The 144179-nt window shown below is 37.5% G+C and overlaps 1 protein-coding gene across 5 annotated transcripts; it reads right to left on the minus strand.

Moving 5' to 3' along the window:
* Positions 1 to 3701: 3701 nt before the first annotated feature.
* LOC112995240 (APC regulator of WNT signaling pathway) lies at positions 3702 to 98314 on the minus strand. Of its 5 annotated transcripts, none has more exons than XM_064501247.1 (16): positions 97900 to 98314; positions 64379 to 64531; positions 46860 to 46944; positions 45754 to 45955; positions 39206 to 39314; positions 36551 to 36664; positions 32506 to 32589; positions 27316 to 27420; positions 22982 to 23080; positions 19546 to 19924; positions 18167 to 18262; positions 17157 to 17296; positions 15566 to 15643; positions 12893 to 13009; positions 11665 to 11879; positions 3702 to 11149 (listed from the first exon to the last, which is right to left on the minus strand). In XM_064501247.1, exons 2-16 carry the CDS (start codon positions 64511 to 64513, stop codon positions 4588 to 4590), a joined length of 8520 nt encoding a protein of 2839 aa, XP_064357317.1. In that variant the 5' UTR covers positions 64514 to 64531; positions 97900 to 98314; the 3' UTR covers positions 3702 to 4587. The 5 variants fall into 5 exon arrangements, with proteins under 5 accessions (XP_064357317.1, XP_064357315.1, XP_064357316.1 ...); XM_064501245.1 differs by having other exon boundaries at positions 22958 to 23080; XM_064501246.1 differs by lacking the exon at positions 97900 to 98314 and adding an exon at positions 76577 to 76679 and having other exon boundaries at positions 22958 to 23080.
* Between the last annotated feature and the right edge of the window lie 45865 nt (positions 98315 to 144179).

Genomic DNA, 144179 nt, shown 5'->3' on the forward strand with positions numbered 1-144179 from the left:
TGTAATTCTTCTGCAAAAACTTGTCAGAGTTTCCAGGATAAAGGGCTTGTCTGGAACATAATGTATTTAAATGCAACGTGCTAGAGGGATATTACGCAGAAGTTCAGAGTAAACAACAGTTAAAGAATCCAAAACTTTGCTTTTGCAAAAGTTTTGCAAAAATTTGCTTTTTCTGTCTCAAAACCTAGGGTGAAGAACAGTGCATGTCAGGTTGAAATTGCATGTAATGGTTTGATCTAACGTAACACCACGCAGAGAAGGAAGCTATCCCAACCTCTCCTCTCACTAGCCCTGGCTGTTTTCAACCTACTCTTCCGTTTTGCTGGCTTTGGCACTCATCTGACCCTGCATTGACCAATTCAAATGGGAGCACTAATCCTACTTCTCTCCTCCACCAGTTTTGCCAGGGAAGAGTTGAACTAGCCAAATGAAGGGTCAAGATTAGAGCCAGAGGACTGCATAGCCAGGAGTGTGGGAAGGGAGAAATAAACTTCTTTCAACAGTGCAAACTTCAGTTCAGAAATAACATGCGACTACCCTTAAAAAGAATGAAGAAACCTGTTAACAAAACTTCATTGTCTTCTTGGTAATGTCATTTCCCTTAACTCTAATGGGGGTGTGGTGGGGAGGGGGAGGAAACAGCTAGGAAAATTTCCAAAGTGAACATCAAAGAATTTGGCTGTCAGATTAACAGACAAAAGTTTTGCATTTTTGTGGCCTGCTTGCATACTTTCAAAATAAAATCTCATTAATTTGTGGACAAATGTTGTTCTCCCTATGTAGTTTATGCAATTTATTGGGAGATGTAGGAAAGTACATCCCAGGAAAAGATGGCTGAGAGTCTCTGACATCTTTCCTTTTCTCCCCTTTGCCCAAGACACAGCAACCAACTTCCCCAAAGCCATCACAGATACTTGTCCACATTGGAGAATACAGTGTAAACTATATTTGCACTTTGAAGCCAAGTCTTGCTTGAAACAATATTCCAATCATGTCAGGAAATCCTGGCAAGGCTTTCCATTCTTAAGCTGGCATCTCTAACAAACAGTTTTGAGAATTATCTTTAAGCTTTCAGGGGAAAATACTTCGATGGAAAACTTCAAATGAAAAATAAAAATAATCAGTTCCCTTTAAATTTTTAAATATTTAGTCTAAAGAACTTTCACAGAAAGTGAGCAATAACCTTAACTGTAGCACACACAATTTTCAGCAAAAACCTAAAACCAATGTCTGTTTAAGAAAATGAATTAGAATTTGCAAAGTGGTCATGTTTCCACTTTTCACATCGAGAGGACAAAGCTGTCAGTCAGTCTAAAATCAGCATTATGAGTATATTCAGAGTAAACTGATTTTCAGGTACTAGTTTGGTATGTACCGGAAACGGTAAGCTAATTCAAGGACAACTAAAGGTCTGCATGCAAATCACAGAAGTTCTACCAAAATCTGGAAAAGGAAAGGTAATGCATTTTAGAAGAACAGTGAAATGAGTCTTGGTTCCCATATCTCCTTACTTTTCTTCTTTTTGACTTGATATAAATAATGTCCTGTTCCCTACTGTAGTGACTTCATAGAAATAAAACCAAGGAATAAGCAGAAGTCTTCAGCAGTACAAACCAAATCTGGCTGTCATTAACCTAGACATTGTTACAAAACAGAAAAATGAAAAATGGCTTTAAAACATATGTGCAGGTGCTGGATTTTATTTCCAGCATCCATTTTTATAGTTAAGCTTAAACGTATCTTTGTATCCTAATCGCTAACATAAATCAAACATCATGGATATCCTTAAATATGCTATAAAGGGTCTTAATGTAGAATCAGAGAAATGTAGGTCTGGAAGGGATTTCTAAAGGTCACCTAAGCCCATCTCTCTGCACAGAGGCAGTATGAAATACACTAAAGCCCATCCCTAAGAGATATTTGCTAAACCTCTTCTTAAAACTTCTGTAATGGAAAGTTAACAACTCCCATGGGAAGCATATTTCAGTGTTTCACTACCCTTACAGTTGGGAAGTTTATCTTATCTATATCATTTTTGCTACAAATATAGGCTAGTTATAAGGATATTAAGAGAAACTTCCCAATTATAATGATCATGAAATACCTCCAAGACTATCTAGAGAGGCCATTGCAATTTTCAGAGACATTCTATTGCGTGATACACATACAATTATTTATTATTTCATCCCTTTTTTTTAAATAGCTCAGTTACAAAACTGTAATCAGAATTTCTTTATCTGGATTCAGTTTAACTTTAAACACCTAGAAGGATGTAGATGTAAAGCTGATGCCAACTCACCGTCCTGGATTACACAGTATACCTACATACTAACAGGTAAAAGCCCAACACAAAAAAAGTGTCACATAATTTGTATGAAAGATAGTCTTGCATTTTAAATGCAGGGATGGAGTTCTGTATTCTACTCCAATAGGAAGTCCTGACTTTGAACAAATCACAATCTTTCTCCATCTCTAGTTCTTCATCTTTAAAAGGACAGTAATATTCATATTAAAGGTTTTTGTGATGACTACTAAATGCAAATATATGAAATGAGGAGTGCTGCTTGTTAACAGATTCACCAGATGATAAAGAACTATAGCATGTCTATAAGCAAACTTGATGGAAGACAAAGTATAAATGAGGAAATAAGGTACCACTTCTTCCAAAATTATATTTTGGTATTGGCTTTTAATTTAATCTTAGTTGACTTCTGTTGATAGTATCTCATTTTTGCTCAGAAAAAGTGCATTTCATATGCAGAATTTAAGATAAAAATAGATTAATTTGAATGTCAAATGAAGTACAATAGCCACAGATGTGATACACTCTACAACTGTGTTAAAGCTACCATAAAATTAAATTGCTGTATTTCAGGGAATCCTGAAATCAGCGCATTTTGAATCATGAATACTAATTATTTAGAATGCTAACTTTAGAATAGTCGAGTCGAGATACACAACAAACTGAAATGCTATATCATGGTTTGTTCAATCATATACACAATGGTTAATATTATATTCTTTTATAAGTGTTTCTACTTTAAACCAAATCTCATCTAAATTCAGACCACATATATATTTTAAGCACAGATTTCTCCTTTCAGCATTGTTTAAGCACAAACCATATTCACATCAAAAAGGCTTGAGGCAGCAAACGTCCTGGTTTGTGTATAAAATTGCTCTTTCCTATAGTAACAAATTTCTTATGGGATTTTTGCAATATTTTTCCCTTGATTATTTTTAAAAAATAAATTAAAAAATGCATGAAGATTTCAAATAGAATTAAAATTTCATCTTACAGTCACTATTTCACATTCTACATTATTTCTCCCAATTAAAAAAAAATCTTTTGTTTTATAAATATTACTTTTATACATACAATATCATTTCAGGCTTGCAGTCATGAAAACAATTATACTGCTTGGCTTCTGGAAATACCCTGCCTTTAGCCTTGTTATGCACCTGAGATGTGTGAAACCGTCTCAATTACAAATATAGTACAGAAGACCTACGGCCTGATCCTGCAACTGTTATAAGCATCCTACAACAGCCATTGTCAGTGATAAAGAAGGGTGAATAGCGGAGGTGCAAGATTCTGCTGGACCAGGCCTTAAGTGTAAGTGCATTATACAACACATTATAAGGTGACATCTCAAAATAAAATACCGTCTTTTTATGTAATGCAGAAGTAACACACACAATTTACATATAGTAATAATTTATTCTGAAATGTTCATTTTAGTCTCTGTTGAGACATCACCCATGTCTCATTAATAAAAGAGCAGCCATCTCACCTCAAATACCAGAATATACAACAAGTTACAGCATAGCAAAAAAATTCTACCTACTTTAAGATAAAATCTAGTTCAGGTAAAATAATTTTGTTCAAGGTTTTACAGTTACACAGTTTTCCTTTTGTTGCAGAGCACAAAAAGTGTAAATTGTTACACCGTAGCTATCTATGCACATTATGTGACCACAGAAATGTTAATCATTACTTCAGAAAATAAACCATCAGTTCCATTCATGCAGAAAAGCAGGCTGGGAAAGCTTGTTCAGCAGAAACCATATTACTGTGAATTTCACAGCCACATGATTAATTATTGGGTTAGATGGACTCACAAATACTAAAACTGAGTATACTTTTTTTGCATAAATAATACCAATTCTTCCCTGATGTAGTTTAGTCAGTCTGTAATCTAGAAGTGATTGATAACGCAAAATGACTGTATCATCTCTATCTGTAATGTTCATGATTTCAAGACAAGCAGTATTTAAAGGATTATGGGATGGGATGCTAATTAAATACACGTTAAACATACTGTACAAATATAATTGCATTAGCAATTTTACTCCAAACCGTCAATCAGGTATCCCTCCAAAATATTACCAGTGAAGACAAAGTATACTATCAAATATGGCTTCCAGAACAAGGACCCTCTAACAAGAATCAAACCTATTTACAAAAAATAAAAACAACAAATAAAACCAATCCCCAGTCTTTTAAAGTTTCATTTGAAACAAAATTTTTCTCAATAGCTGCTGTAAATAATACATCAGTTTTACTTTTTATTTTTGTTGATGTATTTAAACAGAAGTCACCAGGTAAGAGCCCGAATGGCGTTTAGGGCTCTGAGTTCCACTGGAGTCTGTATTTTCTGTCTTTGAGTCACGTTTCTTTGCGCTGTTATTTACCGGCGTTGGTATTTGCGATGGCCGAGCAGAACTGTTGTCAGCACTACTTTTCCTGGGGCTTGGATTGTAGTTGAAAGGAGTCACTCTTGCTGCAACAGCGCCACTGGGGGAGCTATGTTTGCTGGAGCTGCTGGAACTGAATGGTGTACGCTCGCTAACAGTACTTTCATTATTTTCTGGTGCAGGAGCAGCATTATTCTGCACAGGTTTTGCTTCAGTTCCCTTCTTGTCTGGACTGTCTATTTGAATAAATGAGTTCAGACGATTTTCTAAACCAATGGTACGAACAGGAACGTTGCCATTCCCTGCATTTTGTTTTTCTTGACTCTCTTTAGAATCTTTACCATTCACACCCCCTTTCTCTGAAACACTGTCAATAACAGGGGGAGTATTTCCAGTTGGGGACCTTCCAGATCGAGGATTATTAATTGGGCAGTCTTCTATCCTCACCCACACATCCTCTGTCTTAGAGACAGCTGGTGCCATCTGATAAATTAGAGTTTTGGAATCAGAGCCGTTCGTTGCACCTGAGGAAGAATGCTGAGGATCATTCATTATTTGAGGAATTTCATTTTCTTTTATTTTTCTCCAAGTACCTTTTGCTGGTGCTTGACTTTCTTTACTTTGCTTAGGTCCAGAAACAGAACTTCCGTGTTGCTTTTCATCTTCACTTTTTGCCTTTTCACTGGATTCAGAAGAAGCTGACAGAATTGAGGAAGAACTTCCAGTTCTTCGCCAAGTGCTGACACGAGGAAGCGATGAGGAATGCTTACTATGCTCACGCTTCCATGTTCCTGATCTATTGATTGGCAATCTAGATGGACTCTCAGAATGAGAACGAGCTATATCATGACGTTTCACTGGTCTCCCATCATATTCCACAGAAGGGCTCAGATTAGGGGGCAGTTTTCGCCAACCACTAGTCTGGGCAGTTGAATGAGTGGATAAAGACATATCAGGAAGAGATGGACTTAAAACTGGCGTCTGTATTTGGGATCTAGTGGGAGAATCTGGTCTGGAAGGAGACAGAGATTCAAATGAAGCAGACTCTTCTAATTTCCGTCTTAGAGTTGGACTCGGAGCTTCTTTAATAAAGGTTGACTGACGAACCAGAACAGGTCTCTCAGATCTGTCAGATTCACTTCCGCTAGATTTTGTGGATGACATTCTGGACAGTTCAGTCTTTTTGTTGGATCCACCACTACTGAGAATCTGGTTTAATCCCTTTGAAGCAGACTCACTTCTGGGAATGCCACTGTTACTCTTAGGTAAGGCAGTTTGCTTTGTAAGGTTTTGCTGGCTCATCTGCCTGCCCGGTGATGTATATGACATTCTTCCCGAACTTGAAGATTTAGTTGAAGCTGTACTAGGAGATGAAGTCCTTGGCAACTGAGACAGTTTGTTGGGAGGACTTATACCATTTCTTCCCGGGGAAATTGAGTTTCGACCTGGAGATTGCAGAGGCCTGCTTAATGGCTGCTGTTGAGGTCTGGAAGGAGTGGAGTCTCTAGATCCTGATCTGGAAGGTCCTTTGCTTGATCCACCCTGTTGAGAGGGTTGCCTAGTTACAGGAGCTGGCTCAGGTTTCACTGATGACTTGACTCCTCTTGGAGAACTAGTGCAACTTTGGCCTTCACTGGGACTCTTGGAGTTTGTGTTTTTCAGTGGGAGACCTTTCTTGGAAACGGGACTAGTACTTGAGGAACTATTTCGAACTCCTGGAATATGAATCATTGTCCTACCACGTGAAATTGAAGGCATACTTGTTTGCTGTGGTTGCTTTAGCTGGCTTGAAACTTCTGAATTGGAGCGAGCTTTTCCTGTAATTATACTTTTATATACTTTTTTTCCTCCTTTGATTCCCTTATTTTCAGATTCTACTTTTTTAGACTCCAGTGTGCTCTTCTCCCCTGGCTTAAGAATTCTTGGACCTTTATTACTAGTAAAAGGCTTTTCTTCTTGGTCTGGGGTAAGATGAAATGGTGACCCTAGAGAAATACCAGATTTTAATGAAAGGATAGAATCAGAGTCTGATGAAGCTTGTCTAGACAGTGATGCAGCAGCTGCAGCTTGATGCAAGCTACTAACTATAGAATTTGCACCTTCTTGTATAGCTTTCCAATCAAAGTTCTCTGAATCAGGTGAGAAACCATGTTCTGAATCCGGCCTCTGTATATCTCTCAAATCCAGGGTTAAATCTTCTGCCAGTATACCACCTATATTTCTGGAATTATTTTTTTCACTTTCACTCTTTACTCTTGAAGGCTTTTTCTTTTTAGGCATAGCAGAACTAATGCATTCCTGCAAAAGATCATCTTCTGAGTCAATACTAAGAGAACTCAGGGAGCTGTTTCTAGAGAAACATACGGGTGTATCTTCAACGTGAAACGACTTAGGTGCGTAGCCGGAAGTCTGAGGTCTACTTGATTCTATCTGTGGATCAGGAGCCTCAGTTCGTTTTGCAGGTTCGCTTTCTTTGTTATTATTGTTTTCTTGATCAATATCACTGAGGGAACTAAGAGATGAATTGCGAGAAAAACAAACAGGTGTGTTTTCGATAGCAAAATTCTGCATCTTCTCATCTGTAGCTGCTCCTCTGTCTGGAATATCTTTAGTTGACTGAGAGAAAGTTTTAGGCTGGCTTCTGCCTGGTGGGTGTTTTTGACAGACTTGTGTCCTATTACTTGGTTGCTGATTTGAAGACTGCTCGGTATTAGTGCAGTCTTTGGTTTCTGTTTCCTTTGCTTCTTTTCCTTTTCTTAATTCTGCTTTTTCCCTTGAAAGGTCAACATCATCATCATCAAAATCTAAAGAACTTAGGGAATCATTCCGCGAAAAACAGTACGGAGTTCCCTCAATAGGTGTGTAATGATGAGGAGAATCAAATGCAAAGCTTCCTCTTACACGCTCTTCATTATTTGGAAGTTTGTCATTGAAATCTCTTGAATTATTTTTAAGATGTTTCTTTGCATCTCTGTTTTCTGAATAGCTTCTTTCATTACTAATGTTGCTTTTAGGCTCTGTGTTTTTTCTTATACGTGCTCTGTATTCATTATTTTGGGGAGCAGGCTTTACTGGTGATGTTGGCTTCTTTTTCTCACCTTCCGATTGGTTTTTGTTATTTAGAGGTGAAGATGCTTGTTGAATTTGATCCATTATCTTCTTCACTCTGAAAGGTTTGTGACTTTTTCCTTTTGGCATAGCTGAGTTAATACACTCAGCCAGAATATCGCCCTCTTCTGTTTTGTCATCATCCAGTCCCAGGGCAGTCACAGTTGAGCTTTTCGCTCTCTGAGAGTCATCTGTACTTCTGCCTTCTGTAGGAATGGTATCTCTCTTTTCAAATTCCCCTGAGTCTGTCCCAGTACCAACATTCTCTACATTGGCCAACTCATTTGGTGGTGATTCTATTGTGAGATCGCTCAGAGATGTAGCTGTTGAAAAATTTATTGGTGTACCCTCAACACAATATACCCGTGGCATGTCATCTCCAGGTGTAAAACTCACATGCTTTTGGGACTGCAGTCTGCTTTGTGAAGGCAAAAGTTTGTAAACTGGCAGCTGGCTTGGCTTCCTGGCTACAGGAGGAGGTATTTTTGAAGCAGATGCTTGAGAAGGCTTTTTGGCTTTACGTGAAGATTTTGTTGGCATTGCAGAAATAATACATTCTTCCAGTATTTCAATATCATCATCATCAGAATCATCCAGAATATCTTTTTCTGCTTCAGTAGGCTTCTCTGCTTTCTTCTCTTGGTTATCTATTGCATCATCTGGCTGTTCAGGCTCTGCTTCATTTCCATGTTCATTTTCATGTACAGGAGGCATTATTCTTAACTCTACATCTTTCTGTATAAACGGTTCATCAAGACTCAGAGCACTTAGACTAGAAGAGCAGGAAAATCCATCCGGGGTACTTTCCGTGGCAAAATGTAATAATGTATCAGCATCTGGCAACACCTGAACTCTTTGAACAGCTGCATTCACGGCTGCCTGTCTAGGACCAGGTTCTCTCTTTTCTGCATTAGGTACTTTACCTTTAGCTGCTTCTCTCTTTACTTGAGCTCCTTGAGCAGGGGGTGGAGTTTTACTTCTGCTTGGAGGCATTGTTTGTCCAGGGCTATCTGGAAGATCACTGGGACTTATAATACCACTTACCATTCCACTGCAAGGCTCGCTTTGAACCGAACTAGCAATTGAACGGCTTTCAAAACTATCCAGGGAACTTACAGAAGTACATCTGCTGAACATGAGTGGAGTCTCCTGCACATAATGTTCTGGTGGACTCTTAGGAGTCTGTGCACCACTCTTTGAGGGAGATTTGGCACCTGAAGAAAATTCAACAGCTTTATGTCTAGAGGAATCAGAAGGAGATAAACTAGAAGTCTGAAGTCTGCTGGATTTTGTTCTAATGTGTTGTGATGTTGATGCGACTTCACTTACTGCACCTTCTGTAGACAAAGTCCCACTGTTCTCTTTCAGTTCTGCTATCTGTAGCGTGTTATTAGCATCCGTCACACGGGCGGATTGATCACGCCCCATTTCATCTTCAGCTGATGACAAAGATGACAAAGAGCTACATCTTGAAAAACATATTGGTGTATCTTCCACGCAGTAAGTTTGTATAGTTTCCTGATTAATAGAGGGAGTCTTACAGGAGGCAGTCTTTTGAGCATGACTGCCTCTGCTCTGTGCAGAACTTGGGTGAAGCTGATTCTGTCTCTTTGAACTAGCTGAAGGGGCTGATGTGTTCCCACTGCTTGAGGAAATATGGTCAGTTTTAGTGCTTTGCACTGATGAACTCTTTGAAAAAGTAAAAGATGGCTTCTGAGAAGACGGAGGAACTTCTGTTGAATATTTTAGACTATAATCAATAGGCTGATCTACATGATGTTCCTCTTCATTGTACTTTATGCTATAATTGGTTGGTCTGTCCTCTTCCTCTTCATGTTGTTCCTCCTCAGAATAACGTTCACTGTAGTTTGTTGGCTTATCATCATCATAATCATCAACCTGGCACAAGGACTGGCTCACTTTCTGATTCATTCCAAGAGTTGAGCCTACTCTGTTCTGATCTGAACCACTGGATCCTCTTGATCTAAATGAAGAAACACACTCTTGCTGTCCAAAAGGTGACTGATATTTCATGTGTTTATCATCTCCACTTTCAGTATACACAGGGTAAGTTGCATTTTGGCTCCTTGACTGCCTTTGTTCATTTTGTTTTATTTCATCATCTATTATGTGCTTAGGCCTTGCCCATCTTTCATTCTGAGAGGGACTCTGCCTTCCAGAATTCAACTGTTCATCCGAATATTTAAGACTGTAATTAATAGGAGTGTCCAGCTCTCCATCATTGTCATCCATGTGATTTGCGCTATGTATCTTATGTGCCAAATCAGCTGGGTATTGACCGTAACTACAAAATTTACTTTCATCATCTTCTGAGTACGATTCAATGGAAGGTTTCATTTGGCCTCTTTTACCATAGCCATCACTGCTGCTGACGCTATTTAAGCTATCATTTGAAGCTCTTTTGTATTCCATTTTTGTGTAAGGCACAGGACATGTCCTGCTGGAATTTTCAGATTTAGGAAAGTACGTATTTGAATGAGTATGGGCAGTGGCTGTTCTTCTTGGGGCATTTCTGTCTTCTGTCAAACAGTGCATTTCAGAAGTGGAACCAGAACTTCTGTCTTCTTGTGGAATATGCATACTTGTTACTTCTTCCATAACTTTGGCAATCTGAGCTGCAGCAGTAGAAATTTGCACTCCTATTCTCTTAGAGGAGTTCCCAGTATTCTCTGTAGCTGGATGATAGCTATTTAAACCTACTGCACGATCCCTGTCAAGACTTCTGTCTTTCTCAGATCGAGAACTTTCTGTATTTCCTCTACCGGAGGAAGAGGAGCCAGGCAATACTGTAGTATTTAAATATGGTGAAAGTACAGTCACATTACCAGTATTAAAACTCTCTGATCTGCAAATCCCATCATCATGCCGATTGGAGTCCAAGACATACTCGCTGTATATATTTTGCTTATGTCTCTGCTTATTACGGTGAGAAGCTTTTGGGCTTAAATTATCAATGTTGTCAAAAGTCTCTGATAAATGCTGAGCATCTAATTCTGCTTCCAGTGCCTTTTGTTTTCTAACATGAAGAGATGGTAAGCTTGATCCTGGAGACATGATATTGGCATCCTTATATTTTGCTGGCCTATTTGCCATCAGGTTTCTTAGAGCTGCAGCACTGCCCATTGCTATCATTTTGTGTTTTGAGTGAATGAGATTTTTGAGCATGCTTACTGCTCCCATGTCCCACAGTGCTTCCTGATCCTTTGCATTTCGTGCAGAAAGGTTCCACAGGGTCCCACATGCATTACTGACTATTGTCAAACTGTGTGACTTCAGGTGCTGTAACAAGGTTTGTAAGCAGCTGTTCTCTCTTAAGATTTGCCTGGTGTTGAGCAATTGAAAACAAGAATTAGAACGTGGCACTTCAAAAGGACAAAACAAACCAAAAACCTATTACGCTATAAACAAGTTTAGTCCTTAGTAAAAATAAAAGATGCTTTCTCCCAGGCAAATATACCTTATTTTTCCTCAATTTTAATCTGAATGCTAATCAAATTCTGCTACGGATATGAATAATTTGCTCCCACACAACGCTCTCCATATGAAACAATTTTCCATTCCAGGTAGTTTCCTATGGCTGATATGACTAATGAATATCTCTTTCCAAGAAAAGCTTTTAGTACAATTCATCATTTAACAAGCAGCAAATACATTAATCCTTTTACATAGTCCTGTTACCTAAATGGAATACTTGCCTTATCAAATCTATTTAAAAAGTTAATCCTTAATTACTATACTCAATACATGCATTCATATTAGAATGCAGTCATACAAACTGTCTAGTAAATATACTTTTGGTATCACTACGATTTTCAGAAAACAAGAAAGTATATTCACCTGTGGTCCTCATTAGTAGCAATTAAGCTAGAAACATTTCTTAGTATCCCTCCTCCACTTTCAATAATGGCTAAAGTGTTTGTTTGGCTCCGGTATGTCAGTGTGCCAACTAGAAATGCAAGAGCACCATCAACAGCACATATATCAGCTTTGTTCTCAGTGCAGTGTGCTGACAAATTCCATAAGGCACTCAAAACACTTTTTAAGGTGGATTCCTAGGGAAATAATAAAATGACAGAATTAGAGAATTTTCTACTATTGATCATAAGCCCTCAGCAATATGTAAGTCAGCTTCAATAAGATTTTAACAAACTTGTTTTTCTAGATCCCATGGATGCTAAGATAGCTTTGAAAATGTGAACCAAGAAAAAACGAAAGCAGCAATTCCTGCTGAGCCTGTACACGGCCTGAAAATACAGCCTGGAGAAACAAACTGCTTCACTGATTCTATCCCAGACTTGCAAACAACAAAATTCATTGACCATGGAATTTGGCTTCTTTCCAGTTAACTACAGAATTTAATTTCTGTTTGGCATGAAATCTCTACACACTGTATACTGATGCCCAATATTTTGCTTTCTGTTTTCCTGCATATGCCACTCTATTTCTCTAGTTTTCCTCACAAATATGAATTAAGTAGGTTTCAGTTTCTGCTTTCTGTGCTGCTAAACTAGAGGCAGGCGGCACTGCACACAGAACTACTTTTGTCTGCTTATCTCTCCTTCCCTCATCTATGTATTTGTTATTGCTTGCCAGAAAGTTTGAGCCACAATACTTGTCAGTTGCCATAGCAGTAAAAAGGGTCTGTAGATTAGCAAGCAAGGGACTCTGGGACAGAATATAATCCTATCTGGTTACCAAGTATACATCTATGGAATGGCGGAAGTGGAAGTTTGTTTATTCACAAAATCAGAAGATGGTTTTAATAAATGGCAAATTATAAAAAATGCTATTGGAATGTTGCATTAGAACAGCACAGCTCATGAAACTGAACAGTGAAAGCTATCAACCCTCATAAATAAAATTCCAGAAATGTTAGTGGTTCTCAGATGTCATTGCTACATTGTGATCAGCTGCTGCCCAGTTAACTCAAAGCAATTCTCCTCTTCAAAGGAAACTACCCGAAACACCTCAAATATCTGACCAACTGCAAGGATAATATCTGTATTTTGTCTAAAATTAATACAATCTCTTCAAAACTTATCACATAATCATTTATATATGATACCTTCTTAACTTCTAAAGCACATTCCATCAATGCTTTCACACTTCCAACTTCACGTAGAGTCTTTTTACTGTTTACATCTGCTCGCCAGGACAAGTTCCTCAACACACTTGCAATGACCTGCAAAACAAGAAATAAAAATAATACATCTCAATAAAGCTATTTCTTTAGTAGGTTATCAGCACATCCTTCTGGATTTCTGGAACACTATGGAATCCATTAACAATGATAATGTTCAGCTACTGAACTAGCCTTTTGCTGAAATTTGTTTTTCATTCTATTCCTAGACAGACTGTCCCAACATTTCAGTATGAGGTTTGATCAAAGGTATTGGCTTTTGTGTGTGCGTATGTAAAACAAAGATTTGAAAGCAGGTCCCCTGCTTTCCACACTGGCTGAAAAATTGGACCAAAAATTCAGATTTGTGCTCTATTCTGATGTCTGCCGTAGACTTTTTATGTAATCTCAGAAGAGAGATTTATATTATCTTTTTCTCAGCTTTTCCAACAGTAAAACAGGACAATGATATTTACCTGTCTCTCAGAGGTATGGTATGATTACTTTTATTAATGCTTTTAAAGCTCTTTGAAGTCATTTAAAAATACACTGTGATAATCAGAATAGTTATCCATAGAAGATAGGCAGCCATTCAGCCTAAGTTCTTGTTCTCCGCAGCAACTAGATTGAGGTGCTTCAAAGTAAAATGCAACTGGCACTATAGTGGACAGTCCTTAACATCTAATTCCATCTGTTTATGGGAAGATGTAAGCATGTATATCTCTCATAAAACATATTTGATAGTATACTTTTATCTATGGCTCTTCCTGTCATAGAAGTGCATAAGCTTTTTAAAATTACTGAACTATTGGTCTTGAAATTTAATGCTTAATTTATATTTGTTGGTTTTCGTTTCATTGATAATTTCCTTGGTATTACGATTAAAAGAAGTAATAGGCACAATTTACTTGTGTTATATCATTCCTTATGTTGTTTTATGTCTCATGTCCTCATTGGTTTATGGTCAAAACGGTGTCTCTTGCAATACTTGTAACAGTCTTTCAATACTTACAATATTCTTTCAACATAAATATCTTTCAGTACTTAAAATCAGTAAATTCACCCATCAAATCTTTTCTGCATTTTTTTTTGACCATTAGGTGATCAGAATTCAAAAAAAAAAAAAATTCATCTATTCCAAATTATTCTTTGCTTTTTAAACCCTTGCTGCACTGAGTGGATGTTTTTGTTGACTTGTCACCACAGCAGTTTCAGGCTCTTGTTTTAAATCAACTGCAAGCATTCATAAAAGTAGTAATGCATATGAATAGTTGAAATTATTCCTTCCAACATGCAGTACTTTCCATTTAAATACTGAATCTCACATGCTGCTTATTTTAAGACATTTCACACATCTCTGAACTTACTCAGTCTCCTTTAATCTTGGTGAACCCGAATAATTATACAACGCTGTGCCCCTGCAGTTTACTTTCTTTTCAAGAGTACTACATATCCATAATATCTGTCCTAATACCAAATCAGAGACTTGTTTTGTAATTTTAACCAGTTTCTCAATTGTAATTCATTAGCTCCTCCTCTAGTGGGGAAAAGTCTTAAGAGATAAAGTCAATTATATTTAAAAATTGTCCTTTTACCTATTTTCTGGTGATTCACTCAAACTGGAAGTGTTTTCTCTTCCAAAAGTTGTTCTGATTTGTTTACATTATATATTTTTCAAAGTGAACTATAATTTCATATTTAATAATTTTAAACAATTTTTATACCACTGAAGAACAGGTCTGTGCTCTGAACTCTAAGGGTCACCCTAAACACTTTACAAGGTTTTTTTAAAAAAAGATTGTTTATTTACTGGATATTTTTCTTTACATGGCACGAGCCATTGGAAGAGACACTTTTCGTGTCACATCAAACACTGCTGACACAACGCTTCTCTGGGAGGTGCTGGTGTGGAGAGCTGGTATGTATGTACTAAGAGAACAACTCCATCAAGTGTAATGGAAATTGTCCTCTAAAGTAGAGCACTCTCTACTACTATTCCTCTTATTTGCTGCTAGGGTAGAAGGAACCTCAGATGCCACAATACTGCATTAACCATCAGTGCAATCCCAGTCCGTTAGCACTATCAGGAATAAACTAAATGGGAGAATCTCAGATTGCTCAAATTCGTCTTGAAAACTGGACTTCCACTAACAGATCAGTCATAAAAAATAGTTTTATAGCCCATATGTAACATATACTTTGGTGAAAAAACAGAGTTTGACCCACAGTTAAGCATTTTTACAGCAGCAAAATTGTACTTTGTGATTTACAGAACAGAGACAGATAGAAACTTTGCATTAAAGATAATATAACTTAATGCTGACAAGACAACACAAGAACAACACTTAAGAAAAAACACAATCAGACCAGGAAGGATGGTGCATATTTAAAAGAGCCTCATTAAGAAAAAAGAGAAGAGTCACAGCACACTAGAGACTCCACGAAAGAGGATATGAATTCAAACATAAAAATAACCCGCTGACAGGCAAAATGAGTAGAAGGAAAGTAAATATTAGGAGAGCAGATACAATAATTCAATATAACACAGTGAAATGGAAGAGATGCAAGATGATGGAAATGCCTAAGCTAAGGGAATATTTCATCTCAAAAGGAAGTTACCTGTTGCAAGTCTTCGCTTTCAGATTTTAATTGGGCTACAAGAGCTCTCATGCAGCCCTTCATAGAACATAACGTAGCCTGTTAGGAATCAGGAGGAAAAAAAAAAAAAAGAAAAAGAGAGAGAGAGAATTAAATGGCAGATTAGGCAGCTTGATTGTGCATAATGCTTTTATATTTTAAGCTAATCATCTCTGAAGTTCAACAAAGCTTAGTAAAATAAGCTGCCAACAACAGATATTTAGTCTACATCTATGAAAAAGTTAAGCATAACTATCAGTTTATATTCTGGAAAATACGTGAGTGCTAAATTTTGTATTTTTGACAACAGGTCTAGGATCAAACCTGAAACACTACTAGTTTACAAGCCATCTTCACTGTGTCCTGGATAACACACTGGACACTCACCTGTAAGTTGGTCATGCGTTGTTACTGGCTACCTAGTGAGTTTTCTTTCAAATAAACTTTGTGAATCTTACATCAGACAGCAGTATGAACATTTAAAACTTACACAAATACATCAACATTTCTGACACTTGAAGAACAAATTGTCTTTTAAAGTAATTGAAAAACTGCAAGGCTTACATTAGAAATTGTTTGTGACAAAGCACAACTAAATTAAATTAAATTAATTCTTCAAAAACGAAAAGTAAAACTGATACTCATCAGTTATACAACACATTTATATCGCTGAGTAGCTTTGGTCGTGCTACAAACCGAATAGCTTCAGCCTTGCAGCAATTAATAATCAGATGATTTTAAGAGCCAATGTTTTGTGAAGACTTCATTTGTAGCAGGGATTTATGCTTTACTGTGTTTAAACTTGGGGCAAAAAGTGAGTAATATGAAACCTGGTTTTATTTCCATTCACTCTTGAAATGTCTTCTGTTAGAGTAGAATGATAAAAGTCTTGCCTGAATGAACTTATTTTAAGATCTGTATCTTGCAAAAACTCTGAGACAAGAAATTACTAACAATTTTTTTATCATTTGAAAGCAAGGTCCTTATTAAAAATTAGGGAATCTATTTTCTCCTCCAGTTATTTGAAGGAGTGCCCATTATAAGCCAGACATACTCCAAACATTTAAGAAAGAAGATCCAGACTGAAGACAATTGCAAAAATTCATCAGATAGTAATAATATCATTCAGTAACAACTCTGCAAAATTTGACTCAACTAACAGTTTTAGTTCGTAATTCTCAGAAAAGCCACTCGTTATCCATAATCATTGGTCCATAATCATCATCCATAATCATTGGTCCATAATCATCAGGTGCCATACATTATGGAAAGACCTAGTGTATTGTTTATATAGAAATAAAGCCAACAGATAAAATCCTGAGTTTCAGTGACAAATTAAAAGTAATTTCATTTAATATGAAAGTTGATATTATACTTGTGTGATATAACATTCAATTTGTGGCATTCTCTGTTAGGAACAGGATGGAATGGCACAATTCTTTGGGAATTTCTGTTGTGAACCCAAACACAAGTAATATCCTATCCTGGAGATTTTGATCACACACAATTCAGGACAACAATTCAAACACAGCTATGAACTGCAATTATTGTATGCTTGAAATTCTACTCTTACCTTGTTGGCCACATCTCCAAAAGTCAAGTTTGTCAGAGCCATTCCAGCATACCTTCTTAATGTAACACTATAGTGGTCATTTGTAAGTCCATACATTTCACAATCCACTTGCAACAGCTCTGCAATGGCCTGCAAACCTCCTTAAAAAAACCCCAAACAAACAACAATTCAAGCCTAAAATACAAATACAGTACACACACCCAGGAGCAAATTACACTCATAGGTACAGAAACAATCTCAAACATGTGAAACCCAAAAGGCTCAGAAAGATAAATAATAATTTCTTAAACATACTGTTAAATACTGACTCTGGATCTTGAGTCCTGTGCTTAATACAAACTGAAAGGCTTGGTAGCATGATGTTGAGATGATGGGGGACAGGTGGGAACAGGAGCATTTTTGAAAGGTAAAAAGTACACCCATCTTTTAATTTCACCCAGTGAAAAATCACATTTGGCAGATGAACTCACACCAATTACATAAAAGGCTATTCAGAAAATCTGGTAATTATTAATTTAATAATTATTACTGGATTTTATTTTCACAGAAAAAAATACATAGAATATTTTCACTGATAATAAAAAGTGGCACAGAATGGACAGAGAAATGACTGTTCCTGTGTAACAGAGTTCCTGTTACACAGGAACCTATCAATATGCTTAACTCGTGACACAACCCCTCCCGCCCCGCCAAGAAGTAGTCTGTATTTTAAGTCCAATACATATAAAATCACAAATGCTTCCATGATAATAATAGTCTTCCAAAATTCACAGCTCATACCAGGAAAAAAGAGTAACTTGCATAATAACCTGTCCAGTGGGAAATGGTCTAGCTTTAAGTTCATTTAAATTGCATCAACCGCTAACAGGGCAACTACTGACAGAAATCAACTGATGATTGTTTAAATGAGTGGTAAAAAAGCTTCATGTTCAGTGAAGGTTACAAGAAAGGAATGTCAGCATTCCCAGCAAGCTTTTCAAAGGAAACTAGAGAAAAACATTTGGTCTTACCAAGCTCATTCATTGCATGCCTATGTTCTTCATCAAATGAAAGTTTCATCAAAACACATACTGCAGGACAGATCTGATGATCAACTGGAGCTGGCACTGATGCAGAAATAGGTAACAGTTAATATTTCCTAGGTGTATTATTTTGTCTAGATTATAAGCTTTCCGAAAAGAATCTAATCTTAAGATAAATGAATTGCTATTTTTTTCATGGTTTGGATTACTGGGAAGATATAAGAACAGACAACTAATTAGGAACACTAATAATAAACGTGTATACACAAAGGCCCAAGATTACATCTATGTACTAGAAATAAGTACACTTGATGCTGAAAAGACTTTTCATGAAAAAGAATTTACAGAGAATTCTGAATGCATCTGTTGGTAAGAAATACGACTTTGAATACAAAAAAATTTATCTAATTAATTTGGAAAAATAATAAACTTAGTGACAAATCAATAAATTCAAAATTTCGGGAGGCATTAAATAATACAACACCTGAGGTGAAGCTGTTTCCTTGGGTCTCTTCTTCATGTCCTTATGAATGGTTAATTAAATCCTTTGTTTCATAACTGAGAACTATTAAAGTTCATAATTTCATAACTAGACTGTCTAAAGCACAAATTGTACTCGTACAACCTATTCAGAACCCCACTTCTGCTAAATGATTCTTGCACTAAACTCCAACATCCATGACAGAGCCCACTGATTTCAGTAGTATTACTGGCATAGAGGTCTACAGCATATATTTAAAAAATGGCAACTCTAAACCTCCCTTTATTCAGAAAAAGTGGTTAGGTAATCCAGAAGGGTGGGTTTTTTGTTGTTTTGTTGTTGTTGTTTTTTTAAACAGCTGTTCTCTGAGAAAATGCCAATTCACTTAAATTGTCACTTCTCTGGTAGTTTAATACCAACATATTTCTTATGTACAACATTTTAGATAATAGTTTACATTATTATGGACAGACTAGGATGAGATTGTTTAAGTTGTTCCCTCTCCTAAGGGAAATGTATATATCCTGAATGAAGAGCAATTTGGAATTATTTATTTATTTAGACACATTTTAATGGGTAATGAAATGTAAAATAGCAATGAGTGTAAAATTTAATATTAACTTCTGGATTATAAATATAAAACCCTAAAATCGTGTCTGGAAACCATACCAAAGCCTATGATTTAAAGACCAAATTTATAAACGGGATGTCATATCTGTAATAGATACTATTTCCGAATACTACCTCAACTTAAAGTATACACCTATTTATTTAAAAGAAACCTAAATGTATTCAACAAAAAAATCAGATTAAAGGCGATTTTTTTTGTAAACTCACTGTTTTCAAAGTATCTTTTAAACATTGGTATACAGTTCACAGAACTTACTTGGGTTTTTGTCTTGGTCCATGCCTTGTTCATGCGCCTCCTGCCATTCCCAACATGTTTCACAGTAAGCACGGATTTGCTCCAAAAGATGGAGCACGCGGATTTCCCGTCTGCCTCGCTTATCATCAGGCTGGGAGTGAATGATGTTATGCAGTGCGGCACTGGCTCTGGCACGGGCCTCTTTACTACCACGAGAGTTTCCTAACAACACAGAGTCTTTATCGTTGCCATGTAAAAGCTGGATGAGGAGGGGAAGACATCCAGACTGACGCATGGCTATGCAGCTGTCTTGGGAGCTAGACATTGCTAGCAAAGTTCGCGACATGTCATCCTTATCATGAGTACCAAGCATTGACAACAATGAATACACCATTTCCACCTGCAGGTCAAATGATTTTAAAAATACAGTTACATTTAAAAATACATATTAAACTTGATTAAAATGAAGTTCTGAATGGTACGCACGAACAAAAAAGAAAATGTATTTATATAACGGTGCCAGAATTTGTATCACTTAGAAATAATTGAATAAGTACTATCAGCTCTTACCCTTTACAATGTTAATAAATCTCACTTAGTGGTTAAATGGTTGGAGTAACTGGGTGGTAACTATATTAATTTACAAGACTAATCATGAAGACTTCTAGCTTTCCATTGTACAAAGGGCTAAAGAAACATACTGATGAAAGTGCTTTAGTGTGGAAATGCTAGAATATATTTAAAATGAATTTTATCTCAAAAAGTATGCTCTGTATAAATCACACTTTCAGTTAAAGATGTTCTTCAGTGAAAAATTGATATGTGGAATTAATACAGTCATCCCAGACAAAGGATAAGATTGATTACATTAATTTTTAATTTACATGGAACTAAAAATATCTTACATACACACACACAAAAAAATTCCTTTAAAACTATTTCAATTAACCAATCATTCTTTTTTTAGGATACACAACTTGCATATGGGCCAGATTATTTACAGCTAACGCAAAACTGACTAGGTCAGTTAAGGTTTCTTCAAGTTTACATGGATAAAAGAAGTGGAACAAACAAATGCTCATTTAATATATACAATATAAAGTACTAAGCATTTGTCAAACTAAATCAATCCACTAGAAAACCAGCATTACACATTAAACTCAATTCAATTGAGTTTACTCAATCAAAACTCAAATTTCAATTCAAAAATAGCAATTTTTGAGGGTTTCCCTTGGCTGTCATATAATACAGCAGCCAATGCACTTTCAGGGTTGTCTTTACCATTCCATTTTCTTCAGTAACTTTAGATTGAGAAATGTATTTGGTTCTTTTAATGAACTTGTAATAGAAACAATATGACGTACAAGATAACATTAGATACTATCTAGATACCCAAAGCTCCTAAAGCCAACAAAAACAGTAATGTTGCAACACACAGCACAGCATATAGAAACTATCAAGTAGCAGTGGGTGTGTTTCTTTAGAATACACCAACTCAGCAAGAAATGAGAAAGAGCTTCCTAATAACAACTACATTTTTGCACTGGTTACCAGATCAATAAACGATTTGATTTTGTTTCTTCAGAGACAACTCTTATGCCTCTGAAGGTGAGTTACAGAAAAATTGGATGGCAGTGGGTAGAATAAGCAGCAAGTCCATTAAAATGTATTTTTCTAAACATTGTACAATTTCTGAAACAATGCAAATCATAAAATTTGTAAAATTGTATGATGACATGCAAAATCCACTGAAATAGTCTTGGAACCAAATTTATGACAGTCTAGCATCCCAGTTTGGAGATCCTGACATCCTAGCCTGGAAAAATCCAATAGTATATTAAGACAATCCACTTGGATTCTTGAAAGGGAGGGAATTTAATCTCCTTTATGCATGCCTCTTGACAGACATTTTAAGCGGCAGCTTTAATCCACAGTAATTTAGATTTGGAAGGTAAATTTTTCTTAGAGAATAAAGCTGTAGAAGCCATGAAAATCTGGCCTCCAGACTTGTGGCACATAGAGTACAGGAAAAGCCGTATTTTATATAGGTATAAAGATATAGGGGTATGTGTGTGTATTCTTTATATACACTACACACAGAGGCATCTCTTTCTGCATCTGTAAATGTAATTCCTCTACTTAAGATCTCAACTGCTTTCCCTTCTTCCCATTTATTAATTTCCATCTTTTCTTACCCTACAGCACACTAAGTTGAACCTATCTATTTGCTTGTTTCCTTCCCCACACAGTCCCTTTCCCCGCACTCAGGGTTCCCCCCTTGTCTGCACCTTTTGGGAATTCTACATTTTGTAATGGAAAGTTGCAAACAGACACTTCAGCTAATGTTACCTCCATTTGGTGCATGCATACGGTGCAGAGCAGAAATTACAACATTATAACACTGTTTTAAGGCCAAAAGTAACTTAATACTTTGTCAAGCTAATACGCCTTGCTTCCCAGGAGACTGGGCTCAGCACCATGATAATATATCTAGCTGCTGATGCCAGAGGTAGTATAAACTCCAGTGGTTCAGGAACTCAACTGTGTTACAGATTTGCCCTTTTTTCCTCTCTTTTCATGCTGCTCATATATTTTGAGCACACTCCCTACTGTGTATCAAGCTTCATCTCTAACTTTTCGGTAACTTTGGTATATACTGCAAGTATGTAAAAGGTTGCTTCAAAAGCCAAAAAGTGTATCCTATTTCCACTGACAACAGGGAAAGTGTAGCTAAGGAGATTTAGGTTAGACATTTAAATTTAACAGGAGAAAGACTGAAAAATTGACGGAGACTGCTTATCATCAGTTTTTACTAATAGGTTAGATAGCTGTCATATGCTACTTTTGATAGAATTAATGCTTTACTGGGGAGCAGAGATGTATTAAATGACCTCCTCAATGTCCTTTCACTTTTCCTATTTTCTAAGAACATTCCATTAAATTTTTTTGGTTACAGTGACCAATTTGTTTTTTTGTCTATTATTCGATGTCATATATTCTGAATTATTATAGAGAGAATGAACAGACATTTATCACCATGAGGGGCTTACATAACATTTATTATTATTATTATTATTATTATTATTATTATTATTACTTCATAGCAATGGCATCTGTTTTGAGGATTCAGACTTTGGAAAAGCATTCCAAGGACTACTCTTGAAAGGGCTAGTTTTCACAATGGATTATACATCAACATCACAAGTAACGTGTAATTCTTGCAAGCAAATTTTCCTTGTTGCAATAATTCTGTTAACCACCAGCAACCAAAAGACAAAAAGGATTTCTGTGCATATATTTTAAAAATTGAAAAAATATTTAAAATTTTTAATTCCATAAATTTAGTGTGTGTGGACAGAGCATTCAGCTAATATTAGTACTACTGGCAAAAAAAGTGAGGTTATTGTATTAGTAGAAATGTAACATTAGCGACCTGTGGCTTGTAATCTTCGGTTACCTTGGTACCCAGATGACTTGTCAGTCTGCGAGGAACAGAGTAGCTGTTACTAGAGCTCATAACACTGGCTGTCTCATGGTCCATTCGAGCAGCAGAACCCTACAAATTTAAACAACAATTCAGTATAAGACAGAGTCTAACGAGAACAACAACTATTGCTGGATTCAGTTTCAGTACTGGATAACAGAATCATATTTATAATGATGAATGGATAGCATGTATTTTGGTTAAGATAGCTATCTCTTACCATCCCCCAACACAATCTAGATGTTATGGTTAAACTGGTTTTATTATCCATTTTCCCTAAATTCAGTATCAGAAGAGTGATATTTTTCAATGGGAGTCTTTTCTAATTACTTATTTCACCAAGAAAAAGAGGACTTGGCAAAAAACTGATTTAGGTTTTTTTACAGAGAGAAAAAAGCAGCTTCTAGTTTTACTTCTTGACAAGAAGTAACCCTACTTGAATTTGTCCATATCAAAAGCAAACTACAGGTGGGTGAATCTGTTTTATTTTTAATTAAAAGCTATAAAGTAATGCTGACACTATCTGCTGTAATTTCTCTAGAAGCTATTGGAGGTAGCATGCTCCTACCAACCTGCTATAGCACACTCCTACCCACCTACCTACTAAACCCAAGGCCGAGCTATAAGCATCTTTGCTTTTTTAAACCATTTTGTGTACTTACTTTTTTTCCTTATTTTTTTCCTCCATCTTTTAACCTCTCTCTCTCTCTTTTTTTCTTTTTTTTGTGAAGTTCTTTCCTTTTCTCTGCTTCCCATCTGTGAACTTTTCCTTACTATATTCCCTCCCTCACAAGACGACTCCATTCAATTTGAGGCACTTAAAAATACATTTGAAGAGTGAGCACTGTAATGGAATATTGTTGGGTTTGTTTCAGTGCTCTGCTGGGGCAACTTGCTTCTTGTCTTCCAGCTGAGTTGAGTGCCTTACGATCCTGAAGTCTGCCCTGTTGTCCTGAGCCTGCTCTCTGCTTGTGCTGACTTTTTCCTGTACCAGCTCTAACAGGGAGAAGGCAATTTCCAAGAGATCCTGATCCTTTTACATACATCCAGGTAAATATGCTACCTATGGTGATCAAAACAGGTGCTAATATAATAAATGTTTATCTAGAAGCATATGTTTGTCCTCTCAACATAGCATCCCAAATAAAAAATAAACTCCAGAAATTGACAGATTACTTCATATTCTGTTTTTAAAATATCGCTAATTGTGAAGGAGTCACAGAAGCAAACTCCTGCAAAAATCATAAATATTACTGGACCATATCAGTGGCATTTAAAAAGTCATGGGCAAAATAATGTAAACTATTTTAAAGAGACAGGTCTTTTAATTTGCTGATTTGTAATTTGCCTAAAATACAAGTCAATTATGAAACTAAAAGCAATTAGTAGCTTATTGGCTATGGAACCAGGGCAAAATTTTTAAAGGGAGTGCCTACATACCTAATTTAGAAAACCTGAGCACATAAGTTGAAATCAGTGATAGGAACTGTAAATGCTCAGTCACTTTTAGCATCAAAACATTGTTTTACTGAGGTAGTCACCAATCCTTTGTTGATCCAGTAAAAAAGCTAAAAAACTATTCATGAAGTATTAGCTTAATTTACAAAACAACATTGTCAAGCTATTTGGACCACTGAATATGGTTTTTTTCAATAAAAATATATATCAAATTGAAAAACTATATAAAAGATACTATGGAATAACTTCTCTGATTTTTTAGTGGCACCAGAAACAACAATGAATATTTCTTCTCACAGTATGTGCTGTTCATGCATTTCAACATTCTACGTTTGAAGTCGAAAGAGACTATAAATAAAAGGTGGAAATAGCTTCACGTAGAGTTTATCTAGACAGAAAAAAATTCTAGTTATGCTGGAATATGTAAACTGACATCATTATACTCATTTCACTCTCCATGTGAGCCCAGAATATTCCATCTATATTCCAGAATAAGTATTAGCACAGGATGCTGAATAGGTATAACTAGAATGCTTTAAATTCACACATTATTTTATTCTAATATATATTTTCTATATAAACAAACCCTTATTTTCTCTCTTGAGGCTAAAAAAAAATCGAAAAACTTAAAACTTAGAATGAAAACTATATTGGCCTTTCTAAAATATTTCTCTTTAATAACCTGTAGTGCCACAAGTATGGGAAAGAAACACGAGATTTTTACAGTAACTGATATTATCTCGCCCTCAAACAACGTTCAGAGGATTACAGGTTCCATATATGTACATGCCCAAATCCTCCACTGTTAAGTTCAGTATGTTCATTTTATCCAATCAGGTAAAAAAAGATGCAAGCGTGGAGAATTAGCTATTACAGTCCAGCATAATATAGACGGAAATAGCATACTTCTCCAATTTTTTCCCCCCAAACTGTATCAACATTGATCCAGATAACTATTTCCTTCAGCACCATCATTCGGCCTTACTACTTGGAGGATGCCAGGAGGCCCAAATGAAATGTAATTATCTTTCTTACTGGCTCCTAAAGACTGATCTGAAAGAACTAGTATTAGGGATGTGTAGCCATTCATCTGAGAAACTGAAAAGCAACAAGGAGATGTAACATGGACCCTTCTTGTGTAGATCCTTCTCTTTCCAAAGCTTCTGCTATCCTACTCCATTTCTTCTTTTATACTTTCCTGTCTTTCACTGTTAAGATGACACAGAAAAGGACATGACTGAATCCTGAAAACTCATCTTCAATTGGCAAATTTTCAATTAACATTGTTCATATGACTACAAAACCAATTAGATGCAGATTATTCAGTTAAAACTTTCTACACTCCACTTAACACTGATTGCTCAAAAAATTCAAAATATATTGAGCTGGTTTATCAGAAATAAATGCTATGCCCAATCCATTAAGCCTACTCTCTCTGGACTTGCACTAAAAGTGAATAATCCCCAGATGTCTCCTAGCACACAGAGTCAGAGCCCTGGATCTATCAACCTCCAGGAGAAAAGAATACGAATATTTTAAACATTTTTATGATGCAAAGTTCAAAACTGCTTAAATCCTAAACATAAAACTGCAAATGAATGAATGAATCCTCCACTTGCTTAAGTCTGCCAAGACATATGACAATCCCTTTTTCCACATAAAATATCTGTTGTCCAAAATAACTCCTGATTCACACAGTGAAGAAAGAAAATACAGCCACAGTACATCAATTATTTAAATACATTATGCTTTCAACCCCAAAGCAGTGCTGAACTATTTTTTTTCCCAAACAATAAAGCTGTCATAAGAATTAGAGTGAGAGCCTCAAGCAATTGCTCAGATTGCGACAACAGAGGGAACTTAATTCCAAATGGTGATGAAATATATTTCAGAAGCAAAATTATGGGCTGTGCTTTATGTTTAATCAAATGAAATATTCAAGCCAAACCGCAATTTATATCCTTTCCGATAAATTTTCCCATATGAGATACTTTCAGAAGGATTTAAATAATTCTGCTTCCCTAAAGTAGCAGAAGTATTTTACATATGAATTCAACTATCAAATTTATAGTGCGAAGTTTTAAGAACCCAAATTACTGATGTGAATATCTCAGCTACAGTTGGAGATTATGAAAGGAATGAACATTACTGCATGGTAAATAAATAAAAGTATTTTTTAGCCAAAAAAAGAAGTCCCAAACTTGGATAAATATTAATTTTAAGAAATAAGTAAAGAAGAATTTAATGCATCCCTCTAAAGTACACCCCTGCTAATATATTTCATTAATAAAGGAACAGCAACGAAAGATTATTTAAAAGCAATTTTATTATCCTTCAGCACACTTTCAGGAGATTCTCTCATTCCTACTACTGTTTCAAATAGCATCTAAAATAGTATTACAAAAATATTAATGATAACCTTACTATTTGGTTCTTTTCTTTTTTAAATCACTGATATTTTAGTGATAATATCCAAAGTGAAATTTTGAAAAATTTCCCATTATTAAATCATACTCCTAATATTACAGTTCACTTAGAATAAAATATATTTTCTGTAGTTATTCTTGCTATCTCCTTTTTAGTATTAGTCTCATTACTCATTTAAACAAAAGGAAACTGCTCCCTGCATTATGGAATGTTTACACTTCCTTCATACTATTAAAATATTTCTTTCTAATAAATTTCAGAAATTTCTCACTTCCAGAAGGAATGAAGAAAAATGTCAATCTTTTAAAAACAAACAGGTATAAAACCACAATAAGATATAAACCAAAGTGTAAGCATTGTACATTTCAAGCATGTAATTATACTTTAATTACATATATCAATAAACAAAATAATTGATTTACCTGACCAGTACCAGTAGTTGCCATGCTGATTTCTGCTGCTCCTTGACCTTCATTCTGCCTCTCTGTATCATGTGAGCCTGTATCATGCTTGCTTTGAGGTGCCCTCTGTTAATACAAGAGTTTATGAAATTATATACAGAAATGAAGTGCACATTACCATCTAAAGCTCTCTGAACTCTAAATGCATCAATGCTGTATCTTCACAAAGCCATGGAACAGTGCTTTCTTTTTCATAACCCTTAGCCTCAATAATTAACAGCTGAGGCTGAGTGTCTTAGAAAAATTGCAAGATGAAAGTGAAGCACGTCCTCGGAGGATTATAGCCCTGCAAGACAAAGGATTTGCAGGGAGACACAGCAACACCCTTCTCCACCAGCTGTGCTTACATCGCTATCAGAAATGTAACAGAATTGGAGCAAACAACTGTCTTCTCTGCAATGTCACATGATCTACGCATTTACTGGAGACTAAGGCTAGCACTGTTAAATTAAGCTTCACATTCAAACACAAACACTTCCCAGGTGAACAGAAGGATACACACACAGCAAGAATCGTTTTAATGGCAAACAGTGCAGGAGTAACCACTTTACCACAAATAAAATTTAAACAATCTGCTATCGATCAACCTAATCATATTTTCAAAATGAATGCAAATGATGCAGCAACCTGGTACAGGCACATTGCAGGTCCTGAAGGAGATCCAATTTTCTATACAACCCCATGAAACCTAAACTGTCGTCACCACCGCCCAGATCAAAAAGGGAGCACAAAAAAGGAGAGAGTTAATTCCCTGACAACCGAAGCAAAACTCCTCCCCCACATTCTCTGTCCCTCTCTGCCCATTCACATTGGTTTTCTGTTTACTACGTGCTATTTACAAAAGCAGCAGCTTCCCATTCACAAGCCCTTCCCCAAATACACCAGTGCAAAAACCAGTCAACACAACACCCCAATTCATTTATAACTACAAAGCAATTCTTGCCAGATACCATCAGGGCTCATCTCCCCTTAAACGCGTGTGTGCACTCACAACATGTACAAACACACACACGCTTTCCTCCCACATGAGTCATCAGCAGGGCTTGAATGGGAAACCTTCGGGTTCACAGCAAAGATTTTTACACTTTAGCTACTGGAATCATTTGAAGTGAGAAGGGCAAGCTCTTCTCTGTGCAGACCGATCCAAAGGAGCTAACAACAACACGCAGCCAGCAGGTAACTGGTATTTATTGAAGCTGATTGTTTTTTATATACACACACACATATGAATAAAAAGATATAATATATATATATATATATCACTTATTTTTATTGTAAATACATTTGTATTGTAAATAAATTCATATTCATCTCTGACAGACTGTGGATTAGTGGTTATAAAGCCAGGATAACCACAACAGGGATGCCCCCTCTGTGCATCATCTTTTAACACTGCAGGCAGGACCTGTGGATGATAATAGGCACGCTACCAACTGCACCAGCTAAAGAACCACAGCATGTAAACTACAGCCCATGCCGTTATGTCTACATGTGGTACAGCAGCTAGAAATCAGCACGCAGGTCCACTGTGCTAAACAGGACCATGCACTCTGGGACGCGATTTCTGAAGAACTGTGAAGCAAAGTGAATTCTGCTATTGGAGCAGCCGGTTTCTTGTGTGCCTCGTCTGCGGCAGCCTTAAGGAAGCTCTCATTAAATTGTCCATGAAATGGATAAACAACAAAATCTCATTTATGCAACACGTGATGGCTGTAAAGTGCACGAGAAATATTAACACTGATTTCTGAAAAGCCTCCACTTGAGCTTACAGTCTCTGAGCCATGTATACAGTTCATACTTTAGTATAGCTTTTCTTCTAAGAAAGGTCATTCTATTTTTTTTTCTCCTGAATTTGCCCCTTGAAAGCTCCAGGCTAGATGCAGGCAGGAAAACTGTTTCTCATGATTTATCTGCAAGGTCTTGGTAAAACTGAAATACTGCAAAGCTTAATACAATTTCCCTTTCTCTCTGCTTTCTGAAGAAACCTCCTCTGCAGCTGGTAAATTTAAACTACAAGAGTGCTCATTCTCAGGAGGCATTAGCTGGGTTTAGAGGCCTCTGTCATTTCTGAATACTGGTATCATACTACGAAAGTAACTTGAAGTTTTGAAGTTACTGAGTATGCCTGTTCACTTCTGTAGCAAAATGCTGAAAGGCTGCAAGTTCCTATTACAGGAAGATAGAGAGGCTCCCTCCATCTTGTAACTATACTCTAAATGCTTCTCAAATGAACAGTAACTATCACTCGTCAATTATTAATTTCTCTGTATTTACTAGCAGAAAAAAGACAAATCTCTGGGTAATTTGGGAAGTTTGTAATAATAGCAGGCCTTGATCCTTATTGCTAAGATAACCTATTACAGATAATTTTACTGAGTGCTTTGAAAAAATGACTTGCAAAAATAGTCCCTTGTGTAGTTATTAGGAATAATGACTTTTCTAGGCATAAGACACTAATTCTTTCACAATACTCATCTATCCCATTAATTGCTGTGTATTAAAAACTACAGATATATTATTATTTTCTAAATACCAAAAAAATATTTATTTTATCACAACTGCATAGTGGATCCAAAAATTATATATACACTTGTATATGTAAGAATGTAAAACCAAGAACAACGCAAACAACAAAGCCAAGAAACCAGAAGATTGAAACTATTTTATTACAATTTAATTATAAAGGGGAAAAAAAAAAATCTAGCGAGTCAAACCCTTAATGGAACTCCTAACCATCATGGTGCATTATAAAAATAGTTTAGAGCTTGCTGAGCATAGTGTCTGCACAAAATAAAACCTTTACCTTTTATCTACAGTACCATTGTTTAATGGAAACACTTCATATATTTCAAATGACAGATATTATGATAGAAGGACCTGTGCCACTATAACAAATTAAAAACACCATATGAAATACTTGCAAAGAAATTGCTTTTTTTTCTTTTAAAGGCAATACTCAGATTTGTACCTGACAGCTGACATTCTATTTTTGGAGGGTCTAACTCGAAAGCGGATTACAAACCTGAAAATCTCACGAAATATATAACAGAAGTCTCATGAAACTGGAAGGTAACATCTCTTGCAGGCACATTACCTCAATTTTCTAATTTACAGGCATTACTAACTTTGCCAAACATTAAAAATGTGCTAAAAGGTGAGCTAAAATTTTCTCTGCTGCTTTAATTCCCTAAGTTATTTTCTAGGGTACAGTATTATATTTGGTCACATACTACAACATATATTGCATTTAGATTCTACAGTGACTGGCATCACCACAGGGGACAAGGAAATCAGTAGACAAGCTACAGAATTTATTATTGCTGTTATTAATTCTTTATAGATACAGAGAGAACATTCAAGTTGGGTATCACTATATCAGGCACAGTATAAGAACACAGTAAATGTGTCAGATTTATATTTTTCAGTTATACAGACTTTGAAATTTGACTGCTACTACCTTTTTACTTGCCACCAGGTGATTTCTGTACAGAAGAGCAAGTGCCAGCGACAGGCTGACAAAGCCTGCATTAGATAACTAATGAGTGCTGGAGACTAAGAATCCTAATTTCTTTTTCTGGCTGAAGAACAAAGTTGCCTTCAGACTACATATTTCACAATCAAGTATATTAATTCGAAAAAGGTTTATGGTTAATAGAGCAGACTGCTACTTTGAAAACAAGCTCTAAATAGATGTGACCTACTGCATCTGCTCAATTATGGTAACTTGTGAAAGGAAGGAAAGATATGTAATTTTGCTCAAAATAAGAGTTATGAAGCTTAACTTCATAACAAAACTAGAGATAAAAACTTCTAATTGGCTCTTCCTGACATCTGCCAGATTGCACCTTCCATGTGATTGCTATATTCCTCTGTGACAATTTCTATTTGTACAACATAAAAGTCTGATTAGGAGACTGAAAGCCCAGAGCTATTGTCATTTAATTCAGTTGCTTAAACGCTTAATGCAGCTGTGCAAGTCTGCTAGTCAGATTCTAGGAGACTTATATAAACCAAACTGGGAAACTTATTACTATGAAAGCAAAAGTCACTTCCTCCAAAAATCCAGTCCCTCTTTTAGCACAGAGTGCTGGCAGAATTCAATGAAAAGTTAGGAACTAAGCTGAAGGAAGATGGGAAGAGGCCAGAGAGGAAATACTATCAATTTTCATGATATTTGCATTCTCTAAAATGTTTAGTGACTTTTAAAAGCAACAATCTATGGCACAAATCAAACAAAATCGCAGCTGGATTGGCTAAAGTGTCAAAACACTAGACAACTAAAGTTAGACACTATATTTATTGTTATTTATATTATATTATAGACACTACTGTCAGTTTCCCTTGTAATACCAGATTCCCCCCACCCAGTTCTGGAATTATGCAACCATTTGCTTTCTACAGTGGGAAAATCTACATCGTCTTAATAATTTAAAGTTGCCCTGAACTTTCACAGTAGTTACTTTGGGTGAAGACAAACAGTAAAACATTCAGGTTCAACATACAATTTATAGTTAAGTTACAGGTATAAGAAACAGAATTGAGTTTGCAAGCTGATTTCCACCGTGAGTGCAGTTTTTGCTAGTGGTAGTCGCTACCAGGAACTTTGTCATTTACAGGAAATGTTATCTTGTACTTCTTAACATAGAACCCCATACTTAAACACTAAAAATATGCAAGGTTTCTATAATGAAGTCTGACAGAAACTGTATTCGCCTTTTTTTGTTATCTTCTCTCAAAAGATAAGCAAACCATGAAGCTGTTTATCAGAGATTCATATTTAGAAAGAAAAGTACTACTAATTTATGTAATTATTTGCTAAAACCAAGACTCAGTCTTTATGATAAATTGTACTTGCCTTTTTATTGAAATTACTGATACATCAATATTGATGAAAATACAACAGCAGCACAGAGGATAGTCAAAGTATCCCACCCTCAGTCCACTGGTAACAGAATAACATACTGACAAATTTTATTCCAAAGACAGTGACAGCCTACCTACCTACACTGACTAATTCATGAACAGTGTCATCACTTGCTGATGCAAGTAATCTTGTGGACAGCCTTATTCATTTAAGAAGGTGGGGTTTTTGTTGTTGTTGTTTAAAGATACATGCCCTAGTCAAAAGAAGGCAAGTAACTGATCACTAACCTCTGCTTCAGCTGCTTGTGACTGCAGAAGCTGTCGTATCCGAAGGATGTCCTTCTCTATCTGCTGAATCCTTGCCACCCTCACCTGAAATGAATGTATTTTCATGTTTATTTAAAAGCTCTTTATAGTTACTGTATAGAATGACAATATGAAGAGTTCATTGCAAATATAGCTGGCTACAAAACAGAACTACTGCATTCACGTGGTAATTGCACAAATGGCAATAAAACACAGGCATGGTGGTAAACATTTTCAAAACAGAATGGGTAGTTGGGTTTTTAATATAATTGACATTAATTTGGATATAAGATTAGATTGTCACACAGTAAAAGCTCAGGTATAGAAAAACACTTCAGTAAACTTGCACAATTTTTTCGTTTGTGAAATTGATGTTCTGTGCAGATTTTTAACAAATTATTTCACTTTCACCACGACATTAGAATTCTACTTGCCTTACACAGATTTGGGAGAATTTTATATTTGCAGAGTGCTTTGAAGGTATAAAATGCCGACTGACTTCTTTTACGTTCAGTAATTATGACGCTTTGGTAGATCTGCCTATGCACAGCCTCTGAATATTTTCCGTTCTTAAAAACGTCGAAGAATTTAGAGGGTTAGTAAAAAGAAAACTGCATACTACTTTTCTGGCTTGTCTGGGACTTTATAGATATCTCTGAATTAATTTGAGTCTTTTATAACCATACTGCCACTCGCTTCCCACTGCCATCATTCTGTGGTTGGTAAATGGAACGTTGAAAAGAACAAACTTTACAGGATACATGTACTGAGTGGAAGCTGTACTGAGCACAGGACGCATTATGATTCTGTGAAACAACTGATCACAGTAAGTGATGCCTCCCTGTATCAGCTTGATGATAAATTGGCATTATTTGACTTTAAAATTGGGCAGAAAATATATAGCCCAGTAATATAGCAGGATACAAACTGACCCAGTAATATAGCAGGATACAAACTGAACACTGAACTGATTAAATGCAATTTTCTTGTAAAATAGGTAGGTTAAAAATGGATGCATATTAAAACAAAACAAAACAAACAAAAAGAATCCCGATCGTTTTACCTGAATAACAGTTACAGCACTACACTAAAAAAGGAAAGGCTTTGTGTATCTAGTGGCCACTGCAAGAATTAGCATTATAACTAGCCTTATTTAATATCTTTATAATCTGAAAGTGGAAATAAATTAAACTTAAAAAAAGCTGCAAATGCCAAAGCATACACTTGGAATAGAAACACAATGGAACCTAGAGATTTTAGAAATACGGAAGAAAATATAATCACCAAATAGAACTAATTCTTGAAATACACAGAAAAACATCTTAAACATCAACATTTAGTGGAGATGCAAAATTACGAATACTAATCTATAAACTAGATTTGAATTTGTAAAGCAAAATATCAGAAAAAAGGTCAGTAACATTCTAACAGCATACACAGAGGCCTCACAACAGCATGAGGCAGACAAATAATCCACCTCCCTTCTCTCTTGGATCAGGAAATTCTTAAGTATAAGAAAGATAATAAAAATATATTACTGGGAATAACTGTACATAGGTGAGATGATGCATGACTGACAGAACGCATCTCTTCTTTGTCTTTAAGCACGATTTTGTATTTCACCAAACTGAGTTTCCTTCTATGTAACTAGCAATTTATTTCATAAAGGGATCAAGAGACACCAACAAGTATGTGTACGCATTTCTGTACACCTAAAAGTGGGGAAAGTTTTTTTTTGACAGAAGAAAGAAGGGTAAAGATTACATGATTTGTCCAGTATCAATGATGAAGTCCTCAAAAGGGCCAAAAATTTAATCAACATATCCCAAATTTCAGTTCAGAGATATAAAAATCAGACCGTCCCTTCTTTCTGCTTATTCATTATTTGTATTGCAGAGGACCCAAGGAGTTCAGTTGACCAGGAGGATATTTTGTACCAAATACTCTACAAGCAGGAAAAACAAGAGGTTGGCTATTGCATGAATTTCTTGGGCAACAGCAGGTTATCCACTCTCACAGAATAAATACTATAGATGTTATACATCTATAATGCAGAACTGTCTGCAATGTCAGCCTTTATATAGCTGAATTGTTGTCTTCCTCCAAATTACATTTTACATTGTGTTTGGTATCACAAACGGTCATGGAAGAATGAAAATACAGAGCAAAAGGAAAGCTGAAAAACAAGCAAGTTCACCATACTTGCCAGATGAATGGTTCAGTTTCTACATTTGAACAACTACAGTGGAGTAATACAGAATTTGCTTGTATGTATTTACACATTAAGTTCTACACAGTGTTGGCACCTATCCTTGGTATAATGAAACCTGGGGGAATTGCCAGCCAAATTCAAGAGACGAGCACACGAGGATATAGTTATTTCCTCTTCCTATTTTATAATCTTATGCAAATTACAGTGTCTATTACAATTATACATAGGTGTTATACATATGTATTGGGAATAAAACAGTTGTGATAACTACCAACAGGATGGAAGATTATGGTTTTCTGAATTAATGTATGCCTATGGGTTCCTCCTCCCCCACCCCAAAATTAAAAAAGAATGTAGGGAAGCAGCTACTTTAGGGACACTTTCATAGTGATATAACTATAGTCAAATTGCTTCTTAGAGAGATTTAATTTATTTTCCTGCTTGAATGCACTTAAAATTTGGCCAGCAGCCTACCGTATCCATTTAGCTTACTTTGCCTTCTAGCTGAAGCTTGTTAAAGAACTTGCTCAGAAGTTCTAGTGTCGCTCCAGCAGTACTTTTCTTTTACAAGACAGTAAACCAGGCATACACAGACAGTCCCAACTCCGTTCTGCCCTCATTTGGAACGGGCTGCACACAAGTCGCACAGCTGCATTGGTGCAGGGCAGCTGATAAACCTCAGTAACACAGTCATACAGAGTCCTGACCAGAGCCAGTTACTACCAAGGCAGCTTAAAACAGGCAAGAGTGAACCTGAGTCTGAGCGCTTCTATAGAAAGACCCCTACACAGCCTTTATGTACACACCAGATAGGGTGAGCGCTAGAGTATACATATTTTGCTAAAAAAAAAAAAATATATATATATATATAAATATATATATATAAAAAAATAAAAATATATAACATCATGGACATTTTTCAGAATTTTCTCAAAAATACCCACTAAGTTATTCTGCTTTAAAGCTGCTTTAAGTTTTAATTACAAACAGAATTAATTAGAAATATTACATATGTAGCAAAATTTTGTGTTGAGGTAAATTTACTGAAGAAAATAAAGCCTAAAGATACTATTTGTATTCAAATGACTTACTTCTGTAACACCCTAGGAAAAAGCAGATTATTTCACCAAGTTGGTTACTTAACATCGATGGAAATAGCTGGTAATAAATAATTCAAACTGTCACTCTGCGACTGTGGGGGAATAGTTTTTATAACCAGTCAGCAACTGATAATTGTAATTGTGTGGAACTCAATAAATGAATTCTGATTTATACTTCCAAATATGTGTGACATGATTTGCATACAGAACTATATATATATACACTGATCATGAATGCAAAACAACCCTTGGTTAGAGCAAACAGTTTACCGGCATGGATGTGAATGACATTTTGCTACTATATCTTATTTTCAAATATTATTCCTGGCTAAGGAAACTTAATACTAGCTGAATTTTACTGTAAACTTAAAAGCACGAAGTTAAGAAAAAAAAACCAACACTACACAAACAAAATAAAGCAGTTGCAAATACACATTTGTTTGACGCTAAAATTGTAATAAATTACAGTCAAATAACAATAGAATTCTTTACCTCTCCCAGCTACTCACAAGTCTTCTTTTAAAAAGTAGAGAAAGGCGCTTTTTGTTTGAGTACTGCTTTTCTATGTTTTGATTCACTTTTTTTTTTGCATTTAATGGCTAACTAAATGCTCTAAGGTATCACTGTGTTTGCACACAGTTTAAAGATACATGAATAATTTAATGACACTGGAAAACTTTTTCCATTCCTTTTAATAATGAAAGAAATACTATACCTGTGCTCGCTTCTCCATGTCCTGACAAGTACCTAGTTGTTCTTCCATGGCAGCTCTGATTTGCCTTGCCTCATACTCTAACTGCCTTCTGGTCATATCTGTTTGCAAGGAGAACTGAAATTGAAGTGCAGAGAAAGCATTTTAGCAAATGAAGTTGATGCAAATTATGTACTTCTCTGAACAGAAGCAGAACAATTACTTTTCCCCACAAAACTTCATAAACGAACAAAACATGAATAATAGACCTTTAAAATATGACTACATCCTTAAAAATAAGAACACAATACTGTTCAACCCAAAGGCTACCTGCAAGTTTTGCCAAATGACTAAACACAACATATAAACATTGACACTGTATCATTACAAGCACGGAACATTTGGATGCTAATGTATATCAGCACGCCAACAAAAATTGCTATGTTTTCCATCTAAATTAGTATTGGCAAAAACATTCATAGGCGTCAAGCTACTGCACCTAGTGATGGTGTTCATACTACTGCTATCAATCCTATTTTTAACTATCCTGTTTAAAAAAAAAAAAAAAGCATAGCTGTTCAATTCATAACCTACAGGGAAAGGTACTCCAACCAATATACTTTGCAAGGCACCGGCAAGGCTGCTTTATAATATTAACATAGATTTTAAAAAATAGGTCTTTACAATTAATGGAGAAAACTAAAAATTAGCAAGAAAGTTGATTTAAGTGCAACTCCCTCAACCTTTATTTTAAAAGATCACAGAAGCATAGAAAAGTCTAGGCTAGCAGTGACTCCTGGACATCACCTGGCCCCACCTTCTGTTGAAAGCTGGGCTTTTGATCAGGTTATCCAGGGCTTTTCAAGCTAAGTTTTGAAGATTTCTAGCACGGCAGATTCCACCACTTCTCTAGGCAATCTATTCCAATGTTCAAATTGTCCTCACGGTGAAGAATTTTTTTCTTATATTCGGATGGAATTCCCCCTGAAGCAAAGGGTGCCCTCTTGTCCTGTCACCACGTGAAGAGATACCTCTACATCTTCTCTACAGCTACCCTTTCAGTACTGGAAGACTGTCATTAGATCCCTCCTAGGGCTTCTCTTCTCTAGGCTGAACAAGATAATTTTTTAAGCTGAAAGTTTAACTACTACTCATATGTACACAGGTAATTTATTCAAACATGTGGAAAAATAATACCAGATCCAGTAAACATGTTTGCTCGAAAAGATCATTAGTTAACATCATCTTTTGATACACGATTACCTTCCTCTCTAACTGTTCTTACCAGATGAATATGATATGAATTTATCTATTCAATTTCTGATCAAGTCAATGGTTTCAAATATGTAGCTATATGGGACTGGCAAGTATAATAAAATGAATGCCACGGAAGATCAGAAGATGCATCATTTAAAGATCAGTGAGAACTGCCTTTCTGGAAGAAAATGGGAGGTGACAAGCAAACACTGTAGCTGTACTTAGTTTACAAAGACTTATCTCTAGTCTGCTCTCCAGCAAAAAGGTACTAGCAACTAAAGAGAATACAAACCAAAATCAATGTGTGAAAATCAAAACTAGAAGGCATATTCTTTCTTTACTATTGGGAATAGTTATACACAAGTATAGTAAGACTATGAAGATTATAAATCTTTCACAAAGAAGATTTAGAAAGCACCAGACTACTATATTGCACTGCCAGGTTTAAAATAGAGATTTAGCATATATGTTAAGTAAAACATTCTAATAAGAGCTAAGTTAACTGATTACCTGTGAAGCTGGGGAGACTTCATCTTAAAAGCTACAGTACATTTAACAGTGACACAGATACAGCTGACTGCCTTTGAGAACAGACTGCATTTCCTCAAGGTCCATTTCAGTCTTCCCGCCCTTCCCCTGGTTTTCTGATCAACTTGGCTGTGACTTAGTGTTAGACTGGCTGAATTCCAGCTATTTTACCGCAGTCATTGAAGTGTTTCCATATTATATTTCCATTTCCAGGAGGCTGACTAGCTCTGGCAGTACTGCATAAATATAGCTAATCTGGTTCCTGTCCAGATATGCCTCTATAAGGATGGGCAACCAAGCCTTCACAGAACTGTACATACTAAGGAATGCACTGCAAATACATGCAACCTGCTGAGGTCTGACAGCAGGAAAGCCTGTACTATCCAGGATATCAGAGATCTTCATTATCCCAGATAAAGCTGATGACTATAACTAGTTTAGAGATGCCAAGGTAAAAGCTTGGAGGGTCACTAGAATCTGCATAGGCTATAGCACCATTTTACTCACTGTTCTGAATTAAGAGCTCTTGTGTAAATTGTCTTAGGCGAATATTGCTCACGAAACTAAAAGACAAATAATGGAGCTGGTAGAAAAAAGGCCTTTGGGGGACACAGGTAAAGGAGAAACCTACTGACATGTAATTCATTTGTCATAACGACTTTTCAAGCGCTCCTGTCTAGCACTGACATTCATAATGATGTATACAAATTTAAACTTCTAAAGTAATATCTGAAAAGCAGGGAACTGCAAAGAAAAAAAATGCATTACTTTGACTAAGTTAACTTTACATAGTGAACCAAAAAAAAAACCTTCCCCAAATTCAAAAGCTATACATGGCAACTAAACAGAGATCATAGCACCAGATACATAAATAAGCATGCTGAAGTTGCTTACGTTTTCAGTAAGGGGGAGACTATCAATCCGTTTAGTAAGGTTCTGAAGCTGAGCATAATACCAGTCCTTTTCTTTCTCTTCCTTCTCAAGCTCCGCAAGCAACAGAGATCTATTAAAAACAGAAGCAGGAAATGCCTCACTGGTAAGTCTTCATTACCACTGTAAGTACAGCAATAAGCATTGATACCAATACAAAAGGTCATATAAGAAATGAAGTTTGCTGAAGGGGGCACTAAACAAGAAGCTTAAGCAGGGGTTCTGTCCCCTGGCCCTAGCTAAACAAATTGTCCACTACACTGTGCTAAGCAAGTCAGTGTAACTTCTTGTATATCAGGTCCACATCTGTAAAAGAGATAATAGCTATCCTTCATTATAAAACCATTTGGAAATCTGCAGCTGAGCGGCACTTTGTGAAAGCTAAGTACAGGTATTTGTCCTGTGCTAACTTGCACCCTGCTTCTTTATGACAATATGCTTTGTATAATGCAGCAAACTACAACTTCTATTTAAGAAAAGGCTTGGATATTGTGGTAAATACATCTCAGAATGCCACTACTAAATTGAGTTATCTTTGCTGTCTCTGTGGTGCCTTCTCACTAACTCATCATCCATGCCAAAACAATGCATAAAGCAAACAAGTTATTTGCAAGATTATTAAAAATATTTTTAAAAAGTAGCTTGCACCAAATGTTACAGTTAGGATACATTTAGAGCTGCTTAACACATTTTAAATACATAACACAGGCATATTGCAGACCTGGGTAGTATGCGCTCAAGGTATCGGAACATCAGTATATGGAGCTGAATACGTTTATATGCAAACTTTCAGAACATATCTATTAAAACAGTTTTACATACTTTATCAATCCTTTATAAACTACATTCATACAGTTGTAAAATTTATCAATATATTTACTGTTATTACACTTCTCTTTTTAAAATACATTTAAAAATACTATGGCCAAAATCATGCTAGTACAGGTATACAGACAAGCCACTTTTACAAAAAAGTTATTTAGTTTCTTGTAATTGCTTTCTGCAAGCACTCATCTTCCTTCTGACACTTTATTATTGCTCACTAACATTAGAGGAAATGCTAAAATCATATTAGATTACAGATGATATAAAGATAGGGTACTCCATTTAAAAAAAATTGAGTATAGTATTCATAAACAAAATTGGACTGATAATGCTTAAGCCTGAACTCAAACACTCAGCCATAACACAGAAAGCTGCATACAAGTTTGCCCAGTATTATTTCCCATTCCTTAACTTCTGCATCCTTTTCTCTCTAAACTGAGGTTGTGATCTTTCTGACAAGAGACATATGAATCTTTCTAACAAACATACGCACATTGTGGATAATAACCATAAATATTTTGTTAAGTAACAAAGACAGAGCATGCAACAAAATCAAAAATCCTCTCTGACTTTGTTAATGTATGTCAATCATGATTTGGTTAGAAGATAATCAAGCTTCCCAATGAGCGAACTTCACGTAAAATAAAAATTTTAAGAAAATATATTTTAAAGTATCTGCTTGATTAGGTTTCTCTTTAAAAATGTTTCAAATAAATAAGCTTTGATGACTTAAGGTTAATATTCCATACTCAAAGCAAGTGACGTGAACAGCGCTCAAAGTGGAAAATGAAACATTTACAGGATCTAGTTTATGTTAGTAAATGCTAAACTAACAGCCCTCTTTTTTTCATTTACACATGGGCAGAACTGAGAATAAGACTGTAAAGATTCCTTACATTTAGAAAAAAAAAAAAAAAAAGGATTCTTGTAACAGTTTAGATGTATAAAGAAGTAACTGGTATTGCCTAATCTAATGTAAAACCATGAAAGAAAGGAATCGTAATCTTAATGACAGTTACATTACCTTTGAAAGAGATTAAGGAAAACCATACGGTTACACTAACCACTCAGTCGTTGGGCTGTTCTCCCTCACTTCAGATACAAGGCACTGAAAAACTACACCCATCTAAGAGTGCTGAATGTTTTTAAGCATGACCAGAATAACATAACTTTCTGGATTTGATTCAAAAGGTAGGTTGAAACAGGACTGTTTAAGATAAAGAATGTCAAGACCAAGCATTTAAGCCATTTATTTGGTCAACTTTTATACTAGACGAGCTTACAATTAAAATTAGTGGAAAAAAGTAACAAACAACGGTTACCCTGCTGTTTCAGGTACCTGTAGCAGGATTACAGGATAACTGGAATTCCTCAGTCACAAGGATGGGCCTGGGCAGGAATTCCCTAGGGAAAGGACTGTAGCCCTGTTGTTGGGACACTTTAGTCGGACTGAGCAAAATGCTAATTGATTTTGCTTAGGGAAAGCCTGTGGGAAACAGTTACTCTTTTCACCTCCCACCTCGTCCTCTAACAAATGCGCCGTCTGCCGATCTCAGTGCACGCAGATATTCTGCAGGGCTTCCCCTTTTTCCCCATGTGTGTCACTGCACTGAGCATGTCCAGTTTGTGAAGTCGAAGTTACAGAAGTATAATTAATTCAGTTCTTATGAAAAGTCTTTTTATTTGTAAATGCTTTTTCTAATAGTATGAATCACATTATTCTCATCTGTTTCTGATCAAAACTATACAAGGACTTGCAAATGTCAAAGCATTGACTGATTTTGTCTCTGGATGTCAAAGAACTGGTAGTAAAAAGAGGAGGGATTATTTTCAGCTAACCAACAGAAGTCCTTTTTAGAAAGCAGGTAAGTGAATAAGTGATTAAGTTTCTCTTGTAAAATGTAGGGTATTCAGTTTGGGAGTGAGACGTTGTGCCTTTCAATCTGTTTTGACAGGCAGAAAGGATGCCAGAAGCAAGAACAGAACTTAAGACCCATCAGTGCACCATAAACAACATAATGCATGACCTGGGGGGACTCCTTTCATTTAATAGTGCCAGTTTTGCTTCTGTGAAATGCTCTATTTGGGCTCAGTAGGTTGGTAAGGAGCTTGGTACAATCGTAGCAGGTTATACTTCAATTTCCTTGAAAAAAAGCAGAGTGAGTCTCTGCAGATACATCTGATAAGCTGCTCCTTGCACGGACGTTTATACCAGGTATTACACCAACCAGGAGTAAAGCTCCTTTTGCAGCCATCTGGAACTTTTTGAGGTCAGGAGTGAGTTTAAGGTGGAAGAGCTGTTACTGATCAAAGGAAAAACCTGATGAAAAAATCCAATGCACTTATTCCATCTTTTTATACCCCAAGACTGTTTATATCTGTACTTTCACAGTATCAGAGAATATTCTGTTCTCTGTCATACACTGTCAAGATTGGTGAGGATGCAGCAAGGCAAATCAAGCAAACTTTTGGAACATTATAGTGCTTTTATGAGTAAAAGTTTCCCATTTGAACTGCTTCTAAAGGATGTGTGTTTCCAAAGACTTCTCTAACGTGGTTTTTTTGAAGCTCCCAACAATAAGTGAAGCTGAATGAATGCAGGATCAGACAAAAGCAGTTTCTTCTTTTGGAAATCTTTTTTGTATAAATATGCCAATCTTAGTCCCAGTAAAAAGGGAGAAGGGAAACAAAATATATGCTACTCTACTTACATCATGCAATTTCAATTATTATTAATACTTTGACTTCTATTAGTAAGCCATAAAATGACAAAACCTTGCAAAGGTACAAATTCCTGAAGATTATCTCTGAAAACAACCGACATGTCATATGGTAGCTTTTGCTCAATACCAAAGGTAAAACAGGTACAAATGTCTTCCAACGAAATGATGCATAAAACATGGAAAATGAAACAAAATTGTCTGCAGAAAAAAACAATTACTGATCGAGACAACAAATATTTAGGATACATTAGCTGTTTCTAGCTGGGTTTTTTTAGCTACTTCAGTAAGTTGGCATTTTTTGTGCATTTGCAGAAACACTGTAACAATCTCCTCCTCAGGCTGAACACAAACTTTTCAAAATATGATACAAGCAAACACTGCTGACAGATGCTGGAAAGACTTCGGTAAGTGGCCCAATCAGCCAAGAGAAGATAAGAATAGGGAGAGAGAAGTCATGAGACAAAAAAAAAGCTCAAAATCAACATTTGTAAAAAGAAAAAGAGTGGAATGAAACAGAGGAAATAAAGCAGGAAAACAATTTTCGTACAAAATTCATTGTTTTAAACAAGTCTTAAAGATCATCAGCCTAAGTGGTAAATCATAGAATTGACAAAATGAGATTAAGAAACTCACTAAATTGCAAAAGGCAAACTGACACAAGAAGGAACCTGCAATGTACTTTGAAAAGTTTTGTTTTTGAGATAGTGTCTGATCAAATACACCTGGAACTAGCCAAAGAGAATGCAGAGGGCATTTAACAGGTTGTGAGTGTATTCTAAACTGGTGACCTAAAAACATACACCCCCCTTTTTGGGGGACTTTGAAACTAGAGGGGAGCTGAGCAAATGAGAAATATGCAGACAATTTTACCTCCATGCTGGTAATTGAACTAATTTATTAATTTCTTTCCCTTAGAATATCATTTTTGGACAAGCTAAATGTTCAGTACAAAGCAAATTTTAGCACTTTTTTTCTGGTTCCTTTATTAATGGAAAACATCTACTGAATTTCCCAAATTTGCACACACTTAATAAATGTTTTGCTCCTCCCCAAAAACTCTTCCCAAATTTGCACACACTTAATAAATGTTTTGCTCCTCCCCAAAAACTCTTGCCCAAAAGCAGTATATACTGTGTCAGTGTATTCAATTATTGGGTGGAAACATTCCCTTGTTTCAGGTTTCCAAAAAATGTTAGTTTTCTTTCCACATTGCTTTAACTTTTTGAGGCCTGTTAAGTTCCATGAGCTCTTTGAAAACCTGTTTAAATATAAACAACAAATTCTACTAGCAAGTGCTTGTTAAATATATATTTAGAAATACAGAAACTTAATAAATATGCCAAACAAATTCAAACACAGAGCCCAGGAAAATAAGTGGTTACTTTCCTTTCAGAAATTGTAGTGATTTCAGATGTACTGCCCTATATCCCCTACCCCCAAATTCTGATTCTTTGGGCTATCCAGGGTCCATGTTGACACCCTAACCTTCTTACATGCCCCTTAAACAGTGTAATAAACAGACATTTCTGATTATTTGTCATTTTGCTAATAATGAAGCTAGATGTTATCTGGCCATGCTTCTGTAGATCATTTTCTCAGCAGCACAAATCTTTACTCCCTCAATTGTGATACTAACACTACTTGCGTAGTGTTTTATAACCAGAACAGTGAACTCATCTGAAATTAAAATATCCTTCTTTCCTTTATTCCAGGATTACAATAAACAAAGATCAGTTCACTGCTTAAGCTGTCTTCATCATTGAGAAAAACTTCCAAAGAACTATCACCTTAGAATCCACAACAGTGGGAAACGATCACAGGTCATAAAACAGATGTATCAAACACCTTGAAGAACTCCAGTTGCTGTGCATGAATACTTCTTGTTCTGAGTGGCCTGGAATTCATTTGAACCACAACTGAAAGCCCCAGTACACTCAAATATTTTCGTATCACATGTGGTAGAATACAACATTGGAAAAAACACGAGCAAGATGAACAAAGACTCTTACTCTAAGTAAGAGCCAAGGTGCTGTCCACATAAAACGTCATACACTGAAAGCTCTGTTCCATCAATCTTACCAAACTATAGGCGCTAGGAAGGAAGACCATTTGCACAAAAACAACGTGTTGCAATTTATATGGTTTTGCAGGCCCCCAGCCTGACATCCCATTCATTAAGTAGTTTTCAGTGACTCAATCTTTAGAAAGCCCTGTCTTAAACAGAGGCCTCTGAAACCATCTGGGATTTTAGTCAAATTCGTTTTAGGATATCAAGAAGCTTTCAATAGAAACAGCTGCCTGTCTCTTCCTTTGCATTTCCTTCACAAGTGCATTTCCTTTGATAGGTGGTACATCTCTGTAATATGCCCTGGAAGTATGTTCTTCACATTAAATGGATACCACTATCGTACAAGAAAAAACAACTTAACTATTTTGCCAACAGGCTTGACATCATATAGGGATGGCATCTTGAAGACAGAATAAATACCTTTATTTGGCAGTCATTTTTGTTAAGAGAAAGGAATAACTAGGTAAATGACTGCTAACATTAAGTAACTCATTAACAACCTGTCGTAGCTATTAGCATTTAAAGATGACAAAGAGATTGTACCTTCACATTGCTACACTTTCAGCACTTATTAATAGTGGTGAGGAGATAAAGAGGTGTTTGGGTTGCTTCATCTCTCACACTATAAAAATATTTAAGATGCTAACCCTTTGCTGCTGAAAATAAAATCAACTCCAGCAAAGACCAGCAACCATGAAATATATGTACGAAGCAGCAGTAAAAACTATATTGTGTGTGTGTGTGCACACGTGTGTTTAACTCTAATGTATATTCCTAGTTTCCTTAACTCTTAGGGTAACTCTGAGTATACCACTAATCAAAATCATAAGCACGATAACTAATATTAAGTGTGAGAAGTCGTCAATGCACATTAAAGGAATAATGAAGAAGTTTACCTCTCTTTTTCTAGCTCTTCTAAATAACCAGTGCTTTCTCTGCTTCCATTCATAAAACCTCTTCTTGGAAATGATCCCATGGGAACAGGACTGCACTCTCCTGAACGGCTTGACACAGACCCTTCCCGGCTCCCATATGAACGCATGGACACCTTTGGCCTTAACTTCACTCCAGGGAAGCTACTACTTTCCAAGTTCAGTTCTGGATAATAAAGAACAAATGTTTTCAGGGCTGAAATTCAGCAGCACAAATCATAAAGATCATTCCTATCTTCATGTCATACTTTATGAACAAATCTATGATTTTGTTTTAGCTGTTTCCATTTAAAAATTTTGCTTTGGGATCCACAGAAGAGCATAATGTGAACAAAACAATCTTGACAGTACAGTTAGAGTGTACTCATCCTCTAGATGAGATGATGCCCAAACTACAGTACTGCCAACCAGAACAGCATCTCCAAACCTGTTTTTTGCCTCTTTCCCAGAGAACTCAGAAACAGGCAGAGTGCAGCATAAATGTCAGATGAATTGTTCTTGTGGCCCACTTCCTAATAGCCTCTTTCTCAGGGATCTTGCAGACGCTGCACCATCATATAAGTGATGAGAAGTGTCCACCATAGGGGCCTAAATGTGGACATACTGCACGATATTTCTGGGGCTTATATCCCATATAATGGCCTAGGTGCACATTCCACCACATTTCGGGGAAGGGGGCACCAATTTTCAGCATGACAGATACAGTTCCAGTAATGCGACAGGGAGAAGGCAGGCATGAGTTTAGAAAATTGATGGAACTAACATACCACTTATTTAAACAATTAAATCTATTTTTTCCAAAGGAGTGAATAAAGTGCAAGTTATATTACATGCAACTCATATGAAGCTCTACAGTAACAGCAGCAAAAGCACAAAAGCAACGCAAGAACACATTCTCTTTAGAAAATGCGTCTTAAAATACTTAGCAAAAAAATAACAGGCACTAAGACTATGCCTAACTGTCAAAGTTAGCAATGGAAAAAAGATGCAGCTGAGCTGGAAAATTTTATCCCAAAGCAACTATAACTAAGAAACAAATGAACCCATTTAAAACATAATTCTAAATTTACCTTTAAGTCGTTCCAGTAAATCAATTTGTCCAGAAGACGCCATTGCTTCGTCTTCAATACTTCCTTGTAGCTGTTTCAGCACCTCCTATAAGAAATTAGCATAATTAAGAAATTCTTACAATAAGCCACAAGGTAAGTGCATCTTATCTTGCCTTCAGTTGTACATTTATGTAACACCTATGTAAACTATCTTTCATGTGAGCAGTGATCAAGTGCCATAATTTTAATTTCCATCAAATAAATTCTATATTATTTTCCCAAACACTGTCAAGGTAAAGTCCATCCTGAATAATTCATCTTCCCTGACAGTACAACTTCCTAGGTTATTTAAAGGTTCTTCTCAAAATGAATGTGCACTTCTCTCTAATTTACAGATGGAGATATGGAAGCAGAGGAAAATTAAGAGTCAAATTTCTCAATGTGTACCTGAAGTATGCCTTACAAAGTTTGGATACATAAGTAAAAATTACTACAGTATCTTGAATACTGTATTTTTTGAACCTCAGTGATATCAGCAGAAATAATCTCCAGGTTTTTTTTCTGTGAGGCCTCATCACCACTATAAGCCAGAAAGGACAGTCAGATTATTCTGCTTACTACTACTACCACCATGCCTACGAGGAAAAGATTTAGGACTCCTTCATGCAGCTGAAGCTTTAAAGCAAAGACTATCCCTGCATGCTATCAAAACTACATATGATCATATTATACAGCTGAAGGAAAATACTGCTAATGCACAAAAAGATTCATAGTAAACAATGACTACTGGATTAAAAGGGGCTTGTGCCCTAGGGCTCTAATGCTCGGTGGCCTAAATTCAGGTGGAAAATTAAATGAAAGTTAGTAAAAGCCTTTCCCACACCATAATAGTGGATACCTCAATAGCAAAAACAAATTGAAGAGATTAGCCACAAGGCAAAAAGCCCTTATTGGAAATTAAAATATGATTTTTCATATTATGCTATAGAAAATATTTCTTAGAAGAAGCCAGAGTCAGAAAAAACTCAGAATGATGAGAGGTGATCCATACTTCCCATATATAGCTTCCGCACCTAGAATTGTACATCTTCTGTTCAGTACCTTAAATCTAATGAATTTTAAATAAGTTATAAAAATCTCCTCATCACTATTTTGCTATTTTAAGAAACTAGCATGCCTTACCATCAATGTTAATGATTTTGCAACTTGTACAGAAGGTACATTAAAATGCATTTTGCTCTGTTCAAAGGGAACAAAAACAGCATCTACAAGAAGTCAAGATACTCATTTTAAACAGACATAATACTGAGTCTTTCCTGTACTCAGAGTGTTGTTCCTAGTACAAAAAGGAGGTGAAAGGATTTTGAGTAAAGAATTCCACAGGATTGGGGAAATATAATCTCCAAGCACTAGTATGAGAGCAAACAGTAGCTGCACAATCACCCGCTATTTAATTACATGCTGTTATTCCAGAAAGAGGAATTCTGGAGTACAGTCACATTAATTATGCCTACACTGTTCTGCAGAAATAACTATGAGGATGAAATTGAAGCCAGATTTTCTGCATCTTCATGTTGCCTGACCCGTGGAGTACCCCAAGAGCGTGCCTACATTAGTGTTTTAGTTTGGATCAGTATGAAGCCAGTCTCCCAACTGCCCCCACTAATGGGACTTTGGTTCATACTATAGAGTGACCTCAGAGTGTGAGCTAAACTCCTTTCAGATCCAACTAAGCCAGCAGTTACCATCCTCAGACCATTAATGCACATTCACTACATGGGACCAGGCTACAGCTAGTTCAAAGTAAAGCCCCTTGAAACGCAGACAGTCCTCAACATCAACCGAGCCTCAGATCTGTTCTTACTGCACTGCTAATACTTACACAGCCTTTAGAATCAAGTCTGGTGTGATAAAATTACTACTCTCAGAAAGAAAATCTCAGCTGTGCTTGTGCTTTTAAGCACATTTAAGGGCATCCTCATTAGCCATATGGCCCAGCCAACTCTATACATAACATCTGCCCTGTCAGCAAAGTCAGACAAACAAGTAATCTGGTGTTTTTCAAAGAACGGCTCCTACAATATCCAACACAAGGGCAGATAACATTTGCAGACAGCAGTCTTAGCTTAAAAGCCTAAAAGGGCAATGTGGATATGTGGAGTGGTCTTGGGAGTATTTCAGGCTTCTGTCTTCTTCCAAGAGCTGTCAACTCAGATAAATTTAGAAATAGCCGATGAACCCCCTTCTCCTGAGAACAGCACCTTGGTGCAGGATAAAACCCAACCCAAACCTCCAACCCCTTCTTAGAAGTCTCTTTCTTACCTCTCTGCATGGTAGTTCTGCTATGTCAGGGATCATATGTTCAGGACACTTTGCTACGTTATGAGTCCTCTTGCTTCAAGAGCCAATATGAACAGTTAAGTGGAAACACTATCACCATGCTACTGAATTACAGGATTGAATGGTGTCCAGGTAGCTAAAGACTGCTCTTTGTCTCTGAATATCAGGTACTGGCAACTGCTTAGCATCAGCCTACTGGATCACATTTCTCAGTTTTCTCTGCCACAATTCATTAGGTTTTAACTTTTATTTTTTAAACTACCCTTTCACTTCTTTTTTGAACACTGCATGCATTTTTTCAGTTAACAGGAAAAGCTACCCGTTATTTCTTCTCCATAAAATCACTGCTTAGGTAACAATGCCTTTGAAATTGCTGTTATAGCCTAATAAACTCAGTCACAGCACACTTTCAAGTCTAAACTGACAAAGTAGACAGAGGTTAGGGAGAGGGAGATGCAGCCCTGGGGCCAGATACTGGTGGAAAATGAGACTGTGCTAAAATGACAAATTGGGAATTCAGAATTTTATTTGAGTAGAGGGACGAAGCAGTTGTCTGCAATAACCAGCTTGCAGGTCATGGAGAAAGCATGGCAAATTATCGATTACTGTGATATTTATTCGCTTACTATAACTCTAGGACTCAAAACTCCTGCCTTTCCCTTTCTTGAGCAGATCTCCCATTTTCCCTCCAAGATTTGTAAGGCGTTTTGAAATAGGACTTTTCTGCAAACAATAATTTTCTATTTCTTTTGATATCTTGTCTGTTAGATAGTGTAGAATCTTTTCTACATATAAGCTTGAACCACTTTAGCTAAAGCTATATTCATATTCTACTTGGTTATGCAAGTTTGAATGCATACACTAGTAATGGTTTATAGCATTATTCGAAGCAAGTTCTTTACTGACTTACTAGTGACTTACTGATAAAACAGGCACACAACCATAAGTATCTATAAAAGAAGGCTGCAAAAGTTTTGCTCTATTCTGTGAAAGAAGGAGCCTAAATGTAACCTAGTTTGCCTTGTCCTATCGGAGGTCTACAAGACTGCTCAAGGAGGAAATGGAGCTGTCCCTATGACTCACCATCACTGGCACAGCTCAGATCCAGGCTGTCATAACCGTGTGAAGGGATGAATCACTTAGAGGCAATAAAGGGAAGATTCATCATAAGCCAACAGTTTCCAGTAAATTCATATATTTTTCATGAGAGATTATTTTGGAAACCTCACAGAAAGTGATCAACTTCAATCTGTGAAAGAAACCTGCATATATTTTACTTTCCTGGGGCACAAGGCTAAACTTTGGCTTACTAGCCTAAATGGTTATGCTACCTATAGTGAGAACTCTGATATTTAAAAAGTCTTAAAGAAAAGTATGGGAATATAAAATGGGAAAGTAGCATAGATGTTGTGAGTACCTTCTGGACTGTGAAGTAAAGAAATAGTCAAATTTTTGTTCAGGCTCTATGTATATATTCCTGAGCTTACAACTAATTTATGGCTAATTAAACAAACCAGATCAAATATGTCAGCAACTAACTGGAAAAATACTGGGAAGGAAAGTCTAAACAAGTACCTTAACTAACAGCAAGTGCACCCAGCTAAACAGTAACGGACATAAACAAAATTGCTTAAGGGCTCTGAATTTCCTCAAGCTGCTATAAAGAAAGGAATCACAGAGGAACAATTCTAATAATGCCAGAATTCAAATCCCAATGAGCTGAGATTTAAAAGTATGTTTAATTTTGAAAAAGTGTAAGCGTATATATTAATATACATATTTATAAACATTTAAAAATAGGATTTCTGTACAACAACATTCCGGTTTAGGCATATATCTCTCCTCTGGCAGGAGAGGGAGCATCTGTCGCACTTAATTTTTTCCATGGTATATTCCAAATTGCACTGAATAACAAATTTCACTGTGAAAAATTTTTTTAAATTTGTCCCGCTGAGCCCAGCAGAAATTCTGTCAAATGGGTTTGGTCTTTTGTAAACATTATTCTCCCCCCCCCCCCCTAAACAGAGTAAGGCTTTTTAAAATTGTTTTCTCTTTTCTGAGACTTCCGTGTATTCAGAAAATGCTAAATGAAAATCACGATGAAGATCAAATATACGAAATCATTAGTTGTACTGAATTACAACCACTGGCAGCAGCGTGCCAGATACAGTTCAGCATCAGTTGGAGTAGGAGGCAAACAAGATGTTCTGAATTTACTGGATCTTTTAAAGGTAAGCATGAGCCTACATTTAAAAATATTTACCACAAAAGCTATTCTATCAATCACTTTTTAGTAATACGAGTGCCTGTTCCTCCCTCTTATCTAGTAACTATACTTGGTCCTGAGCAAAGAGACATTCCTGTCATCTCTATATGTGATTCCTTTCATGTTTGTAGACAAAACCAAAAATTCAGTTACCCCTTGGTTTAGGTCATGTTTATCTTGGTTACCACTACATTTGCAACAGTTGTGTATAAAGACAGGTTTAACTGCAAAAATGTAAACAAGTATTTACAATTTCAGATAGCATTTGAACATTTGTCCTAGCACCATACAGGATAAGAATAATGCACACTGAATGACTGAAAACTATTATGCTAAACCAAATCAACAGTGTTTCTAAATGACACCATTTGTACTCATGTTTTTAACCTAATATGCTGAAAACATAACATACAATCGCATACTAAGCTGAATGCGATTTTGGAAGTTCAACCAAAAGCTTTGCACATTGTTTCAATTCCTATTTGTTTAAAAGGGCAACAAAAAGATAAAATACACTAAAAGCACATCCATCACTCAAATTCAACAACACCACTAGAAGATGTCAAAACAGCTGGGAAAAACAGAATACTGCTTTTTGTGCATTTATGGAGAGCATAAATCTAAAGTTCAAGGTCTTACATGACCCTCCATAGTTATCTGAACTTGACAGTTCATTAATACTATCACATATGGTAGCTATGACACTCACAGGGGCCGAGTGAGAGTAATGGAACAAGCCCCTTACTCCTATACATTTTGGTGACTCTCACTACGACTTAATCAAGCTTGGTGGAAGCCTTACTGATTGCCTGAAGTGTCAAGCAATTGCCCTGGTTGCTCTACCCTATCACCAAGTCCAAATGATAACAGCAGTGAAAATAGTATCTCTGCCTGTGATGACACACTCAACTTTTAACCTTATAAAAAGAGTAAAAGCATTTGTTACATGAAATGATGTTATTCATTTTCATTGAGTTTTCTAAACAATGACATTTTTATAAGAAAATTATTCATTTTATGCCATCAGGCTCAAGAGCTGTCACTTGCTGTAACCATGTACTGTATTCTATTACGTTTTTAGCGCAAGTTTACTGTCACATCAACTTAAGTATCTTATTTTATGCTCAGAAAGAATACTGTCTGAAGTCATGCCAGTAACTATAAATATCACGTGCTCAGTTTTACCTAAAATTTCTCTAAAAAAAAAAAAAAAATCTCTGATTCAATTTTCCGAGCAATTTGTATTCTGGTAGAATCCTCAGAACAAAGACTAAGCTAAAAGTATTAATCATCGTGAAATCATGCCAACAAGCTGAAAAAGACACAACATAATGCCCTTGCTGCCTCTTTCCTGCCCAAATACAGACATTCACTGATATTTAAAATGTCTGTTTTGTAACATACTGAATATTTTTCATAACAATTAGTGCGTTTTTACATCACATGAACTTAAGTGATTTGCAAACGTTCAACTGCATTGCTTGCGCAGTCACAGAACAGAAATATTCCTAGGAATTTATTTAATTTCTAAAAATCCACTCAGTTTAAAGGAGTTTCACTGACACATTAGAAATTATAAAATCATCAACAAACACGAATTATATTTTAAAGTTTAGGGTTAAGCAACCATTTATAGAGGATGTCTCTAAGATACTATCCTTTCCATGTCTACTGCACAAACAGCATTTCTCTTCCCCGTATCACAATTCAGTTGTGACAGTCTCCTTTATGTGCTTTAAATCTGACATCACCTCTTCACCCCTGAAAGGCATGGATGCATAGGACTCAACAAAAACAGACTACACGTGAAAAAATCCAATTTAGGGTAATGGAATTTGAGAAGGAAGGTGAAAGTCCGCATTAGACAAAACAGCATACAATGTTTCCTGTGCTAGCCAAGATTACTGCTCTTCCTTGAAACACTTTAAAAGTTCAAATGCTTACAAGTTTGCAAAGTTTACAATGTGCAAACTGAAATAAAATGGAGACCATGCATACGCTGGAAAGAAAAATACCAAATGAATTAATACAGCACAAGGTGTGCAAGCCCAGAATTTAGTATCTATTCCACAAATATTTATGCAGGCAAGGAACATTACTGCTGAATCAATGGCTTTATTCCCTAGCTGTTCATCAAGCAAAGTGTTAACAATTTCAATGATATTGTTATGAGTCAAAATCTTTTGGAAATTTAGCCCTAAAGTAGGCATCGCAACAGAGGCATTGTCAATGTGAGACTATTAGGCAGCAAAAAGATTGTAACTAGCACTCTGTCAGCTTGCACCTAAGAATTAATTCCCCACATGAACAGCCTTTATGTTCAAGATTATACTCAGCTAGCTCATTTCACTTTCAAACTAGAGCAGCTAACTAATACCACGCACAGTGAGACTGTTCATACAACGCAGTTAAATAAAGTAAATACCAGGGCTCCAGGAAAAAAATGGAAAGTTAGTATCACTATGCAAAGAACTTAAAAAGTAAGGAGTCATCATGTTACATCCATTTGTATCATGCTTGTTGTGCAGAATAGGATGAATGTAAAGCTAAGAAAAGTTCTCATTAAAGGATAGGTATATGCATATATGCTGTGCAAATGTCCATATAGCCCATCGTTTGGAAGAGAAGCTAACTTTCAAAGCATCATATCCTGTGCTACTATTATGCTTTACAAAATTCTCACTAACTAAACAGCTGTAACATGGCATTTCTACAGCTAGCTAATTCATTACTGTGCACAATCACAAAGTGAATTATCTTGTAGTGCATTTTTTTTAAAAAATATTATTTTAGAATACAAAACATAACCCAGTTACACTGAAAGCAAAAAATGTCATTATGATCTAATTAAAATATTTTGGTATGCTGAATTGACTATAATAATTTGATTTTGAACACTGTCTGTCCGGCATGCTACAGAGCCATGAAAGATCTGTCTCGTGGGATTTTCATTGGATTTTTTCCTTCTAGCTCAACTTTCGGCACACAGTACGTTTCTCACAGTGCACTGGAGTCACTCAATTGCCAGGATGCGTACTACCCACTCACAGTGAGACCACAGCCCTTCAAGGAGGTATAGTCTGGCTAAGAAAGCCAATTGACAGAAGAACTTGGAGTTTTAGTTTAATTTTAATATGGTAAATCAAGAACGGATTTTTTGATCAGAATTTATGTTCTCTGTAAGTTTAATTTTTTCCTGCAGACTGCATTTCTGCCAAAGAATAACTCTGAAAAGAGATTCTTGACTCACTACAGATCATTATGTACATGAAAATCTGTGCTTAAAGACTTCATTTGCAGAGGTAAATTAGAAAATACCATGTTATTTTATACAAGGGTATACTTTTACCACTATTGTGACCATGTGACCACTGCTGTGCTAAATTCAGGAAGTGGTTTTGTAGAATACGTAGAATTGTATCATAGTGTGTACAAACCAGGTGACAAAATCAGAGGTGCATCCCCTACCTTAAGAGTGGCACTTCCTGAATGTTTTAATGTCCAAACCCAAGTAAAATGCCTTTTTACTCTTTTTTGTGGTGTTTTATATTTTCATTTAACAAGAAAGAAAATAAAAATAAATTCTGTTATATAAATTACTACTTCTTTATAGTTAGCTTGTTTCAATCTCAAGGTTTTTAGTGCTAAAAAAATAAACAAAACACACACACCCCCAGCTCTGGGTGTCTGATTCTTTGCAATGTCCTCATCACTGAAATCTGACACAAGTTAAGCTTCACAAAACTTTCCTTCATTTTTCATTTTAATTCATTGATTCCCTCCCCAAAACGCCTTCTCAACAGCAGGAAACATATTACACAAACTTCTCTTGTTTGCTACCGCACCTTGAGCTGGTCTTCAAAACACTTTTAGTCCCTTCTACATTTCCCTTTATTGTCTGCTGTAATTTATGTTTCTGATTAAAGCTCCCCTAAAGCTGGGCCACATCAAAATTCAGTGAAGTATCAAAGAAATCAAGACAAAGCCTCCGCTGTGCACCAGATGGAAAACGCATCAAAACAAGCCCTTAAAAATGGAAGTTGGGAGAAGAAAAACAAGCTCTGTTAAGTCAGCAGAGCACACTGTACCATATAAATAGTTCCAAAAAGTCAGGAGTACAAAGTACAAAACCCCCTTAACTTCAGCCACACAAGCCAGAATGTTGAAAAATCAATCGGAGAAAACAAAGTTGATTCATTAGAGTTGGCTGGAAGGTACAGGGAAACAATGCCAGGACACAGGCAGATCCAATGCGGGCACCGCTTCCAGAGGTACACTGCTTGCATGGCAATGAGCAGATGCCGAGCGTGCTGGAAGGCTCAAATTAACTGGTGGCACCCAAGCTAATTAAAGGGGGAAAATGTATGTTCAACTACTGCTAATAGCAAGTAAGAAAGTTTCACGCACTCACATCTGTATCGAGCCGAACAGGGTTCCTCGCCAAAAAGTGGCAAGCCAAACACGTGCCGGCAGAACCACCGTGATGAAAACACACAAAACAAGCCGAGCAAAGGGATAAGGCGTCAGCCTTATCCGGCTGTCAGCGGTCTCACGGTAGCCCAGTCGCTGACGTCGCAGCAGGATCACAATGCTGTTGCTGCTTTATAAACTGCGAGCAAGCTACTCCGTCATACTGGCACTTCATGCTGCTCAAATACTCCGTCCGGTCCTTCATACAACAAGCAACTCTGGTTTCCTAAAATAAACTCTTGTCAATGTGCCAAAGTTATCCTAGTGCGACCTTACGTAAAATTTTCAAAGTTACACTGCCACCCATTCAATTTTTCACACCAAAAATATTTTCCTGAAATTCTTTGCAAAAGCGTTCGCCATGAACACAAGAACTAGTAGACGGAGCATCTCAGACAGCCAGAGCTTTGTGGTGGACCTGTTTAGACCTTCTCATTATCTCCTTCGACTGAGCTCCCCAAAGAAGACTGAAAAATTTTTAAACCAACAAAGCTAAACAATAACCGAAAATAAGCTAACCCTAAACAAAAAATTATTAACCATTTAAATAAAGAAAACTCAAAGTGGGTTAAAAAGATGCTTCAACTTCAATTCGAGGGTCTCTCCACGACTCTCCCCCAATGGCCTCCTGCCCGGGTGGCTCAGGACAGCAGCATGCTCCATCGAGGGCCACCTGCGCCAAGGAAGCTCCTTCCATGGCCTGCCTGGCCCAGCTCTCCGCTCCCTGCTGCCGCCTGCAGCCTCTTGGGCTCTCTTCAGTTGCAAGCGGCCTGTCCACCACCACTCCCTCCCTAGCCCCCAGCCCCCAGGGAGCGCCGGGTGCTCCTGCTGGGCACCTCTGCTGCGCCTGTGTCAGCAGTCCCATAAGGAAGGGGAATTCTCCGCCCCCCTCCGGCCGCTCTGCTCCCACCGCTCGGCCCAAGGGAGCAAACGGACCCGGGAAAAAAGCAAGCTGTCCTTCACCCGCGTCAGACCAAGCGTCCATCCACACCAGTGTCTTACCCCCAACAGCAGAAACCGAGGCAAGGTGCTAGAACAGAACAGAATATACTATTCCTTCCTCCTTATCCCTCTCCCCAAGTTAACTTCCTGATGTCCCACCTCCAAGGGTACTAACTCCTGATCAATTCTTTCGATATCCAAAGGCTCCCCGGAGTTGCACAAAAAAGTACCACTGAGTCATTCCTATCGCACCCACACTAGCTCTGCTGTGTTCTTTCCGAGAGGGTTCCTCAGAATATACTGTTCAATGTGTGGATGCGGCACATATTTCCACCCTGACATAATTATAGTTTTTTATTTATGCCTGTTCTATTAATTCCCAAAATCAGACTGACTATTTTGATCCAAACCAAGCAATAAAATCACAACTTGGAGGGAGGGGAGAGCTGACATTTTGAGAGATTTGTGATAACTGCAAGACCTCTCCCTATGGCACATTGTTGCCATGCTAATTCAGAGCCCCTTATTATGTATATAAAGTTACAGCTGTTTTCCCTCACAAATTGTTCTACACTTGGGAGCACTGAATCTTATCTGCCATGTATTCATCCAGTCATGCAATATCATGAGATCCTTCTGCAGCTCTTCACACTCAGGCTTCATTTTTACCACACTGAAAAATCACCAGTCAAACTTTTTTACCTCATTCTTAAATAATTTATGAATATGTTGAAAAACACAGGTTGCAGCATATATCTCAGTAGGACACTATTGGTAACACTAAAAACCCCTGACCATTTATTCTGCTCTTCAATTTTTACCTTCCCACTCTTTATGAGTCTTTGACGAGAAACATTACAAAAATCCTTTCAGAAATCCAAGCAGATTCATCAAGGCCAATACTGCTTTCCTCCTACTCAATAACTCCTTCTAAGGACTCTAACAGATTTGTGAGCCATGAGTGTCTCTAAGAAAATAATGTCAACTCTTTGCCAACTAATAGCCTAAGTCTATTCTTTACTCTGCTTTCCGACAATGCGCCTATTATGATCACCAGGCTTGCTGGTTTGTAGATCTCCAATTTTTCCTAGAAAGTCTTCTTAAAAAGTGGCATCACGCTTGCCATCTTCCATAACTCTTGCACCGAGGCAATCTTAAACATAGAGTATGGAGCTTTATCTTCATCTGGCAAGAAAAAGTGGTTGTAAATATGTAAAAGATCTTGCAGGAAAATTACATGTGCATAAATTGGTTAAGTAATGCAGATGTATGTTCGGTGGAATGGAAAAATAAGAAAATACTAAACTTTCTTCAGTTTGGATTCTACAGTTTGACAGTATATCATTGTCCTTATGTTTAACAGATAAATACAGATAGATATGTATGGAAGCAAGTGAAAACTTGTCGAGGAGGAAGTTCAGGGGCTAAGGAGGTACCTAACTAATAGTTAGAGGATATCTCTTAAGCAATAAGGTTGGCAAAGCAGAGATTACATAGAAAAGATGCATTGGCTAAGAAGTCATATTTACTTGAGTTGCTGCAAGGAGGTAACCAATCATAGAGGGAACTTCATGATCCATGATCAAACAAGAAATGACTGGCTGACAAACTGATGAGACTGTTGACAGAAGGGAAATAATTCAAATCAAAATGAAATTCCTCAAAGTATCTTAGCAATTGTTTTTCTATGTAGTCAAAACCCATTCCAATCCAAAGTAAAGCACCACAAGATTTATTACTCTACTTTCCAGTTTGCAGAAAAAACCCACAAACGCTATCGATGTCAAAAATAAACCACTCTTTGACCTGCAGTGGACATCAAAGTAACTAGCTCTCTAGCACTTTGTCTTTTAAATCTGAATTCCTTAAAAACAAGACCCAGAAAATTATTAAAACTAAAACCCTTATATGAAGGCAATAATCTGCTAAACAGGAACTTTTTATAAACCAAGTAAGTATAAAAAAACGACAAATAAGCAGCTCAGGATTTCCCTAGAGCAAAAGTTTAACCCTTGACTTGTTTCTTTTCAGTATGTATTTACATAAAGCTTTTGCCATTTTTGCATCTTTTCTGTTGACCTTTTTCATCTATTCAACCTGTACAAGACAATAACTGCATCTGAAAGCAAAAAGCAAAATGTATTATTATATATATTATTATAGAAATTGAATCACTGGTTTCCACAATGCTTGGGCCAGAAAGACAGAGAACTGACCTATCTTATGGACCAACATGAACTTTTAACATTAAAAATTGAAAACATTATTGAAGATATGGATACAATGACCAGTTAAAGAAACACTGAACTAAGGGTTTTTAGAATTTAAAACTACAGGTGACCAAACTTGTCACAGAATCACAGAATAGTTGGGGCTGGCAGGGACCTCTGGAGATTGCCTGGTTCAACCCCCTGCTCAAGCAGGCTCAGCTGGAACAGGCTGCCCAGGACCATGTCCAGTTGGGTTCTGAATATCTCTCAAAGATGGAGACTCCACAACCTCTCTGGGCAGCCTGTGCCAGCGTTCAACCACCCTCACAGTGAAGGAACCTTGTCATCTTCTTAACAACAAAAATTTAAAGATGAATTTTTTTTTAATCTAATGCATTCTAAAGAAGAAGAAATGAACCAGACAACTACTAGGCAGTTCCTGTTCAATTTACCTTATCACAAGCGAACTGCAAAATGTAAATTAGCTTCAAAATTACACAAAATTAGATTTACTTTTAAATATCTGTTGCAAAAAATAGGTGTATGTTGTATTAAAATCTAGTATTTTCCTTTGAATTTGAGATTAAAATGCTGGTTTGTGATAAGTATCTGAAAATAACCTTTTCCACTCTGCCAGCTACCATAACATATGCTAAAGCTCTTCTGGAGTGCTAAGAGTTATATAATTGAACATTAATATGGTATTACTAACATCACACTGCTTTAACAGAAATAAATTAATATGACTAGCAAAGTGGAATCACTGAAGGGATACCATATGTTCTTTATTCTCAATTACTGACATTTATTCAACAATTGTTGTATTAGTCATGATTTTGAATATATTTTCCTCTTCAAAAACTGTATTCTGATGCTGAAAAAGCCTGGCTTAACCTTCTTCTGGTGAAGTTTGGCTCTCCTAGATTTCCAGGAGGAATTTATTTAGCTGCACAAAATTCACAACAGATTTTATTCAACCTGACTTCATTAATTTAAATATTTTTGCTGTTATCTAACACCAAGGCTACCAAAAGTTCTTCATCTCAACTATTTTGTTTAAAAGTGAATCATGAAGAAAATGAGAAAGTTAATTTGCATCTGGCAGAAAAGAAAAATAAAGAAGTATTCTCTCCAGGAGTACTCTCCAAAGTATTAGTTTTAAATTGTCCAAACAGCAATACCGATAAGGTATTGTAACATGTCCTCTTGAAGACTATACTAAACAAAATAATCACTAAGGTTTAGATTACACAGTAAGAAATACCACCATAGCAATACAGTGGTCAAGACTTTTCTTCTAACAGAGTTATTCCAAACATACTTCAGCATAAGGGCAAAATTCGAACTTGATCTTAACTCTTACAGGGAAAATAAATGAATGAGCAGATGCGAGAGTTAAATACATAAACCTCTCTGTACTGGGCAGAAAATGCAGCTTGTGCTTGCATGATTTTATTCTCTATAGGACATACATTAGAATGCTTCTCAAAAAAAAATTTAAGAAATCAAAATCCATTCTAGTGAAATTCTTTGTTATTGCTACACTTTGACACAAGATACGGGCAATGAAATGAGTTGGAAAATAGAAGGTAACTCTATCTGTACTATATAAAGATGAAACGGAGAGCTTTTTATACACAGACCTTTATATACAATGAAGGTGGCTTTCTTACACAAAACAACACACATTACTCATTTTACTGTAAAATCCAAGCAGAGACAAAGTGAGTGTGGAAATCAAGGATGACGTAAGTTATTGCTTTGCTATTTCTTGAATACTTAAAGTTAATTTAGTTAGTAATTAAGTAATTATTTGTACTTATTCCCATCAAGGTTTTACACAGAGAAGAATATTAATATGAATTAGCTACTATATGAAAAAAAATGAAAAAATTCCTTGGCAGAGAAAAATTTGTCATTTACACAAACTAAGCAGAACCATGTTCATTTGCAACATATATCTAGAAAATGGAGGCCTTTTTCTAACACAAAGAGTTCTACATTTATAGACAGAAAGTAGATACAACACTGCACAGCTTTTTCATTTCTTTACAAATTGTACAGATTTTCAACAAGAATAAAACTGCAGTCTCTGTTTTTTTCCTAATTTTTCCATAGTCTGTTTTATGTAGTTACTCCTATTTTCTACATCTAGAGACTTTAACCATTTTTCTATATGCATGGGCCTACTTCATCATTACTGCATTGATCATCAAACAGCTTTTTTTTTTTTTTTTTTTAGAGAGAACATTTTATCATACTGAACTGCTGTATTTCATCTGACAGTAAGCCAATAGTAACAACTGAATTTCCCAAGTTAGTCATAATACTCTGAGGGATTTCTTTTGTTTGAACAGTTAATCCCTAAGACAACACAAATTAAAAAACAAAGTGGACATTGTTTTATTAATCATTTTGGCACTCCTGATATCATACCCATCTTTATTTATCACTAAAATTCTTTTCTGGTCTGCAAATGTAACTGTTTTCCCTTTTAAACATGAAATTCAGCTTTAAACATGAAGCATACAGACATTGTACTTTACAATATAGGTCAGCAGTAGTTTATAAAAACTGCATCTGCAAGATGAGCTCATGTTAAGCTTTTAATTCTAGCATGATTATCTTTACATTTCTGAAATAGAGAGATTACAAAAATAAGGTACATTTGCACAACATTTTAACACTCCTGCTTTCAAAATCAGTTTCTTTAAAAATATTCAATACTGTCTTTAAAATGCCCTCCCAAAGTATTTTCTTCAACAACTGATTAAGGAAAAAGGCAGAAAAGCACGTATAAGTAAACATATTAAAAGCCCAAAGAATTACTATGAGATGTTTCTGCCTTATCACAGATCTAAATAAATGGTGTAAGAATGATAATGTTGCCATAAAAATGTCATAGAACCACAGCTCATTTCTCCCTTTATCAGTTCCTTTCTCCCATTCATACTTGCGATTTTATTTGGTCGTCGGGGCTGCTAGGTCTCTGTTTCATTCCAAAGAAGCTACTTACGTGCTATCTCAAAGGATTAGTTTTTCAAAGTAGTTGGAGTTTTAATTATTCTTATGGTAGTTACAGGACTTTCAACCCTTCACTTCCCCGTTCTTCTAATTACTTTCCTTGTAATTATCCCTAATCATGGCACTGGAACCACACAAACACTGAAGCAAGCAGTTTCCTTCAGTGGAACAAAGCCAGCATGTACTTTCTCCTGAAGCTTATAAAGCTGAAATCACCTCCTGACTAAAAAGAATCCGGCGCTGATCTTCACCAAACTTTTTCACCCACAGATGGCAATTCCCCAGATCATTCTCATACCACCTTTCAAATTCAAGGTAAGTCAAAGCAAGATTTGGATGCTTTTCAAATACATCTGAAATAAACACTGGGAACAGGGAAACAGGAAGCAGGGAAAGAAACAGTGTCTCACTTCAGGTCCAAGAGCAAACACTCATGAGGAATAGAACTGGCTGGGATTTATTGGTAGAATACGGATGAAATAATTCAGGTTAATCGAAACAATCTCCTCCCCCAAAAGAAAAGAAACATACTGAGTTTGGTGATATTTGGGGGGGGATAAGCTCCTCAGATCCAGGATGGCATTTCAGAGAGCGCAAATACGAGATATCTACTCGGAACATACTAAAAAACTCTTCAGCGGAGTGTGATAGAATCGCTTTCAGCTTGGTGGTCTGCCAGATTTGAAGCAAGGATATAAACCTGTCCCACATCCCAAATTAATGCCCTAGACTCCAGCTTATACAGCTGGTCTGTCTCCAGGTCATTGGAAATTTAATTATGTACGCAGAAGTCAGAAGAAAAAAAAAAACATATGGGGACAAAGAAGGGAAGAGACTTTTTCTCTATCCTTTTTTCAAACCACAAGAAAGATCATCTCTCCTATTCTTTGCTCCCTTATTTCAGATTGAAATGACAAGGAGAGTGGTGGAATTATTGACGAATTTGTGATAGTATTATCTGCAAAAATGACAGACCTATCTCAAACTTTCTGATAGGTACTTAAGCAAAAAATTATTTTCAGAGTTGTTAATGCCAAATGTAGTTACAAGCAGCTGGCATAAAGGGCTATAATTTCATTTGAATTCCAGGAAGCAGAGCCATTTTCATTTTATAGCAAAATGCAAAGATTAAAAATAACTGAAAAATAAGTAGTTCTTTCAAGTTTCGTCACAACTACCAATGGTGATTCAGAACACAAGAAAAATTTTCTTCTTAGAGTGAATACATAGCTCACAATCTAGATGTTGGAGGAAAAGAAAGTTCACTTATAAGTATATTTTATAATTACTACATTCATCAAACAAGCATATTTTGAAAAATTAAAAATAACTGTAAATTTATCAGATGAACATGAAAAAGCAAGGAGATGGGCACACAAACGTAGCTTAATGTTTAGAGCATCTCTATATACTATACTGGAGTACATGCAGAGATTCTGACTATTTCTGAGCCATGTTAGGTTAGGCACCAAAAACAGTCTAGTTTTGCCAGCTGTTAGCACCAAGAAACAGGATTCGTCAGCTCAAGAATAGCGCTATGTTAATGCAGCTATATTGCTTGTGAAATTCTGCCCTGTTCAGTGCCATGTACCACACCCATACAGCTGTACATATATCTTCCTACTGATCAAGATCCACCTAAATCTCATCCAAGCCTAGTGTTTCTCCTTGGATAAGTGTCTCTGAAGGCCTGCACCTAGCCAATAAACACTAGATGGACAGATCTGGATGAAACTAAAAAGTCTGAATTTAGGCCTTGGGAGAGGCTGGAGAGTTGTGGTTTAATTTTAAAAATAAACTTTTATTTTTGGAATGTTAATTCAACATTGCAATTGTAGCAAAACCAAAATATTTTAAACTTACCTTAAAACACTATGAAAATCTCCAGTCTCTCCCATGTTTTCAAAAGCTGAGCAATACTGGCTTTGTCATAAACTATGTCAGCAGACTGGACTTCCTGCTGGGAAGTACAGCAGTGGTAAAATGGTAGAGCTTATCATGAAACACCAAAAGAGAAGATATAAAAACAGGAAGGTGTTTCTAAAAACCATTTGAAGTGTTGTTTTAATTTTCAAATTTCAAAAAAATAAAAAAAAAAGAAAGAAGTGCACTATTAGGTAGATTCGATTAATCTAGTATTCCCTTACAAAAATTCTTTTCTAGGTTGTGTATCTAGAAGCAAACAAAACTTGTTAAGCAACTACCAGTCCATTAAAACACTTGCACACAATCAAAAACAAAGGCAATAACAGAAGAGATGATTCACACAGAAATTTAGCTTGCAATACCTTCATGTTAGATGCCTCAGTTTCCAGTTTTGTTAGGTGATTTGAGTTGTCCTCAAGCTCTTGTCGAAGGTTGGAGTTCTCCATCTTTAATGCCTCAACTTGCTTTAACAACTGATCATATGAAGCTGCAGCCATCCTGGGCTACCCTCAACCCTAGAGAAATAACAGGCAATACTAAAATTAAACATTTTAGGAAAAACTTATCTAAACATGAAGTTACATCTTACTTTTTTCCATGAGCCACTCAACGTTCTAAACATTTAATTCAAATCCATTAAATCAAGACCTAGAACTAATGCCATTTCAAAGGCATTTTTCAGTGGGCTTCCATTTGATACACATGATTCAGCAAAGGAAAGAAGTTGAGAACAATTGCTTCAGGTATTAGAGAAAGCCAGAATTCATAAAGGAAAATCATACCACCACACAAAAGCATCATTAGCATTAGTGCTTCAGTTATAACAATAAAAAACTAAGCAGATAATAGACCGTATTTAATCATTTTTGAATAGTCAACAAGCAGTGTCAACCATATCTACAAGATGCTGACTGACTGCCCACATATTTTATGAAGTGGAAGATAGTCACAAATGCCCAGCACTCCTTAGAATAACACACACTCATGGAAATGTTGTGTGAAAGGAGAACAACAGCTAAGTACTGAGCAATTTTAACAGAACAAAAGCATCAAATGTAGCAGTAATCAATCTTCATGACTAGGAGTTTTTCAAAAGACTTAAAATAAATATTCAATGTATTTCCAACACAAGAAGTGGTTATATTGCACAGTAGAAAAAACAGATTAAAGGGCTTTTCCTAGTATCAAGGATACTCCACATTGAAAATACAAAAAAGAAAAGTAGCAAAGGTACGTTACATGATCTATGAAATAAAAACATCAAATACATTGTTACAGTGATTTTGTCAATAAGTCATACCTGCATTTTCAGTGATATTTATTTTGGGTAATACTGTAACACAGTCCTAAAACACCACCACAATTATTCAGCCATTACAAAGTAGCATGTAACAAATATTCTAATTTAAAGGATAAAATTGAAATTATTTCCTGCTTTCCAAATCAACAAACCATCAGAGTTTTCATCTAAGAAACAATATGCAAGATAATGAAAACGTGGTTAATCACATTTGAACCACTTTACAGTTGAAGTTATCAATTTCTTATTCATCAGTCATCCAAGAGACTAACAGGAAGCCCAGCATATTTCACTGTAAGACTCTGCTAAGCAAGTACAGGACCTGTAACTCAAAGGAGAACAATGCAAAAAAGCTTTCAGGACAACATTTCTTTTTCATCACCCCTATAGTGACTTTGGAAAAGATCAAAAATCTAAAGTTGGATCATAGTTAGAATTTCTTTTGTTCTTCTGGAACATGTTGCAAACGCAGGCCGCAAGCTGCGCGGTGAAGGGTGCTGACGGAAGAGCAGCTTCTGTGCACCCGCTCGCCGCGCTGCCGACCTTTACAATTACAAAGTCAAGGAAGCGCCTGGGTAATCGATTTCACTCTCTGAGACACCTCTTAATTGAATTATCATCAAGCTAATTAACAAGTAGGTAAAATTAGCCCAATGGTTGGACTTAGTTCTCCTAATTTTCAGATTTTATATAGGTTTAATCTCTTAAATGTTAAAGAAAATATAAGCGAAAAAATATATAGTTAAAGATGGGAACAATAACGAAAGCTCTACTGCTTTTTGATGCTACTAGTTTACCTCCTTTTCAAGAAACAGATCTTGATGTTCTAAACATCTCTCATCATTAAAAAAAGACCAAGAAGCTGCTGTTTGCAGAACAGTGACTTCACTGACAGTACAAATGTGGCGAAGAAAAAAATCCCAAATAAATATTTATTTTTCATGATACAGTCATACTGGACTAGAGACCTCAATTTCAGAGAAATGACAGCAGTCTGGGACAACTACTCTGTTACATGGATTCTGTGCTTTTATCATCAGGCAGTTCCACCCAGCTGGCAGAGAGCTGTCAAAGCGTGTTGAAACGAAAAAAGAAGAAAAAAAGCGCACTGTTTGTGTTCCATTTCATGCCTGTATTTATTTGGTAAGTACTAATTTGCCACTCTAATAAAACCAGCAGCTGTAGTTTATGTTTCTTTTCAGAACATAAACTACATGGACAATCCTGCACAAGCCCAAGCAAAGGTATGTAACTTTAAAATGTTTTTACTTCAAATTGCTGTCTATTAGTATCGTACTATATTATTGATAGCATCTGTTGTTTTATAGGAGGCTCTGGAATTGCACTGTGGAGGTAATTAACTTAAACGTTCATTTGTTGCACCTCTGACATGTTAGAAATACACCTCAATTATATCACGCATTTATTCATTTACATCTAATTGACAGTGGCTGCTGTGTGCCATGGTTTGACATGCATGTCGGTTCCAGCTAGAATATCTTTTTCTTACATTATGTTAACCGGTGGTAAATATGAAAGGACAGGTAATGATTAAAATATCAGATTCTTCCATTTTCTGTCCAATCTGAGAAATTCTCACTCATGCATTTGGAAGTCAAAATAATTTGCCACCCTTAGCAAGATGCATAAACACAAAGAAGAAAATGCAGAAAAATGAATGAGGAGAGGACCTACAGTAGAAGAACAGCAATTAGTGGGCTCAGATTTTGTAAATGAAAACAAGCTTAAATGTAGTTATGTTAAATGAGTAAGATTCTAGTTATGGCGGGGGGGTAATTTTAAGTAGTGCATCTTACATAAAGTGTCTGCCAACTCTCAAAAAAAAAACAACTTTAAGGCAGTATTTTGAATAAAAACAAAAAGTTTTACTCATTATGCATCCAGTAATAAAGATTCACTTATTATCCCTTAAAGAAGTAAGCTCCTCTCCCCAAAATCCACCAAAATTCTCTTAGCTGAAGCACTAAATATTCAATGGTTTCAAATAAGCAAAATAAAAGGCACATTCGCCAAACTGTTAATTTCAATTGATGTGATAAGACTCAGAGCAGAATTCAAGATTGGCTTTAGGCAATTCCCATCTGTTCCTATCACTCTCTCAACATACGAAAACTGGAAGCAGGATCTCAAAAACCTGAAGAAAAATACGTTAAAAAATAGCAATTTTGTTACCATCTTCCTCTCCTGATCTTAGTTCCTAGGATCTCCTTCCTTTTGTGGAATATATTATTTTTTCACAATATTGGAGTGAGACCGTGTTCCACCTTAGACTAGGAGTCACTCACCAATTTACATCAAATACTACTTATGCAGGTTTTCAAATAAAAGACTATTGGGATTAGCTCATTGCTAGAAGCTAGGTAATCCAAAAACATCTTCAATTTTTATTTAATAACAGATGTTGTCCACAATGACAATAAGTTACATTTTTCACAGTTAGAAAGGAAACTCGCGCCTCAAAAATATTTTGAGCTTGGCTCAAGGATTGCATTTTATTTTGCTATTAGCCTTTAATCCAATTTTCTTGTGTACTCTTATTACAGAAAAAATCCAAAAGATAAGAACCACCCACAAATGTTTGTTCATGGAATCGTTCATTATGAACAATACCTTTACATCACAAAATACAGACTTTACACCGCAAAATAACCTGTATATCCCCAAAAGTTAAATAATGAATCTTTTGGTAAGCCAAAATATCCAGTCCAAAAATATGATTAGTTTGAATGTCTTATGCTGAATTTAGAATTCCAAATACAAACACTAAAAAGTCAAATATTTCTACTCTTTGAACCACTCATAAACTGCAAAAACAAAAGGAAAGATAAATGAGGAAAATTAACGAAGCCGTTTGGGAGAATTCAGCATCCGTACAATGGCACAAGTTATTAAAGAGAAAACCTTACAGACTTCAGTGTGGTCAGCATTTCTCCAAAAGCACATGACTATTTTACGTAACAGATAAAACTGCTGTATAAAAAAGTTTCCAAGCCTGACGATGACCCAAACTGAAGGGAGAGGCAACACATTCCCTGGCTACCTGAAGCCCAGCTGAACACCTAGTGCTGGCACAGAAAACACTTACTGGGACAGGAGCCCTATTTCTATTTTTTTTCAGCATTCTCAGTGCCACACAGCTCTGGCACTTGCTGCATAAGTCCCAGCTACAAGCATCATCCGATAGCCCGCAACAGCACTGAGAAGTGGCTTGAAGGGAAGAGGTCTAACGTTACAGATGCACTGTGGGCCAGGCAGGCATTGCATTGCTTTCAGTGATGCCATGCCCTCGGCTAAGGCGAGTGGCTAGACGCTTGAAGGGTTTACCCTCCACCACAGCACAGCACTCCTCAGGAGCAAATGGACTAGACCTCCTCAACCCTTCAAGATGATTCTTGATTTTCCTCCCTGTAAAGGAAGGGCTACCAAATATTTGAGACTACCCTACACTCAGGCCGACATAGTAAATTACTTTGTAGAAATGACAGGCCTAACCTACCCCAACTGCAGCACAGCATTTGAAATGGTGCCACATGTAAAATCAGCTATGGTTATGATAGAGATTAGTAGAAAACTGTAAATAGGTAAGGAATAATTTAAAGACAAGATGACACTGGGCTGTGCTGAAAGCAGAATTGTTGGGCTGGAGACAGGCTATTAGTCAAGTTCCCCAAGAACTAGTTTGTGACAGATATTATTCAATATTTCATTATTGACCTTGGCACAAGAAGTGGCTGAGTGGCAACAAAGCTTGATGTCATAAATTCAAGAAGCTTCATGAGATCAGAGGACTGGAACACAATATATAAAGAATTTGATGACCTGAGGAAGGGAACAGTAGAAATAGGATGAAATTAAATAACATAAAATGCAAGGTCATTGATTTAGGAATCACTAACAAGAGCTACCACTGTTACCTGGGATCTTGTCACTTGGAAGTACTGAGCAGGGAGGAGACTAACTCGAACCTTACCAGTCAGCCAACAGAAAGCTAGAGCACTACCAACACGATACTAACACAAGGAAAGCAAACATAATCCCTGGAGTTACCACCTCATTTTACAAGATATAAGTAACATCTGAACAAGGACGCTATGCACAGTTTCGGTCAACTATACTAAGAAAAGTGAATGTAAGTGGGTGCATAGGAAGATGCTAAGTGATCAGGAAACTAGAGGGTCTCTTATATCAGATGAGACTAGCTGAGCAAACCTTTGCTGCTTCAGCTAAACAAAGGCTGGAAGGTCACAGCTACATCTTATAAATATTATTAGGGAAGAAAAAACACTTAAGAAGGAGAAAAATATTTATGTTAAAATGCAGTACTGACACAGAACAAATGGGTATGAATTGGTCATTAATGAACGTAGACTGGAAACCTCCAATAGAAGTTGTAAACTCAGAAATATCCTTGCCTAGCTGACCGCACAGGAAGGAACTAAACTTAACAACTCAGAAATCCAATCTTATATTCCTAAACATATATACAGAAGAATACTGTACCTATTTTCATTCCTACAATCCATTATATCAGCGCTATTCAATTAAAATTAAATTGCTTCTCTACATTCTTTTTTTCCATCATTCTATCCTTTCAGTGTCTTTTATAATAATGACATGTCAAAGTGTTTCACAAAAGACACAGTTATTTCAATTTAAAATTGGGGAAACTGAGCCACAGGTAATGCATGACCCCGAAGCAGGTTAGGCTTTCTGATGCTGAACACTGTGACACCTTTCAGCACTTAGCTTGCGGAGTGGAATCACAAGGCTCAATTGGACACTCACTAGCTGTTCTACGTATTTTGAGTAGACGCCTAAAAATTAAACTTATTTCAACAATCATTTTGAGCATTCACTTAGGTATCCAGCTATGTAAATGCTGTTAAGAACACATATCCCAAAATCTGCTTCTTCTCTGGAAACAGATACCTACCAATAACCCCAGGCTAAAACTTGCATCAGATTGGAGTTCAGATCCCCAAATTCTTGGATTTACGCTCCAAAATTATCCTTCTGGCTACAAAAAAATGACTTGACTTTTTAAACACAGAAGTGGTGGTGGCAGCAAAGGAAGAGAAATTGATAGTATCTCTCTACCCATTTCTTGTCATTTCTTGGTCAGAAATAACTCTCTTGGGATGCAGTCTTAAACTTGCCCCATAAGAAACATCCAGAATCTAGGTCTCCTAGCTCCCTGACCTGTATTCTCATCATTAAGATATTTCTTCTCTTCCATCTCCTATCAAAGTAAGGTGAAATTATGACAAGAAATTTCACTACGCTCTACTGAATCAGCAGCTTACATGAATACACACAAAGGAGAAATTCAAGCTGCATGCTCTTTCACATACTAAAACCAAAATTAATCAGCAGCCTAAATTTATGCAAATGCACTGTTAAGATTTAGATATGCATTCTTCTTCATTATGAAAATTATACAAGTAGCAACTATCCAGGAATCAGGAATTTTGATGGGCTCTTTTTAGTCTGAAATCCCAATAAAGATAGGCAAAAACACCAACATTTTCTGAAAACTTAGTTTTATATTAATCAGAGCAGGGGGTTTTTTGTATTTAATATCAATAAGCATATATACTCAACATGCCCTGAAGAGGTTCTGCTCAAGAACCTCAAGCTCAACAATTTGTGATATTTTAATTAAACCTCCTTACGAAAATATTTCAGACCCCATTACTGTCTTTCAGCCATAAAAGCTATCATTATTACCAGAGCTTTCTATTTTTATAAAACAACTTCTGTAGAACAGAAGTCTAGTCTTAGCAAAACCCTAACATGTCTCTTCTCAACCATGTGGTAAAAGCAGAGTGTGCTAATGCACTCTATAGCGGCTGAAAATTTTTCACAGTGTAGTTTCTTCTCTTAAAAATTGTAATCCTTGCACCTAATGTTCATGAAGATCTCTATTATAATTTAGTAAGGTTAAAAAGGACTATCAACTCTGATTTCTTTCAATAGCCACAGATTTTATCCAGCTACCCTATGCTAAGCCAAATATCTTGTCCTTGTTATTTTTTACCATTCTGCTGATTTTTGCCATTCACTCCCAGGTCACTGATGGGGAATTGTTCTTCAAGAGCATATCACACTGAATTCAGGAAGAAAAGAAATGTATGTAGCGGTAGACCATACTGCCTTTAAAGCATATTCTTGATGTTTTCCAATTAGTTACTTATTCATCCTTTCAATACACTTCAGAAGAGATTTTTCTGAAGTCCCAAGCCTAAGGCTTCTGACTTGCAAGAGTGCCCGCGCTGGGCGGGCTCAAGGGGGCCTGCCCCAGCTGTCCGCCCTACCCATCTCCACCAGGCTCCCACCCAGGGAAGAGGGGAGGGCTCAGCTGCTCAGGCAGCAGCTGCCGAACCACTGCAGATTACTGCTTGACATACTAAGGTAATCTGAAATAGGTGTCGGTTTAATTTACTATGCCGGGCCATTAACCACAATGGTTCAGCAGCTGTTACATGAGCAGTTCCAAAAGAGGGGCAGGGCTGACAGACAGGGGCCAAACGCAGACCAGCTGCTCCAAGGTAAGCCAGCCCCCCTCGTTAATTTTAGCTCTAAATGGACAACTGTATATGGTTACCTTTATCAATACACTGGAAACCTCAAAGAGAATGAAGTGAGGTTTATTTGGCCATACTTATTTTGAACATATCAAACCATGCTGATTTGCATTAATTCAATTTCTCTGTTGACTGAATCCTTTATCAGCTTTTCCACTGTGCTGACTGGAGCTTGACTTCAGGTTAAATGTCCAATGGTTTATATATAGATGTTTATCTGCTTCTTTTTTAACTCTAGAAAAGTACCAGCACTCTCCTAAGTCTTTTTTGCTATTCTAATAATTTGTTAAAAATGAGCATCCATGGTCCAGAGACTGACTTACTCAGTTCAGTCTGGGGCAAGTTTTCCAGGCCTGCTAATTTACAAATCCTTAGCCTTCATAGGTGTTGTTTAATACTTTCCTTGTGTACTCACTGACAAATACTCCATCCCCTGCAGGTGATTAAAGTCCATTATCCTGATTCTTTCCAGAGAGTGCAAAAAATCATATTTCTGCCTTTTCCAGCATCACTGTGAACAATTCTGTTACTTCCACCTGGTGGCAAGCCTATGCCTTAGTAAAATGCCTTTTGTTGCTAATGTATTTAATCCTCCTACCCCTCTTTGCATCAAAGAGCCTCAAAACTTCTGGGCAGTAGCAGTTGGAGAGGAAGTTATTTAGCTTTTCACCTGGGCTACGTGGGCACACAAACAGAATGAGGAGAATGTCCACAAGGAGAAGGGCAGTGTTACAGATCTGGCACCTTCAGTTCATAGCCTCACTCTGCAATAATGCGCCCAGGTACATCAGCCAGAGGGATGCGGGAAGGAGTGGAAAACAGCCATCACTGAAAACTTTTTCGGTTGTCCATAAGCTTGTTTTAGCAACGAGGACTCTGATGTCAGAAAGTGGCCTGCAATGTATGCAATGGTATTCCTTTTAATAATGTCCAAAATGAAATTTGAAAGTTGTTCATGAAATGATATCAAAAGATAATCCCTAGATTAGGCACCCTCTGAATTCTCTACTTTTGGGAAGGATTTTTTTTTTTTGGCCTTGTAGGAAAAACAAGGCCCAGATCAAAAGCCATTACTATTACCAGTTTCCTAATAAAATGTATGAAAAGGTCAATCCCTCTAAAAGGAGGTCACGCTCAACTTTCCCTACCTAAACCTCAACTGCATCAGAAGGATTTTCTTCTTAGTTTTTCTATCTATCTCTGCATGAGGGTTAGCATTGTACAGTGGAATAAAGTATTTAACTGTTAATATACCTGTCCTTCCTAAATCCTTTCAGCTGTGGGCAAGGGTGGGGGTTATGCCTCCCCCTCTTTTTTTCCTTAAATGAATTTGTAATTTGGCAAGATCTTTAGAGACATTGGTAGATTTTGGGACGCTGTTCCTTACGTTCAATAACACAGAAAGTATGCTGCAAAACCTACAGTGCACCAAGTTTTGAAAGACAGCCAGAATTTTATTAATCACAAGTAAACACGCAACACCCTGGAACACAGATATTGCAGAATTTCATACACTTTGTCCTAGCAATGACTGTCTTCACAGTTGACATTCTTGCCCTGTACTCTCCAACCATCCTAACAAGCAGACACATCATCTGTTTTTCCTAACCAAAAGGCAACTTGGCACATAAAGGTCCCAAAATAATAAATGATCCACATCCTCTGCATTCTGTAAGAGCAGGAGAAGAAGGACAATTATGATGGCAGTCTCATCTGAACTCTGAATTGCCTTGCTTGTTATAGGTCAAGTATGAAGGCTTTTGTGGTTTTTGTTAACTAGAAACAACCCCACATTTAGGATTTTACTAGAAATTGCTAACAATCCAAATAACATTCATAACGACACCAAAGAAAAGAGGAAAACGCGTAAATCCTACATTTCAGGCTACAAACAGTCAAGTTGAGCTTTTATCACATTGTCAAGGAAAAAAAAAAGCCGAAAACACTTCTTCCTTTAGAATTCTGGGTTGGGAAGTTCCCTAGCTTGTTAGTCATGCTGCATTCAGAATACGGCTGTGAAAATAAGAAACATGATTTGCATTTAAATACTATATTGAACACAAAGCCGTTCAGACACCATTTGAATCATAACTTATATTGGACCAAGGATGATTCACAAGCCTGCATACTCATTCTTCATGATGATCATCTTCGCTATTCGTAGCCAAGTGTATGCCCTCACTACATATGACTTGCTGCTTACTTATTATTTCTCCTAATCTTCTAACAGTCCAATTCCAGAAGGCGTAAGCTATTAAAATCCTGAGAGAGGTCTCTTATTCTAGGTGAAAATACAAACTAAAACCATTAACATGAAATAAATCGGTTTTAAGTAAAAGAGAAAATGAAAAATATTATTTTAAAATAAGAAAATACGGAAATATCTTTCCACATTGGGTGATCTATCAGGGTCGTCTTCAGGGTTTGCTTCAGCACCTGAAGCAAACAGAAGACCATTTGTCTTACAGGAAATAACATCAGCATCTGTTCACACAGGTCCTGTTTGAGTTTGGGAAAACAACCAGCTGAGATTCAAGTTTTCACTGGCAACAACTTATTGTCACAGCATATCATCAGCATCATAGCCTGTTTTTAATACAATTTCATTACATTCGTGAAAAAGTAATAAATTACGTTTCATCAACATAAATATCCTACCAACTGAATTGAGATACACACATAAATCCGATATAGTAATTTGTAAATCAAAGGAAACAATTTTAGACATGCATTTCCAACATGTTATTTTATATCATGCTGATAATATACTAATAATTACAGTGTTCTATGACAGCATGTATCAGAACACATATCATAACCCAACAGTGTGCACAAATATTTTGGCAAATATGATTATGTGGATTCCAGGGACAATGTTTAGGAAAGTCTGCAATTATGAATTATTTAAAGAATTTAAAAGCTATCTTTTATTCATGCTGCCATTTTTAAGAGTGAGACTGCTGCTTCTCGTAGCAGCTACATAGCTTGTTACACAAAACAGTACCAAGATTCTCTGAAGGTCTAAAAAAGTAAAGGAAGAAGCATCACCGTAATAATTATTGCAATCACTATCATGCTTTGTCATTCTCTTTCTTTTCAGGAAAAAGAAGCCAAAGCGCCTTTGCCATCTTTTGCATCTTCTAATATTTGAGCAACTAAAATAAACATTCAAAACATTATAGGACAAACATCCAGTATCACCAGTTTACCTTCTGACCCCAAGTACTCCAACTGGTAAGTCCTCAACTAATGTTTTAAAATTTAATGTTGTCCAGAGTGTATCTCACTAACAGACACCTATGACATCCATTCTAGAACAAGCATATGGCCTACATGGCAAATGTTTTGAGAGGATGTTTAATATAAAACAGAATTTCAGTATCTGTATTTTAGAGTTTTCTTTATCAAAGCTTTTTCATACACCATTGTATTTAACAGAACTGAGGAGGAAGAAAAATATTTTACCACTTTCTTGTAGTCTCCATAAATACAGTAAAGTCTGCTTCCAGAAAACTACTTTCAGTGCTTATATTTATAGGTATTTTTCCAGAACTGTAGTTTTGATAAAAATAATCAGAAATCTGCACTAAAATTAATAGAAAAATTGACTAAGTATTAAAAATATTTAATAGAAAGAACATTAAGGAGCACTTCCCATGCAATAACAGAGGGAGAAAAAAATACTTAAAAACTGAAATTAACGTATGCTATACTATTCACCTATGCACAGCAATTTACTGAAGATACTTCCACGCCAGTGAAAGAGCTAGATGTTTCCTGCTACACCTTTAGAAGGCATCTTTCAGTGCACAGCCATCCAAATCAAACTAGGCAGAACTGGGTTTTGCTGATGCCTTGAAGAATAGTCTATCAAATGAAAAACGCTCCCTACGGTTCACGGCCAGGGTCCTGGACCTAGGTGGATAGAAAGCACTTTAAATTTTGACCCAGATAATAAATACAACCAAATCATTCAGCAGCACACGTTTCTCCCCCCCACAAAAACGAAAACTATGTTACAGTCTTGGCAGAACCGGAGCGTTTTGCTGGCAGTGACCTAATTACTAGGATAAAAAGCTGCATATCTGACAAAGAGAAAGGAAGGACCCACCGCTTCATACATAATTTATTACGATTTCCCACAGCGTTCAGGTTAAACCACAGCTCCCCGCATCTCTTTGTGATGGTAAACGAATTTTCGAGGAGCCGGGGGATCCTCGGGCCCCGGCGCCCCCCGGCCCCTCCGCAGCGCTCTCGCCGCCGGCGCGGGGACGCGCTGCCGCAGCGCGGCGGCCCCACCGCGGCCCGCGCAGCCGGGCGGCCCCGCGCTACCTGCCTCCGCCGCTTTGTGCCCCGCGGCCGGGGCTCGGGCGGCGGCTCCTTCTTTGTTACGCGGCGGCCGTTTCCCTAGACACGGCGCTTCCCCCTTTCTAGGTCAGCGAGCCCCCGCTTTTCCTGAAGCCCGTTTTTAGCCACAAAAGCCGCTTTCTTCTCCCTTCCCGGCGCTGCCGCCTCCCTGTCAACGGCACGGCGGAGAGCCGCAGCCAGACGCCCGGCTCTGCCACGGCGATGGGGCGGGCGGCCCGCGCTCCGGCCCGCTCCCCGCCGCCTGTCAGGCGGCCCCGGCCGCCCCGCGCCGCCGCCACCGCACTCACCCCATCGCCGCGGCCGGCTGCGCCTCCATCCCGCCGCCAGCGCCCGGCCCCGCCCGCACCCACCGGCTGCGCCGCGCCGCGGCCAATACGGCCCCGCCGGTCACGTGCCGCCCGGCCCCGCCCGCACAGCCAATGGGGCGGCGCGCCCGGAGGAGCCCCCGCCCCCGCGGGGGGAACAGCTGCTCCCCCCCGCCGCGGGGAGGGGGCGGGGCCGCAGCCGCTCCCCGAACCCGCGCGCTGGGCTGAGACGGGGCCGCGCTCGCCCCGCCCCCCCCCGCGCGCGCGCCCCTCCGCGGCCGCCCCCCTCCCCCGCCGCGCGGGTGCGAGAGGCGGCGGCCGGGCGGGGAAGGCAGGGCGCGCGGGGGCGGCGGCTGCACGAGCCCCTGCAAGGCCGCTCTGCCGCCGCAGCACTGCGCTGCCAGGGGACGGGCGCAGCACCCCGCAGCCAGGAGCTGCTGCCACTGCGCGCACAGCTCGCAGGCACGCATCGCATACAGCCTGGACCGGGATTTCTCTTAACGCCCCTCTGCTCCCACCCTAACTTTTGGGGAGGTTTTAAGCCACTGACAAGGCGGGCAGGATCTTGTCATAAATGCAAAAACCGACCCCCATTCTATACTGCAGCATTAATACTCACTGCTCCATAGCAATGGGTATGACACTTGAATTCTTCCTGGGGGAAATAATCCCCTAAGTATCTGCATCACTTCTCTTGCGAAGATTATCACTCTATAATCTCTTCTCCCAATGAAAAGAGACAGGCGCTGAATACTATGCAAGACTACAAACAAGCTTGTGCATTTATATGAGGATTCAAGCACTGATCATAGCTGTTTTTAGAAGAAAGTTTCTGCATATACTAGAAGGACATTGTATCATTTCTAAAGAAAACATACAGATACTGCTTATTCAAAAGAACTGTATCTTACAGTGTTATCTCTAACGTATTTAGAGTTCAGTAAAGCATCAGTCTCATGCACTTTGCAGACACAAATTTTTGTCATTACTGCTTGGTAGCTTTGTAAGAGATGTATGCATTTAAGCCACACCAAATTAGAACAGTAAGTGCAAGCTCAGTGATGAGTCTTGGAGAAAAATCCAGAAGATGAACAAACAAATCAATTCAGGACTATTTTAGAACCTCCTTCCAGAACCAAGCCCTCTCTCCAAGGATAAAGATGTAAGGAGCTATTCATGAAGAAGATGCAAGAGCCTAAAGCAGCATCCTAGTGAATACAACAGACAGCAGAAAGCCTGCCATAGTCCAGCTGTTTGAGTTTGTGGTCTGTATCTACTCTTTACAACGTTTTATAGATAGCAGGTAATAAGTGGGATGCTGTTTAAAAAAACTCCAGTTCTTTCTTACATAAAAGGCAGCTTTGTTAAGAAAAAAAGAAAAAGCACAGTATTAGTCTTTTTTATTCTCTGGAAGAAGTGTTCTAGAATAAATCTATGAGCAGTGCAGTCCAACATCTCAGCAAAATACAAGACTTAAAAATTGCAATGGTTTATGAACTAAGCAAGTGAATGTCCTTCCCTGTGTCATGTTATTACATAATTCATGGCAATATTTGCTCAGGCAAGTGGACATAAGGATGTGTTTTTAATGAGCTATCTACCCTTACATGCCTGAGGAAGCCCCATTCCTCCCCTAATCATTTCTTTGATTCGTACGGTACTAGCAGACCCCTGATACCTCGGGGTGCCTTGGAGGGACCAAGCAAAATTAAAGGCACTACAGGCCTATGTAGGGAATGTGAGCAATGGCACCACAGATACTTAAATACAGCTACTTCCTTTTCAGCTGCGTTTCCATGGCTCATTTTTCTAGTCACTACTAGACAACGCTCCAGTCCCAGGAAAGCTGCGCTTTGTCAGCTAACCTTTCGTCAAAGCTCTTCAGGAATAAGGAGATGGTGTAACATTATGTTGTCTGTTACCTTCAACGTGGTAATCACACACAATCTTCTTTAAATGGTAAACCGAGCAAACTGGGGTAGTACTCAGGGACTCTCTAGGATGAGAATGATGAAAATGTCTCATGCTACATATTTGCTACACAGCTTCCATTAATTACAGCCATGTTTGATGTCCTCCCAATTTCTGATGAACTCAATTTCAGACTTGCATATACCACTGACTGTACTAGTGAGCTGTTAATCCTTCAGCCGTAAGAGACTATCTATCACATTACTGTCGGTCTTAGAAGTTTAGAACCTAGTTTTGCATTAAATCTACACCCATCCTGCTCTGATGATATGCCACTGCTTCTTCCCTCAAAAAAGGAAAACTAAATTCTCCTAGATGTTGTGCAGCTCTCTCTATCCCAAAATTATTTAAGTCAGCATAGCTCAAATAAGTGCACATATAGCTCACAACATTTATGTTATCAGTTGGCAAGCTGCTGTAACATGAGTTGTGGTTTATACTCCAATTAGGTCAAATTGAGAATTGTAATAGTTTTAAATCATGTTCTTTATTTGCAAGTGCAATATGGTCTAGAATGGCAATTTTAAGTGTTCAAAGCCACACTAAATGCCAGAGAAACTGAAATCCTATATACTTTAAAGCTAAAATACATACTTTAAGGAAAAAACTAAGCTGTGAAGTAGACTTAATTTTCATAAATCTCTTTCTAGAGTCCAGACTGGGAATATCAGAGATCAAAAGCTTCATAATGTATGCCATTCATTTATCCACATCACACCGCACTTCTTGCAACTCTGAAAAGCCATAAGCTATAGTTTTCAGTCTGTGAAGTTAGTCCTGACCTATTGCTTTATGAGCCTGGTACTCACAAGTTGGCATAGGTTTAAGTAAATTCAGTGCTAAAGAAAAACGTTACATTCACTGCTCTATAGCCTGAAGTTCTGTATTTAATCACAGAACAAGCAGAGCATAAGCAGCAGCGCAGAGTCTCTAATACCTCCTGCCAACACGACAGCTGAGTGGGAGGCAGAAAGCTTTCCCTTCCTTGCTCATAGTAATGCCCATTCTGTGACAATTTCTATAAAAAATGGCAGCTTATGTTTTGTGTCTGTCACATGCACTTGCCTCCAAAGAAAAATCCCATTTTAAATGAGTTTCAGTTTAATATACAGCATGTTACTAGTAATAAGGTGACCTTCCTCATACTGTCTATTCCAGTGGTGTTAAAGCACTGACACATATAACCAAACAGGTGAATGATATTATGATATAAACTTTGTTTACTTCTTTCAAAACTGCTTTCTAGGTGCAGTACCATCATCTGTTGACCCTGGTATTAATGAAGCAGCATTTGATTAAAAAAAAATAAAAAAGCATCAGTGTCTCTTGGAAAGAAAAGGAGAACAGAACGGAATTACACACACACAAAAAAGTCTTGTTCAGACTTAATTTTACTTTTGGCTAGTTACTTTCTAATCTAGCAGAAAGAACAAGCTAGCCTTCTCATTTCCTGAAAAATACCATTGCCAAAACCCAGGACAAGTCTAGGAATACCTACTACATATCTGTAATACATAAAAACTTAAAAATCTATTAAGAGAACTAAATCTTTGCAGGTAAGCTACGAACTCCTAGGGACACAAAATTTTAATATTTGAAAACATCAGCTCAGTATTCACAATTCAACTATTTGTAATATTTTGGCCCAGATCCCTGTAAGTCTACCCAGAACAGTGTTCCCAAACAGCTAAATGAGATTTTTTTTTTTGCTGTAGAAGAGGAATTAGCAATCTTTTCATAGAATACTTGATGCAAGTCAGGCACTGTTTCCCAATCTCTTACTGCATTTATTAAAATCCACTCTGAAACCAAATAAAATTAAGCCATAATCCTGTTTTTTTTAACTGCCATACTTGTCTCCCTCATCTACAAAGTAGTGCTAAACAGAAGCTCTCAGCAGATTAAGGCCCATGTGTTTCTGAAAACAAAGGATGCTCCCCCAAACATTCATTTGCTTCATACAATTAAGAATATTACAACAGCAAATGCAAGAGACCATGGGTTTTTTTTAGATAGCTTGATCATAAATGGGACAGTTTTCTGTGCCTTCACCACCTCACCCTCTGCAGCAGTACCCTTCTCCCTTGAGGCCTTTCACCACTTCATATATTTAAAGTGATTGATATTTCATTACTAGTCATTGTGCATGCACAGTACTAACTACCTCAGAGACTCTGGGCACAGCAAGTGGGTTGGATAATGAGTTAAATTCTCTCTGTTGCCAGGCACTATGCTTGGTATTACTTGCAAATGTGAAATGTAGCATTGGCAACTTAAGATCTTGTCTTCAGAACTTCACTTACTAATACAAAATGCAAATTTTACACATTGATTTACATCAGGCTGCATCTTTGGGGGGGGGGGAATAAGTGGCATAAACAGATTTTATTAACAGAAAACAGTACACCCTTTCACATGGTCAGTTAACTACAGGAAAGACCTGCAACACAAGCTGAATGAGAAAAGCAGAGAAATGCATGCTGCTTAATTATTTCATAAATAAGTCAGATTTACAGAATGCTATCATCTGCTCTTTAAATCCATTATTATGTAATGCTCTCTATCATTTGCAGTTTCTCAGTTCTGTCTGGAAGTACTGTATCCTCTGGGACATCTCCCACTCATACTTTCTTCCCTCTTACTAAATTTTTCCATCTCCATACAGGTTTCTTGCTGCAACTTAAATAAGTGAAGATTTTGTGCAGGGAGAAGGAGCACATCCCTCCTCACTACAGTTACAGCTAACAACACATCGAGGACCAATTTGTAATATTGGCCATATACATTCTAAAAACAGTACAACAGCAGTAATGGAAGGAGTTATCCTAGCAAGCCAGTAATCCAGCAAACTTCACCATCCATTTACCCACTCTTTTATCTCCACTGCATAATGAACCTCATCTGACACTAACTTCATGTCACATTAACTATGGTTTCCTCATCCTCTAATTAAGAGCATCACAGTATCCTTCTATTGTATTGATTTGTTTCCTCTGCTGCAGCTCTTGTCATGCATGTAAGTAGTTCTATATCTGTGCTGTAATTACTTCTTAATCCAGCCATGCCATGCATTTTCTTTCCTTCCTAAACAGCTGCATATTATTACATTCCCTTTACTTCCGACAGTTTTTTTCCCACCTCCTCTTAATACTATTGCAGAGTAAGGCACAACACTTGCCAGACCTCATTTCTAGTGTACTTATTCAGAGTACAGGTCTTTATCTAGGAACGTTTCTGTTCAAATATCAACAAACTGAGCTGTTACTTATCCTGGGCCTCACCTCTAAGATGTCAGGAGGTAGCAAGTCAGATCAGCGTTGTGCTATACCTTAAGATCTTCTGATGAAACGCAACAGAGAAATAGTCAATACAAAAATATATCAGCTCTTTCCTTCTCAAACTGCAGATGTCTTTGTCTTACCCAATACTAACATTCTGCATTAATTTTCATAAAAACTTGTTTTTTAAATGGAAAAAAACCCCAGTCCTTTCCAAAAGGCTCTGCTGCAACAACATAAAAGGAAGAAAAGTTTGAAAGGCAGAAGAAAATGAAAGTGGATGATGCTCAGTCAATCCACTAGAAAGGTGGACTTTTTACAGAAATTTGGAAAACTGTTTTTCACAGATGTGAGCTAGAAAAGTGTCATTTTTCTGTATCGCTCACTGAAAGAGAGAGTCTAGAGTAACCAGCTAAACAGAGAGCTGACTTTCAAGTTTAGTTTATTTTACTCCACAGATTCATGTATTTGCCCACCCACTTATTCCAGAACTCCAGCAAAGTAAAGGCTTATTCAGCCCCTTTGTAAACCTGTAATTGCACGCTCTAACCCATCTTTAATTCAGCTTCAGTAATCAGTTAACTTTACTGAAGGCAGCATGTAGCGCTGAACATCTTTCATATAAAAAACGGTGTCCAGTGTACCTCAGCAATTCTCTGGGAAGCTTTTCCACAGTAAAAGCTCTTCCTAAGGGAATTTGCTTATTCATACAGATTTCTCCTCTCTACCCCATCTTGGCCATAGAATAGCAAGAGATGGAAAGCTTAGAGAGAGATTAAGTATTTGATGTTTCTCAGTATTTCCCTCAGACTGCCATGCTCTGGATCTGTCCTAGCTGCACTACAGTTACCTTTTGTTATCAAATCTTTTCGTCTTAGAATACTTTATCCTTAGCTGTAACTCAGCTCTTGGCTTTTCACACAGGGTTGCACAGCTGTCAGTTGCTCAGAGACCAAATCGGAGTCAGCGCTGGCAGAAGAAACTGAGCACATGCCTAGAATACCTACAGGGGCCTGAGTTACAAAGACATATTTTGCTCATTCTTAATATTTAGCAGACACAAGAAGCTACAACATTCACATCTATTCACGACAAATGGATGACCACACATGCAAATGGATGATCAGATCCAGTTTCTTGGTAAGCTGAGGTTGAAAAGTCACTGCTAGAAAAAAATGCACACTACCTGGTTGTGTGAGCTTTGTAGGGAACCTGTGAGCATCCCCAAACCCCACAACACTTTGAAAAATGGAAGCTCTATTATTTCAGTGGAATATTTACCTTTCTCTTGACAATCTTCTTTTCAGTCTTCCCTTTGTTTAGGTTGAACCAGATGTCCTTCATCCAAAAGCTGATTTGTTGTAAGCATTCTGACATTTTAGTAGTGATAAATCAGTTAATCTATTTAGCTGAAGGTCATCAACATGTGCGTTTTGCCTAGCATACTGAAAAGGGAGGGTCCATTCTTGTGGGACCCTGTAAACAAAGACCTTCTTTAAAAAATAAAGTGTGCTAAGAGGAAAAAAAATCCAGCTACTAATTTTGCTATACCATATTGATGATAGCTTTTTAACACCCGTTGCAGCAAAGGCTGTGGCAATGTCTAGAAATACAACACAAAATCATGGCTGTGAGTCCCTTTAGTGTCATTAGAATCTCTTAAACAATTAAATCAGGACCTAAGCCTCAGAGACTTATCTAGAGGAAGATGTTCATAGCAAACCAATCTAGAAAACTCTCCTTTCCAAGATAAACTGTTGACACGAACTATGAGCATACATGCATCTTCATTAAAATCTCAATGCCTCCCCCCAAAACAAACAAAAAAACCCAAACAAGTTCCAGCGCATAACAGTAAACACTAAAGAGTTCAAAGAAGGACCTCAAAAATGGCTCAGAGGTTAAGATTTATACTGTACGGCTTAAAGAATACAACTTACTTGGCTCAGCAAAGAGGAGGCTGATTTTTATTACAAAAATATTAAAAATATTTCTGATTTTTTCAAAAGCTTAACAAGATCTAGTAGCTGCAAATTAGACAAACTGGAATTAAATTCCCTAGTATCACTATGGTTAATTGAATTACAAAAGCCTGTACGAACCAAGTCTATAAGGTGAGACAAGATACTTAAGAAAATTTGATTCTGAATGTTCAGCAACTTTCGCATAGGGGTCAAACTGAATGGCGTGGGTCTTCAATCTGAGCTTGAAATGCACTACAGTTCATGAGTCATTGGAGCCTTCAAGAACTGTAATTCTTTGCAGTGTATGTACACTCATAACACACTGCAATGATTATAATCAAGTCTTACACTACAGAGATTCAGTTGATTGCTTGTTAAGGTCAGGACAAAAAGTCCTCCAGCTCTTCTTCCCAAGGCCGATTGCAGAAATTGCTTTGTTGTTAGTTGCCTTTTGCGAACGCAGAGCTGAGCTGGTGCTGGAGGTGGCACTCTCCTGGCACAGACTGGTGCTCCCAGGTAGGGCAAAGAAGCCTCACAGATGCCCAGGCAGCATGCAGTTTTCCTGCTCATAGCCATATTAATCAAGTGTAATGATTCATGTCAAATTTTTGGTTTAGCTTTTGTTTTGGAAACGCTCTTGCTTTCTTCAGCTTATTTCTTCAGCATAAAATGCTTCCTTGGATGACATGGGTCTCGCTTCTCTAGGGAGTTTGCTGTCACACAAGCCTTTAGGCACTGTGGCACACAGTTTAGTGGGTTATTCGAAAGTTAAAATCCATAGACTGATTTTAAAATATGTGTTTTTACAGTGTCGGGGTGAACATTAAGAGTTTTACTGCTTTTGTTTCGGGGGGGGGGGGTTTGAGTGAATATCTTCAATTCTTAATTCCTGCAATGCTGGTGATGCTAAAAAATATGGGGGTTTTTTGTTTCTCTTTTTTTTTGGGGGGGGGGATGTTTTTGTAAAACCTGAGCAGTCTAGAATATCTTAGGATATTTACTCCCCATAATGAAGCTTCATCTTACTGAAGAGTCAGTAAAAAAGAAAAAATTCAAATATAAGCTAGGGTTTGCAAGTCTAGCCTGCCCAGTATTTAGTGAGTTTTGAAACTGACCTACTCGCTCACTAGAAAAAGAATGCAAAAATTCAAATACTCATTGCATCTCTCGGCAAGCTGCTTCCAGCAGCACGCTCTACCCATGGGGCACCAGCGCTCAGCACTTTCAGGACTTACACAAAGCTGCCCTTTCCGCGGCCCATTCTTCACCCTGGAAATCAACCAGCAACTTCAAAGTAACAAAAAGGCATCTGAGGCGGTAACTGCTAAACATTTTATCACTGTCCAAATTACTTTAGGAAAGTACTGAGAAAAAGCAATTAAAGTAGTACAGGGGTGACAACCATGTCCAGAACAAATACAGTGTCAGTGGAATAACCTAGAAGAAAAATGCACTCTAAATCTGTCTGAATTGGGAAAGCAGGAGTGCTTTCAAATTCCTTGTTCTAGCTGATGGATATTTGAGTGGCACCCTGGCAGACACCAGCTTCCCTTCTCCAGCTTGGATCCAGGGCCACCAGCTACCCAGCTGAGACATAATCAAAATACCTAAGTTGTATGCATTAAATCTTAGACCCATATGACACAACTGAGTAATTCAGGTATATAAGGTGTTGCAACTCTCTTGAAAACATAAGCTTCTCAGGCTAGAAATATAATTTAAAAAAAATAGCATGGAGAGGAAAAACATCCTACTGACTACAGCTACATTTTGTACCTCAGATTCCAACCCCTATGGACACAGGAAGGGAAAAATGTAAGTCATCATAACCATATTTAGAAAAGCGTTCTGTATTGCTAAGCATTCTAAAAGAACATTTTCCTTTTTTTGTCCTACACATAACCCCAATACTTCAATCTTAAATGAAGAAAAGATGTACTTTCAAAGATCCCCAATGCAAGTCAGCTAGAATGCCAGCCCTAACTAGCTGAGATTCAGGGGCAACTGTGTTTGACACTCGTAAGTTCCTCCTCAGCACTGAATTGTATTTTATTGATTCATTACTCTTTTAGAATTGTTCTGTATTTTTTAATCAAGTACTGAACCTCTTACTAGAAATAATTTGTATTGTTTTAATGTTAAAACTCAAGCCATTTATGTTTAAGCTTGCCTGGTATTGAGCGATCTTGAGTAAACTCTGGCAAGCATAAAACATATTGTTCCTATACAAATAAAAACTGCAAATAAAGTAGTCTTGCAGACAAACTTAGTGTCTGCAAATCAAGATAAGCTGAGCTCAAGAATTTTAAAAGTTTCTGACAAGGCCATAAGGGTCTGTTTTGCAAGCTAATTACCTCAGGTGTCAAGACAACAACAGAAATCTTCATGGTGGATATTATTTATTCTGGCAAGGAAGAAGCAGTAAGAGAGATTGCATGGCACTGGCAAAATCCCTTCTGTCACAGGAATGGAAGACCAAAGTTCTCCTCCAATAACAGAACTGGCAGTAATTGAAATGCTCTTATTTAGGATTATAGATGAATTGTTCCTCAGCCTCACTTCCCCCTTTTGCTGTCCCTGAATTTTTTGTCCTATCCTGTGACCAAGCATGTCCTATCACATGAAAGTTTCAGGTGACAGTCATGTTATGGCACTCACTCATCATGTGATCAGATGTGTAGCTGACTAAAGACATGAGTGATTTGCCTGGATCTGTTTGTGTATCCAGATGTGCGCTCACCACATAAAAGGGTACGTCTATGATTCAGGCACATGCTAGAGCATGACCACATCTATGGAGTCCAAGCACTTCCACAAAAGGTTGTATAGCATGACTTTGCTAGAAGATAAAACAAGCACAAGAGAGTGTGCTTCCTACTCTACGCCTGGTTGATACTTTCCTGATGTTCTTTTAGTTTACAGTTTATTCCCTTTCTTTTCCCCAAAAGTAAGTGGAAGGAAGTGCTAGAAGCGTGCTTCATGAAATCTTATTCCCCAGTTCAGCTGCCTGGTAACAACCTACACTGCAGGCTCGGAGCAGTGTAATTGCTTCAGTACAGGAATCGTGTCTTTTTATGGATTTGAGGTTTGCCCAACACAAACTGAATCTGATGCTTAATGGGTTTCTAGAATTCCCGCAATATAATTATATAATAACTTAGGGAATGCAGTATAGAAGGAAGAATGATAAAGAGCACTATCTATCCATGTTTACAAACAGCTCAATGAACTTAAAAATATGAATTGAATAAAATGGACAATTCTCCTTCAAACAATGAACTAGGTGGCAAACTGCCCACAATGACCATTGCTAGAGTCTATAAAAAACTCCCTGTCCCTTAAAAGTCACAAATCAGAAAATTTTCAAGCAATAAAAATGTGATAGAGCATAGAAATTCTTACATTCCTATGCTATATTTAGAGAAGACTTTTAAGGCACAGATTAATATATTAGCAGAAACCGAATGCACAACTTAGCCATGGTAGCCAGTATGTTGAAGTAAGTTGTTTTCCATCATTCTCTGAAGAAGTTAAAGCATTCTAAAACATCCAAGACTTCTAAAATATAAAATAGTATAGCAAATTACAACCAGGCTCTGTTGTTGCAACGGGTTTCAGACCTTCATTGCCGCACGCACGCTAGACTGTCACACGGAATCTTCAGTCCCGTTATACCATTTTAAGCACCATTTCAGTCGTAAAGAAAGGATCTGCACATTTTGCTCACTAGTAAGACTGAGAGAGATTTGGAACAGTATAAAGACAGTCATGTACAGAAACCTACTTTTTCATGCAAATAAAGCAATACACAAATCGACTGGTTTGAGAGGAAGACAAGGACTCCTTTTCTCCATTCAATTCATTCTTTTCAGCTTCATGCACTTGAAACATTTTTTGGAAAATGCTTTATAAGTTAAGTCTAGTTCTCAAGGTCTTAACAATGACATTTAGACATTTAATTAGGAAGCCATCACTTGGACTGGCATCTAAACCTTTTGTCAGAGACCTAATTCCACACCAGTTTAAACATACCATTAGTCTTATATTAACTAATAAGATTCATAACATTCTGGCTACTGGATTGCACTGGCAAGCATTAATGCAACAGTGAAGTGAGTCTAAATGAACACCAGCATACAGTTTTACAGTGTACACATTAAGCTAGTAACAATGATCTAAGCAAGACAAAAATGTAATAACCACATTCGTTTATGAGCTGGTACTCAGGCATACCCTGTGCTTCCTGGCACTTTGGATGCAATTATGTGAGACTGACAGCCAAATGAAAGAAGATTTGATCAAACAAATTGTTTCATTGATTCCCAGCTGAATCCAGACCTTAAGCCTTTCTGGAGGTCATTCTGAATCATGTTTAGAGACCTACACATGTAAATTCAGTACCATTACCCTGTTTCAGCATTTCAACCCGCAGCCATATTCAGTATATGGAATTTTAAAAAGTCACAAACATACATAACAATATTTATAAACAGATAACCTATATTTGGAACCAATGGAAAAAAGTCACATTAGTTAATGCCATTTTTCAGCTCGTATTTCTAACTTAGACATGTGGTTTTCACTGAAATAACAAGAAGATCCAAAATGTAAAAAATGCTAGAGCAAAGTGCAGGAACTCTATTCTGTGGGTTTTTTCTTACTCTTGTGGAAATTGGAATATTACAGAAGTTTGAGTCACCACTCTGCTAGACTTGGCTAAAATTAGAGTCCTATACAATGAAGGGCTTGTAGTTGAACAGTTTGGACACCAGGGAACAAATTACAAATACAGTAATTCTGCCGAAATTTGGGGGGGGGGGGGAGAGGAGGGGGGGAATACTGATAGTAAGAATATTAAAAATTGGATCTATAAGGGAATTGGGAAGTAATCAAAGTTGTACTTAATTCTGCCAGCAATAAAGAAAAAGTCTGCAAACAAGCTTTGGGGGATTTTTGCTACACTTTGTAATGAAAAAAACATTCAGCTCAGTTTTGTGTTAAAAAACAACCACGTGGAAGGAATATGGCCACATAGCAGATTCTGCTAACCTTGGAGTCTCATTTATCTCAATGCTGCCCACTGACACTGTCTTCTTGGCAGTGATAGGTGCCAATTATATTGTCAAGGTTACTGGCACTGGAGCTTTTCACCTCAAAATTGCTGACACCAAAGTTATTGATGCCAAAAGTAAAAAAAAAAAAAAAAAAGTTAAAAAAACATAATCAGCACTCTTTTTTTGCTGGGTCTAGATTCCAGTGTATAGTGCCTGCTGACAGGCAACACCTTTCCCCAAGCTCATTCCACATCCAAGCCCTAGATGATTAATATGGAATAATGAAGGAGATTTAATATGAGCCCTTAGATTTGCAAGTTTTGGACTGAAGCCCCTGGATTTTCAAACGGAGCAAAGATCTTGTATACAGTTCCTTCTGGGCAGAAAATACAGAAGTTACAAACAATCACAGTGAGACAAGGCAGGCATTTAACTCAAGAAATCCCATTATTCAGGGCATGTACAGTGTTCCTTTTGTGGAATGTCCAACTCAAATACCTGAATCTTTTTTCCACAAAACACATAGATGAAGACTTAAAAACAAACAAGCAAAGGAAAAAAAAAACCAAAAGTCTGGGTTCAACACAAGTTCAGTCAGGCATCCCTTTTGCTAAGAGAGAGAGAAAGAGAGAGAGAGAGAGAGAGAGAGAGAGAGAGAAAGAAAGAGAGAAAGAAAGAAAGAAAGAAAGAAAGAGAGAGATCACAGCTACTTGTCCCTTTATGACCTATATGCTTTGCCCATGATAAATGGGAATTTTCTACTCTAGAAAGTCCTAAACATGAGCAGAAGAGACAGTGCTTCCTTCTGGCAAGTATTAAGCTGGAAAGGCACTACAGCAGTACCAGTAAGATCTGAACGGCTCTTTCAGAATGGAAGTTGACTTCTCTTTCTCACAAAAGTAAAGCGCCTTCCTAGCTATTTGGAGAACGTTACTGAACAGCAAAATGATAAAACGGCCAAAATTTTCAATCAAACAAGCAGGACAACACAATACCGTAAGGTTTGGGCCAGATGCTAGGTCAGCTACAGGAAAGGTATTTTCTACTGAATAGGCAAGAGTTCTGGGAAGGTCACCCACTTCCTTAGGCCCTTTCAAGGCATTAAGCAAATTCCTGACCGAATCTTTCAAAGCTGTGGGAACCTGAAGTCAGCATTTATTTGCACAAAAAGTTCACAAATGAAAGCATGCCAAACTGCGGGTCTTAAGAATAAGCCTGCTAGAATCCTAGAATTTAACTAAACTGCACCTAGTTTTTACTGACCTGTCAGCAACTGCTAGTGCTTCAAAGCTGTGACAGCCACTCCCTCTGCAGCCATCAACAGCAACGTGAGGACCAAAAGACTTTGGGGGGGGGGGGAAAATCAATTATAATATCAGATGCATTTTGAAAATAAGACAGTGATTTGAAAACAAGTAACTACAGAAACATGATATTTATTCCGATTAGCACAAACCAAGACAAGTAAGACAGCAGTCTACAGCAATGTCAGCAGTTTGAGGCAAAGTGGAAATTCTGTGAAAGGCTTGCATTGAAATTTAAATCTATTATAGCCCGCCTATGACCACCCTCCAAAAAGCAACCATTGATGAATTAAATTTAGTATGTTTATTCAGATACTGTATACAAGAAATACTGTATACAAGAAATACAACATCGCAAGGTTATGAACTTTGCTCAGTCTGCTTTGCTCCATCTTCAAATGTGTCTTGTTTCACAGTTGGATGACTCCTACCCTATTCCAAAGGATGTTATAACATACACAAAGCAATGGAGGGAACCGTTGTCTGACACAAGTGCCAATTAGCATTGCTGCAGTTAAAAAAAAAAGTTAAACTTTCTAATACCTTCTTTTCAGATGGTTCAACAGTAGTCAGCAAGGAATAGATTGTATTATCTAATAAGTCAGAAATTATACCTTTCTCGTAGTAGAATTTTTTTTTGAAATACAGAAGGACCTAGAATACAGATCCTTCTGCATTTCAGGAAGCCTAAGAGCCATTATCATTCAAATAAAAATAAAAGCTGTTATACCACACTATTAGAGGAAGTTGTAACCATTAAAACAGCTATGAGGATAACAAATCATGTGATTGGTAATTGTACAACATGAACATATCTGCTCCAATTCTTATACCACAGCCCTCAGAAAAGCCTCATTCCTAGAATAAATCAGTTACTACAGTGCAGGACAGTACATGTCAAAAATAAGTTTTCTAAATAAATAAATAAATAGCAACTGTAAGAGTCTGCTCTCCAAACTACTGAACTCCAAAGCAACTAAGTGGGATCAACATGATAAATTTATTTCCCAAGACATCTTTCAAATCCCCTTGTAAATATACAAAGGAAGGTACATTACTGTTAACTACACAATAAGGAATTCCTAGAATTTGTATTTAGTATGTATATAGTTTTATATACATATATATATAAAAATGCTATCAAAGATCTATGAAGTAAACAATTATCCAATTCCCTAACACAGAACCAATATGCATGTGAACAGAGCCATTTTAATATGTAGGCCTTTTATAACAGCATATACTATTGCGTCCCTCCCCCCCAGCCCCCCCAAAAACACTGTATGGGTAAATTTGGTCTTCAGGTCTATCCTATGAGTAAGGTGTAACTAACTCCCCCCTGCCTCCCAAAAAATACGGAGGTACAGCTGCAAACGTCCCCTCAATTTCTCAGTATAAATTGCTCCGCAACAGATTCCTTTGTTTCTGTTAATTACAACATAACTACTCTTCTACCACCAACAGCTTTCCATATATTCTCCTCCAAATCCAGGCACAACTGGCATGAAGAGTAACATTACTCAAACAGCACAAGCTTGGCAAATCAGTCAGTTCTCTGAGAACACAGATCAGCTGCAAGATAAGACATTGTAAGCAAGGACTTTACACCCACAGTGCAGTAACAGCTACCTTTAACAAACAGGAAAAGTGTAGTTATAATTGTTGAATTATAGAGAAGAAGGAATATCAACTATTCTAAACAGAGGTCACAAATTTATTATGAAGACTGCTAAAAAAAACCCATTAGTTATAAAAATCCCAATACAAGAAGCACTCTTTGCAATATTTCTGGGAAAACAAAACAAAATAATTCTACTCATTACATACTGAATTTCCTTGTTTTTCTTACTACCCTACAATTTCTAAGGAAAATGACAAGCCTAATGGGTCATTTCCACTAGAGCTACATATGTTTAATCTTACAGTACTTTTGATTTTCACCACCACGCTTGAACCTCAGTTCTTGTTTACATAACCAGAGAGCCCCAGTCCATGTCAAATTTTTATTTCTACCAATATTTATCTTTCTGTTCCCAAAAATCAGTTAGGAAAAACGCTCCTATATAATGAAAATCACAAGAGACAAACCAAAACAAGGATGAGGAAACCATTTCAGCATATACAGTAACACCTTTAAGTCTCATACTGAAATGCTTATTCAGGCATTCTATAACTTTATTAGACAAAAGTCATCTCCCTACCTACATAGGGACTTTGCAGTCCAAACGCAAACTCTAGTAGAACCTGTAACAACACAAGTCAGAGAGAGCTGGAGGGAAGTGCTTGTAATTGATCAACTGAATTCAATTTACAGTATATCCCCCCAAAAGTTGAAAAATCTTATTCCAAGAAACAGCAGCTAGGTCATAAAATTTTTAATATATGATTGACTTAGTTTGAAGTGAAAGAGCAATGAGAGTAGGCATGTGTGAGAGATAACTAACTGTCCATATAAAAATTACATAAGCAAGCTTGGGATTTCTATATAATATACATATAAAACCATTATGCTATATGGGAATAACATTGCTTAGTTCTGAACAGATTCTTTGCTAAAGCCCTTTCAGTGGAAGAACAGCAGCTATGTGAGATCTCCATAGCAGGGGGTTTAGAGAGAAGAAAAAGCTCATGTGATCCTGAGAACTTTTTCCATTAATAAAAGGAGAGTCAACTCGCACAATTTATGCTTTCACAATTTCTTTGCACTCTTGTCACACGACAATGAGAAGTTCTAGTTTCCTTCCAGTTCCCCCTGCATGCCAGTTGCTACAAAAAGGCCAGTTACTAACAGCCAAATTCAGTTTTGTACAATTCAGAACCTTTCACAATTTATTTAAAGCAAGCGACATTCATCATTGACTGCACAAATACGAAAACTTTTCATTGGTATCTGATTTCCAGAAAAAGTGTGCAACTTTCACACAAACAATTTAATCTCATGAACTAAGCCTTAAGTGATGCTTAGATCACCCAGAGTTCAGAGAATAACAGAATGGTTGAGGTTGGAAGAAACCTCTGGAGATCATCTAGTCCAAACCCCCTGCTCAAGCAGGGTCACCTAGAGCATATTGGCCAGGACTGCATCCAGACAGCTTTTGTTTATCTCCCAAGGATGGAGACTCAACATCCTCTCTGGACAACCTGTACCAGTGGTCTGTCACCCTCACAGTAAAAGAGTTTTTCCTTATGTTTAGACAGAACTTTGTGTTTCAGTTTGTGCCCGTTGTCTCTCGTCCTATCGCTGGGCACCACTGAAAAGAGTCTGGCCCCATCCTCTTTATGTCTTCCCTTCAGATGCTTAGGCACCCCCCTCAGCCTTCTCCATGCTGAACAGGCCCAGCTCTCTCAGCCTTTCCTCATAGGAGAGATGCTCCACTCCCTTAATCACCTTAGTAGCCCTTCACTGAACTCTCTCCAGTTGCTCCATGTCTCTCTTGGACTGGGGAGCCCAAAACTGGACACAGCACTCCAGATACAGCCTCACCAGGACTGAGTAGAAGGCAAGGATCGCCTCCCTTGATCTGCTGGCAACACTCATCCTAATGCAACCCAGGATACCACTGGCCTTCTTGGCTGCAAGGGCACACTGCTGGCTCATGGTCAGCTTGTCCACCAGCACCCCCAGGTCCTTCTCCTCAGAGCTGCTTTCCAGCAGGTCAACCCCCAACCTGTACTGGTGCCTGGGGTTATTCCTCCCTAGGTGCAGGACTCTGCACATGCCTTTGTTGAACTTCATGAGGTTCCTCTCTGCCCATCTCTCCAGCCTGTCCAGGTCCCTCTGAATGGCAGCACAGCCCTTGGATGTATCAGCCACCCTTCCCAGTTTTGCATCATCAGTAAACTTGCTGAGGGTGCTCTCTGTCCCTTCATCCACATCACTGATGAATAAGTTGAACAATGCTGGACCCAGTATTGACCCCTGGGGGACACCGCTAGATACAGGCCTCCAGCTAGACTTTGTGCCACTGATCACAACCCTTTGAGCTCTGCCCTTCAGCTAGTTCTACTATAGTGAGAAGCATCATTATATTAGTTCACATAAGCCTAAATTTTTATGCTGAATTATGAAGTCCTTAAATATGCTCTGTTCTTCTATGAGAGATTAATAGTTCTATCAGTTTATGAGTAAACTGCATCTCTAAAGAATAGCTTTACACTTGTATAAGATACTTCAAAATGCTATTGATCCTCAAATTTTGATTTTTTGAGTTTACCATTTCTACAGAGGAGTCAAACTATGCGTGCTCTAATACAACTGTATTAACTCAAAAGATGTTCTTGCTTGCTGAATTTTACTCCTCAAGGTAAAGGCAAAATAACTTCTGTGAAGTCTCACAGAGTGTTCATATTTTTAAAATTTATTTCCACTAGTGATAACAAGTATTAAAATCAATCACCATCTAATAGACACAAATGAACATACCCATGGAACCCTACTAATCTTTTACTGCCAAGTCAAATTAGCAGAGACTAGCCTTGTGATTACATCCAAAAAAACAGTATGAGAAGTACAGTTACAATAGCATGTACAGATAATGAAACCAGGCTGATATTTCTTATTCTTTTTAGTTTCTTCCCAACTATCTCTCCCATAAGCTTCAATGAAAACCAGCACACCCACTCAACATCAGCTTCTGACATTTTAAGTGAATGCTTACTGCCCAGGGGCTTTATCCTCCAGCTACACCTGATGCAAAAAGACACAAGCTTTCAACTAAAAATGAATGATCATCATCCAACAATCAAAATAAAGTTCTATAACAGCACAGCATCAGCTACTGTTGAAATCACTGGCACAGATTATTTTAACACTGTTTTACCAAACTGGTACTTACAATCATAATCCAAGTTAATTAGGACCAAAAATCCAGCAGAACTTCTAGTGTTTTGGTATTCAAACACGAGAAGTCAAAGCTAAGAGCTTACAGTAGAAGTGCTTTTGCTTTGCTAATATTGGTAATAAAGGGAACCTTGTCTGATGAAGATAATATGAATTTGAAAAGCAAACTACCAAAAGATCCATCAAAAGACAAGTTTCAGCTACTGGATTGCCACTTCCAAGCAGAGCCCATTTATTGAGTACAGTCAGGTTGCTTTTTAAAACCTACAATAGGGACTTCCTTAAAAAAATATTCCTATAATACACTTTTGTTATTCACAGCATTGACATCCCCATTAAAATGTGAAAAGTTAGTGGTGCATGTTTTGCTCATCAAGCCCTCTAGCTGCCTCATTTCAGTGCATTCATTCATTGCTCATTCCACCACTGTGATACAAGTTACTAAAAAAAATCACCCAGTGAAAACATGGCAACTTGATACAAAGAAAAGACCACAGCACATTGCTTTCCACTGTCCAAACTGAATGGAGACAATTTGAAGGACAAGCTTGTGAGGCCTAACTACAAAAAGTGGATTCTCTGAGTTTCAGATGCTGTGAGAAGATCCTGAAACTCATGAATTTCTACTACATAGCACTATGAAACAACTTCTATAGCACAATTTGAAAGTAAAAAATGATAACATGCATCATATCCTAAACCAATTCTATGCTCTCACGTAAAATTCATGATACTTCAGCACAACTTGCTACCATAAAATATTTCAAAAAGCACATATTTAACAATTGCATTAATAATTTTATCATTCCTGAGCTGCTTGAAACAAACAGGAAAAGTTAATTACTACAAAAAGAAATCCAAACTGTCTTGGTCTTAATCAAGGTAAGAATTTTCAAAAATCTAGCCAAAAATCAACTTAGCCAAATTTAACCTCTCCCATTTGACCATTACAGTATTAAGAAACTTTCACTATGAAACATGCTAATATTTAGTATTAAATGTGATCACGGAAGGACATAATTCCCAAACCCCAAAGATTATCTAGATATAAGAAAATCCTAGAAATAATCTAAAAGTTATGAGAATGAAAATATATACACATTAACATTTTGTAAAGCACCCAGGTTCTGTAAATTCAAAATGCAGGTGTGCACTGGGGCTAAGAGCTATTAGTTAAAAACTAAAGCTGACCAAAACAGTATGTGAAACTTTATGTGCACAGTAGCACAGCATACTGTTGAGGGCCTTACAGTTTGATATTGCAAAGAAATTGCAATTGTGATGTTAGTTATTGGAGATTTTCTACAACAGATGTCTAGCTATCAAGACTTCACATACTTGAGCACATATTTCATTACGCTTGCTAAAACATGTTTTTATGCACAACAGTGTTTGCTTTTGCGCTATTTAGAAAACATTTTGTGTACTATCCCTGCTATCTCAAACCCTAAAGGCAAAATTAATAATACTTCATCAACTATATTGCCATTTGGATTTCCCCAGTTTTGGACTTTTTTTCTTTATACCACTAAGTATAAATATATTTTGCCAAAATATACATTTATATTTATTTTGGAACCTAAAACATCCAAGGAGAGCAAGTACTCGCAATTGAAAGGTCTTTTTCATTGGGCAGAACTATTCTATAAACAGCCTTTATCGTAACTAGAGGAAAAGAAACATATCTAGGAAATTGAAGCATGACAATGATCTCATGGCATTCACTTTAACAAGTCTAGTATTTCTTGAGCGCTTAGGATTGGATGAAACCATTTGGCATACAACTTTTGCCAAAACCCAGTTTAAAAATATAAGATTATGGCACCTGAAGACCATACCAAAAAAAAAAAAAAAAAAAAAAAAAAAAAAAAAGAGTTCTTTGTCATTTCAGTTAGTGACATAATCTTAATTAACTCCTGCCTAGTCCTAGCCTGCCAAAATGGTATTTCTACTAGTGCTATTAACTGGGACGTAACCTCCCGAAACAGAGTTTTCAAATTTGTGCTTCTCTGCTGGAGCACAGAAATCTTCTCTTGTTGAGTAGTAAGTAGTTGGTAGAAGTGAGTACATGAAATCAACTTCTGCAGAATTTCATTTTATTTTTAGGAAAGTTAAAAGTTACTACAACAGCTTTACCAAAAGGCCTGCTTTCCCACTTTTACAGGCTATAACTATCATAAAGGTTACAGTAATTATGGGGGTGGGGGAAGAAGGAGACACATGGACAAGTCAGTTATATAGTTTAGTACATACAGTTTAGTTGCAACTCTGCTTCTGCTCTCTTCTGTAGTTATACAATGAAACCGACATTTACAGAAATCTGAACTATTTTGCTTTACATTCAACTGCTTCTGCGGCTATGAGCGGCAGCTGAGGCCACTTGGATGACTGCAGAGACGCGGCCGCGGTCGGGCAGCTCTGCACAGATCCACCCTCACGGCAAGAAGTCAGAGAGGAAACACAGCAGAGGGCATGGCGCCTACTGATAGAGGATGCTGAAGCCAAAGGCAATTTAATTAACAGCCAGAGGAAGGTCTTGCAGGCGAAGGACTTGACTTTTAAATACCTTTTCACAGCGGAGAACAGCTGAGAATTAGTCAGCTGGGCCTTGCTACCGCTCTGGGACACCTCAGCGCTTGCGGCCAGATTTTAAAGCACAAAAGCCTGGAAGCCAGAGCACATTACCCCACCGCTAACAGCCCCCGGAGGCTTCCTCAGGCGAGTGACACCCACAGCACCGAGCGCCCCCTGCACGAAGGGCAGCGCCACAGCGGAGCGGCCCCGCCGCGAGGCGCTGACAGCCCCTCACCGCCGCCGCCCTGGGCCCCGCCGCCCCCTCCCCGCGGCCACCGCGCGGCTCCGCGGGGCCGGCGCTCCCGCCGACGGGCACTCACCTGCCTGCCGCGCTCTCCCCGCCCGCCAGCGCCGCCGCGACTCCTCCGACGCCTCCCGCCGCGGAGCCGAGCGCGGCCGAGCCGGGGCGGCGAGAAGGGGCAGCCGGCGGGGCCGGGCGCGCATACGGGGCGCGGGCCCGGCGGCCGCTTGCCCTCCTCACCGGCGAGGGCCGGCCCCCGCCCCGTCCCCCCCGCTCCTCATCCCGCCAGCGGGCTCCGGGGCGGCCCTGGCCTCCTCCCCGGCTCGGCCCCCGCCCGCCCCGAGCGCGCCCGGCCGCGGCGCCGGGGGTCTCTGCCCCGCGAGCCCGGCCCCAGCCGCCCCCCTCACTCGCTCCCTCCAACTCGTCTCCCCGCCGCCATCTTGCCCGAGGGGGGAGCACAGCGCGCAGGCGCGACCCAGGGAATCCCGGCCTCGGCGGCGGAGGTGCAGGGACCCGCGCGCGGCCGCGGCGGCGCGCATGCGCGAGGGCGGCAGCTGCCCCGCCCCCTGCTGATGGCACACACCTGCCGCGCGGGGCGGGTCGCTGTGTGCAAAGTGCGTGTGTGGGTGTGTGGAGTGGCCGTTAACGGCCAACCGCCGCCTTCACGGTTCCTGCTGCGTCGCCGGTTCCTTCCCTTTTCCCTCACGCGGAGACCTGGTGGGCCGTTTTGACCAGGCAAAGCCGCCGGACGGCGAAAGCCCCAAACAGGGCTCAAATAGTAACTGCAAAACAGAAGCAATCCCTGAAGGGGCGCCTGCCGTGCTTTGGAGAATAAGTACCGCCAGGTTTAGAAAAGATAGGCTACAGAAAGGCTACGTGCCCTGGCAGAAAGAGACATGCAACGAGGTATGGAAGCTGAAGGCAAAAGTTGGGAGTGTATCTCCTTTCTCCACGTGTTTATTGTTACCCATCTCCAGCAGTCAATCCAGCAGGTCAGTGAGAGAGTTTCCCTTCACAGAAGAGGTACACTCTTTACTATCAGTCTGTGTTTATCCCAGTGGTCAGGGATCTTTATAATAAATGCTGCTCCTTTACTGCGAGTGAAAATCAGCCTCTCAGGTCTCTCCTTTTCTGTCAAGGTCTGCTCCAGCAGGCCCTGGGTAGGCATGGGTACCCAGGTAACTTGCCAGCTCCTATCCACTTAATAAGAGTGGGTTATACACAATGACCAGCAGGTCTGCAGTTTGATACTGAGGTCCTTCATTGCTTTTGGCTAAATGCCACCAGGTCCTGATGACTTACCTGTTTGGGCTTATACTTCCTATAAAGTTACTTCAAACTGATCTGCTTCCTCTGGCCTTCCTATTGTGAAGCAGGTTTAGTGTTGGAACTCTCCTCAGCATCCCCAGTGGCAGTCTAATGCAGACAATTCTTTGAGCCTTTGTGCTATAGCTTTGACATCCTTAAGCCCCTCTCTCAGACCTTTGTCACTAGCAGTCTCACTGATTTCCTAACTACCTACTAGCTTTTGATGTATTTAAAGACCTTTTTACTGCCAGATTGAGCATCCTTTGCGAGGTGGTCTTCGAATTCTTTTTTAGCCCTAAACAGGTTTAGCCTAAACATTTCCTGTTTAGATTTGACCTGCCATGTTTTACAGGCTTTCTGTTCTCCTCATTTGGGCCTGGGCAAGCTCTGCCCCCTCATTAGGATCAAAGAAATCACCTTACTAAGTCCATTCACACTCCTCTTCAGAGCCCATCATCAGAGGTAATACTAGCCTATGTCACAACCCCCTGTCAAATTGGAAGTGGTTTTGAGTGTTGAACACATATTTAGAAAAATCTGGAACTTGCTGATGAGCCTGTGTGTTTTATGTTTTGGTAGTGTTTGCATTATTGATTTTATTAGTGACGTTTTCCCAGGATTAATATCATTGGAATAAAATACACTAATCAACAGTTATACACAGTTCAGCACAAGTTAACTTAGTAACATTTCATTTTTATTGGTAAATATTATTAATTTTTAGCTTCCTTATACAATAAACTGAGTCAACCGTGAGGGTTACAAAAAGATGATACACAAAAGTAATAAATACTTACACTCTGATGCTTCTAAAAATAAAGAAAAATCCTTTCATACCTGTGACATAACTTATTTGAATATCATTTTTAGCTGCAGTTTCCATCACTGCTGTGTTCTGATTTCCACTTTTATGTTTCAAGGGCATTCTACAAACCATGGTCACGAAAAACTAACTACATGTGAACTGATACTAGTTTGACTAATACAATGAAAATTAGGTTGGTGAACTAATGCTAGCTGCTGCAGATGGTATATTTTATGTAATTAAATGAAGAGTCAGACTGGATGTTTGAAAGACAATAGTTCTTGGTAAATGTTTTTGTAAATTCACTCCCCCTTGAATTCCCTTGCCTAAAAGCTACATGATGACAATCATAAGTTAATTTCCAAAAGAATTTAGAATAAATCAAAGAGTGTCTTGTTGTGTGACAGTCTGAATAAAAACAATTTCAAATGTCCCTGCAAAAGCACACAGTAACCATCCTCTTCATGAAAAGAGAGAAACTTTCAGCGTGTTTTGAGTCCAGTTTATGAGCGTCTGTCTTCAAATAAACTGCATTTGTGTGTCACATGGAGAGTTCTAACACTGAAAGCAACTAACGTTAAAAGGGAATTCATCTTACAGTGCACCTCATTCAGGAAGACTGAAAACATAAGAAAGATATAAGGTATCACTTTTTTGTTTTTATTTTCATATTTATTATTTCCCAAAGTGGGAAATCATAAAGAAAGAAAAAGAAGAAAGAAATCATGAAAGAGAAGAAAGAAATCATAAAAAAAAGAAAGAAAAGAAATCATAAAAAGAAAATTAAAGTTATCATAAAAAAAGCCAGATCAAAACAATTTTAGGAAAATGAATCAATGGCAGTAGTGGTATACAGTGTGCAGTCCCTTGGTTCCTTGAGGACCACCTAGGTAGATAAGATGAGCAGTTGGATTTAACTATGAGCTACACCTTATGATTGTTGGGGTGAAGTGCTGGAATCAGGCCTATCTCCCCAGGAAGAAAGTAGAGACAGTATCTGTCCTGGCAGTGAGGCTGATAGGCTCTGAGGTATGCTGAGGGCATTTCAAGCAGCTGCTGCTGTGCTTTTCCAGCTATAGCTCCTCCCTGGCCCCTGTGGCTGAACACCTGCTGTATTGCTAGGGAGGAAAGTAACTTTGGCTGATACACCATCTGCCTCCATGAAGGGGACAGCAAGTCACTATATCAGTCTCTTGAGCTAATCTGCCTTGTATCAAATAAAGAAATACAAAAGAGGCAGAAAAACAATAACTAGTTATGATTCTCAAGAGACCTGGCTATAGTTGCTCTAAATTGTGCTGTAAGGAAGCATGTGCTGTTCGAAATTACCAGGAATTTGCCCTAGGAATTTGACCTCTCCTTTCCTTCCCATCGCTCCCTGTCCTGTTGCCTCTGCCCTTTCAGGAAGGGGACATAGGGTTTGTCTATGTGCCTGCTGGGCAGTCCATTACAAAAATGTGTGTGTGGTGTACCCAAGTATCACAGAAAGAGCAGACTAGAACATGTTTCTTAACATACCTTTGAAATAGTCTGTTTTCTTGTCTTTCCAGCCTGCTAGCCAGGCACTCCTCTGAAGATTATTATTATTTATGGTTTTGTTTTTCAGATGATGATCAGATTAGAATTCCATTGTGCTAGGTGTTTGACAGATGTACACAAGTCAATTTCTGTGTGAACAATTTAATTAGTAAACTTAAGGCAATATGTCAGAAACAGATTTAAAAACCTAATGGGAGATGGAAAATGACAGTACCACTAATTAGGTAGATTGACAAATGAGCAAGCTGATCATACTGAAGATAGCATTCTGAAAAGTTATAGCCTGTTCTAAGGTAACTGTACCCTCCAAGAAAAGTTCTCCAGCCATCACTTCCTATCTTCAGATGTTTGTTATAAGATGGACCAATTTCAGAAGCATTGTCCCAAGGGCATTTTGGCAGCTCGATATAAAACGCTTTCCTATTGGTCTAGGTTTTAAATAAATGCATGAAAAATAAATTATTTATCAATGATGTTAACAATATTATAAAGTAGAATTATATTCTCCACACTCTACACGGGAAAGCATTTCTCACAATTGGCAGTTGGCAGTATTGTAGTGCGAAATCCGTATAGTGGATTTAAAATCTTGTAGGAGCCATTCTGGCAACAATTACCTTGCAGAGTGGAGGCCAGCCCAAAGGACTCCCAACATATAAAACTAGAGAGAGAGTCATTTAGGTAGTGGCTTTACAGATTCCTGCTATTGATGCCCTGTCCTTCTCTATTCGAGAACTGCTGATCCTATGACCCTTAACAAGAAGGATTTTCCTTTTTAATGCTTGGTTTCAGCAGTTAATGGTTAAATACAAAAATGTCACTGATAATGCACTTAGCCTTTTGCTAGACAAAAGAAGATTAAAAATAAGTTGTATGTGAGATTTAGATACTTATTTGCTGGATGGGCTTTTTTTTTCTCTTATATGGTTCTTATTTGAGAGGCAGTGTGCTTCAGTGGCTATAGTACAGATCTGGGATTTAGGAAACTCAGATTCTCTTCTTGTCTCTGCCCGTGAACTCTGCTGTAACACTGAGCAAATCATTTCACTTCTCTGTGAACAGTTAGCCATCAAAATCTTCCCCTGTCTTGTCTGGATTTGACTCTAATCCTCTCAGGGAAGCAGAAGTTAGGTGTCTATGCAGTGCCAGCACTGCAGATTCATCCTCTTTTTGGTCACATATATAATATAGAGGAAAGCAGAAGTAATTATACAACTCTGAAAATAAGTTGTCAGAAAATCCCAGAGTTAGACAGTGTTATATTTCCTAAATCAACTAATTTTATTCAAAGGAACGCAGAATCAAGGAAGAAAACCAAGTGAATTTTTTATAGGTTAATGTAAAAATTAGAAAAATGTTACCTGAATGATTTCTACTATGAGTGATTTGCAGTCAACAGAAAGCAATGGGAAAATGAGAACCCACAACACTATATTCCTGGGGTTCCAAACTATAACAAAGGAAAAAAAAAGATGCTTTTCAGGAGAAATAGTGTTGAATTTAGATATTCTGTAACCCCAGAATCCTAGGGGTATAGTTAGAACTATAAAATTTGTGTTTTTAAACTAATCTTTAATGTAGTTAAATAAGCAGCATGGATCCATCAGTTAATTATGTCAGAGAAGCTGGAGCAATGAAGCATGTTTTGAATAGGTGGTGGTGTATCTGGCTCATGTTAAGGTTCACATATTTAAAGGAAACCAAAGAAAAAAAAACACTAGACGCTAGTGCCAGAAAAGAAAACTGATCTCAGGGTTAAAGGATTAAAAATAGAGGTGTCTTCTTAAAGCCACCTAATTTTTAGTATCACAGCATTAATTTTATCCTGTCAATCTAAGTTGAAAGTGATAGTCGCATGGAATATGTCCAAGTTTTCTGTGCTAGAATTGAAGAGGGAAAGAAAATGAGAGACAAGGGTCTTAAATATTTATGGAAAATGACTTTGAGTTTAGTCCAGAGAATGAGTCATTCTGAGTTACATACAAGTCCAGACATCTGAAGAGGTCTGAACTTGCACCCTAAATCTTTAGCTTTCTAAAAGAACAGATCTGGCCTGAGAGATAGGAGGGCAGAGAGATCCAAAAGACTAAATTCAGTTCAAGTCCTTGTCCCATTGAAATCTATATGCTAGAAGATTTTAACACAGTGCTTGCTTCACAATAAGAGGAGACAACCATAGTAGACAAGGAGGCAGAGGCAGAGTGCAAGCCTCAGAAATTACCCTCTTGGATTACCATAGCTACCAAAGGCCAGGACACAAGTGATAGATTTTGGGGGGCAATTAGAACCCAATTTTTGCATCAAAACATTGCCCATGATCAACAGAAAAATTACACGTGGTTGCCAAAGCTACTAAATGGATATTAACAAAAACTGTGTTGTGCGTAAAGACAAAGTTAGAAATATTATCCAAAATATTACAGTCAGGAAAGAAACATTAGCAAACTTTTTTCAAGACGGAAGTTGTATGTGCATTACTGTAGAAAAAACACAATGTAAACAGAGTTTGAATATCCCAGAGTGTATTTCAGTAGCTGTGTGTCTACTTGACATCTAAGCAAGCTGGAAAGGAGTCCTGCCATGGAGTTGAGGAATATAGGATGGTGTCTGTTTTATAAAAGTGACTAAATCTGGCTAATAAATAAGAAAATATCTGGGAAGAAATGTGGTGAATGACCAGCTGTTTAACCAGTGTTCCATGGAATGAGAGGCTGACTATCCTCATTCAGACCACATCAGTGCAGCACTGCTTAATGTCTTCAACACTAAAAAACCGCCAGAGTTTTAATTTACTGTATATTGATGCCAGTGAGATTTTCAACAAAATGAGGCATTTTTCCTTGAGTGTCCTCTATTCCAGAAAGTTATTCTGAGTAAAGCTTACTATTCCTTATACATTTTCAACTTTGTACTTGTGGCTAGAAATTGATATATAAACACAGGCTGACAGCTTTTTACAGAGTTGACTGGGGAAGCCTAGCTCTGAAAAATCAATATATTTTGTGAAATATAGGCAGTAGCTTATTTAAAAAGATGTAGTTGATTTACAAAAAACATCATAATATTTACAGCAAGGGAATAAAGTATATTAATCATCAAAGCATTAGCTCCTAATAATGTTTTAAAATTAGTATTATGTAGAAAAAGCTACCTGTTCCAATAATGTTATTAATGCAATATTTTTTTGTTTGAGCCATTCCTTATTATAAATTTTTCACACATAGGAAATTAGTAAGGAATCAAAATTCTTGTATGACTGTTTATCCCTGGATGGTTGTCAGTGGCTAATAATATCATGATCTATTTTGTGCATGTAGAGTAGGATCAGTAATAGTGCTAAATACCTCCAGCTCCCACTCAAGTCAGAAGAGAGAGAACATTTATCATGCTGTAGTATCACAAAAAAAAGAGGATGACAAGCAGGCAACACATACATATGAGAAAATGATACATGTTGCTAAACATATATTATTCTTAAGTCTTGTTTTACATTTTTTTCTATCTGAACAAAATAAGAAGTGAAAAACAGAGTTAAACACCAAATATATATAATAATCTCTGGCATGATTTGTCCAGTCGGAAATAAACATATAAAAGTGACTTCCTGAGTAAGAATTACACAAGGTTGGGTTGTTAAATCCTCATAATTATTTACAAATGTTTTACATGAAAAGCTTTAGATGTCCTTTATTTCAGTAATTGCTCTAAAAGATTTTGCAGTTCAGCTCAGTTTTCCTTACTGTAACTTGGGTAGTTGGCAGTTTGCTTAACATTCCGGGACTTCTGTGGACCTAGCCAAACCATCAGAGTGAAAACACTTAAGCATAGAAAAAATGATAGTGGTAAGCAGTTTACACGGTAAATATGCTAAACCTGCACTCATAAAATACAGGTGCATGAATTTGCTGATGTGGTAATTTTCAAAACTAGAAAAAATACAACCAGGGGAAAATCTGTCTCTATTCATTCAAGTACAGGTGTAATTTATTATATCAAGCAGCAAAAATAGCGTGGATTTCAAGTGAACCATAAACCCAGTGAAAATAGCATTATTACAAAACAAATTTTTATGGATTGTTCCAAGTGAAGCAAATCTCTGTTGTCTTCCCCAAATTTTCTCATGATCAAATACAACTTCTTACAAAGATCTTTAGCAGGGAAAAACAGCAGAACTTCCAGTAGTGTGGGCTCAACATATTTTTCCTCTCAAATGGTTGTTATCTAGAAAAAATGAACTAACACTGCTGATACCTGCATTTTCAGAGTTCTCTTGGGAGAAGAAAGTTTTAAAATATAGGAATTATAGGAGGGGAATGAGGAAATACTTGTCAGTGTTTTCCAGAATAGGATATTATTTATGAAAGTCTTCATATTTCATCCCAGCATGCTTATACTCCAGCACATGGTGTAATAATTATTTAATATTAAGTCTCAATTTCTGTGTAATTCAAGTAAATATAGCAGGTTTCTGAAATACAAGAAAGTTATTGAGCCAAATCCTGCAGGACTTGATAGGATGAATATAATTTCACATTAGTAAGTTCCTGCTGGAAACATTGTAGAAGTTACAGTGGATTTTTTAGTGTAGTAGGACATAGTTAATAAGTATATACTTCAAGTACCTTTGAAAAATTGAATGTGCTTGTGTGAAACCGCTGAATTTGAATATATGTAACTTTTAGCATGCTGAAACAACTTTGTTTGAACATGGCTTAATATTTATGTAATTTTCCAAATAATCCAAATCTGAGATTTCTATTCTTGTTAATTTTTATTTAGCTGCAAACATCTGAATAATTACGGTTTTGAATATTTTACCAAAATTCTCTGTAAAGTTAGATAAAAACACCTACTGACTAGTATTAAACATGTATATTTTCAGACCCAAAAGATATGTAAAAATCTTTTTAAAGTTTAAAAAAAGATAAAATTGATTGGACTGGGATTTAACTACAAAATTAGGATTGTTATTTACAGGTGAAGCAGGAAGAGTGTTCAGTGTGGAAGTTTTTTGGTAAAAACTAATTTTATAGTTCTCAGTGATTATAGCTTAAATGTCCTATGAAGAGTAACTCCAAAATATTGGCTGATATACATACTTGTGTGTATTCAGATTGTTTGCACACTAAAAACTATAGGGCAAGCAAAATGTCCTCAGTCCTGAATGAAGCTTTTGAATATGTAGAAACAGACAAACAGAAACCTAGACGCTGCTGACCTACAGAGGTAACATGAGTGAGAGAATTGGCTTCTTCTCCTCCCTGAATGACTGACAGTTGACACTTGTGGCATTATATACAGTAATAGGTAAACCATTATAAAACCAATACAGAAGCTGAAGCCCAGATTTTCAAAAGTTTAACTGTATATGAAAACCTTTGCAGAAGCAAGGCGTATGTTCGTCAACTGAATCTTTGTTACTGATAGGTATATGTGATAGAAAGATTCCAGTTTAAGTGTCAGTGACCAGGATAAATTTGCATAATTAGCAGCTGGAAGAAAAATCAAACATGTGATGCATCACCATGCATTTCTTTTTATTTTTAGAACCGCAGTTTAATTACCTCCGGCACTGTCACAGCTGCTACATGATTCTTAAATATTTTCACTCAGTAGTTTGCATCTTAATAGAGAGATTGCCTCCTATATGTTCTCTCCTGGTTGCGATTTCATGAAATAATCTGACTGCCTGAACTATAAATAGCCTATGAAAAAAATCTGTACTTCACTTCTTATGCAATTTATTAGTTGGAGAAAATAAGGAAGGACAGAATAGTACAGGGGGCCAGTTTTACCCATCTTCTTACCTGTATCTGTGTAGCCACTATAGGACATTTAAATAAATAACTAGAATATATAGATTAGTAGTGTTACCTATCTGAAGAGTGAGCAGATAGCTGTGCCCCTAATTCTGATAAGGTGAAACCTCATCTCATACTTTATTTAACAGCTGTGAAAAATGTTTGCATCTAGCAATCTAGAAATTCACATCTAATGTTTTATACTTTCTCAATTCTCAAAATGTATATGATCTGTGGAAATAGTATTCAATCAAGCTTAATATGATTATCTTAGGAATTCTGCCAGTTCCTGAAATTAATGTATTACCATACGTTATTCAAAATGTCTCATAATGTGCTGCTGCATTAAAAGGCAGCCTAAATTTCCATAAATGAATTCTCAAGCAGGATTAAAGCAATGAACAAAGAATTAGTAATACTAACAAATAATAATAAATAATTAGAAGTGGACTGAGTGAAGACCTTCTTTTGAGACCTTGAAAACGTTTGTCTCCAAGTTTACTTTTTGCAAATCAGGCAGGTCCATAAAATAACAGTATTTGAAATCCTCATTTTCATTATGTTACAGGTGAAGTATTTGCAGTGATTTCTTATACCTTGACTAAAGTAAGCATAGACTTAAAGTAGTTCCTGTGTACAAACACATTTATATTACTACAAAGCCTTTACCATAACCTTCTCTACTCTCTGTTATTCCCTAATGTCTTTCTGATTTTCTCTGATTGTTTACTGTGCTTATCTGATATTATAGATGAGTAAACAGAGATTCAAGAAAGAGAGATGAACAGATTTTCCATAATTCAACCATCAAATATATACTGCTGCAAGAAATTCATAGGCCTCAATCATGGAAACATTTGAGCATTTACTTAAGTTCATTTCATTGAAATAGCAATTCTTGTAAAATTGTGGGTTTACATAAGCATTTGTATGATTAGAGCCTATGGATTATTGATGAGAAACTTAGATGAAAGAATCAATAGATTTCATTTCTCTAGGTTCTTCTGAGATCTGATCTTGAAACTGTTTCTGTCAGGTTTGCTGAGGATGCCAAATACATATAAACTTTCCTATGCAAACAATAATATTTAAAAGATCAAACGCAGAAGACAAACAGTGCAAGCATTCCTATCTTCTCATGCCAGGTGCCTGCCTAGGAGGAACAGTCATGCCTTCTTAGAGAGTTTAGTGTGAGAAAATCTTTCCTCGTTTTAAGCAGTTCATTCATGTCTACTTTGATAGGGAGAGGAATGGGAAGGAAAAATTATATTCATGTTCTGGATGAAAAACATAGTATTTGTATATTTGTAACTGATAATAAAAAACCCGGAAGTGTTTGAGTTCACAGAATGTTACAAATGAGGATAATTTGCATGTATGAAAAGTAAAGAGAGTATTTACAGGTGGATGCTCCCACCTCTCTCAATTGCTTGTTTGATACATTTATGCAAGGCAAGCATAATGCAAAGATGGCCAAAATTCACTGAATGGATCGAGCTCTGAAAGAGGTACTTGTGTTTTTAAGTCTATAAAAGTACACCTGCTTCTACTGAGGGGCTGTTGTATCACGCAGTATTGTGTAAGGAAAGGAAGGAGGAACAGATAGGCTGCATAAAATAAATACACATTTTCAAATGAAATCCTACCACCTAACACCTTATAAAGCCATTTGTGATCAATAAATGAACCATTTATTAAACAAAAGGAATCATTTTCAAATGGTGTGGTACAGCTACTTATGTATATGTATTCTAACCAAAATGTTTTCTATCTCAAAAATGAACCACTGTTTGGAAGGAAGTGGCGCTTCTCCTATCTGGTAAGACGTGCAATATACAGATCCTTTATGAGCTCCTATCTCACGCATTATGCTATTTTCTGATTTAGTATTGTATTTTCTTGTAGATTAAAGAAAAAGAAGAAGTTAAATAGAACCTACCTCCACATTCTCACATTCTTTCCTTGTGAAAATGAATGGCAATGAGATGTCAGTAGCCTTACTTGACTCTGACTCAGGTATGTCTGGAGATTTCTAACTCCAAGCTGGCACATATGATTACATTTCTTATTTTTGCCTTTGCTTTTTGTTAATTTTTCCATTCAAAAAGTCTTTCTTTCCTCTCCGTGTGATACTAACTTGCTCTACTTTTTACAGATGAGCAACTCACATCTGTTTACTTCAGAGATAGGGTAACACACAGACTTCTGTCTGATGTACAGTCTTAGTAGAGTGTCAGCATGACTGTCAAAAATAATTTCTTGTGTAGATAATCATTAGTGACCACAGGTTAGAAATATAATGTTCATCTCTGTTTCCAAATGTCCAAATCCATGCTTCTGAAAACCACTCCCTCAATTGCTCCTCTCCACTACTTATGCGCTGGCATTGTACCTTAATTTCTAGAGTTGATAGTTATTTTGGGAGATTTTTTGGCAGTAAGCAATTGGTGTTTATTGGTCATGTTTCCACATTTTTGATTGAACAATATAGAATGTTGAGTTCAGCTGATGTCACTGGAGTTAGAGAAAAACTGGAGCCAAGCAGAAGTAAGCTGGGATGGCTCTTGAGTCTGGTTTCAGTAGATTTTCTTGCTTTTTCTTGTCGACTTTCATAGAATAACTCCTGAGATAGGCTTAGCATAAAAACACATTAATAGTACTGCTTTTACTTTTCTACTGTTGCTGAAATGCTACAAACCTATTAGTATATGGCAGCTGCTTTGCTGATATGAAGGAAAAAAAGGCATAGTAGGGCTGTATTTGCTTCCATATTGGGGTTAAACTGAAACAGTGATTTCAATTAAGAAATAAAACCACATTTTAATCTGAAATAATTACGTAGTAATGGTAAAAACAAGAATAATGAAACCATGTGCTTAAACCAAATGTGAATGAGGATGGAACCAGACTCATGCTCTACAAAGTGATTAGCCTCATATAGTTCTGTCCTTAACACTTTTTCCCAACTGTGTTGCTTTGTACTAGTAATACTTTTAAAGAAAACTATCTGCTTATGGCAAATGTGTATACTGTTGGAACCTTTTTGGTTGCACTTTATCAGTATAAACCAGAAATTCTAAAACTCTTCCCTTACATGATGCAAATGGTAATGATAGTAAAGCTAATAAAAAAGATCAAGTTGACATATAAAAACATAAGGCTTATTTTCACTTAGGAGTTGTTTCAATTTTTCAGTCTGTCTCAAATCTAAGAATTTATGTAGAATTAATTCTTTTGTTGTTGCCCCCAAATAATTGTTGAAAAGTACCAGGCTAATTGGTATCATATTTTTCCTTCTTGCCTGTATTTTTGGTGCTAAGTGGAAAGGAAGGACTCCAACAGTTATGTTTATATGTATTCCCTATTTCTCTTCTATAAATAGCCATCTCCAGGTGCCTTTGTGCAGTAACCACTGCTGTTACAGAATGTGAAACAGAGTAAAAATGACAGCTGTCACATTTCTACTGGTCTCTTTTAAGCTTTCAGACTGAAATTAGATGATCATCAAATGATTCACAAGCTACTTCATCCACATTCTATCTAATAGATATTACATTGAATTTAATGTTTCAGAAGGATGAGCGCTAGTCTCAGAGAGTTCAAGCTGGAGGTTATGAGACAAGATGGGTTTTGTGCACATATGGGGGTGCTCATCTACGCCAAGAAGCTGTGGAAGCTCACAAAAGAGAAAATCATTTCTGCCATATTCCAATTACTGTATCAACTACTCCTCAGTTGTTGTATACCAGTGGGGTTGGGGCAACACAATATGTGAAAAATGAAGGGAGGGCTGGGCATATGACATTTCTTCTAAAAAGCAGGTTGCTTTTTTCTAAAAAAGGGAAGTGATGTTTTATTTTTCCATGATCATCATATTGGTTGCTTCAGTCTTATTTTCTAGTACATTGCCTCAGGGGACTTAGTTGTTTTTGAGAAAATCAGTGCCAGCATAGGTTCTGGGATGTTGCTGATTGCTGTGTCAATACAGCTTGTATATATATGCATATGCCCTGACAGCTTCTCCTCATGTACACACCTCCTGCTTAGTCTACATTGCCGCTCATTCCAGATAATTCTGAAAGAATGATCTGTTTTGTAAAGGCTAATGGCTAAGTTTTTCCAGTAAGTGCTTTCCCCTTCTGTATATATTTTACAGAGAAAATGTGCCCTTATGCATTGCCCCTTACATTTCCCAATTTCTGACCATCTCCTAGTGTGCTGAATGCTCTAATGAGCACTAAATATGCAACTAGGCATCACTTTTAAATGTTAGCATTAAGAGAAAGCATTCAAACTAGTATCACTATGCTACTGTAGTAAGGGCGATTTATATAGAAATTGGTGCTGGTCTCTCCTTGCATCAGTAAGATGAAGACTGAATGTGGAAATATCTGCCATAACATCTTTATCTTGGATACTTCCTAAATAGCACTTTGCAGTGTTACTGTGTCTAAGGAATCTCTTTAGCCCTTTGTGTTGTCAGGTAAATACAGTACAGCAACCTTTGCTTACAAAGGAGATAGGAATGAAAAGGATATGAAAGAAACTGTCATGGAATACATCAGCTAGCTTTGTGACAGATGAAACCTTCTGGTTTAGTTGCAAATAAGATAGTATTTATCTGTAGCCTCCCTCTTCCAGAGAAGCAGCATTGGAAAAGAACTGTAATGAATGTATTCAAACCCACCTGTTCTACGCACCTACTTTGCAAAATTAGGTGCCTACAGTCACCCTCTGAAGTAGCCCTATTTCTTGACTTTGACTAAAGGAGTATGAAGAGATTAGCAGCCAAGTAGGTGGCATCAGTGTCTCAGTCCTGGTTCTTCCTCTGCTTTCTACTTGACCAAGGCTCATTCATTGCATCCTTAAAGGTCAGCCTACTTCCTCCTCTGCAATCAGCCAGATAGGCAGACTTGTGTGGAGGACTGTCAAAGAAAAAGGACCCTAGCTCTGTCAAGTGAACACCTCCTCTCACACCCATGGTGCTCGCAGCACAGGGGCTGAACTCCTCTCAGAGCCAGATCTGTGATGTGAGCAGTCTGAATACACTCACTGGGAGGGACAGGCTTTTTTCCCCACTGTTTGGTCATGTTAGTGTATTAGTGAAAATCCATCCTTTGTGATTAGTCATTTCCCAAAGGAAATGTGGGGTTTTTTTTGGTATATCCTCTTAATTGAGTTGATGAGGAAGAACACATGTTTGAATATTATTTTCAATGAGAAAAACAATAAGGAGGAGGTTAGGTAAATGAAAAGGAGGAAGGACAGACTGAGGAAAGGGAAAAAACAGGGAAAAGGACAGAGAAATAAAAGTAGAGAAACCTGTATCCTGACAAAAAAGGCACCAAAGCAGCATTTTGTTATCCTGTATTTTTCTGTCAGTCTCTTAATACTGGCACAGTCACTGTATTGGCCTTCTGTATCATTGATATATTGCAGCCTCTAAAAATATAAAGTGAACTTGGCTATTTTATGTGAGAAAAGGAAAATAAAATAGGAGACAACCAGATCTGCATTATGAGGGAAACTGTTTTATTCAGTAAGTGAATGAAGGGAGAAGGTGGCAAGAGCTTCATGGCTTTTAATTCATACCTTGAGAGCTACATCCATCTTTTGTGTTTTGCCTTCAATAGAGGCGGCTCCAAGGTGGCAGCCAAGGGGACTGTTACTGTCCTATGTATTCTAGAGATAACAGATCTGTTTCCTTTTCATGGGGTGCTGAGATCTATTTTTAGAAATCATAGTAGAAATATTTTCTTTCATGTGTACTTCAGAAATACAGAAGACAAGCTTGATATAGAGACTTGTTACAATACTAACTAATCACTTGTTTAAAACATCCTCACATATTCCTATAATATCAAATCAAAATTAAGTAGCTAAGGAAAACTTGAGAAGAATTGATTCAAGTTTTGTTTCAAGGCTAAAACATTCAATACATACCTTGCTTACAGCAATATTTTGCCCACAGTTTTGAGCTGGGTCAATATGTCAGGGAGGGGACTGCTAATAGGACGAATAGGTCAGGAATGAAGCTGGCTTATTTGTGGCATAAGGGCACTTAAAATGTTTTTGATTAAAGCAATTCTAAACCAAAATGGCACTTGTTAATGGCCAAAAGGATTATGACCAATATCTAGTCATATTTCATAGACATCTGGAATGATCACAGCAAAGAAAGATCTTCAACTGAAGAACCCTGAGGTTGTTTACTTGCAGCATTGGCAGAGGTCAGAGATTCAAATCTTTGACTATGTGAGCATCCCTACTAAAAAAATGTTTAACACTTGGATCCAGATGTACAAGTTAGTAGCCTGAGTGGCCAGAAGGGATCACTGTGATCATCTAGTCTGAATCTCTTTTGGAGATTATTTCTGTTTTATGCTGAATGAGTCTTGATCATAAAGCACAAACAATCTTAAGAGAATGAGCTAAGAGTACTAACCAGTAGGCTACAGAGAATACATCTACATGATGTTTAGTAGCCAATATAGTCTCTTTTTGCCTGTTTGACCAAGCAGTTGCATAGTCATGATTAGTGCAATTTTGAGGTTAATGTAGCAACGGTAATGCCAGAGGGAACAAAAGTTACAGCTAGGTGGCTGAAGTGGGTTGATTGGAAATTGCATGATGAATGTAGAATTAAACAATACCCCAGCTTCCTTTTGGGAATTCAAGGTTCCAAACAGCATCCTGATACTATGTGCTGAGTGCTGCAAAGTTACATACTTTTCAGCTAATACACAGATGTATGATTAACTTTAAAAAAAAAAACACAAAAAACTTCTTTAAAACAAATATTTTAAATTTTACCTGCTTGTCTTGTCTTGTTTTTTTTTAAATCTCTGTCTTAAGGGCTCTCAGTTTTGAGGTCCTGTCTATTAATCACTCATTCCAATCCCTGTTGTGTTTTTTACTCTGAATAAAAATGATTTCTCCCCATAGGCTAGTATTGATTGATATCTCTCTAGTTATTAATGTTCAAGTTCTATAGCCACATTCATTTTGTGCAGTCCCATGTTGCTGTGTTAATGTGTTGCATGTATTTTTAGTATCAATGTGTCTCACTGCTATGCCAAATAATTCTTTGCTCTATATAAGTGACTTTGAACAAAATTCATTATATTAAGTAATTAAGTCTATATGAATTTTTTGGCAATGCGTTTTGGAGTTTACTGCATCTGTAGAGACGTCTGTCTTTAAAAAAATGAAAATTCTACCTCTGTATTAAAATACTGAGAGTTTGAAGGCTGACTCAAAAGGCTTGAATTATGTTTCATATCTGACTACTGCTTGTCTGTGTCAGATTAGAAAAGAATGTTTTTCATTTGATTTGATTGCTCATAACTGGAACACTAAATGAATGCAAAATTTGATACTTTATTATGCTTTAAAAATCCAACCACAGACTAATTTCTAAGACTGAAGGAAGTTTACGGAGATATTTCTCCTAGTAGACAGTTGTGATTTATAGGACTTCATGAGTCTTGTAACTGCATATCAGTGTTCAGAAGCTGTACATAGATTTTTCTTTCACAAATTTGTCTGACTGATCTTTGAACATTTATGTTTTTGATGTCCGTATCATCCTGTATCGACAAATTCTACAATTTAACATTTGTAGTTTGAAAAATTACTTCCTACTGTTTTTGTTAAATACTTTGTAGTACAGCTTGATATGCCCTCAAATTACAATATTAAAATAAGATTTTGTGGGAAAAAATTGTCACAGGTAAGTTAAAGTACTACTAAAGTGGCATATTTTATTTAGTTACTATTGAGAGAAAATCGTCTGGGAGACAGCCTTTGTCAAAACATTGTCCAAACTTTTTAATTTTGTGGGCCGCTTGGATAATAGATTTGAGACTGCTTTGAGCACATTACAGTAGATGTATTTTCTGTATATTGACATATGAAGCTTTCAGAGTCATTACTCAATCTCCACCTTTTCTCCTCTCTAGAAAATGAAGTAGAATGCTTCTTTTTAAATGATTTGTCTCATGAGAAAAAATGTGGTCAGATGTGGGAGTCAAAAATTCACTGGAGAACTGTTTCTTTAGGGTGATCTTCATGAAGCCCCATTGATTTAAATTACTTACACTTTTAAAATATTTTAAAATTTATATCTCAATGTTCTTTAGCCTATTCCTTTCCACTTCTGAAAGATGCATTCCTACTGACTTGTTATTAAATTTTACATGTATGAAGAATTGAGTCAGAATATTTTTTGATGGCAGGCTGAAAATCTGTTGAATATTTCTAATTTCTAATTTGTCCTTACATACTCCAGCTATCACCTTGTACTCCTCCCTACCAGTGTACCCTAGCTTTCAATTTTGTGTGACTTTTTGATTTTCAGAGCATTAACAAGCTTCCGATATAACCATTTTAGTCTTGCAGTATACTTCCTATTTTTCTTCCTTTTTGGAATAATTCACTACTGTTTTTAATGTTATCCCTTTTAACTGCTCATTTGCTGGACCTTTTATTCCTTTTTAAATTTTGTTCTCATAGGAATTATCTACCACTTCCCTGACTTTGTTGAAGCCTGTTTGTGAGTGTGCTCTTAAGCATAAAAAAAGAAAATATAAAAAATCAATTCTTTTTATTTAAATATTGTATTTTAAAGCCAGTGTTATGGATTTTGGGACTGGAGTTTTGAATTCTCTGAATTGGCGGTACCATAGTATAGTATTATCTAACAACACAAAGCCCGTTGATGTGAGGTACTTTTATGGGTAATTTGGTTTCTTCAACAATTTTGTCTTCCTTGTTTACATTCATTCTGCTACAAATTTGTTGCAGTTTGAAACAAACAATTTACTAAGCAAAACATCTGCTGTAGAGCTCCTAAAGAAGCTGGTGACACAAAGAATGGAAATTATTTATATTAATTTTTTAATTAATCAGTGTATCACATCATTTGGTAAAACAGTAGCACTTATTTTATGAAGGAAGAAATCAAGAAAAGATGTTAAATGACCTGGCAAAAGTTAGAGAGGGAATATAGGTCACGCATGTCAAAAGACTTACAAGAATTTCTTGTTTACAGGTCCACACTTACACCTGAATGTAGATATAAAAAGGAAAGAAAGCGTATAGTCTACTCAGAAAAGACAGATGTAAAAATCAAAAGCAAAATAGGCCATAGAGGTCCCGTGATCAACAACAAAATTTGCTCACAGTCTTAATAGTTGGAACTGCTGTGCATGTAACACTGGAAGTTGTGGGTCAGCTCTCGGTCTGTATCCCTGAAAACTGCAGCCCACAGATAGTCCTTTAACTATGAAAGCAGTAAAAGTTGTTGTGTTTGTATTAATTGTTTTATGGAAAAAAATGAGGGATGCCTTCAGCTTATGAATAAATATTTCCCCGTCGATTCTCTAAGACTCTCTTACTATTCCTAGAAACCTATCTAATCCTATATCTAGTTAATGTTGCCTGACTGGTACTCTTTGTTTACAAAATAAATACAAATGCTCATGAAAAAACCTTCCAGAGAAGTTGCTGATATGTAAGAAATTCAATTCGGTATGTGATCTTTTTCCAGTAATAACCAGAGTCAATAAATGTTTGTATAACTGTCTTTCAGAATAAATAGACATATTATTATGTTTTGTACAGATCAAATTTATAACTGATCATTTTGTGCCAATGAGTGTTCTAAGGAAGATGACCTTCATCTCTTTTTTTCTGTTAGGAAAATAGAGTGGCAGGAACTAATTGTCTGCATGAATATCTATGCCCTGTTTTAATAACAGTCCACCCAGCTAACTGGCTTGCAAATAGCAACTAGGTCAATTATAATTCAGTATAGGCAGGGAGTAAAATGTACCGGTACCATGAGCTATTATGAGCTACTATTTACAATGAACTGTATAACCAGAAACATGTAATACTGATTCTGCACTGCACTGAGTTATTTAAAGATAAATTTTCAGGCTAGAAATAGATGGGGGAAGTACAGTCACAATTCTGCAAAGTGATGCAGTCTAGAAATCCCATAGTAATAATCATCTGTACTTTGGATTCATTGAGTTACATGTGGATGACAGTCATGTGGCAAATCTGTTTTGAGATGATATGACTGTGGTTATTCCAAATGAGGTTGAAATGAGACTGTATTCAATATAGACAGATAACAGTCTTTTGAAATGAATAGCTAATGTAAAGTATTATAATATGACTTCAGTAAGGCTACCCACTTTTTAAGCATAATTCTATGTGTTAATATTCTTCAGAGGACAAAATCCTTCTTGATCTTCATGTGACACTGTCATCAGTCTTTGATTTCCAAGCAGTTTTGGAATCTCAACAGTGCACATTCAGTTCTGAAGAAGTAAAGGAAGAACAAAGTAAGTAGCTTAACATTTTAAATCTCATTTACCCTATGATAACGTCAATGACACTACATTCCAAAAGGAAGTTACAGGGGCAAAGAGGATTACAGTTCCACTGGGGTGTAAACACTCAGCATAGATCCCAAACTCTGATAGCTGACTGCATAAATATTTCTGGTTATTATCTGTCCAAATATTGTTCAGATCAAGACATATACACAATGAAAATGGTGCACCTTTGACCTAAGAGCCATGTTTAAAGCTGGAATATTTAGCTCTGAAAAATAACGTGTTTTGAATTAAGGAGTTAAGCACTCCAAGTAGAGATAGTAAATTCCTGAATATCAGTCAGTCAGTCAGTCACTAAGAGAGAAGACATATCAAACAAAGGTTTAAACTTGTATGCAGAGAAGCTTGATAATATTTTTACCTTAGCACACCCTGATGTTATGAAGAGGCAGTTACAAGGTATCATTCCCTCCTTTTAAACTCGGTGTAGCAGAACCTATGCATTTCAGAGCTTTCCAGCCCCCTCAAAGGAAACATTATTTTTTTCTTCACTCTGATTGTAAATGAAACCTTAAGGCTTTTCTAAAGCTTATCTGATCCAAAAATATTTCACAGATAAAAAATCAAGCTTGAAAGAGAACTGTTTAACTGCAGAAAGGTTTGATATCTCTGAAATAGCTCTCTGTACTTATGATCAGAAAACATAGAGTGTTCAGATAAAATAGGCTCCTCGAAAGGTCTGTTCCAAGTGCATAGTCTGAGTTTTGATGAATTCAAAGCCTGCTGGGATAGCTTTCTGAATTATAGGGAGATGACAAGTTTCATCACAGACTGCTGATTCTACTCCTTTGCTTCCAAAGCGTTCAGAAAATCAGCAGAGTTGCATATGAGCTTCTGTCCTACAGAGCTCCTCAGCACTCATTCTGCAGTGTTTACTTGCTCAGCAGGACTCCTCTAGCTGCAATGCTGCTGCATGCTCAGATTTTTCAGAGCTGGAGTGCTATAGAATTAGACTTCTCTGCATGACTGGCTCTTTCTTCAGTCACAGAGATGACACCTGACTTCTTCCCAAAGAATTTTTAAGTAAAGAAAGCATGGATATTCTTGTTTTGGCTTGGTTGTATCAAAAAAATAGCCTGTTTTAAATTTTTCTGCACAATAACCCCAATGTTAGCTTAAAAATAAAAGAACAAGTATAAGCAATGAATTGTCCATGTAAGATGGGTAGTTCAGGAGCACCAGTGAATGAAGTTCATCAGGTGTTTTGAGATCCTGCAATGAGAAATTGCACTAGCATAGCTAGCATCTATAATTTTTTATTTATATATGTTGTTCATAGCTCAGGATTTTAAGGTAACTGTAATCGCTGTCACGATTCAGGAGGTGCAGCTGTCGGATGTCTGTGCAAGTCATAAAGGATGGGCAGATGACAATAGTACTCTTGAAAGCAGACCTACATGAGAGGCCCCTGATCAAGTCAGTGACCTAGACAGCAGGTTTGTGCAACGGTTGTCCAGTAGCATAAGTAAAGTTTAATAATAGTAATTGTAAATGGAACCTATCACATCTGGTGTGACAGTAGGAGCCCTAAACTGAGGGAAGCCTGTAGGGAGGGAAAAGAAGTTTAGAGAAAGGCCTTTAAAGACCTATCACCTTTATTATTGGTATGCTGTGTATGGTTTCTAGGGGAAAAATAAAAGGCAAGCTAGGAGTTAATCAAATGTGCGTACAGTGGATACTTCTCATAGTATATTATTTGTAAAATATTTGATAGCCTTGAAAATGTTAGTGACTTGTAGGAGGGCTAGAAAAATAAGGTAAAGAAGGAATACAAGAGGGCAGGGCTGCTCCCTGCGATGGAGTTGGGTCTGCATTTGCATTGAATATATCAGTGCTCAAATTCAAGCACAGACACCTTTGATTTTTTAGTGATGTGAGTCAGGAGACCTGGTTACCGAAGTTAACCTCTGTTGGAAAAAAAGGACAAAGAAGAAACAAGAGGACAGCAGCAACCACTCATCTATTTTAAGGGGTATCATTTACTTCTCTCATTTGTCATGTGAATAAAGGGGATGAAACAGTCAAGTTTTTTGCAGGGTAGAACTAGATGATGTAAGTGATCCAGTCTTGTTCTAGACTAGATAATTGTTCTGTTTGTAGGAAATGTGATAATTCAGAAAGAAATCTGCTGTGGAAAGAACAGGAATGTACTGTAGTAATCTCCACCATTATTCATAAATGTCACTTGACTGTGACAGCAAATAAAGTAGTGGTGTTTTCCAAGGTGGAGTGCTACATCTTGGCAGAATTAAAATACCTTTAAGTATTGCCAACAATATATTAGTTCCTCTTTCAATTGAGAAAACAATTAGAGACTTGGCTAAAAAGAATGTATTTTCATATGTGACCACTGATGATTTGAACTATGGAAACCAAAAATTGATTCCAGTGGTTGTTTGCTACTTGGGTTGTTGAAAGAGAAATACCCCAATGTCTGTTCTATTATTTTCAAGACAGAAATGAAAATGCTTTAGCAAAACTGAGACTAAAAAAGGGGCTTGCAACCAAGTGATTTGATTGTTAATAGTGAGTGATCATTTGCAGATGGCAGTACTAATGTTAACTTTGGGACACCCTACCCTGTTACAAAGTAATGCAAAATGAAAATGAACTTTTTCTTCCAGTTAATTGTCCAGCTCATATATTGCATAATACGTTAAAATACACTATGGGTAAGTACAACCTGATTTTGAAGACTGTGTAAGAAGTTTTTTAAAATGTTTTTCCACACCTATCAAAAGAATTTCAGAATCTCAAGCAATATTTCAGTTTGTCATCCTTGACGTGTATCTGGTTAGGCATATCCCATAAACTAGTTATTTCCATATATTTTAGTTAGAAAGATCTTACTATGTTTTACAGATTTTAGAAAATATTAGATGAGGTTTGCCCATTTGCAGTTTTTCATTTTTTAAGACAAATGTTATAGAGAAAGACAAATTATATTTCTTTTACAAATTGCTAAACTACTTTTATAATACAATCTTGAAAATAAGATTTTCTAGGTGCTAAAGTTTATGGCATAATGTGCTAGCTGAAAAATCAGCTAAAGAACTGCTGGCAAATTCCTAGGTAATGAATTTTCAAAACACATTTTAGCAAAGCAGAAAGAAATAGAAAGCATTTTCATTCAGTGAAATACATTATCTGTCAAATACCTAACCTCACATGTTTGTTTCTCACTGTATTTCTATGAAATTTAATGAGATTTAACTACTTTTTTGTGATAAGGGGAAGTTGACCTTTTAGGAGGCAGTGAGCCTTAGTGAAGCATCTACTAGACATGTAGAGTGTTTTTTTGCTGTGTTGCCGGGGCCAGTTTAGAGGCTGGCATGCCTTCACACTTTCATCTGCAGTCATATGCCTAACCCATCAGATCCCACCAGATCATCTGTGAAAAAGGCATCATTTTTATTACAGTTCTTGCCATTATACTCAATGGCAAAATGAAAGTCCTTAACAGTTTAAACCATCTAACTAGCATTAAAGAGATAGGATAATCTTTAGGCTAAGGACAGTTTCTGCAGAAAAGGGAAAGGTGAACAAACACTATACTTGCCTGAAGTAATTTGAGGGACTCCTTTTGTCACTGGAATTCATAGATCTTGCTTACATCTGGATTTTACACTGCTGTGAAGTTCAGCTAGTAGTGTATTTTCCTACCAGTAACCATTGTGTGTACAAGGAGTGGTGTTGGTGAAGAAGATTGCTGCCTATCAGCCTCTCCCAATTTGTTATCTCAATCTGTCAGATCTGGTGGCTGAGCTACTCAGTGTGTTTCCTAACTTGACTCAGGCAAAGAGAACTGGGCTAATAAAAAATGCTTAAGCAAACCTGCAGGCAGAGCTGAGGCACGGGGTAACACACTGCTAGGGGCACACCAGTGTACAGGTTCTGGGAAAAGCTGTCCAATTGCAGCCTTGCTGCTGCCCTACAACTTCTAATGAGGATGCTGCTATGCCAGCGTACATAAGCTTCTGCTGCTAAAGCATATGCTTCAACACAGAAACAGAATACATTGATTTAGAGTGATATAACTGAATATAAAGGAGTAACATGAGGATGTAACAGTAAATCAAGATGACTAAAACACAAAGTGAGTTTCAGTGTGTTGGGAGCTGAAAAAATGTGAGAAGTTGTGTAAACTCATAGCATATGGGGGGGCAACAAAGGAAAATACAAATCAATGATGAAACAAGGGGGAAGGAACTAATAGAGAAAGTAGAGAAGGCCAAAGTGTTGAGCTGTCTCTTTTGCTTCTCTCTTCATAGGAAGACAGTTATAGCTTATTTATGACCATTGCCTGAACAAAGTAAAGTTCTAACTAAGGGTTAGAAGAACAGGCCAAAAATGGAAAGAATAGGCTTGAAAGAATATAGACATAACTTGCATGTATTCAAATCAGCACTCTGAACCTCAGCAATTATTTTCAAGAAAAGGCATGTTGCCAGGCAACCTCTTGCCATATCTTGAATTCATTTTGTTATATGGCTAATAGATGCTGGATGGATGTATTAGACACAAGATACTTCTTGAGCTGTTATGAAACGAAAAATAATCATACCTTTCCTAATTACATATACAAGAGATAAGGATCAGACTTATTAATTATTAACTGCCTTTCCAATCAACTTTATCACTAATCTTCACAGAATGTGAGTTTAAAATGTAACAAATGAAATAAACTTTGTACAAACAAGAAGTCAGGTGACTGTTCTGCTGAATGATTAGAAAAGAACAGTGTTATAACTGAGATTCATCACTGCAATCTACAGTCCTCCTGCTGTTTGATTATCGGCTCATTAGTATTTAAATATGCTTATAAATATTTCCCTTGAAATGTACAGTTTAAACCAGATAGTTATTACAGTGCTATGGATATATTTCTTAATTTAAATCTTTCATTTAGCTTAATGTTTTGTTGTAACGCAGCTCTCTAGTTCCAGATGGGAAATAGGAACTAGTCCATGTAATTTCATTTTGATCTTAATAATGAGGAGTAGAGGGAGAAGAGAATAGAGAAGTCTAATTGATCACCCAGGGAGAATGAGACTTGACTTCATTTCCTTTTTCCTAATTAAGTAACGCAATAGTGGATGAGTTAAACATGCATATAGTGGGGATGGTCCTATCATCAGTGCAATGTCAGCATAAAATGAATGTTTTCTTGTAGTTTAATTGTAAAATTGTGATGAGCACAGGAAGCATTTATTAGAACACATATTAGGCTGATCACATTTGAAACAGCATTTTCCATGTCTGTAAGTAGTCTTTCATTTCACATTTAGACTTTGTTTTTTAAGGTGAAAACTGATAGTGACTGTTATCTAAAAGGGATCATTTAATCAAGCTCTTCAGATTAAAGGTAGAATACATGGGAGAAGTCCACCTCTGAGAATACAGTATAGTTTGGTTGCATGGATATTCTACTCTATTAACATTTCTGTTTTGGAAACAGAAATGGAAAGAAAGGTCAGAGCTATCACTGCATTGCTCTAAACCACCTACTTTTGTCACTGCTAATCTATTATACTTTTGTTATCTCTTAAGACCTTGTGTAAAGAAATGAAGTGGGTATTTAACTGGTCTGGAAGAAAAACATGCAAAATTTTGTGAATTATAAGGAAGACAGCTTAAATTTTTCTTTTTCCTTGTATGAGCAGCAATGAGACAGCAAAAATCATGACCTGTTTTGAGCAGCATTAAATTGCAAGCTGATTCTTTTTCTCACTTGCTCATTCTCTTCTGACCTCAAAACTCATATTCCTGGCTACACAATTACACACTTGCAGCAAAGACAGTGGAGGGTAACTTTCTCCAGCCCCTGCGCAGTACAATCTAACCTTTAGCCTGGGGATCCAGACACCAGTTTAAAATACAGCTGCATGAGATGGGTTTAGCTAATATGAAGGCTCATTGGCACCAAAAGAAGAGGAGGTTCTGCTCCTGACTACTGATGCTAATTAGACTTCTCTATAAGCTGTTTTGATTCACTGAGATGGCAGAAATTCCCCAGAAAAAGGAAAGGGGTTTTTGTTTGGTCTGTTTGTTGCTTTTGCCATTGCAGTCAGCTTAATCATTTCAGTGAAAGGTATGACAAGTGCCAGAGCAGACAAAAGGGCATGAACAAGACCGTGTGGCATGGGGAGGGAAAAGAAAAAGAGAAGGGTGGCAGAGAGGATTTCACTTGCAGGTGGCATAAGAACTTTGGTAAAATCATGGATAAAAAATTGGGAGATACAGTTTCGAATTCCCTTGTATTGTGGAGGGCCACAAAGCCAAACCTCCTGCTTTCTGGACAGTTGATCTAACAATTAGGCTATTGTGCATAAGTTGACATCTTCTGCCTCTTCTCTGACTCTGCACACAGGTGATGCTGTGATCTGGGCATACCAACCAACTTGGGCTCTGGATCACTATACATTTTATCAGAAGATTATTGAGAAGTGCTATTTAGTCATAAAAAAATTCTAAAGTGTAAAATACATGTTTCAGCTCCTTTCTCATGTCAAATATGGAGAAAAACTTCTAAGCATTTCATATCTATGCACTGTTGTATTTTGTACACTGTAAATGATTGTCTTAGAAAAAGGATAGTAGAACAAATACATGCTGAATGCTAAAATACCAGTTAGATTTAGATTGAATTAGAAAATACTTAACACCTTTAAATCCCTGTTACCTGTCAGTACTTGGAATAATATCATGTTATAGAATGGCCAGTAATATGACTTTAAAGTACACAAGTTCATCTCCAGTAGGTAGTAAGCAACCTTGGAAGTCATGCCATCCACTTCAGATAGCTAACTAGGTACGTTATAACATAACCGTCTTCCAGGCTGCAGTAGACCTGAGGATGACTATGTAAATAAGCAAAGGAGAAATAAAGTAAGGTGTGAGCAGTCAACTACTCAGCAGTAATTGAACTTGTACACAGCTCTACTCCATAGCACAGATGAGATAGCTGGCTCTACATTTCACAGGGGCAGCTATGCAGACTAGGTAAAACACTGTAAGTCTGTAGTTCGTTTTTTTTCACACTGAAGTACTCATATGGCAATACCTTTAATATAGAAGAGTGCTGGATGAACTTGGTACAGGGCAGGACTCTGATTTTTTTCATATATTCCTGGAAAACATTGAGGTGCATGTTGATGTGTGGCCTGCCAAAGGTATTTGAATGGCCTTTTTGGAACTAGGCAAGCAAAAGGTTTGCCATTCCAGGAGAGAAATCTGTAGTCAGTTAAATGCCTCACTGATTTAATTACTGTGTCATCTTCCTTTGATCCAAACAAGGCTATTTGGCAAGACAACTAAAATAGCTTGAGCAGCTGCTTGTGTTGCACACCCAAGTTGCTAACACCATTGGAACCAAACAGGAAATATTTGTGATGTTTCCTTTTGTTGCCTTTATGTCTCTCTTCACATCTTTTCCATCTGGTATAGAAGGCTCAGGCATCTTTTTTAATTCTTTATATTTGTAAAGTGTTTTTATTTGCCTTTAATGTTCACCCATATTTTTATCTGATCTTCAGTTCTCCTGATATCCAATGAGTTGGAGGACACAAACATGCTTTGCACGCCTTCCATAGGCACATGTATTTTATGTATCTGCAGAACATGCAGCCTCCATTTGTCACAGTAGAGAAATCAGAGTGGGATCGAGCTTTAGCTGTCATTAGTGATGCACATCTACTCCTTTCTGCAGCTGACATTGCAATGCACTGATCCAAAGGACACTTGCTTTTTTTAGCTCTTTGCAGGGAGCAGTGATAAAGTACACCTTAGAAAGGACTAAAAAATACAAAAATATATTGAACTGCTTTAGTTCTTAAAAGGCTTGCCTTTTAGGTTGCTCACTGGCTTTGAAAATCAAGTCTAAGACAATATTCTGAGATATCTTACTATTTTCCTGTTTCATTATAGGCACCCCAAACCACATTACCTAACCAGTTTATCCTAAGGCCATAAGTAGAGTCATAACAAAGGTGGGGTGCGAGAATTGTACTATGTTTGATAAGGATATAGCCATCATTAGTTTTGTGAAGAGGACTATATTCAGATAACGTAAATCCCAGCAAAGTGCTAGGGCTTAGTGTTTCTTGGTGGCCAGCTGCCCTGCCAGCTGGTCAGTAAGAGTGAGTCAATGGGAAGCAGTAGGCAGAGGAGCATAAGTAGAATTTTGGCCCACAGTATGAGGTTAATAAACAAAAAATAATGGTTGCGAAATATCTTCAAGTATTGTGGAGATGGAGATCAGGATCAAACCAGAAGCTCTTTTAAGCCTTTGTTGGTGTAGATACTTCAATCTCCAAATAAAGCCCGTTTTTTCTGAGTCAGCCTCTGGAGTTTAATAGTTTTCTCTGTAGTTGTTTACAAATCCACTTGTGTTGTGGTACTCTCGCTTTATTTGATGTAAACTATATTCTTGGCAGTTCTTCCACAGAAGTTCCACTTTCAAAAAACAGATGCACAGAACAGAAAATGAACACATCTGTATGTGCTTAATGTTTTTCTTTAATCTTGTAAGACTATCCCAGAAAGATACAGGGAGGAATTAAAAAAAGGTTCTGTACATCTGTTTGCTTTTAATGTGTGTAAAACCAGCTAAACTTCCCTTTCAGAGGTTTTATTTTAAGCAGTGGGGGTGGCAGAAAAAAGGTTAGCAGCAGAAAAGAAATAATATCTCTTCAAGTGAACTAGCAGTAGAAAACATGATATATTGAAATGCTATCACAACCAGGCATAAGTTCACAAATGATACACACGCAAATGTCTGCTTCTGCATTTATTGATACGTCGGTAAAATGTAGCATGTTGCATGGGAGATGCAGAATGTTATAAAATAGAAATATGACAGTCTTACAATGAGCTTAGGAAACAAATGTTAGTGACAAAACGAAAACTCTGGAGAAGCAGAACATATTCTGGCATTGCCCTGTTTTTTCAGCTGTATTCTTGCAGTGGTGGTGAGACAGATGGGGAGTCTTCATAGGATCTTGATTACGCCTCTATAGAAATCTTCAGGATGAGAAGGAATCATCTCTCCTCTTCCATTAAGAAGACAAAGATATTCTCTCCTATGCTGTTTCAGTGCTCCCTTTTTCCCTGGTGGTACACATCTAGACTCCACAGGCTAGGTGTCTTGACATTGTTGAGTTCCCCACGAAGATAATATTTCCCTGTGGAAGTCCGAGTCCAGGCACAGAATCATTCTGTGGGGAATGGGCCCGCCTTGCTCTGTCTCTGACAGTCCATGATGCCCTCACTTCCCTCAGCACTGACTGGGAGAAGGGAGGCCTCTGCCTGTACCACGACAGAACAGGAAGTGTTGCAGAGGAGGCACACTTCTTTTTTTAACATTAATATGATCGTAGATCACCAGGAAAGAATTGGAGCTTTCAGAGTTTAATTACACACTGTGTTACAAATATTAAAAACTAAATACACAGACAGCTACAGGTAAAGAAATGGAATCTTTAAGAGAGACTTCCCTTGGTCAGCTAGATACGTATTTCCCCTTTAAGGGATGAAAATGCAGTTTCCATTTTGTGCCTGCCTTTTTCATGTTCAAAGCGCTTTAACTCCTTCCCTCTTATCATTCAATTTAATTCACCATCTGTTCACCGAGGACTTAGTATTTTCTGCTGAGATATCAAAGGAAGACCACATTAATCAAATAGTAGTACTTTTGAAGCAAATAGGATCTAGAAGCAACAGACATATAAATCATGACACCTAATTGCATCTCACATTTTTCTTTAGCACTGTCTGTAGGAATGTGTGCACTTCACAGGTTGCTGCTTTATCCTGAAGTTTAAGGCTGCAGAGACAGGCATATGAGATTTTCTTCATGACATTAAGAGGACTCAGGTGTAAGTCCTGCTTACAACTAATAAGCTGAAACCAGAATTAGTGCTGTGCCAGCATATTTGCCACACATCAAAATAAGGTTAACAAATACACACAGGGAATAAGCAAAATAAGGTCAGAAAAGATGTCATTAGAAGTCAAGTTCTTGAACAAAAAAATGGTGGTTTGAGAAACTGTTTAGACAATAGAGCCAATTATTGTCAAAAAGGACATTGTGAGAGCTATGAATAGGTAGGAATAGGTAGGAATAAGAAATACTAAACTGCAGTTGAAAGAGGGAGGTGATTGCTTTAAAACTGGTTTCCATTCCACTTAACACAATCATAATTTCTATGACCTCTATTTTTTGCTTGTTACCAAGCATTCGGAATCTTTTCTGAATAAAATGTCAAATCCTAGAGTTTTTATCATTTAGTTTTCTTTTGACTGATTTCTTTAATCGGGTCTCTAAAACCTAATCTAGATTTCATATAAATTTAATATAATTTTTTATTGTCCACATGTTTTTTTTTCGTAAGATGTTATCCCTATTTTGGGACAGCCTCCAACCTTTTCTTTTGAAAGTGTTCTTCTCTCTAATGTTGCAGCTAGTTAGATATTCATACTGCAGAATCAGAGTCACCTGTCTGAAGGACTTTGTTGAAGGATCACAAAACCCATAAATAAAAAGTTCTGGCTAGCAGCCAGAACTATATGGTATATTCTAGATCTCTCCTCACACATTTTAAGAGCCCCATAATATATTAATATTGCAGTATGAATGTAGATTTTGTCATATGAGTTTTTGATTGTGTACCAAGAGAATGTGTAAAAATTTCATCTACAATTAACCTGCCTCTATTTACACTGGAAGACATCTGAATTTCTGGTAAATTGCAACTTCATTTGCTTTTACACAGCTTTTGACATCTGCATGACTTAGGCATGTGAGGAGCTGCTTTGCTGTTCGCCACATCCTGAGCGCCCCTACGCCCTGAGTCTGATTCTGTTTCTCCGCAGTTTTGCTATTGCATCCATTAAGCTTTGTATGAATTTACTTAGAGTACCTCTCTCTCACAGGGTCAGGTGCAGGGGTCAGGACAGAGGAAGACTGTTTGACCCCAGATGGTGGTGCTTCTATATTTACACACTAGAAAACTGTAAGTACAGTCTTTGAAAAGGGACTTTTCTGTCGTTTGTCAAATGTTGTGACCTCTGGGACCTTAGTCTGATTTCATATGTACTACAGTTCAGTTAATTTCAGTGGCCTTGTTTCAGATTTACGTTGTGATAGGACAGTGATCAGTTCTTAGGTCTGTCAGGACTGATCCTGGCTATTCTACATTTTGTAAGTGCAGTTCTAGGAAACAGATTCACTATGTCCATTTTGCTGATAGGTTTTTACTGTCTCCTGACATTGAGGTAATAGCTGCAATCTGAGAGTTTATTTCAAACACAAGGGATATATTATCATTTGAATAACAAACCCTTTCATTTCTAGGGTCTAGCTGGAGTTCATGGCTCACAGGATATGCAGGCCCCCCAAATATTTGCCTTTTATTCGGACCTTACCATTACCAGAAATATATAATTCTTTCTGAACTGATAGCTGCCAAGCAACAACTTCAAGCTGCATATTTCTTGGAACAAATTCAAAGGTATATAATGCATACAGAATCTTCAAGGAGGTCCTTGGCATGTGGCAGCATTACTTTGGCACCACATTTAATTTCTGGACTAGCTAATTCCAGAAAAAATGTAAAATACGTACCACGGTTCCCTAGTCTGGGAACTCAAAACTTCTCAACCAAAGCTGGGCCATACAGAAACCTCAGTCATGCAAACGTTGGTTCTGGGCTGAGGCTCTTTGCAACATGTTACAATGTAATATGACAGATTCATCTCTATGAGAGATGCTGATTATGAAGGGAAATGTGTAAGATTTTTATGTCCGTAAAGGTCATGTGTAGGCCATTTGAAATGGCAGAAAAATGTCTTTTGTTCTGATGCAGTAAGAAAGATTTGTTCAGACCTGCAAGTAGCTGCAAATCCCACGGAGCAGCTATGCATTTGACACTCATCAATGGGTTAATTTATTAAAAAAGGGCTACTCTCACTAGTTGCTAGGTAACAGTGTAGTTCCCTCAGGCTTGTGATCAGCAAATGAATTTTTCTGATGATGCACTGCTGATAACTGTTTATCTTGCTGCTGATGCCTGCATAAAGGAGGACTTTTTCTGAAGCGCCTTAAAAATGGGATAGGTTGTATTTGCCCAGTTTACTCATATAATTTTAATTGACCTTGTAACTTGCAGTGCTAATAAAAAGCTCATTGTCATAACTTACTTTGCATGCAAATATAGTTGTTCACTATTGCACCTTAAAATGTATACCTGCAGTTTTAAATTGTAATTAGTATGAAAGCTGAAGCTTTAAATTTCTTACCCCTTCTACATTTTAAATTTGTTTGTAACATTAGGTCTGTGTGTTCTCCAATTAGCTTTTAGCCAAAGGAGGTAAAACAAAAATAAGGAGGAAAGTTACAAGGAAAATTGAGTGGCAAAGAGAGAAAACAGTTGTAGTCTATGGATTTCATTTTTGTTGCAGTAGACATTGCACTGGAACACAGGTTTCAAGGCTTCCTACCAGGGTTCTTTTTCTGAAGAAACTGTGTAGAAAGGATTTCCATTAAGGTCAAAGGAGTTCCTACCGTGTCACTGAATAAATTCTTCATGAAAAAAAAACATAGCATGAAATAGTATAAGTAGTTTCATTGCCAGTTGGTGCTGTGCAGAGTCCTTAATCTTTTTGCAAATTACTGGAGCAAACTTGTACTTCCTGGGAAAAATGCTATCAGTTTTGTTCATGTGTGAATTATTGCCTGTCTTGCAACTAGCAATCCCCTTCTCTAAAAGAGCTGCTGTCAACTGAAGGAAAATATTTCTCCATGAACAGACACTGTTTGTGGAACAATAGGTTATCATATTACTGTCGATGACAGCTAGGAGCAGTTCTAGAAGTCATTTTGAGGCTCTTGCATTGCCATGGCTCTCTGCTAATAAAAAGTTACTTCTGTCTAGTGCAGAATGTAGTGGCTGTTTGGCTGTATTCCTGTGTAAGTGCAGTTGGGATCCAATTATGGATTGAATCAAAGTGACATATATGCTGTGCATTGGGGCTGCAAGTAAGATTGTGCTAAGATTAGAGATTCAATAAGAGAATAATCTGCAACAAGATTATTCTGTGATGTGCATCAGTCTGGGGTATTACTGTAATGGAGTAATTCATCTCTAAGAATTTCTATTCAACAAAGGAGAATGACACTAACTAGGAAGAGGATATGTTCAAAGTATTCTTTGTCAGTTTGGATAAAAGGAGAAACACTTAACTGAAAGACAAGAGACCTTAGTTTGTCTTATCCACGCAACCAGTGTATATAGGACAGAAGAAAAAAGCCCAAGCCTGTTGAACAGCAATAGCAATAGAAAGCTTTTAAATGAAACACTGTATTAGATGGATCTTGTGCAACCAGCGGCTAGGTCATATTGAAACAATTCTGCAAGCAAAAGGTTTTTCCTGATACTCTGGTTTGAGATTAAACTGGCAGGAAACCTCAGTAGGTCAGTAGGATACCCTGAGGGAGAATGCTGACCGTCTGAAATTTTGATGGTCAACCTGATTTCCTAGAACTGTGGAAAATAAATATCAAGGGATACTGCTTGAGAAAAGTGGAAGAACAGAGGTGACCAGAAGGATGACTTCTATGTATAATTTTAAGTAACAGAAAATATCCTTTTATTGTTAGGGATTAATGGCAAGGCACCTTATTACCCCATTCATAAACAGGCTGTCAAAAGCCTCTAACTTTTTAATGGAAATTGAGGAACTTTTATTCAAAAGCTGGCTGCAAACTGTGATTTTTGTTCTATGGGATTTCCAAGGTTTGGAATTTTATTTTCACCCAATTAAGTCCAACATTTTAGGTTTCTATTAAGACCTGATTTTTAAGCAAATATTTTAAAACAAAAAATGGTCAGAATGTTCTGTTTTAATATAAGCAAAATATTTTGTTCTGTATTTGACTTTTTCATTTTACAATTGCGAGCATATTTCAGTATGTTGGTAGATTAGCATTTTCTGACAAGAAACATAATTCATTGTAAAAACGCTGACTTGAAAGCAATTGGTTATGGAATAAACACTATTTTTGCATTACCTGAATTGAAACTCACTTGGACAAGTTCCTTTCTTGTTTTCATCAGCTGCTGCTCTGGCCATCTTATCCCAAGTACTGAAGACTGGCCATGACGTAAAAGATAAGGAATTTGTAGATGCTTGACATATCACTTCTTTTAATGAAATTATGATCATTCCTTATCGCAGCTGGTTAAATAAGGCACTCAGTTATTCTACTGAAAAGAAATCTGCTATTACGATCAAAACCCATTGTTAAAGAAAGACATTTATTTCTTGAATCTTCCTATATTATTTTTTCATCTTCCTCTAATGAAGAGCACATGAGCTGGGTATCTTCTTTATCTTCCCCTTCCTCTACCAGCTTCTATGCTTACAAGATGTTTTAACTTTTTAACATTTTAAAAATGCTAACATTTAACATTTTAAAAAGTTAAAACTGAAGTTGACAAGAGACCACAGTATGACACAGCCCGTGATATGTGGCCTCTTAATATTGTTGATCCTCGTATGGCAGAGATTGGGGCTACTGCTGTGAGCAGCATGAGAATCTGCAAGAACCTGTCACTCAGCTGCTTTGCTCAAACCATGACCTGTTAGTAGATGCCTATGTTGGTGCCTTTCTGGCCCCTTAACTGCTCTGTGTGTGTGCTGTACCAGCCCAGATGTTGAGAAAGAGAAAATTAGAAAGTAATGTATTAATAAGAAGTGCAATGACCTTTATCTGCAGAGCTCTAACTTCACATAGTCTGTCAGATCAACCTCAATGTACATGTAATAACATTTGTTCCTAAAATGATTCTCCTCCAGGGTTATCCTACTTTAATCACTTAAGAAAAAGCTTCCTTCTTCTCTATTCATTCTTCCAGCTATATTTTCATCTGATCCTTTGCCTTTGACACCTCTTCCTTTATTTTCTTATCTAACTGCACTATTGGCATCCAAAATCAGAGTAATGCTTGTTAGCTGCTTGCTACAATTGCAAAAGTATGAAAACAAAGGCATTGGTTGGGTCAGAGAATTTGCTAATGAATACAAAGGCATTTACCACAGGAACACTGCTTGGAGTTTGATCCTGACTGGGTAATAGGCAAATCTCTTTGGCATCTGGTGATTGCACATTACTGTGGGGAATTAACTAGACAATCTCCATCACATTCCCACTAGGCTGCAGCTTCTGGCCTTTTACATTAATATATATATTCTCAAAACTGGCACTGTTGTGGGATAGGCAGCTTGAGCCTAGAAGCTATGGCCCCAAAAGCCATAGAGATGCAGGGATAGACTCCTTGCTGCTCCCAAGCGTCTCATCATGTCCGGAATCACTTATATCTCCTTGACGCTGTGACTGATTCTGTGTCAAACCCAGCCCTAGACTCAGGTTGTTTTAGATTATATTCCACGAAAAACAGGGACAGAGTCAGAATTGAGTCAGAACAAAGACCATCCTGTAACCCATCTCTGGCAGTATCCATTAGTGGGTAACTTAGGAAATTATACAATAATATAGAAAGTATGAAGTATTGGAGTATGGGGTATCCAGCAATCAGTAACTGAGGAACTTCCCGAAGTGGATGTTGAATTCTAACGACTGTGTTTAATAGCCAACATTGGATTTGTCTGCTGTGAATTTTTTTCATCTTATTACTACTTTAACCCCCTAACTTCTGAGAACAATGAATTCCATGGCTTAACAGTGTGTTATATTCCATTTACTTGGTTTAAACTTGCAGTCTAGTAACTTCATGCTGTGCCCTCTGTTCTTGAACTGTGAGAAACAGTAAGCAACTGTTTCCTGTTCAGCTTCCCCTTACCTTGTTCAACTTCTCTTCAGCTTTTCCACACTGAAGAGTCATGGTCTATTTAGACTATCCTTATATGGAAAACAAAGCTATTCTATACTTTTGGTCATCTCTGTTGCCAAATCCTCTGCCTTTTTTACTTCCACTACATCCTTTTCAATGGGATGGCCAGAGCTCCATGTTGTTTTCAAAATGTAGGAACAGCAGAGTTTTTACAGTGATATAATGATATTTTCCAATTTATCTCTATTCCTTTCTTAACAGTCCTTAGTTTCTTTTCCTGTAGCATCCTATATACCTTTTTAAGCATAACTAAGCACTGTGCTGACATTTTCAGAGAATAATGACTCCAAATTCTCCTTCATCTAGACATCCCAATTTGGAGCCCATTCCTGAGTATGTGTAGTCAGATCTGTTTTTTTCTAGGAGATTCAATTTCCATTTATTGGCACTGAATTTCACTTAACATTTTACCACCCAGTCACTCAGTGGTAGATGATCTCTCCTTGCAGTCCTTTGCAGGCAGCTTTAGATTAGACTATCCTGAGTACCTCGGTATTATCAACAAGCTTTCTTCCCTTTCTGTTCAACTCCTTTTTCAAGTCCCTTTTGGATATATTTGACAACATAGTCACCAGTGCTCAGTATTGGGGACCGTAATCATAATTTCCTTCCATTGTGAAACTTTACCACTTATAACTGGGCTACATTTTTAGAAAATGCAAGAAAACAATGATTCAGACCCATTATATGCAGTTTGAATAGCTTCTGCTTGAGCCACTCCCTTTTTACTTAGAAGAAGGAATCTGGCTCTCTACAGTTGTTAGCCTAGTGTATTTAGAGCATACTAAATTCATACATATAGTGACAAAAATAGCTTTGAAGATTTTCTTTATGCTTATTATCTGAAATGAGATATTCAAGAAAGGAGCAGGTAAGAAGGAGGTGCCTGAAACATTTTCATAATGAGTGATATTGCAGCAATACCACTATCACATATCACATTCTTTTATGTATTTGCAGCTATCTTTTCATGTTAGAGAGGGGAGAATCAGCTAAGTATAGGGAGTTTGTTCTTCACTTCCTGAGTCAGATGCAAATGAAATATATGCAGTTCATTCCAAATAGCCTTCTAAAAAGTCCTTTTGATGTTCTCTTAGTATGTATGAAAAAGTATATTATTATGACCATAATATACTTATGACAACACTGATATTTAAGGTACTTTCTATCTTTTTAATGGGATTTTAAAAGTTTTAAGTGGGAAACATCAGGCAAAAGGGATGTGATGAGATCCTTCACAACACTTCAGGGACTGAAACAGCAATCTTTGAAATTAATATTTTAAGCAAATTGAAGAAGCTAGCCTAGAATAGACTAGTTGCCAATAATTGACTGTGTGCAGGTAAAGGTAAGAAAACTGAACTGGATTAGATTTTTCAAAAAATATACATCATTCCGAATGTACTGATCCTATTAGTGCAAACAGTAAAGGAAAAGACTTCTGTAATGATAATCTTTTTGAATTTTCATCATCCAGTGTAAGGTAATGCAACTCAACAGCATTTTACGAGAGAATGGAGAAAAAGCAATGTCAGTTTGAGAAAATCAAGTGTTGTATTTTTAGAAAGAAACTTCTGAAGAAGATGAACAGAGTTGATGCAAATTACTTTTGCCTGTGGACTTGAAACTCACATTGCATGGATCTGACTGATATGATGTATTTTTCTACTCTTGATAACTTTAGAACTGCTCTCCTAAGACAGGACTATTAAAGAAGATGCTCTTTAGCGTGTCCTAATCTTTAAAGATGCTGAGATCTCATAACTCTCTGTGAATTAGCAGAGGCTTACAGATGCTGTTTGCCTCGTTAATCTTTAAATGCAGCCAGTGCAACAGAACCACTCACATACTGTATATATGAGAATTTTTTTATCTGTGCCTCATTGCAGGTCAATAAATATAGCATTTTATGAAAAGGTCTAGAGAAGGCTAGAGAGTTGCTTCTTGTTCTAAAAGTACTGCCAAGTAAAACCAGGTAATGAGATCAGCTATTCTTTACTGTGACAGGTGTTGAACTCCATTGAACTGATACACAGGGAAACTGTCATGTTCCTACACAAAGTTAAGTGTATAGGATACATTTTGATACCCACTTCAACTATCACTGTTTCTTTTACAGTATAGAAGGTATCCCAGTGCCATAAGTTAATTAGGAACATACAAAATAAGCACAAAAAATATGAGGTAAACAAACTTAATGCTGAACTTCTCTTCCCATTCTTTACTGCTAAAGACTTGGTCTTCAATAGGAAAACTTCAAAAAGCATCTGCATGATTTGGGACCTGAACTCATTTTGAAAATGGATGTAGGTACGAAAGAAACTGACTCTCTACTAGAATCAAACTTGGAGACTTAGAGTCCTTTTGAAAATGAGAGATAAGTATTATATAATTTGGCTACTTTTGAAAATTCCACTTATGATCTTCTAAAAAGCTCATTTTTCTCTTCAGCACATTATAATCTCCATATAGAATATGACTTCAAAAACTCTCCATTAGGAATATCATATAAAATTAAGTGGTATACTTGTGTGTTTGACACAGGGACTGTAACTGAATATGTTCTATGTCAAACAGAAGATCTTGATTAGGAAAGCATTTGCGACTAATTGTGTACAGATATCAAAAATCGTGTTTGGCTTTAAAGCTAGAGACCATGCCATCAACCTGTTTGGGAGTGTCCCTCTCTAGCTCTTTATTTCTTAATGTGTTTGTCTATAACATTTAGAATGCTAATTAATGCCAGTGGTAGTGAAGTAGTTTAATCTATAGATCTTTGGTAATATGTTATTTCACTTGACAGCTCTGTATTACTATGGTAACTACTATATACACATTTTAGGGAAATGTTTGTTCACTGTGGCCAATGCTGCTCTTATGTAGTCTAGAAAACAGTGAAGATGGAATGAATGCGGTGGAAACACAGTAGCAGCAGAGTGGTATTTTTAGCTTTTTTCTTCATGATCATCAGCTTTAGAAAGCAGCCCTTCATTTCACCTTTAAACTACATTTTATAGTGAGTACTAAGAGGACTCTCTGAAATATTTCATATCAAATAAACCATGGAAATCAGTAGTTTGGGAGAAATGTAGGGAAAAGATTAATAAGGATTTTTTGATAGCAGTTGGCTGGTCATTTCAATGACGGGAAAGATCGCTTTGTCCACAGAGGCTAGACACCTTCACATCCCATAGAAAAAAAGGGAAATCTTACAAGATTCATTTCTTACATGCCAGCATTGCAAATGCTCCTGCCTGTGCTTATGTTGAAGTAGCTGATTAGGGACACTTTTTATTTGCTTGAAATTGAGCCTAACCACTATTTCCACAGTGTTGAGGCTGCAGGTCATATATTTTATTGTAGTCTAAGAGGAAGCATTTAGAAGTGAGCTTTCTAGAACTGTTTAACAAGAAAAGGTAATACTGTTGCTTTGTGTTGGAAATGGGAATGGGGAAAAAAAAATCAAAGTAAATAGCCTTGATTTATTCCTAACACATAGCTTTGTACCATCTGATTTTAATACACTTTATGAAATTCTAACTTTGTGGATTTGTTATGAAGGGGAGGAATGAAAAGTCATATATGGATTTTATTGTCATGAAAAAAGTTTTAAATAATTTCTCAGATGATGAGTAACAAATCCTGAAAGACTGGAGAAACAAGTGTAACTTTTAGTAGCTATGAGAATATTGGCGAAAGATCTGGTCATTCGGATTAAAATTATATGAAAATACAATTTATAATAAAAATGGGGCAGGGGCAAAGATTGAAGTGTCATTGCTGAAAAACTACCTCTCTCAAGCTTAGCTGTTAGAAGAAACAAAGCCTAAACAAGCAACTGATAAAATTGGGTCTACATATTATCTTGAAGTACACCAGTCCCAAGGTTTGAAGGTAAAGAAAGCACATGAGTGAACTGGATAACAGAATAAGTATATGCTTATTAAAATTGCAATAGCATGAAGTTGGGAAGGATGGTAGTAGCCTGGAGAGTGAGTATAGAAATCAAAATGATTTTGGCAAATAGAAAAATTAGGATGGCATTCAGAAGGAACAAGAGTAAGATAGGTAAGAGTTATCACTAATAAAGAATGGAGAACAGGTGATGAGACAGCAGTCATTCAGAAAGGAAGTTGGAGGAACACTGGATTATAAGATAGACATAAATAAGAAAGTAGTATTATTGCAAACAGGGAAACATCAATGGAAGGTGTATAAATAGGTACAGTTGTGGGTAATAAATATGGGTAGATGTGCAGCCAGTGACTGAGACAGACTCTGCCCCCTAACACACAGACTTTATTGGGAACAGACACAACTGTGCAGCACTAAGCTGTTGGCCACACAGCCTGGAAACCTGGAGAGGGCACATGCCAGAAATCCATGAACAACTTAAAGGAGCTTCTTTAAGTTCATGAGTCCAAGCATGCACAGGTTTTTTGCTCAGGTCACTTTTTGTAATTTTGCAGTTCTTTGTCTGAGGCTGGTATTGCCTTCACTTACCTCAGCTGTTCCTTTATCCTGACTCAGCTGAAATACACTTTTCTGTGTTGTTCCACAGACATTTTCCTCACTCTTCCTTATCTCCTTCAGTTCTGCTTAGGAAGTCTTAAATCACACAATGGCAGATATTGTTCTCATGAATGTGAGAGGGTTCAGTCATTGGTTACTCCTGCTAGCTGTTGCTCATGGCAACTACAGGCTGTTTGGCCTATAACAGAGCCTGGAAGATGTGCATTAATTCATCTGCTGTACTCAGCTTTGGTAAATCTCAGTGCTCAGACTTGGGTATTGCTCTTAAGAAAGATGTAAGTAACTGGAGAGAGCCTAGAGAAGATACTGAAGATGATCAGTATGGCCTGTAAGGAAAGAATGGGTGTTCTTTGGCTTAAAGAAGACTAACATGGAACATGATAATTATCTTCAACTGAGTAAAAAGCTGCCATAAACTCAGAGGTAATAAGCTACCTGTGCAGTTTGGAAGGGAGAAGAAGTAATAAGCTTAAATCTTAGCAAGAGAGATTTTAGCTAGGTATTGGGGAACATGTTCTAATGGGAAGTGGAGTACTGGAAGAACTGCCTAGGGAGACTGGAGCAGTCTTAAGAGTAGCCTGGACAGACATTTGTAACAGGAATTACAATGGATAAGATGATCTTTCAAGGTCCCTTCCAATTCTCCTTTCTTTGATTCTGTAACTCTACTATTTTTGTTCCTCTCCTTATTTTATTTTATTCTAGTATATTAGCTGTTATTCTAATATCTTAAAGCTTTAGGAGATTTTTTAAATTAATGTATGTGTATTCATCAGGTTCCACAGGAAAGTTATTTTCCCATTGTCACTGTGTGGTGATACAGCCTTTAAATAATGGAGATACCTGCTCTCAGGACACCTTTCTTGCTGGAAAGTAAGAGAGGTGATACTGTAATACACAACCAGCAAGAACATAAAAAAAATGTTTGTGGCTTGCAGTTAATGTTTCATTCTAAACAGAGAGAAGCATGTTAGCCTGCAGCCCTTTGGATGAAACAGATGAGCCAAGAGTGGCACCTGGTGTTCAGAATTTCTTACAAATTTTAATCAGGGAGTCATCTCTATTTCCGTCAGCCAGTTAACCCTTAGTCTCCTGGAAAAAGACCTGTTTCTCAGTGTTAATGACATTTTGTGTGGAAGTTCTAGTATCCCCTGACCTTGGAGTTTGATATGCTAGGAAGAAGTCAGGGTCTACCCAATGATACAGGCATTTACCTATTGCCATACACAGGAAAACCTCTCAAAATCTGGTCAACATAGGTCTTTGAAAAAAATCATGACCTGCACATGCTCAGGAAGTATCTGATTGAAGTTTAGAGGTGAATTCTTTGTACATTGCCATTCTCAGGGTCTTACATGTTACTCGGTGTCACCTCAGAGAGACCCAGACTGTCTCCACCAGCCCCGAGCCTTGTAGGTGAAGCCCTCCCTTTAGCTGTTTCTCCCACAAGGCCCAAGCCAGGGGTGAGAAGGGAATAGACAACTGAGACGTTCAGCACTGAGAGCCTGTCTTTCCTGCTCTTTTACCCCTGATGGTGCTCTAGGTGAAAGAACAATCTCTGACTCAAACATAGGCAGGACTTTTTCTTTGCAGAGGATAGCCAGAAGAGTGAGCCAAGTGCAGGGGATGAACACTGCAGCTGCCCAGGCATGAGGCTAGTCTGGGACCTAGAGAGGGAAACAGGAATATTAGAAGTAAGGAAGGTAAGAGGAATAAAAATTGGAGGTTAGAGGTAGAGAGATAAGTAAATCAGGGAATGGGGAGGTAACTGAGACTGTCCGGGCAAGGTAGTTGGGAGATGCTGGAGTTGGCACGCAGCATCTGGAGAAGTGAGACAAGAACAGGTGGACAAAATTGCTGGGACAAGGGTCAGAAGGTAAAGTAAAGGGAAGGTAAGTACTAAGCAGGGGAAGAGAACAGGAGCAAGGCAAGGAGCAAAAAGTTGTTTAGAAACACCAGTGGGTGGGATGTAACAGAGGGAACTGGGCAGAGGAAGTTAAGCCTGAGGAATAACGAGCAGGAGAATCTTTGTTTCTGAGTCCCTGGCTCTGCCTGGTGCAATACAGTTCCATCTCAGACAAATATAGCTTGTTCTGGCTGGACCGGCACCCCAATGAGCTGTAATGCATCTCTGTGCAGAAGTACTAGCTTGGATCCCAGAAGAAGAGCAGCCACTTTAGTGTGGTGGTGTTCCTGGGCTGGTAAGTGCTGCAACAATGCAGTTAGTCCTGGGAATAAGTTAGCTCCAGTGGCAGAGGTCTGTGCAATGGACCAAGTTTCCAGAAGTGCTCTGTGGATTATCAGCAGGATGCCGATCATCTAACAAGAGCTTAATTAGTTTGTTAGTATTTATGAAGTAGTTGGATATTGTTGGGAGGAGTGTCATAGAAAAGCCCATAGTAATTCCCTTCAAAGCAGGGAAAAAACAGCTTGCAAAAGAAGCAGGCTCAGGGCTATAATCAAAACTTTGAACAGCGAGGAATAAAAGTGGTAATTAATTGAATGCAGCCCTTTCTGTACATTGACTCAGGCATGGGCTCCAAAGAAAGAAGGGGGTGGGCAGACATGATTAAAGACTGCCTCAGACTGTATATGCACAAGTCATGTTAATTCTGGCATTTTCTGACTTTGAAAAATATGAAACCTCAATATATAAAGATAGAGCTTACTCAAGGTGGTCACCAAGGACAGGAGACTGCTGGGAGAAACAAAATGCCTTAACTTTTCTGCCTATTCCACAGCCCAGAAAAGCTAAACTGGCTGTTTCTTGGTGCTGCCGGGGCAGTGGCAGTATGTGGCAGCACCTGACCAACAGTCACAGCTGGCTGCCCTAGCTGTGGCAGTAACCATCACCCTTGCCAGTTTCCTTGGCAGGAGGAGAGCAGCAAGTCTGGTTCCCCAGGTACTGCCTGGCCCTTCCCTCCCTCCTGCTTCTCATGGCAGGCACAGCAAAAATCTCTCCAGTCTCTTGCCCCACATCCTCAATTTCGCCCACACTGTGTAGAGGAACAGTGTATTTCAGCTTTGATAATCATCTCTCCCCTACCTTTCCTGCAATTTACAAACAACCAAAGCCCAGTCATGCGAAAGTATCAGAGCATGATCTTGCTTGCAGTGTTTTGAGGCTGAAGAGAACAAACTCCTTCCCCCTTACTGCACCCAAGCTGCAAAAGCACCAGTACAACCACCTGCAACTGCTGGCCTGACTCAGGGTTGTAAGTGCAGCTGCTGCTTGGGCAGTGGTTGCCCCACCACCAATTAATCAGAAGATGATGCATGTTCAAGCTTGTTATACCTCTGATGAATGTCTTGAAGAGCCAGGGTGTATGGGGATGTGAAGAGGAGAGAGAGTAAGAGAAAAAGAAGAAATGCTGGAGCAAGGGAAACTCTCAGAGCAAATAGATGAGGCTGAAAGTAGAGAGGTTAAACTTGGAGGGGGGCAAGGGAACAGAGCTTCTCATTGTCCATTTTAAGAAAGGAAAGCATAGCTACTGATTATGAAGTAAAAATTAACCTTGTTAACAGACACATTCAGCAGCCTCCTCTGAATCTTAACTCATAAACTCAGTTTTGTAAGCCATGAAGAATGATTCTGAGCTTTTTGATTCCATACATCTTGCATGATAGTATCTCTGAAACTTGGATGTAGTATACCGTGGGACTTGGAACCTCTTCTGTGGATTATGCCTTACACACTTGGTAGTAAACAGAGCAAGATGTAGTGAGGACTGTGTGGTTTCAAGGAACAATTTTATGTCACACAAAAAGGCTAGAAACAAATGTGGTGAGATAGCAAGTATGAAAGCTATTACTGTTGCCTCAGCCCTGGGGTACATTTATGGATTGATCAAGTAATTAACAAAAAATCTGGATTGATTAAGTGAGTATAAACTTCTTTTATAAGTTCAGTTTTTAATCTGTAATAAGATACTTCATGAATGAGTGGAAATAAGTTAGGCAGGTCCTACCAGATCTGTTCCAGATAGCTAATCCACTCTTGCGCTTGTAGGGCAATGATAAGCATTTTCAATTTAGATTGAAAAAATGAAGTAGGAGTAGGTTTCTATGTATTGCATGGCACTCCTTAGGAACTAGCTGAATGGTCTTTCTTTTATCACCACCATGGTTTGCTATGACAGTTCTACTCCTGCTAATCAATTTGACGTAAAAATACATCACACCTTACTGCCTTTGTTCATTTTATTAAAGTAACTGCAGCATTCCAGTATAATTGCATATGTCCCTGTAGCTAATGAGCAAAGATGATATAAATGGTGTATTACAAAGACCACTGTGTTACATTCTACAGTATTTAATGTTTCATCTATACTTTTTCAACACATCATTTCCAAAGATGTCTGAAGATTTCTGTAATGAAGAATAGCCAAGGTAGTTCAAAGAGGAATCCACACAGCAAAAATAGGCCTCTGGCATTTGTAAAATTATTAGCATAATAAATTTCTTGGAATGCAGTACTCAGATTAGTAGCTGCATATGGAATATCGGAATGATTTACATATCTTGTTCACTGTCTGTTATAATGTAACAAACTTTTGTGCAGTCTTTCAAATAGGTCATAGAATATAAATTGTGAATGTTGATTTTTGCAGCAGAGTGTGTGCCGCAATGATGAGTCAGTTGTATAAGGGAAACACAGAGAACTCACAGTCATTTCAAGCATTTGCCTTTGAAGTCCTTCATGTGGTAGAGAAATCAAAACCTTTCAAATATCAAACAAGAGAGATTCTGGCTTCCTTATTGATTGAAATCCTGCTCCTTGTTTGATTTTTCTACAAACCCCAGAGAGTGATATGTACTTACCAACCCAAAACTCCATTCTTCTTTTCTGTTCAACTCTTAACGATCTGACTTTTATCCTCTGTGACCAGTCAAGATTGCTCTGAACAAAGTGACAAATGGCCTCTGGCCAACTGGAAAATGTAATGACCATTGTCATGTCTTCATTCTCCTTCAGATATCTGTGCCTGTGCTCTTTTTTGTGCCTTGTCTTGTTTGGGCTTTTCGAATATTGGCATTATTTTATTCATGTTCTCTGACTACTCCATCAGGAACTACTGTAAGTATACAGTATCCTTCTCTCAGGCAGTTCCCTATGACATTGTCTTTGTCAGTCTGTCATCTTTTATCGACTGATTTTGCAGATGTATTTGATTATTCTCTGTGATTGCCAGTTTTTATTACAATTATGATTATTTGTTTGTGCTGGGTTCGCACAAACCAAAGAAAAAGTCACTCTCCACAAGAGTTTATAGTAGAAGTAATTTCGTTACTTGCTCCCAGAAAACAGAGAACTGCATACTTTACGTGCAAGTCTCTTAATCATCTTCTATTGTATCAGTATTTTTTCCTGTAAAAGTAACTCCTCATACTTGTTGATTGACAAAAAATTACCTAATGAAGATCCAGAACGGTCCTGGATAATAGACAAGATTCTATTTTGCTTACAGTTAATTCCAATCTATTATTGTCTATGTTTCCATTACACTAACACTATTACGACATGAAGGCTGTGAAGCTTCTCTAATTGGTCACATTCAAAATCTGTTCTTCTCCAGACCCTGTAAGAGTTGGCATTAAGATCCTCTCCCTCTTCCACATTTTCTTGGCATAGGCTGAAATGAGAATATTCTTGGGAAATGGGAGAGAGGGGAGCTCTCCCTCTCTGCTTTTGCCAGGACACTGTTAAGTCTTTTAAGAAATGCACAAAGGTAGCATAAAGGTACTTCTGACCACATCTTTCATGCATTTTCTCTAAAACTTCAAAACAAATAGTAGCTGTGTGTGTTTATATGTGTGTGATCCTGAAAGAGAGAGGCGGAAGGGAGATAAGAGATAGAAAGCTGATCAGGTGTTCTTCTGCATTGCAACATAATTAAGAGCTTTTTTTCCCCCCTCCCTTTTAAACTGTTGCACTTGTATTTTAAAATAAACTTTCCTTACTGTGTGGATTGATCAAGTAGTTCCAGATAGATGAGAAGGATTTGCATTTGGGATTTCTGGCCTGATTTATTCAGAGACTAAAATATCAATTC

The sequence above is a fragment of the Dromaius novaehollandiae genome, chromosome Z (assembly GCF_036370855.1).
Source record: "Dromaius novaehollandiae isolate bDroNov1 chromosome Z, bDroNov1.hap1, whole genome shotgun sequence".
Classification (NCBI taxonomy): domain Eukaryota; kingdom Metazoa; phylum Chordata; class Aves; order Casuariiformes; family Dromaiidae; genus Dromaius; species Dromaius novaehollandiae.

Bases quoted from the DNA above. Each gene is read 5' to 3' on its own strand.
- LOC112995240 (XM_064501245.1), bottom strand. From the start codon at position 64,513: ATGGCTGCAGCTTCATATGATCAGTTGTTAAAGCAAGTTGAGGCATTA. The intron at 32,590-36,550 runs GTATAGTATTTC...CATTCATTTCAG, and splicing joins ACATGGAGAAGCGAGCACAG to GTGAGGGTGGCAAGGATTCA. The intron at 17,297-18,166 runs GTAAGACCAAAT...GGTTTTTTTAAG, and splicing joins GCATGCAATGAATGAGCTTG to GAGGTTTGCAGGCCATTGCA.